General features: G+C 46.1%; 3 protein-coding genes across 8 annotated transcripts; 1 reads left to right on the top strand and 2 right to left on the bottom strand.

Annotated features, from left to right (window-relative positions):
- The first annotated feature begins 38,233 nt into the window (after positions 1 to 38,233).
- On the top strand, positions 38,234 to 66,445 carry LOC122940614 (forkhead box protein J2-like). 6 transcript variants are annotated; one of them, XM_044297261.1, is made up of 11 exons: positions 38,234 to 38,426; positions 45,505 to 45,823; positions 45,928 to 46,002; positions 54,060 to 54,140; positions 54,405 to 54,536; positions 58,803 to 58,941; positions 59,572 to 59,781; positions 59,867 to 59,968; positions 60,270 to 60,494; positions 61,973 to 62,083; positions 63,347 to 66,445. In XM_044297261.1, the coding sequence occupies exons 2-11, from the start codon at positions 45,509 to 45,511 to the stop codon at positions 63,448 to 63,450; spliced, it is 1,494 nt and encodes a 497-aa protein (XP_044153196.1). In that variant the 5' UTR covers positions 38,234 to 38,426; positions 45,505 to 45,508; the 3' UTR covers positions 63,451 to 66,445. The 6 variants fall into 6 exon arrangements, with proteins under 6 accessions (XP_044153196.1, XP_044153200.1, XP_044153195.1 ...); XM_044297265.1 differs by lacking the exon at positions 38,234 to 38,426 and adding an exon at positions 38,446 to 38,866; XM_044297260.1 differs by lacking the exon at positions 38,234 to 38,426 and adding an exon at positions 38,446 to 38,886 and having other exon boundaries at positions 58,803 to 58,932.
- An 85-nt stretch (positions 66,446 to 66,530) lies between these two features.
- Positions 66,531 to 98,542, bottom strand: LOC122942227 (centrosome-associated protein CEP250-like). The gene is given in 26 exon segments (XM_044299729.1): positions 66,531 to 68,716; positions 68,934 to 68,987; positions 69,156 to 69,233; positions 69,321 to 69,473; positions 72,394 to 73,573; positions 73,575 to 73,738; positions 73,740 to 73,908; positions 73,910 to 74,785; positions 74,817 to 75,112; positions 75,114 to 75,713; positions 75,715 to 78,231; positions 79,907 to 80,040; positions 80,124 to 80,251; positions 80,346 to 80,488; positions 80,838 to 81,068; positions 82,856 to 82,921; positions 82,923 to 82,943; positions 82,945 to 83,004; positions 83,098 to 83,243; positions 83,395 to 84,998; positions 88,624 to 88,730; positions 90,310 to 90,475; positions 90,560 to 90,618; positions 91,121 to 91,177; positions 93,835 to 93,981; positions 98,426 to 98,542. Coding segments are annotated over 25 exon segments (9,342 nt in total). The 5' UTR covers positions 93,949 to 93,981; positions 98,426 to 98,542; the 3' UTR covers positions 66,531 to 68,497.
- An 11,923-nt stretch (positions 98,543 to 110,465) lies between these two features.
- On the bottom strand, positions 110,466 to 119,862 carry LOC122941250 (C3a anaphylatoxin chemotactic receptor-like). Its single transcript, XM_044298334.1, has 2 exons — positions 119,790 to 119,862; positions 110,466 to 112,560 (listed from the first exon to the last, which is right to left on the bottom strand). The coding sequence occupies exon 2, from the start codon at positions 112,549 to 112,551 to the stop codon at positions 111,454 to 111,456; it is 1,098 nt and encodes a 365-aa protein (XP_044154269.1). The 5' UTR covers positions 112,552 to 112,560; positions 119,790 to 119,862; the 3' UTR covers positions 110,466 to 111,453.
- Between the last annotated feature and the right edge of the window lie 24,317 nt (positions 119,863 to 144,179).

Raw genomic sequence — 144,179 nt, 5'->3', positions numbered from 1 at the left:
GCCATTACAATAAATATTCACATAAATCATGATTAACCTGTTAAGGACCGCACAATATATAGAAAGACGGCCAAAACAAAAGGAACCCATTCTATATATTGGTTTTCCTTGGGAAATTTCAAAAATAAAGATTAAACATTTTTTACTTTTCTACAAATTTTTATCATTTATCCTAAAAAAAACTAAAATAAATCAATAACACTATATAAAACCCGACAAACAATTATTTTGGTAGCTAAAAGTGAGTAACTGATATGTGGAATATGTCAGCTCTATATTAATGAGTCTGTGTCAGACTGTTCAGAACAAGCCACTGTTTCTTTCAATACCACTGTTTGTGTACAAAGGGACCATAAGGGACAATTTTTGGAACTTCTTTAAAGTGTGCTATTAAACAGGCTGTTCGTTAACACCGTCAACCATGCGTTTACCCATAGCTGTCAGTGTCACTCTGACATTACTAATGCTGTCTTGGCATTGAGTAGCTTGAAAGGGGAGAAGAAAAAAATTTGAATTTTTTTTAATAAAGATAATGCTTAGATATAACAATTTTCAGGACAATCTGACCACTTTTGACTTCGGTCAAATTTATCGAATCTTCCAACTGATTCATTAGAATTGGACCCGAGAAATTTGCTCATCACTAGTAAATGCCTACAAATAAAAAAAGAAGTGCAAAAATCGCTAAAAATTATGGTCATACGAATAATGGAAAACATTGGAATTTGTGTGAATGTAGAAAGGCTACTGGTGATGGGGCGTTATGGGTTAACCCTATAAGAAGATAATACTTTCTCGTGTCACCCATGTATCGGGAAGTGATCAAAGACAAACATAAGAAGAATGAAAGGCGGTAAACACGAGGCGCCAAAAGATCTGTACACAGTGCCCTGTTTGCTGCCACCGTCCTGCCAATGCCACAACGTACCCACTTCCAGAAACTGTGAAAGAGGGGGGCAAGCTCATACCTGCTACTGCTTCTTCGGTCTTTTCATGGTGCCACACCTTAGCACTTGCGGCTCTGCTCCAAACTCAAGCGTTCCAAGTGAATGGAGGGCGGCTGGTGCTTAGCATTGTGGCAATGTAGCATTGACGAGGCTGGCACTTGTTTTGTTTTTATTTTTGCACCAAAACTGATGCAATTTTTGTTTCAATTTTGTTTAAAAAAAAGATCTATTAAAAGAGTATTTTGCAATATATATCGTGTATCAATTCCTCATTGTTTTTTCAAGATCTTTGCTTGCTGTCATTCATTGCTTACTCTCAGGAGATAAAGAGCTAGACATGGGGTGGACACAAAGGATGCTAAATGGAAGGCACCTATGGAAATGTATGGATGGACCCATAGTGTCTCCACATGCAGCAGATCATATATGGAGATTTTTTCAGTGTTTTACCCTGTATCGCTCCTAGGGGAGAAAAAGGGTAACGTTTTAAATGGTACTGCAAGACTGCACCACATGCCTCCACCTGCCATTGCTTCCACGCCACCCCACACCTTTACACCTTACACCTGCAGACTTCCAATGTGCATGAGGCCTTAGCATGGTCTTCTGTATGCAGAGTACCTCCAGCTGTTCGTCTTGGTGCAACACCTCATTTCAGTGAATTGAACAATTTCCTGATTTGCTTCACTTCGTCAAATGGCATTTATCATGTAGAGGAAGTTAAATCAAGACACTTACTGATGTATTGTGATTCTCCATATTGCCTCCTTTCCTGGCTGGATTCATTTTTCCATCACATTATACACTGCTTGTATCCATGGTTATGACCACATTGAATTCCAGCAGCAGTGGTCGTGCTTGCGCACTATAGGAAAAAACACCAGGCTCTCTGATGGCCGGGGCCGTGGGAACGCACGTAGGCTGGTGCTTCTTCCAATACTGTGCAAGCACGACCATCTCTGCTGGATTGCAGGGTGGTCGTAAGCATGGAAACGAGCCATGTATAATGTGATGGAAAAATGAATCCAGCCAGCAAAGGAAGCAATATGGACAATCAGAATACATTAGTAAGTGCCTTGTATTAACTTTCTCTACATGATAAATGCTATTTACTTTAGTGAGAGGACCCCTTTAAGACATCCAGAATCCTTAAAGAAATTGTACAATATTAGAAAAATATGGCTGCTTCAGAAACACCTGTCCATGAGTTGCATCTAGGATTGTAGCTTAGGCGACTTTCACACTAGCGTTTTTGCTGGATCCGGCAGGGCTCAGCAAAAACGCTTCCGTTACTGATAATACAACCATCTGCATCCGTTATAAACGCATCCGGTTGCATTATTTTTAACACAGCCAAGATGAACTCCATTGAAAGTCAATGGGAGATGGATCAGTTTTCTATTGTGTCAGAGAAAACTGATCCGTCCCCATTGACTTGCATTGGGGTAATGCTGGATCCGTCTTGCTCTGCATCCCAGGACGGAAAGCAAACTACAACATGTTGCGGTTTGCTCTCCGGTATGGGAACGCAACTAAATGGAACGGAATGCATTTTGGAGCGCTCCGTTCAGTTCAGTTTTTTCCCCATTGACAATGAATGGGGACAAAACTGATCAGTTTTTTTCCGGTATTGAGCCCCTATGACGGATCTCAATACCGGAAAACTAAAACGTTACACCAAAGGCCCACGCCATTGGGCTTTGTTCCCACATCTATCATAATTTCTCGTCTTAACCCATTAGAGCCAACATGCTTTTTTACGGTGATCAGTAACGGCCCTTAGGCTACGTTGTTGCCTTTTTACAGGGGCCTAGTCTAAGCCCCGCGCGACTGTCCTGTGCAGCGAAGAGCAGGAGCCCGGCGCTCTCATGACAGCTGAGCTCCTGCTCTAAAGGCCCAGATCAGCCATTAGAGAAGGAGCCTGATGAAGGCACCAAGGTCTGCACGTCATCAGATAGTGACTGTAAGTATAGTGCATAAGCAGTACAGTGTATTATAGAAAGGATCTGAAGATCACCCTTGTGAGACTAGTAAATGGTTAAAAGGAAAGTTAAATTACGTTTTATAAATAAATAAATAAAAATCCCTTAAAAAAATGATTTACATGTAATTGGAAAAAACTGCAAATATAAAATCCTTTCCACAAACTACACAATTATCACATTTGTGAACGGCAGAATTGCTGTTTTTCAGCTTATTCATCACAAAAAAATGGAATAAAAAAAAGCAATCAAAAAAGTGTTATGTTCACCAAAATGATACCAATGAAAACTATAGGTCATCCTGCAAAAATCAAGCCCTCGCACATCTCTGTAGAAGGAAAAATAAAAAAGTTATGAAACTTAAAAACCTATGGGGGTTATTTATTAAGACAGGGGTTTTAGAGACTGGTCTTAATAACCCCTGCGCTGGCGGTGGATCCGACAAAGTTATATAAAGCCCCCGGCCTCTACGTAACTTCGGAACATCCACCGCGGGTTTAAATCTCCGCCAGCTTCCTTGCTGACGTAGATTTAGAACTTTTTATAAGCCTAAAACAGGCGCAGAAAATGATAAATGAGACGGGCCTGCTGGACCGCCCGTGCCTCGGGCCCATGCCACGCTCCGTTTTTTAGACCTGGCGTGAGCGGGGTAAAGTCACAGACTGCAGAGCGAATAAGCTTTGTGCCGCAATCTGAATCAGATACTGTATACACCAGAAAACTGGCCTATATATCAGTTAGTGAATGACCCCCTATATGTATTTGGTATCGTAATCGTACTGACCCAGAGAATAAACTTAGAATGTAATCTATGCTGAAAAATAAAAGCCACGAAATTTATAATGTAAAAAAAATCCGGCAGTATTAATATTTTTTCCCATCTCCCGAAAAAGAGTTAATAAAAGTTAATCGGTAAGTTGGTGCAACTAAAAACTACAACTTGTCCCGCAAAAAACAAGTCCTCATGCGGCTACATTGACAAAAATAAATAAATAAAAAAGTTATAGCTCTTGGAATACAGAATTAAAAAATGTATTGGTCACTAAGGCCCAAAACATGTTGTAATTCTGACTTAATACAGGGGGTCCTCTGTTAGGTTCCTCAAATCTTAGAGAATGGTTACAAAGAGCATTTCCCACTCTGGAGGACCTGTCCTGTATTATGCACACAATCCATTGAAGTGAATGGACGCTGTGTAATGCTTCTTTTCTCCTGTGGTGGTGCTGCAGGGAAATTGAACACCTACTGACCGATTTTCTCACAGATTACAGCTGATTGCTGGAGGACACTTCTGAGTCATGACTGGTAAGAAAGGTCCCACTGGGCTCTAATGGTGCCCGCCAGATCTCCATTTAGGTTCCAGCAAAACCCAAACATAACAAGAAACAGCGCCAAAGTGAACTGAATCTTATCAACAGCAAATACTGATCTCTTTTTACACATTCGGTGGCTTCCGAGGCACAGAGTTCACAAAAGGTCACTTAGTTTGGATAAGTCTGGAGGTAAACATATTTTCTTCTCGCTCCGGTCACAGATTTACATTCTTTCTTTAATCCTCTGACAAAAAGCGGTGGCCAGAAGTTGGCAGGTCAGAGAACATTACCACAGGAGACAGCTGGGATTTGTTTTTGGAAGTGTAAGGGCAGTCAGACATCACCGAATGATCTGTTTGGCCCTCTGCTTTGTGTGGCTCAAGGATGGTGGAAGGAACCAGACGAGCTCAGAGTCTCCTTCTTCGTGACAGCAATGAAGATGGCTTTTGCAGCTCAGAGGCTACAGCAATTCTCCTCGTGGTGCAGACGGCACGCTCTGCACTGTCATCTCTTCACCTCCCAGTTTTTTTCTTATCCCGACACACTTTACGAACACAGTCTGCACGCCACTATTTGCTCAGGCGTTTCTCTTGCAGCAAGCTGGCTATTCCTTAATCTTGATTTGGCTTCTCCAAATATCATCTAATACTTAAGAGTGTGGTAGCTAGGAAAAAGTCAGCTTCCCCTGCTTTAGGTTACCCTCTCTACTGAAGTTCTTAGCTGCTTTAACTGCCCTAAGGCCTGAGATGGTGTATCAGTTGGAAAGTGTCCCTCACCTCCACTTTCTAGCTAGCTATCATGCAGGAGTTTTGCTGGCTTTCTACCTCCAGTTGCAATTTTCTCCCAGCAGACATGTTCTATGATACAGCTGTGCTACAGACTGCACAATGAGCACAAGGTCCTATCTGGCACCTCCATACATGGACTCATAGAAACGTGCTCCCAGTGTGAGGACGCCTTGGAAATGATCCCTCCACTGACCTCTGACCCGGCCCAGCTTTGCTGTGTCTCTGGCAGTTAACCTCATCCAGGTCCACTGATGCTCAAGGGTGTGGCAGCTCTTCAATATTTGGCCATGAATATATCCCCAAAATCGAAGATTTTCTACGGCTTAATTTGATTCCATTATTAACTAAATTGATGTAAAAAATTGGGATATGGCTCCGACTTCCTTTATCCAGAGCTGACAGAGTCTGCTTGGTCTTAAGATGGTGATTTTGCCACAGCTCCTCTATCCTCAGGAATTCACCTATATGGATAGAGGATAGGTTTTAGCTTATCGAGAGAATTAACGATTTGTTGTGGGGAAGAAAGCGGGTAAGGCTTAAATTGGAATACATATACAGGCCGTTGGAACAGGGAGGATTGAATTATATAGCCGGGCAATTATGGCAATATCGTGACTGGGAGAAAAGTGTATTGTGTACCACTTTGGTGAGGAGATCTTTGTACAATAACATATTCACATTATTGGAATCGGGGCAATTGATTAATATGCAACAGGAGTACTGAGAGGCTAAAAAGCTACTATCCAAGGCAGGCATCCTCCAGCTGTTGTAAAACTACAACTCCCATAATGCCCTGCTGTAGGCTGATACCTGTAGGCTGTTCAGGCACGCTGGGAGTTGTAGTTTTGCAACAGCTGGAGGGCCACATTTTGAGGATGGCTGATCCAAGGCATGGGACACTATTAGAAGATGGCAGGGAATTAAAGGATCTCTGCAGTGTACTCCCCTTTGGCATGCCCTTTGGGTTTTAGATAAAATTGCCAGGGACCAGTATTGGCAAAAAAATAATATTTGATATGTTACACAAGTGGTGAAGAATGAATGGTGTGATTCTTTTGGGGCTGATCACTTACACATGCTCTGGTCTTGTCCAGAACTAAAAGAATACTGGATTGCGATTATCAAACTTTGTTACTCATAAATTGAGACTCTCAATTCCATTTATAGTTGAATGTTGCATATTGAGTGATCTTTCTAAGGTAAATTGCCATAAATATAAAATGATTCTTTTGAATAGAATACTGTTGTTGGCGAGACTTTTGATCACTCGAGTCTGGTTTTCACGAATATTACCAAATTTTAACACTTTTATAAACTTGGTTAATAGGGTTAACAATTATGAGAATGTCCTATATAGGCAAAGAAATAGTCAGGAGAAGTGGACTAGGATATGGGAGGCTTGGAGGTCTTAATCTTCCTCATCCCCAATTTTATGATTCCATTTCCCTTGACTTCTCCTATTCTCTTTCTTAGTCTTTCTTTCTTTCCTTTCTTTTTTTGTTGCTTGTATTGGGATGATAGAGGGTTCTGAGACGCATCGCAAGGATAGGGAGGAGTGGGACATGAGTGGTTATGGGGAAGTTAAAACAGAAAAGAAAAAAAGTAAACAGGGTGTGTCAGCTAGGAAGTGCCAGTCGGCTACACCTACTCTAGAAATGGTGCACCAGTTGGAGGTTACACCTCTACTTGCTAGCTAGCTATCATGCAGGAAGTTTGATGGCCTTGGGTATGACCCTTCCACTGACCTATAGGTCAGCTCTGCTGTGTCTCTTACAGTTAAAGGGGTTGTCCGGGTACATACCCTTATTTTCACTCCGGCAGCACCCCTAAGCCTAGCATCGGAGCACCTCATGCTCCGATGCGCTCCTGTGCCCTGCGCTAATTCGCGCAGGGCACGGGCTCTTTTGTTTTCAATAACACACTGCCGGGCGGTAACTTCCGCCCGGCAGTGTGTTCGGTGACGTCACCGGCTCTGAGGGGCGGCCTTTAGCTCTGCCCTAGCCATTTTACTGGCTAGGGCAGAGTTAAATACCGCCCTTCAGTGCCGGTGACGTCACCGGGGTTCCTGTCAGCCCATGGAGAGCCCCGGTACGTCACCGGAACTACTAAAAATGCCTTTGCCCTGTGCAATTTAGCGCAGGGCAAAGGAGAGCATCGGAGCATGAACTGCTCCGATGCTCATGTCAGGGGGGCTGCCGGGGTGAAAATGGAGGGCTGTCCGGGTTCAGCTCTGAACCCGGACAACCCCTTTAACCCTATCAAGGTCCACTAACGCTCAAGTTTGTGGGAGCCAGGATGTGCAAGTTTTCTACTCCTACTCCGAGCTACCCTTTTCCACTGCGGTGCTCAGCTGTTTTCACTGCCCTGAGATGGTGCCCCAGTTTGAAAGTGTCACTCACCCCTCCACCTACTGGCGAACTATCACGCAGGAGTTTTGCTGGCCTTCCACTGATCACCGACTCAGTATAGTTCTGTCCCTCTGGCAGTTCACAGTGCATTAAACATAATATACAGTGTGGTTCAATACATATATAACTGGAACACCCATTGAGATTCTGTCTGAAGGTATATGAATCCCAGAGGGCATTTCACATTCACAGGCTACTTGTGATGTCATCGCATATCAATTATACACCCTAAATGATCAGCAAAGTACACAAAGGATGTTTTACCCACAACAGTGCAGATACATTTTACCCCTTCCTCTCCGGCTTTTCACAGCAACATATCACATCACATAACATCCCAATATAGCATGCTTTGTATGACACAAGTAAGTGCGGGGAGATCTAATGAGCTAGCATGTCCTAGTAATTATCACATTTCAGGTGCATAGTGATGTAATATGCATGAGTTCAGTCAAATAACAGATCACCAGTCGACATTGGTGGCACTGCACCAGTAACGAGGACAAGCGTAACCCACAGCAACAGAATACTAAGACGGATACATGCTTGAAAGGCGGTCAAGGACATTTCCATCCTCTTAAGTAATTATGACAGAAATTAGTCAACGACCGATAAGGTGCCCGCACATTGGAGAGGAAATATGACACAACCCGCTGACATCCTATTATGAAATTTCCTCTTTTCCAATGAATACTGTAGATGGCTGATTGATAAACTCTAATTCTTACAATGGCGTTTCACCAGTGTTTGTACCGCTCAGACGTCAGCTTCTTGTGGGTTTGAATGGAAGTTCATGTTGCCACTGTTCCACGCGCCCTGGCCTCGGTTACTTCTGGATGTGAATTGGTGCCAAGGTGCTTTGTATCTCTCCCCAGTTCAGTATTGCGTGTGTTAATGTTCCTTGGTCTTGTGTGTGTCTGCATCTGTTTGACTAATGAGTTTGTTAAAGGGGTTATCCAAACTCTGAAATGCCCCCCCCCCATATGCCCGGGCCCCTCACACACAATGTACTTACCTTGCTCCATGGCCGCCGCTGCATCTCCATGTTGCGCGGATGAAAACATCCGGCGTCGGGGAGGTGGGGGAAGCCAATGGCAGGCAGTGACGGAGACGAGGCTCCCTAGCGTCACCCGCGGGGGATGCCGGCTTCAGAAGCAACGCGGTTGCTGGGGAGTGAGGTAAGTACGTTGTGTGTGAGGGGCCCGGGCGTATGGGGGGGCATTTCAGAGGTCGGTTAACCCCTTAAAGTCTGCTATATATTTCCTGAGTTGTTGCCTTGTTATAGAGTTGAGTGTCCAGTCTCTGACTGTTGCAATTTCAGATTCTGTTGGATCTTCTGCACGTTCTGTGTTTGGCTTCTGTGTAGTTTGTCGGCCGTCTGACTTTATTTTTTATCCTATTTCTGTTTTTCATGTTCTGGAGTCTGTTCCATGTGTGGTCTGAATTTTGTCCTAGTTCTGTTTTCCTATGGATTCCCAAGTGCTAGGTCTTGTCTGATCTGCCTTGCCAAGTTCCTGCTTCTGGACTTGTTGTGTCTGAACTGTTTCCTGTGTCTGTTCCATCTGAACTTGTACCTGCTATGGGTGAACTGTGTCCTGAAGTCTGTTCCGTAGATTTTGCATGTTCTCTGCCTGTTTGTCTGCAGTTTGGTTCTGCCTGTGTTTTGCCTTGGATTGTCTTGTGTTCTGCCTGTCAGTCCTTGTCCCACAGGTCTAGCCCAATATCAAACCGGTTAGTTGACACAATGGTTCCACAACCATTGTCCTTAACAGTAATATCCATAAAAATCCTATCACGGCAGTGGGTGTGGAACCACTGTGTCAACATGCCGGCTTGACTTTGGGTTAAACCTAAGGGTGTTGTCCTGGCAGTTCCCTGGTATTCATCCTTTAGCCCCAGTAGAGGGAACTAAACTTCATTGCAGGGGAGCGACCAGGCCGCTACCTCTTGAAGTAGTGTTGGCATGGTAGACAGCCGACCCTCAGGGGCCAGAGACATTGGTGTGGAGCACTGAATGATCGGGAAAAACTTATAATCAGTAACAGGCAGAGGTCAGGGAAGGCAGAGTACATACAGACATGAGAAAGAAGTCTGAGTTCAGGGCTGGCAGCAGAGGATCACAGTAGTAAATAGGCACAGGTCAGGTCCACCAGCAGTGGGTCAGAATGCAGAAAACAGGCAGCAGTCAGTACACGGGCAGACAACAGAGAACAAACACCTTAGCAAGAGACTAGCATGCTAGGAAGTTGGAACCTAAATGGCTCAGGCAACGAAATGAGTTCAGTAGCGCAGTATTATAGCCAATGCTGCTTAGCAGTGGCAGAGCAAGGAGGATAATAACCCTTTCAGTACTGCAGAGGAGTTGAGGGTTAATGAAGAGACACAGGGTGAGTGGAGAGGCACTTGTGTCTGCTTTAAAAAAAAAAATATTAAAGGGGTTGTGTCACCTCAAACATTGGTGGCATATTGCTATCATATGCCGCCAATGTTTGATAGCTGTGCGTCCCCACTCTGGGACCCATACCTATCTCTAAAACAGAGCCCGCAAAGTGAAGGAGAGCGGACTGCGCATGCGTGGCCACCCTCCATTCATTTCTATGGCACTGCTCAAAATAGCTGAGCTTCACGCTCGGTTATTTTTGGAAAGGCCCATAAGATTGAATGGGAAGCACACCGCGCAAGAGCGGCCACCGCTCCATTCGCTTCTATAGGGTTGAAGCCTAATTCACACGTCGGTGTATTGGTCAGTGATTTCGAGTTAAAACCAGGATTGGAGACTGCACCGACATAAGGTATAAGGAAAAGATCTGCACCTGTTCTGTGTTTTGAGCCGCACCTGGTTTTGGTTCAAAATCACTGATGGAAATCACTGACCGAACACTGACGTGTGAATGAGGCTTGATGGAAATAGCCAAGCCAGTGTTTGGTTGTTTTTGGCAGTGCAATAGAAATGAATGGAGGGCGACTGCGCATGCTCAATCTGCTCTCCTTCACATTGTGGGCTCGTTCCCAGAGGTGGGACCTGTAGCTATCAGACATTGTGATATGCCACCAGTGCTTGAGACGAGACAACCGCTTTAAGCCTCGGGACTTTCCACAACTTCCCAAGATACATACAGAATTTTGCGGATTCTTCTAACTTCACATCTTCCAACATCCCCTGCTGGTTCAGTGTCTGCACGGAGCACTCTTTGCTGAGTTTCTTTACGGAAGGAGCATTTAAAACCTGGCACTATACTGTGATCACCCGCAATGCCATGTCCCTCGTACTCCACGGGAATAAAGCCCCCAACATCAAATGTCAATTAAACTGCAATAAGGATACATAGAATCTCTCTCATATCTATCTGGTCTGTCTACAAGGTACCCCTTCACTTTCTTCTGTTTAATATCTCGGGGAGAGACCGACTACTGGTCGCTCCCCGAAATGTATTCGCTTCACACGGCAGCTGCTATAATCTACTTCAGTTTAACCACCTGCATTTGGAAGCTGTTGATTGAATGCTGTGTCTGTGCGGCAGCGGCGGTGTGCGCCCACCCGGAAGTGTCCTTCTACTTGTTTTCGGTTACCCATTGGATTAGCAAGTGCGCCATTATAACTCATGCATAAGTCTGCCCTGGACCAGAGTGGTAGGATGCGGCTCCATGGCCTGGGTACATCCCCCACCTCTGCACCCCTTATATTTACATCACTGCCGCGGCACATAGCGCTATCACATAACTTGTATTTCCCATTATATTATTTTATTATTTTCTTGAAAAAAAATAAAATAAATAAAATCTAATTAAATGTTGCATGAGACGGGAAAAAGTCCCATCAGTTTTAGAATTTGCAGGAGAATCCCATCAAAATGTATTTAAAGCAAAAAATCATATGGCAGTTGCATGGAAATCTCATTGTTACATATTGTACCGTCACATGATGTCCCACAGCATTGGTTGCACCCAGCGCCATCTGGTGGCACAGCGGGACACGTGCAGGGGAGGGACCTGAAATCTTGTATTCCTGATCTGTACTGGGAATCTTTATCATGTAGGGACAGGTTTTTAGTTTTATCTGGTTGCAGGGAAAGGTTCCTGTTGCTGCATACTTGCCAATATTTAAAAATGGTCTTCAGGGAGATGTGGAGGAAGGGTGCCGCATTTACAATTCGCACCTGATTTTTTATTATTATTACAGCCAATGCAAGGCCTTTCCTTACCTTAATAATCTTAAATTATAAGGGAGGAAAGAACTAGAAGTGGGGGAGGACCTAGAGCAGAATCAGTACATGAGGGAACCTAGAGCAGAGACACCTAGGGCGGTCACATACCTTTAATGGAGGCACACCACAAAACCGCTATGGGGCCCTGAGGAGGCCCTGCGGGGAACTCCTCCTCTCTCTCTTCACAAAGTAAAAACCCTGCACTTTCATACAGATGCCAATAGGGGGAGCTCAGTGCAAAGAGATAATTTCAGCCTGAATAAATTCCTTTGCACTGAGCTCCACCTAGTGGTGGCCACAGGCAGCCAGCTTCATAATACAGAAAAGGGAAGCAGGAGATTTCTCAATGTGTTTTTGTCTGGAATAAATACATTGAAAAATATGATGGACAACCCAAATCCCGAATGACCACCTCGGGTTCTTCTAGCTAAGGTTCTTGTTTCCCGGGATAGAGACATGGTCCTTAAGAGGGTCAGAGAGTGCCCCCCTATTGTTCATAATGGCAGTAAATTGTCCTTTTTTCCAGATTTTTCTAAGGATGTCCAAGAAAGGACATGACCTAACCCCTCAGGTGAACACCGTAAAAAAAAAAAACTGTATAAAAAAAGCCATTGTTTGTCATCTTACATCACAAAAAGTGTAATAGCAAGCGATCAAAAAGTCATACGCACCCCAAAATAGTGCCAATCAAACCGTCATCTCATCCTGCGAAAATCATACCCTACCCAAGATAATCGCCCAAAAACTGAAAAAACTATGGCGCTCAGACTATAGAGACACTAAAACATAATTTTTTTTGTTTCAAAAATGAAATCATTGTGTAAAACTTACATAAATAAAAAAAATTATACATATTAGGTATCGCCGCGTCCGTATCGACCGGCTCTATAAAAATATCACATGATCTAACCCCTCAGGTGAACACCGTAAAAAAAAAAAAAAGGTGTACAAGAAGCCATTGTTTGTCATCTTACATCACAAAAAGTGTAATAGCAAGCGATCAAAAAGTCATATGCACCCCAAAACAGTGCCAATCAGTCATCTCATCCCGCAAAAAATGAGACCCTACCTAAGATAATTGCCCAAAAACTGAAAAAAATATGGCTCTCAGACTTTGAAGACACTAAAACATGATTTTTTTTGTTTAAAAAATGAAATCATTGTGTAAAACTTACATAAATAAAAAAATTGTATACATATTAGGTATCGCTGCGTCCGTGACAACCTGCTCTATAAAAATACCACATGATCTAACCTGTCAGATAAATGTTGTAAATAACAAAAAAAACGGGGCCAAAACAGCTATTTCTTGTTACCTTGCCTCACAAAAAGTGTAATATAGAGCAACCAAAAATCATATGTACCCTGAACTAGTACCAAAAAAACTTCCACCTTATCCCGTAGTTTCTAAAATGGGGTCACTTTTTTGGAGTTTCTACTCTAGGGGTGCATCAGGGGGGCTTCAAATGGGACATGGTGTCAAAAAACCAGTCCAGCAAAATCTGCCTTCCAAAAACCGTATGGCATTCCTTTACTTCTGCGCCCTGCCGTGTGCCCGTACAGCAGTTTATGACCACATATGGGGTGTTTCTGTAAACTACAGAATCAGGGCCATAAATATTGAGTTTTGTTTGGCTGTTAACCCTTGCTTTGTAACTGGAAAAAAAATATTAAAATGGAAAATCTGCCCAAAAAGTGAAATTTTGAATTTGTATCTCTATTTTCCTTTAATTCTTGTGGAACACCTACAGTTTTGAATACCTTGAGGGGTGTAGTTTCTAGAATGGGGTCATTTTTGGGAAGTTTCTATTATGTAAGCCTCACAAAGTGACTTCAGACCTGAACTTTCCAAATTTTTGGTAAATTTGGTATTTTTTTATAAATAAAAATGATTTATTTTTTTTTACTTCATTTTACCAGATGGTGTTTTTTTTGGGGATGTCAATTATAAATCAGCTAAAATTCAATGGGTTTGGGATATGTTTAAGGCATTTATTAGGGGGCTGTTTGTATGTGACATCTCAAATTTAAGAAAGGACTATGGGATGAGAGAGAGGGTCTTAAAAGCTGCTGCGGTATCTGGGAGAATAGAAGGGTGATGCAAAACACAACTCGGGAGTACTCGGATTTTCTCCTTGATAAGGTCCAGCAGAGACTCTTCTTCAAGGGACAAAAACAGTTTTGTGAATCTGGTCATCCAGGGAAGTTTTTGGCTAAGGTGTAGTTATGATCGAGCATGCTCGGCCGAATACCAGTTCGGCTGGAGCATCGCTATGCTCGGCACATGGCGGTACTCGGCCGAGTACCACATGTGCTCAAGTGCAATGCTCGAGTCTCCTCCCCGCAGGTTTCACAGCTGCTAAGCAGCCAATAAACGTGCAGCTAAGTACTGCCCTCACTGTAATGGCAGTAGCCATGTTGGCTACTGGCATTACAGTGATTGGCTGGCTGGAATGCGTCATCGGGTGCTATATAGCACCCGATGACGCATGTTCGGCTCATTCTAAGTCAGGGAGAGCTGAGGATAGGAAGGGACAGACAGTGTAGGGAGTGAAATCGAATATTATAAGTGTACAAAAATGTTTCAGAGACCCAAAAGTCCTTTCAAGAATTATTGTGTGTGACAGCAGTAATATATGTTTGTAGCGCATCCTGCGCTAAATAGCTCAGTGTTAGCGAATGCAGTGCATAAGACGGGACAGACAGTGTAGGGAGTGTAATAGGAAGATTTCTATACAATTTTTTTTTCAGAAACCCAAAAGTCCTTTTAAGGACTATTGTGTGTGACAGCAGCAATATATATTTTCAGCACATCCTGCGCTAAATACCGCGTAATAGGCCGCTGCAAACAGTTAAATTATTCGCAACACATCTCCTGTTTAAAGTGTGCATATCCTTAAAATATCAGTGACATCCAATGCACTTTCTCCGTAGATGGTGTCCCCTGCGTACAGTTAAATTATCCGCGCCACATCTCCAGTTTCAAGTGTGCGCATCCCTAAAATATCAGTGACATCCAGTACACTTTTTCCATAGACGGTGTCCGCTGCGGACTGTTAAATTATCCGCGCCACATCTCCTGTCTAAAGTTTGCGCATCCCTAAAATATCAGTGACATCCAGTGCACTTTTTCCGTAGACACTACGAACTGTGACATTACCGGTGGTACCTGTCCTCTATAACGTTTCCTCATCACAAATACTGTTGTACTTTTTTTGCACATACACTTCCAAATCCTACCCTACTGTAATTTCAAGAATATATCACATTTAAAATGAAGAAGGCGAGCAGTAGGGACGGGGAAGTGTCCGAGATGCTGATGGTGCACGCAGAGGCCTGGGCGCGGAGAAACTGTGCCTGCTGCCAGAGCACAAGAAACCCAATCATCCACGATACCTAGCTTTCTGTCCCAGTTTGCAGGGTGGCGCAGGACACCACTCTTGAACTCAGCCCAGTTTGAGCAGGTGGTCGGTTGGATTGCAGCAGATAATGCTTCCAGTCGGTTAAGCACCACTCTGTCTTCCACCAAGTCCAGTCTCAGTAGCCAGGAGTCTGGTCTACACAATCCTCACCCTGATCCTCCTTCCTCCCACCATTTACAGTCTGGCCAAACAAGTGATCCCACACTCGGATATTCCGAGGAGCACTTTTCAGCGACATTACTTGATTTGGCCCTCTCGCCAAGCAGGCTTGAAGAGGAACAAGAGATCTTGTGCCCTGATTCCCAACCTCTTTAACATCCACAGTCACAAGAACATGACAGTGGTGAACGGCAATTGGAGTTTAATGAGGTGGATGATGATGAGACACAGTTGCCAATGAGTCAACCGCAATTACTGTCTCAAGAGGTTGATGAAGAGGATGAGACACAGTTGTCAATCACTGAGGTTGTGGTTAGGTCAACAAATCAGGAGGATGATCGTTGTCAAATTTCCATCTGACAACGCTGGAGGCAGAGTCCGTAGTTCCATGGGCAACCGAGGAGGGGAGACAAGGGGAACACACAGCAGTTCCAACAGAGGCAGGGCAACACTCTCCAAAGCCTGGGACAGTTTCATGAAACCCCGCCAGCACCCTCACCCTGATGCGCAGCCTAGTGTCACAAGGAGAGAAAAATTTTGGAAGATGGTGAAGGAGTACATAGCAGACCGCGTCAGCGTCCTCAATGATCCCTCAGTGCCTTACAACTACTGGGTGTCCAAGCTGGACACGTGGCACAAACTTGCGCTCTACGCTTTGGAGGTGCTGGCCTCCCCTGCCGTCAGCATTGTGTCTAAGCGGTTATTTAGTGCTGCTGGTGGCATTATAACAGATAAGCGTATCCGCCTGTCAACTGAAAATTCTGACAGGTTGACTCTTATAAAAATGAACAAGGCCTGGATTGACCATGACTTCTCGACTCCACCAGAGGAAAGCGGCTGAACATAAAGGCACTTTAAATGTGTTGTTTATAATGTACTGAATACACTGTATTCCCATGCACCCCTTCCACCACAAACAAAGGTATATGGTTGAATCTTCATTTTCTCATCCTCTTCCATCATATCAACATTCTTATTTGTCTCATATAATGCCCTCGCATATATGCCCTTCAAATATAATGTTTTACAAGGTCAGCTCAGCTGCAGGCCCTCGCATATAATTTTTTAGAGGGTCAGTTCAGCTGCAGACCCTCGCATATAATATTTTAGGGGTTCAGCTCAGCTGCAGGCCCTCGCATATAATCTTTTAGAGGGTCAGCTCACCAGCAGGCCTTCACCTCAAATCTTTTACTGGGTCAGCTCACCAGCAGGCCCGCACCTCAAATTTTTTACAGGGTCATCTCACCAGCAGTCCCGCACCTCAAATCTTTTACAGGGTCATCTCACCAGCAGGCCCTTGCATTAAATTTTTTAGGAGGTCAGCCCACCTGCAGGCCCGCACCTCAAATCTTTTACAGGGTCAGCTCACCTTCAGGCCCGCACCTCAAATCTTTTACAGGGTCAGCTCACCTGAAGGCCCTTGCATATAATTTTATTGAGGGTCAGCTCACCTGCAGGCCCTCACCTGCCCACAGGCCCACACATAAAATCTTTTACAGGGTCAGCTCACCAGCAAGCCCGCACCTCAAATCCTTTACAGGGTCAACTCACCAGCAGGCTGTCACGGCTGTAAGTGAGCAACAAGAGCCTACACAGTGAATAGCAACTGACCTGACCCAAACTAGGGAGGATAAAGGGTGACCCCTGTCAGACCCTAAAAGCTCTCCCTAAGCTGCTATGCACATGTCCAGATCCAGATGGTGGATCGAGACATGCCCGCGTACCTAAGGCTGATGACCACTGAAACCCCTACAATAGTGGAAGGGGCACGGCCACCAGTGCCCTGCTCAGTATATGGACGGAACCGGGGTCGCCTCGGATCCAGTCAGCAAAGAAACAGAAACACACAATGTCTGAACACTTAACTGAAGGAGCTGCAGCTGCAGTGAAAACAGATCCAAAGTCAGCAGACAATATCCGAAGTACATGCTTCACAGAACACAGATCCAGTGAAAAGATATCACACAGGTGAAGATACTCCAGCGAGAGATACAGCTCAAATGAAAAGTATAATCCGCACCTCTACAAAGGAGGAGGAGTGATTTAAAGGCAGCGAAATCAAACACAGGAGGGACAGCTGGGAGGAAGGAAAACAGAAAGTAAAGACCTCATCATAGGGGCGGAGAAACAGGGCAGAGGGAACTCCTCCAAGCTCTAGTAGTGACATCATCACAGGGGTGGAGAAACAGAGCTGTGAGAACGTCTCAAAGCTCTGGTAGTGACACAGGCCCGCAACTCAAATCTTTTACAGGGTCAGCTCACCTAAAGGCCCTTGCATTTAATTTTTTAGAAGGTCAGCCCACCTGCAGGCCCGCACCTCAAATCTTTTACAGGCTCAGCTCACCAGCAGGCCCGCACCTAAAATCTATTACAGGGTCAGATCACCTGCAGGCCCACACCTAAAATCTTTTACTGGGTCAGCTCACCTGCAGGCTCTCACCTAATTATACCTAATAGGTAATTTGCGCGCATGCTGCCTTGCTTGTATGTGGTAGCCGTAGCCGTTTCTCAGGCTCCCTCTCCAGATTCCCTGTTACCCTTGGTCACCATGGTTGGCGCTGACAATAACATCGAAAGTTAATAGGCCAGACATCCGAATGGATCGTCGCCGTCACGGGGACGTGCGATCAGCCCCAGGTTAACTAGAGTCACCAAAGCTGCAGCGGCCCTCACCAATAATGTTTTAGAGGGTCAGCTCAGTAGCAGACCCTCACCCCTAATGTTTTATATGGTCAGATCAGCAGGCCATTGCTCCAAATGTTTTAGGGGGTCACCAGCAGGCCATCAATCATAATTTTTCAAGGGTGTGTATGATGCCCTCCTTTATGTGTAATATAATAAAGATTGTATTGCAGTGCCGGTTCCATGTAATTTTTGGCAGCCCTTTCACTTAGTGCATAGGCTTTATGAGTGTAGGAGTCCCACTACCTGAACAATTGTACCACAATGTGAATGAGGCCCTCCTTTATGTGATATACAGGTTGTATCGGAGTGCCTCTTCCTTGTAATTTTTGGCAGCACTTGCACTTTATATACACGTAAATATACAGGAAAGAATGTTTCCTAACAATTTTCCCTCTAAAATCGATTTTTTATTCGGTTTTGTGCGCATTATTGTCAGTCTGTAAAAGTGGCGTACTAATCGGACAACATTGTTTCCAGCAGCAATCTGCGAGTCCAAGATGCCTCCAGACATCCTCCCCATGCTGTTCCTGAACCAGTTCGGTGGCGTTTCCATAAATTTCTGACATTTTCCTATGAACCAGACACCCTCCCCTCTTCAGAGCAGGGGGTACCTGGTTTAATGCTTGGGTTCTCCTATTGACTTCCATTATACTCAATGTGTTCGGCCCGAGCCCCCGAACATCCCGATGTGTTCGGCCCGAGCCCCCGAACATCCCGATGTGTTCGGCCTGAGCCCCCGAGCACTACGGTGCTCGATCAACAATATGGTACAGTTTAATATTTTACACAAAGTGTATATCAGGCCGATTTGGCTCAATAACTGTGGACTAAGAGAATCCTCGAAGTTCCCGTGATGTTATGAACAGCGGGCCGATTTCCTGCATATGCTTTGGTTATGTTCGGATCTTAAAGTTTATTGGGATTCAATTCAGAAGTCTATCACCCAAAAACTGAGGGCAGTAATCCCGTTTGTACCTGAATGTTGGCTATTGAACGACTTAACCAGGGTAAATTGCTATAAGGATAAAAAGAGTCTTTTGACTAGAATTATGTTTTTAGCCAGATTGTTGATTGTTCGAGTTTGGATCTCACAAATTATTCCTAAGGTTAATGAATGGTTGTACTTGGTCAATAAAGTTAGGAGATATGAGAAGGTCTTATATAAACAAAGACATTTTGAGGATAAATGGTCCAAGATATGGAGAGGTTGGAAGTGGAAGATCTTTTTATGGCTCCCCCTTCACTTTCCGTTTTCCATGTATTGATTGTTCACTTATTAAAGAAATTTAAAAAAAAACGCATCGCAAGAGAGGGTGGGTGGGTTTGGGTTGATTGAGTTGGGAAAGGGATAGGGGAAAAAAAAAAGGAAAGAAGGCTACATGCACACGACCGTTCCGTTTTTTGCGGTCTGCAAACAGCAAATTGCGGAACGGCACGGACAGCCTTTAATATTACTGCCTATTCTTGCCCACAAAGTGAATGGGTCCGCATCCGAGCAGCAAAAACGGCAGCTCGGAGGCGGACCAAAACAACAGTCGCGTGCATGAGGCCAAAGAAAAAGGGAAAAGGGGGGAAAATGAGGAATAAGAATAAAAGGTGTTATTGATTAAAGCCGAAAGGCGTCATCTCGCGTGAGCCGAGATTTCCTGTGAACGCGCGCTCACAGGTGCGCGCGTTCACAGGATCGCAAGGTAAACAAGTTGATCTACAGCCTGCCAGTGGCGATCATTCGCTGGCAGGCTGTAGATGTGATTTTTTTAACCCCTAACAGGTATATTAGACGCTATGATAACAGCGTCTAATATACCTGCTACCTGGTCCTCTGGTGGTCCCTTTTGCTTGGATCGACCACCAGAGGACACAGGCAGCTGTGTAAAGTAGCACCAAACACTACACTACACCACCCCCCCCTCCCTGTCACTTATTAACCCCTGATCACCCCATATAGACTCCCTGATCACCCCCCTGTCATTGATCACCCCCCTGTAAGGCTCCATTCAGACGTCCGTATGTGTTTTGCGGATCCGCACATTGCCAGAACTATATAGAAAATGCCTTTTCTTGTCCAATAGGACATGTTCTATAGGCTCTACAAAAAACGCAGTGTTCGCCCGATCAGGCCTGATCTTGTGCGCACACTTGCGTTCAGTCCGCCCCACCGCAGTGACAGAATTATTTTTTTCTGATCACTGCAAAAACACCCTAGAAACCGCTGCGGAACTATAAAGATCACTTTTGAGAGGCATGGCGAGTTCATAGAAGATTTTTTTTTTTGGCACAAGTTAGCGGAAATTTTTTCTTAATTTTTTTCTTCTTACAAAGTCTCATATTCCACTAACGTGTGACAAAAAATAAAATCTCACATGAACTCGCCATACTTCTCACGGAATCCAAATGCTTAAAAATGCCCTGTGAAATCCTAAAGGTACTCATTGGAATTTGGGCCCCTTTGCGCATCTTGGCTGCAAAAAAGTGTCACACATGTGGTATCGCCGTACTCAGGAGAAGTAGGGCAATGTGGTTTGGGGTGTATTTTTACATATACCCATGCTGGGTGAGAGAAATATCTCAGTAAATTGACAACTTTGTATAAAAAAATTGAAAAAGTTGTCATTTACAGAGATATTTCTCACACACAGAATGGGTATATGTAAAAATACACCCCAAAACACATTGCCCTACTTCTCCTGAGTACGGCGATACCACATGTGTGACACTTTTTTGCAGCCAAGATGCGCAAAGGGGCCCAAATTCCAATGAGTATCTTTTAGGAGGGCATTTTTAGACATTTATATTCCAGACTTCTTCTCACGCTTTAGGGCCCCTAAAATGCCAGGGCAGTATAAATACCCCACATGTGACCCAATTTTGGAAAGAAGACACCCCAAGGTATTCCGTGAGGGGCATGGCGAGTTCATGTAAAATTTTATTTTTTGTCACAAGTTAGTGGAATATGAGACTTTGTAAGAAAAAAAAAAAAAGAAGAAATTCTATGAACTCGCCATGCCCCTCATGGAATACCTTGGGGTGTCTTCTTTCCAAAAAGGTGTCACATGTGGGGTATTTATACTGCCCTGGCATTTTAGGGGCCCTAAAGCGTGAGAAGTAGTTTGGAATCCAAATGCGTAAAAATGCCCTGTGAAATCCTGAAAGTAATCATTGGAATTTGGGCCCCTTTGCGCACCTAGGCTGCAAAAAAGTGTCACACCAAGTGTGGTATCGCCGTACTCGGAAGAAGTTGGGGAATGTGTTTTGGGGTGTATTTTTACATATACCCATGCTGGGTGAGATAAATATCTCTGTAAATGACAACTTTTTCCATTTTTTTATACAAAGTTGTCAATTTACTGAGATATTTCTCTCACCCAGTATGGGTATATGTAAAAATACACCCCAAAACACATTGCACTACTTCTTCTGAGTATGGCGATACCACATGTGTGACACTTTTTTGCAGCCTAGGTGCGTAAAGGGGACGGAAGTTCAACGAGTACCTTTAGGCTTTACAGGGTTGCTCACAATTTAGCCCCGCCCAAAATGTCAGAACAGTAAACACACCCCACAAATGACCCCATTTCGGAAAGTAGACACCCCAAGGTATTCGCTGATGGGCATAGTGAGTCCATGGGAGATTTTTATTTTTTTTGCTAGAAGTTAGCAGAAATGGAAACTTTTTTTTTTCTCAGAAAGTGTCATTTTCCGCTAACTTGTGAAAAATAATTGAATCATACATGAACTCACCATACTTTGGGTGTCTTCTTTCTAAAATGGGGTCATTTGGGGGGTGCTCAGAAAGTCAGAGCTGCTTCAAAATGCAGAAATTCAAATTTTTGTACCATAGTTTGTAAACGTTATAACTTTTGCGCAAACCAATAAATATACGCTTATTGGATTTTTTTTATCAAAGACATGTAGCACAATAAATTCAGACACAAACTTGTATAGAAATGTAATTATATTTGAACAATTTTACCAGAAAAAGTTAAACATATACTTTTTTTGAGAAAATTGTGGTCTATTTCGATTAATATCAGAAAAACGAAAAATGTCAGCAGCAATCAAATACCACCAAAAGAAATCTGTATTTGTGAGAAGAAAAGGAGGTAAAATTCATTTGGGTGCCAAGTTGCATCAACGAGCAATAAACCGTTAAAGTTGTGAAGTGCCGATTTGTAAAAAAGGGCCTGGTCACTAGGGGGGTATAAACCTGTGGTCCTTAAGTGGTTAAACATGTATTTTTTTTGCGTTTGGTTTTTCCCAAATAAAAATGTTAAAAAATTTTTTTTATATATAATGGTCAAAATGAGCGCCATATATATTTAGCTCCTGTTCCAAGTTTTCCAACATAGAAATCGGATAATGTGGGTGAGGTGGATGAGACTTTTTTTTTTTGCTACAATTTTTATTCAAATAATTAATAAAAAGAACTGCCAGAAATCTGGGGCGTCAAACTTTACGTTGCCTGGAAATGAGTGACTAGGAGCAACGGGGGTGTTGCGATTACACTTAAAGGCTTTGCTCTCACTGCAACTGCGGCGCCCTGTCTACTTTGACAGGGCTAGGGGCGATGATGTTTTCACACCCTGGTCCAGTCAATCAAAGTGCTGAGGGCACCACAGGTGCAAAAGACAGAGCCTTTAGGTGTAATGGTAACGCCCCCGTTGCTCCTAGAGCCTCATTTGCATATATTTATTTTTCCCAGCAATGCGGGCACATATGAACATGGGACCAACACAGATGCCTTCAGCTGCCAAGCGCACATGTAACAGGTCAGTGTCATAGGTACAGAACTGCTGACAGATGTCCTGAGGGTCCTGAGACTCAGGAGAGGAAATAACCCAGTGAGGGAAACCTTTAGGGAACCCTGGCTGAAGGAATGCCCTTCCCATGGGCTACAGATGTTCTTTGGAGAGAAGAGAGACCAAGTCTGGAATTGTCTCTTGATGCAGCAGGTAACTCACGTGTTTGAGGAACATTTCTAAGTGCGGAAAGTCCAATAAATGTCATATCCATTGTTGAGAACAGAGACTGAGCCCGGAATCTGCCTCTTGATGCAGCAGGTAACTCACATGTTTAGTGCAAAAACTCAGGTAAATGTTATATCCATTGTTGAGAACAGAGACCAAGACCGGAATCTGCCCCTTTTTCGTTATCTGATCCTAACATGATGGCCAAAATATTAGAATTTGAAGTAGGGTTGTCCCTGGGCGTGAGCGAATTGAGCTTTGGATCATAGATCTGAAGTCGATTGGTTCAAAAACTTTGGTGTTAATGCTGTTTCCGTACAGCATTAAAATGTATTGGCTCCGTGTAGCCAAACTTTGTCTTGCGAAAGTCGCACGAGACTTTGGTGAATTCTTATCTGCATATTTAAAAAACATTTTAAAATAGAAATCTGAAGTGGACTTTGGTACTGGCTAGTACCTCGGTACCAAAGCCCACTTCAGATTCCAGCACTCACTCGCTGCTGGTACGGGCCGGATGGTGCAGCAGGTGTGCACACATCACTGCGCTGCATCCTGGCACAGGCGTGCGCGATGATGTCATCATGCCTGCCGCACCAGGATTTTACTAACGCATAGGCCTCAGGCCTACTAGAACTAAAGCCTATGACGGTGATAGGCGGCGGGGATAGGAACTATTCAGCTGCAATGCAGCGGCGGTGGTTCAGTCGCATGTCACCATCTGCACATTTGAGTGTGCTGGGCCCCTGCAGTATGTCTGCCCCTAAAGCTGCCCCATGGTGTTTTGTAGCATTTTTTTTGTAGTCTTGAGCAAAGCATCCGAAGTGAAATTCGATTTAGGAAAAATCCAAACAAGTCTGAATTTCCTTGCGCTTAATGGTAACAAATCGGAGGAGTTTTCAGACACTGCAGGGAGAGCATAGGAAGACTGCAGGGACAGTGTAGGGAGAGTTTTCAGACAATGTAGGGAGAGCATAGAGAGATTGCAGGGACAGTGTAGGGAGATCGTAGAAAGAGTTTTCAGACACTGTAGGGAGAGCATAGGAAGAATGCAGGGAAAGTGTAAGGAGATCGTAGGGAGAGTTTTCACACACTGTAGGGAGAGCATAGGAAGACTGCAGGGACAGTGTAGAGAGATCGTAGGGAGAGCTTTCAGACAATGTAGGGAGAGCATATGGAGACTATGGGGACTGTAATCTAAAGGGATCCATAGGAGACCGCAGTTTGCATGAATCCATGTGTACTAATTGAACGGTGTCCACCTTGTTTAATAGATAAGCAATTCCATTACACCTTCTCAAATTGGGATGAAAAAGCTATCTAATAAACTGTTATTGGGGTGTCCACTACTTTATTGGCGCTGCCTCCATGTCCTTCTTTTGTTCCTCTAAAGCAGGGATGGCCAACCTGAGGCTCTCCAGATGTTGCAAAACTACAACTCCCAGCATGCCCAAACTGCCTACAGCCATCAGCCTATAGCAGGGCATGGTGGGAATTGTAGTTTTACAACAGCTGGAGAGCCACAGGTTGGCCATGCCTGCTCTAAAGAGTCATTGGGACACAGCTCCCGCAGAGGGCGTGCAGCGTTTTTTTTCCCTTTACTGAAGGCTGCTATATGCTTTTCTTTTGGTTTAGCTAGGGGTTAACTAGGACTGTTTCTGACCTGCATGACGATGGGCTTATCCATATACTGTATGAGACCTGCCTGTCATACTGACACACAGTAACTGCTTCACTACCAGAAAGGACTAGCTATGCATGTTTCTGCACTGCACAGTGATACACCGAGATACACTCTCCCTGCAGGCCGGGATATAGCTGATTTAATGCGCTTCCTGATAAATTTATTTGGAAGAAAGCATATTTCTTGGAGAAATTCGGCAAAGCATTTGAATCGAACGTTTGAAAAATTTGCTCATCTCTAGCCATCAGTATCTGATCGGGGGGGGGTCCGACGCCCTGGACCCCTGCTGATCAGCTGTTTGAGAATGCACCAATGCTTGCAGTAGCGCCGCTGCCTTCTCCGTGCTCACCAAGCACAGTGCCGTACATTGTATAGCGGTTGTGCTTGGTATCGCGCTCAGCCCCATTCACATCTATGGGGCTGAGCTGCACGTAAGCCACTTGACGGATAAATACGATTTCACATGGCCAAGGCAAAGCTGCGAGCACCGATGCCTTCTCAACCAGCTGATCGGTGGGGTCCCGGGTGCTAGACCCCCTGCTGATCACATACTGATAACCTATCCAGAGGATCGGTCATCAGTAGAAAAGTTTTCGAAAACCCCTTTTAGCTTTCATGCGTGTGGGGAGGGATAGCTGATGGCCTAGGGAGTAGGGATGAGCGAACTCGAACTGTATAGTTCGGGTTCGTACCGAATTTTGGGGTGTCCGTGACACGGACCCGAACCCGGACATTTTCGTAAAAGTCCGGGTTCGGGTTCGGTGTTCGTCGCTTTCTTGGCGCTTTTGTGACGCTTTCTTGGCGCTTTTTGAAAGGCTGCAAAGCAGCCAATCAACAAGCGTCATACTACTTGCCCCAAGAGGCCATCACAGCCATGCCTACTATTGGCATGGCTGTGATTGGCCAGAGCACCATGTGACCCAGCCTCTATTTAAGCTGGAGTCACATAGCGCCGCCCGTCACTCTGCTCTGATTAGCGTAGGGAGAGGTTGCAGCTGCGACAGTAGGGCGAGATTAGGCAGATTAACTCCTCCAAAGGACTTGATTAATCGATCGATCTGCAGCTGTGGGTCATTGAGCTGCTGATACTCAATTGCTCACTGTTTTTAGGCTGCCCAAACCGTTTGTCAGTCACTTTTTTCTGGGGTGATCGGCGGCCATTTTGTGTCTTGTGGTGCGCCAGCACAAGCTGCGACCAAGTGCATTTAACCCTCAATGGTGTGGTTGTTTTTTGGCTAAAGCCTACATCAGGGTGAAGCTGTCACACCAAGTGCATTTAACCAGCAATAGTCTGTTTATTTTTTGGCCATATACTAAATCAGGGGCAAGCTGCGCCTGTCACCAAGTGCATTTAACCCTCAGTAGTGTGGTTGGTCAAGCTGTCACACCAAGTGCATTTAACCAGCAATAGTGTGGTTATTTTTTGGCCATATCCCAGTCTAATTCTGTCAGTAAATCTATACCTGTCACCCAGCGCCTAAATACTAGGCCTCAAGTTTATATTCAGCTGAATTTAAATACAATACATTGGGCCAAATAATATTTTTGTTGTTGTGGTGAACGATAACAATGAGGAAAACATCTAGTAAGGGACGCGGACGTGGACATGGTCGTGGTGGTGTTAGTGGACCCTCTGGTGCTGGGAGAGGACGTGGCCGTTCTGCCACAGCCACACGTCCTAGTGTACCAACTACCTCAGGTCCCAGTAGCCGCCAGAATTTACAGCGATATATGGTGGGGCCCAATGCCGTTCTAAGGATGGTAAGGCCTGAGCAGGTACAGGCATTAGTCAATTGGGTGGCCGACAGTGGATCCAGCACGTTCACATTATCTCCCACCCAGTCTTCTGCAGAAAGCGCACAGATGGCGCCTGAAAACCAACCCCATCAGTCTGTCACATCACCCCCATGCATACCAGGGAAACTGTCTCAGCCTCAAGTTATGCAGCAGTCTCTTATGCTGTTTGAAGACTCCGCTGGCAGGGTTTCCCAAGGGCATCCACCTAGCCCTTCCCCAGCGGTGAAAGACATAGAATGCACTGACGCACAACCACTTATGTTTCCTGATGATGAGGACATGGGAATACCACCTCAGCATGTCTCTGATGATGACGAAACACAGGTGCCAACTGCTGCGTCTTTCTGCAGTGTGCAGACTGAACAGGAGGTCAGGGATCAAGACTGGGTGGAAGACGATGCAGGGGATGATGAGGTCCTAGACCCCACATGGAATGAAGGTCGTGCCACTGACTTTCACAGTTCGGAGGAAGAGGCAGTGGTGAGACCGAGCCAACAGCGTAGCAAAAGAGGGAGCAGTGGGCAAAAGCAGAACACCCGCCGCCAAGAGACTCCGCCTGCTACTGACCGCCGCCATCTGGGACCGAGCACCCCAAAGGCAGCTTCAAGGAGTTCCCTGGCATGGCACTTCTTCAAACAATGTGCTGACGACAAGACCCGAGTGGTTTGCACGCTGTGCCATCAGAGCCTGAAGCGAGGCATTAACGTTCTGAACCTGAGCACAACCTGCATGACCAGGCACCTGCATGCAAAGCATGAACTGCAGTGGAGTAAACACCTTAAAACCAAGGAAGTCACTCAGGCTCCCCCTGCTACCTCTTCTGCTGCTGCCGCCTCGGCCTCTTCTGCTGCTGCCGCCGCCTCGGCCTCTTCCTCCGCCTCTGGAGGAACGTTGGCACCTGCCGCCCAGCAAACAGGGGATGTACCACCAACACCACCACCACCTCCGTCACCAAGCGTCTCAACCATGTCACACGGCAGCGTTCAGCTCTCCATCTCACAAACATTTGAGAGAAAGCGTAAATTCCCACCTAGCCACCCTCGATCCCTGGCCCTGAATGCCAGCATTTCTAAACTACTGGCCTATGAAATGCTGTCATTTAGGCTGGTGGACACAGACAGCTTCAAACAGCTCATGTCGCTTGCTGTCCCACAGTATGTTGTTCCCAGCCGGCACTACTTCTCCAAGAGAGCCGTGCCTTCCCTGCACAACCAAGTATCCGATAAAATCAAGTGTGCACTGCGCAACGCCATCTGTGGCAAGGTCCACCTAACCACAGATACGTGGACCAGTAAGCACGGCCAGGGACGCTATATCTCCCTAACTGCACACTGGGTAAATGTAGTGGCAGCTGGGCCCCAGGCGGAGAGCTGTTTGGCGCACGTCCTTCCGCCGCCAAGGATCGCAGGGCAACATTCTTTGCCTCCTGTTGCCACCTCCTCCTACTCGACTTCCTCCTCCTCTTCTTCCACCTGCTCATCCAGTCAGCCACACACCTTCACCACCAACTTCAGCACAGCCCGGGGTAAACGTCAGCAGGCCATTCTGAAACTCATATGTTTGGGGGACAGGCCCCACACCGCACAGGAGTTGTGGCGGGGTATAGAACAACAGACCGACGAGTGGTTGCTGCCGGTGAGCCTCAAGCCCGGCCTGGTGGTGTGCGATAATGGGCGAAATCTCGTTGCAGCTCTGGGACTATGGCGCATGCTTGGCGCATGTGCTGAATTTGGTGGTGCAGAAGTTCATTCACAACTACCCCGACATGTCACAGCTGCTGCATAAAGTGCGGGCCGTCTGTTCGCGCTTCCGGCGTTCACATCCTGCTGCTGCTCGCCTGTCTGCGCTACAGCGTAACTTCGGCCTTCCCGCTCACCGCCTCATATGCGACGTGCCCACCAGGTGGAACTCCACCTTGCACATGCTGGACAGACTGTGCGAGCAGCAGCAGGCCATAGTGGAGTTTCAGCTGCAGCACGCACGGGTCAGTCGCACTACAGAACAGCACCACTTCACCACCAATGACTGGGCCTCCATGCGAGACCTGTGTGCCCTGTTGCGCTGTTTCGAGTACTCCACCAACATGGCCAGTGGCGATGACGCCGTTATCAGCGTTACAATACCACTTCTATGTCTCCTTGAGAAAACACTTAGGGCGATGATGGAAGAGGAGGTGGCCCAAGAGGAGGAGGAGGAGGAGGAGGAGGAGGAAGAGGGGTCATTTTTAGCACTTTCAGGCCAGTCTCCTAGAAGTGACTCAGAGGGAGGTTTTTGGCAACAGCAGAGGCCAGGTACAAATGTGGCCAGCCAGGGCCCACTACAGGAGGACGAGGAGGACGAGGTGGAGGAGGATGAGGATGAAGCATGGTCACAGCGGGGTGGCACCCAACGCAGCTCGGGTCCATCACTGGTGCGTGGCTGGGGGGAAAGGCAGGACGATGACGATACGCCTCCCACAGAGGACAGCTTGTCCTTACCCCTGGGCAGCCTGGCACACATGAGCGACTACATGCTGCAGTGCCTGCGCAACGACAGCAGAGTTGCCCACATTTTAACCTGTGCGGACTACTGGGTTGCCACCCTGCTGGATCCACGCTACAAAGACAATGTGCCCACCTTACTTCCTGCACTGGAGCGTGATAGGAAGATCCGCGAGTACAAGCGCACGTTGGTAGACGCGCTACTGAGAGCATTCCCAAATGTCACAGGGGAACAAGTGGAAGCCCAAGGCCAAGGCAGAGGAGGAGCAAGAGGTCGCCAAGGCAGCTGTGTCACGGCCAGCTCCTCTGAGGGCAGGGTTAGCATGGCAGAGATGTGGAAAACTTTTGTCAACACGCCACAGCTAACTGCACCACCACCTGATACGCAACGTGTTAGCAGGAGGCAACATTTCACTAACATGGTGGAACAGTACGTGTGCACACCCCTCCACGTACTGACTGATGGTTCGGCCCCATTTAACTACTGGGTCTCTAAATTGTCCACGTGGCCAGAGCTAGCCTTTTATGCCTTGGAGGTGCTGGCCTGCCCGGCAGCCAGCGTTTTGTCTGAACGTGTATTCAGCACGGCAGGGGGCGTCATTACAGACAAACGCAGCCGCCTGTCTACAGCCAATGTGGACAAGCTGACGTTCATAAAAATGAACCAGGCATGGATCCCACAGGATCTGTCCGTCCCTTGTCCAGATTAGACATTAACTACCTCCCCTTAACCATATATTATTGGACTCCAGGGCACTTCCTCATTCAATCCTATTTTTATTTTCATTTTACCATTATATTGCGAGGCAACCCAAATTTGAATGAACCTCTCCTCTGTCTGGGTGCTGGGGCCTAAATATATGCCAATGGACTGTTCCAATGTTGGCTGACGTGAAGCCTGATTCTCTGCTATGACATGCAGACTAATTCTCTGCTGACATGAAGCCAGATTCTCTGTTACGGGACCTCTCTCCTCTGCCTGGGTGCTGGGCCTAAATATATGCCAATGGACTGTTGCACTGGTGGCTGACGTGAAGCCTGATTGTCTGTTACGGGACCTCTCTGCTCTGCCTGGGTGCTGGGCCTAAATATCTGACAATGGACTGTTGCATTGGTGGCTGACGTGAAGCCTGATTCTCTGCTATGACATGCAGACTGATTCTCTGCTGACATGAAGCCAGATTGTCTGTTACGGGACCTCTCTCCTCTGCCTGGGTGCTGGGCCTAAATTTATGACAATGGACTGTTGCAGTGGTGGCTGACGTGAAGCCTGATTCTCTGCTATGACATGCAGACTGATTCTCTGCTGACATGAAGACAGATTCTCTGTTACGGGACCTCTCTCCTCTGCCTGGGTGCTGGGCCTAAATATATGCCAATGGACTGTTGCACTGGTGGCTGACGTGAAGCCTGATTGTCTGTTACGGGACCTCTCTCCTCTGCCTGGGTGCTGGGCCTAAATATCTGACAATGGACTGTTGCATTGGTGGCTGACGTGAAGCCTGATTCTCTGCTATGACATGCAGACTGATTCTCTGCTGACATGAAGCCAGATTGTCTGTTACGGGACCTCTCTCCTCTGCCTGGGTGCTGGGCCTAAATTTATGACAATGGACTGTTGCAGTGGTGGCTGACGTGAAGCCTGATTCTCTGCTATGACATGCAGACTGATTCTCTGCTGACATGAAGACAGATTCTCTGTTACGGGACCTCTCTCCTCTGCCTGGGTGCCGGGGCCTAAATATCTGAGAATGGACTGTTCCAGTGGTGGGTGACGTGAAGCCTGATTCTCTGCTATGGGACCTCTCTCCAATTGATTTTGGTTAATTTTTATTTATTTAATTTTTATTTTAATTCATTTCCCTATCCACATTTGTTTGCAGGGGATTTACCTACATGTTGCTGCCTTTTGCAGCCCTCTAGCCCTTTCCTGGGCTGTTTTACAGCCTTTTTAGTACCGAAAAGTTCGGGTCCCCATTGACTTCAATGGGGTTCGGGTTCGGGACGAAGTTCGGATTGGGTTCGGATCCCGAACCCGAACATTTCCAGGAAGTTCGGCCGAACTTCTCGAACCCGAACATCCAGGTGTTCGCTCAACTCTACTAGGGAGCATTATGTCAGTGTTATCCAATACACTCCAGAACTCTAAGGGTTACACGGCATCGGAAATCAATATAATGCTGTGCAACCCAGTCAGTGCTACGTAGATCAGGATGGGAGCTCTCGTAGACACACACAGCGAGTTCAACCAGCCTAAGGCTAGGTCTACACGACGACATTTGTCGCGCAACATTTTGTTGCACTAATGTCGCGCGACAATTTTTATAATGGCAGTCTATGGTGTCGCACTGCAACATGCAACATGCTGCGACTGCGACGCAACAGTAGCAGAAAATCCATTTAAGATGGATTTTTCAGCGACTGTTGCGTCGCAGTCGCAGCATGTTGCATGTTACAGTGTGACACCATAGACTGCCATTATAAAAATTGTCGCGCGACATTAGTGCAACAAAATGTTGCGCTACAAATGTTGCGCCCTTTTTGTCGCGCAACAAATGTCGTCGTGTAGACCTACCCTAAAGCCTCATTTGCACATCAGTGTTTGGTCAGTGATTGGAACTTCCACACAGTGGCGTAACTACCAGGGAAGCGGCTGCTTCGGGGCCCGAGCTGACAAGGGGCCCGGCGCCCGACAGCGTGTCAGTCAAGTTTAATCTTTTTTATTTATATGCAAATTACCTTCCTAACGCGCCCAAGAGGTTGTCCCTCCGGCCGTTTGTGCCCAGCCGCGCCCATTATCGCCAAGTCCACCACCGCCCCGCTATTAATTATTCACTGCTGTCCTCGTCTTTTTTTTTTTTTTCTAAGTGCGCCGTAGTCTCGCGCATGCGCTGATGTTACTCACGTCCGGGCCCATGCGGTGTCCTGGCAGCAGCCTCAAGTAGTGTAATCACGCATGCGCCAGCTTTGTCTGCTTTCTGGCGCATGCGCGATTACATTACTTGAGGCTGCTGCCAGGACAACGCGCGGGCCCGCACGTGAGTAACATCGGCGCATGCGCGAGACTACGGCGCACTTAGAAAAGAAAAAAAAGACGAGGACAGCAGTGAATAATTAATAGCGGGACAGCGCTGGGCTTGGCGATAATGGACGCAGCTGGGCACAAACGGCCGGAGGGACAGCCCTTTGGGCACGTTAGGAAGGTAATTTGCATATAAATAAAAAATATTTTTTATCAAAAATAAAAAGGACTGGTGGGGGAAAAAATTGTATATCAAAAATTGGGCGGGGGGCTCCATACAAAAATTTGCTGTGGGGCCCAGGCACTTCTAGTTACGCCCCTGCCTCCACAGATATAAAGGTATAAGGGAAAGAGCTGCACCTGTTCTGTGTTTAGAGCCGAACCTGGTTTGGCTCAAAATCACTGATGGAAATCACTGACCGAACACTGACGTGTGAATGAGGCATAAGAGTGATAGACAATGACATTGTTCCTTCTGAGATGTAATTCACACATGTGGCCACTTAAGGGCGACATTGACTACGTTATGCAACAGTTGATTCTTGTCTTGGATCTGACTCTCAGCAGCTGCTCAACAAAGCAACCAAGAGATCCATAATCAGAGACTTGGCCCCGCCCACTCCTTGTGTTTAACCCATTACAACCCTTTAATGCTGCAACTAGAATAAAAGTTATACCACAACTGGCAGAATTAACCGGCTCTGCACCGCTCTGTTTTGTTTGTTGTTTGTGTGTGTGGTTAAAAGACCTCCACAGTGACCACATAACAGTGCCCCCCTAACAGTGACCTCCACAGTGCCCCCCTAACAGTGACTTCCACAGTGCCCCCCTAACAGTGACCTCCACAGTGCCCCCCCTAACAGTGACCTCCGCAGTGCCCCCCTAACAGTGACCTCCACAGTGCCCACCAACAGTGACCTCCACATTCCCCTCCCAACAGTGACCTCCACAGTGCCCCCAACAGTGACATCCACAGTGCCCCCCTAACAGTGACATCCACAGTGCCCCCCTAACAGTGACTTCCACAGTGTTCCCCTAACAGTGCCCTCCACAGTGTTCCCCTAACAGTGCCCTTCACAGTGTTCCCCTAACAGTGCCCTCCACAGTGTTCCCCTAACAGTGCCCTCCACAGTGCCCCCCTAACAGTGACCTCCACAGCGCTCCCATAACAGTGAACTCCACAGTGCCCCCATAACAGTGACATCCACAGTGCCTCCATAACAGTGACATCCACAGAGCCCCCATAACAGTGACATCCACAGTGCCCCCATAACAGTGACATCCACAGTGCCCCCATAACAGTGACCTCCACAGCGCCCCCGTAACAGTGACCTCAACAGTGCCCCCATAACAGTGACCTCCACAGTGCCCCCATAACAGTGACATCCACAGTGCCCCCATAACAGTGACATCCACAGTGCCCCCATAACAGTGACATCCACAGTGCCTCCATAACAGTGACATCCACAGAGCCCCCATAACAGTGCCATCCACAGTGCCCCCATAACAGTGACATCCACAGTGCCCCCATAACAGTGACATCCACAGCGCCCCCGTAACAGTGACCTCAACAGTGCCCCCATAACAGTGACCTCCACAGTGCCCCATAACAGTGACATCCACAGTGCCCCCATAACAGTGACATCCACAGTGCCCCCATAACAGTGACATCCACAGTGCCCCCATAACAGTGACCTCTACAGTGCCCCCATAACAGTGCCATCCACAGAGCCCCCATAACAGTGCCATCCACAGTGCCCCCATAACAGTGACATCCACAGTGCCCCCATAACAGTGACATCCACAGATCCTCCATAACAGTGACATCCACAGATCCCCCATAACAGTGCCATCCACAGTGCACCCATAACAGTGCCATCCACAGAGCCCCCATAACAGTGCCATCCACAGTGCCCCCATAACAGTGACATCCACAGTGCCCCCATAACAGTGCCATCCACAGTGCCCCCATAACAGTGCCATCCACAGTGCCCCCATAACAGTGCCATCCACAGTGCACCCATAACAGTGCCATCCACAGAGCCCCCATAACAGTGACATCCACAGATCCCCCATAACAGTGACCTCCACAGCGCCCCCGTAACAGTGACCTCAACAGTGCCCCCATAACAGTGACCTCCACAGTGCCCCCATAACAGTGACATCCACAGTGCCCCCATAACAGTGACATCCACAGTGCCCCCATAACAGTGACATCCACAGTGCCTCCATAACAGTGACATCCACAGAGCCCCCATAACAGTGCCATCCACAGTGCCCCCATAACAGTGACATCCACAGTGCCCCCATAACAGTGACATCCACAGCGCCCCCGTAACAGTGACCTCCACAGTGCCCCCATAACAGTGACCTCCACAGTGCCCCCATAACAGTGACATCCACAGTGCCCCCATAACAGTGACATCCACAGTGCCCCCATAACAGTGACATCCACAGTGCCCCCATAACAGTGACCTCTACAGTGCCCCATAACAGTGCCATCCACAGAGCCCCCATAACAGTGCCATCCACAGTGCCCCCATAACAGTGACATCCACAGTGCCCCATAACAGTGACATCCACAGATCCTCCATAACAGTGACATCCACAGATCCCCCATAACAGTGCCATCCACAGTGCACCCATAACAGTGCCATCCACAGAGCCCCCATAACAGTGCCATCCACAGTGCCCCCATAACAGTGACATCCACAGTGCCCCCATAACAGTGACATCCACAGTGCCCCCATAACAGTGCCATCCACAGTGCCCCCATAACAGTGCCATCCACAGTGCACCCATAACAGTGCCATCCACAGAGCCCCCATAACAGTGCCATCCACAGTGCCCCCATAACAGTGACATCCACAGTGCCCCCATAACAGTGACATCCACAGTGCCCCCATAACAGTGACATCCACAGATCCCCCATAACAGTGACATCCACAGTGCCCCCATAACAGTGACCTCCACAGTGCCCCATAACAGTGACCTCCACAGTGCCCCCATAACAGTGACATCCACAGTGCCCCCATAACAGTGACCTCCACAGTGCCCCATAACAGTGACCTCCACAGTGCCCCCATAACAGTGACATCCACAGTGCCCTCCATAACAGTGACCTCCACAGTGCCCCCATAACAGTGACCTCCACAGTGCCCCCATAACAGTGACCTCCACAGTGCCCCCATAACAGTGACCTCCACAGTGCCCCCATAACAGTGACCTCCACAGTGCCCCCATAACAGTGACCTCCACAGTGCCCCCATAACAGTGACATCCACAGTGCCCCCATAACAGTGACCTCCACAGTGCCCCATAACAGTGACCTCCACAGTGCCCCCCATAACAGTGACATCCACAGTGCCCTCCATAACAGTGACCTCCACAGTGCCCCCATAACAGTGACATCCACAGTGCCCCCATAACAGTGACATCCACAGTGCCCCCATAACAGTGACCTCCACAGTGCCCCCCATAACAGTGACCTCCACAGTGCCCCCCATAACAGTGACCTCCACAGTGCCCCCATAACAGTGACATCCACAGTGCCCCCATAACAGTGACATCCACAGTGCCCCCATAACAGTGACATCCACAGTGCCCCCATAACAGTGACATCCACAGTGCCCCCATAACAGTGACCTCCACAGTGTTTATTTCTGTGAGGCAAAGACTGAAGGACACGTGAGCGTCTATTGGCTATTATGGGTCATGTGACTGTGGATATCTCAGGAACGGTGCGTCCTAGAGAGCGGAGACCTATACGCCAGTTTTGTCCAGCCATGAAAAAAGACAGACGGACGGAGAGATATTCCATAAGGGCTCATGCACACAAGCGTATATTTTTTCCGTGTCTGTTACGTTTTTTTTTTTAGCGGTCTGTATGTGTAAACCATTCAACTCAATGGGGCCGCAAAAAAACGGAAATGACTCCGTGTGCATTCCGTGTCCGCATGGCCGTTCCGCAAAAAAATACAACACGTCCACATTAGGGGCCGAACATTGTTACGCAAAATGGGGGTGACACGCGCTCAGTGTGCGCGCCGTACTGCGACTTTTACTAAACTAAGATAAACCATCCGTTAACTTCCATCGCATCTGCGAGATAAATCAGTTATGTCGACCGATGTTCAACCAGATGTGCAGATAAGATACAGATGTAGCAGAGCTGGGTTTGTCAGGATTCAGGATCCATCAGATGTAGCAGAGCTGGGTGTGTCACGATTCAGGATCCATCAGATGTAGCAGAGCTGGGTGTGTCACGATTCAGGATCCATCAGATGTAGCAAAGCTGGGTCTGTCACGATTCAGGATCCATCAGATGTAGCAGAGCTGGGTGTGTCACGATTCATGACCCATCAGATGTAGCAGAGCTGGTTGTGTCACGATTCAGGATCCATCAGATGTAGCAGAGCTGGGTGTGTCGCGATTCAGGATCCATCAGATGTAGTAGAACGGATCTTGTGAGATTCAGCAGAGCAGAATATGTCATTTAACATAGTTCATGGTAAATTTGACAACCCGGGTCCAGCTTCTTCTGACAGATGAAGCAGAGTTGGGTTTGTCATTTGGCCCAGCACGAAGTTTGTCTAACTGGCTTTGTCAGATGTAAGATATCTGGTTATATCAGATGCAGCAGAGCTGACTGTCATTTATCACAGCTTATGGTGGGTTGTCAGACAGCAGACTGTCAGATGCAGCAGAGTGGAGTTTATTAATTAGCACAATTTTCGGTGGGTTTGTCAGATGCATCACAGCTGGGTTTGTCAACTCGCGCAATTTAGAGTACGTTTTTCAGTTGTAGCAAAACTGGCTTTGTCCGATCCAGCAGAGTGGAGTTTGTCATTTAACGACATTTATGGGTAGGGTTGTCAAATACAGCAAGCCTGACAATGAGTGCCATTGATAATGCGTTTGTCAGATGCAGCAGAGTGGACTTTGTTAGCACAATTTCAGATAGGTTTGTCAAGTGCAGCAGATCTGACTTTGTTATTGCTTCACCTGTCAGATGCAGCAGAGCTGACTTTGTTATTGCCTCAAGAAGACCTGTCAGATGCAGCAGAGCTTGGTTTTGCAGAATTTATGGTAAGTCTGTATTGTAGAGCAAAGTAGCGTGTAAATGTCAGATGCAGCAAAACCGGGTTTCCGCAATGCAGCAGAGAGGAGTTTGTCATTTAGCACAATCTACGGTGGGTTCGGTAAACACACTAATCCTCAGTTTGTCATTTGGTGTCATTTATACTGGCATTTCAGATGTAGCAGTGCTGAGCGGCCATTTAGCAAAAATGATGGGCAGTGTGCCCAATGTAGCAGTGCTGAGTGTCATTTAGTACAAATTCTAGTGGGTTTTCAGATGTAGCAAATCTGTGTTTGTCTTTTACCAAAAATTCGGGTCGGTTTCTCAGATTTAGAAAGGCAGGGTTTGCCATTTAGCCAAAATGGTGGCCAGTTGCCAGACGTAGCAGTGCCAAGTGTCATATCACACAACTGCTGGTGTTTTTCCCAAAAATTATGGCGTGGTTGTTAGACGTAGTAATGCTGTGTTTGTCATTTAGCAAAAATTATAGCCAGCTTGTCAGATGTAGCAGTACTGAGTAGCATTTAGCCCAAGTTCTAGTCATTTTTTTTTTTTTGATGTAGAGAGACGTTTGGCAGATGTTGCAGAGCTGAATTTGTCATTTAGTAAAAAGGACAGATGTAGCAGAACCGAGTGTCATTTCGCACAATCGTCTGCGTTTTTACAGACGCAGCAGAGCCACTTTGATCATTTATCAAAAAACCATGTCTTGGCTGTCAGACGTAGCAGAGCCGAGTGTAATTTAGCACAATTTCTAATAGTTTTTTTTTTTTTTCTTAGATGTAGAGAGCGGAGTTTGTCATTTAGCAAATACGGAAGCCGGTCTGTTAGATGTAGCAGAGCGTAGTGTCATATTTTTTTTTTCTAGATGTAGCAGAACAGAGTTTATGGTGACACATACAGACGTAGCAGCGGTGGTTTTGACCGCTATCATATTGCAAGGTGTTTTACATGGGACTGCATGGACAGTGCATAATATTTAGCACAATGCACAAAGGAAACAGCTCAATGACAAATCCAGCTCTGCTACATCATTTTTGCGGCTTCCGCGCTAATTATTGCACGCAGATATGATTATGGCCGCGTCTTCATGCCCCCCACCATGTATGGCCGCGGTCTCATGTTGCCTGTGCACTGTGCTGTCTTCCTGCTCCCTCCCTCTCCCTCCCTGGCTGTCTCGTCCTCCCCTCCCTCTCTCTCCCTCCCTCCTTCCCTGGCTGTCTCGTCCGTCCTCCCTCCCTCCCTCTCTCTCCCTCCCTCCTTCCCTGGCTGTCTCGTCCTCCCCTCCTTTTTCAGACTTATGGCCCGGAAGAAAACCCAACCCTGCAGGAAGCAGAAAGTCCTCCTCTATCTGTCTGGATCCCCCACCCCCTCCATCAGAAATCTGCCTCTCCCCCTCCCCAGCCTGTGCAGAGGAGAGGGGGCGACCCCCCAAGAAGAGACCAAGAGAGGAGGCGCAAAGTGTCAGAGGCAACAGGAGGGGAACCAGGGTGAGGAGGAAGCAAAAGGGAGACGCAGAGACAGAAGTGACAGCTCCAGACAGATGTGTTCACACGCGGATAATTATAGACACTCGTACACACACGCCGCCGGGGCAGGTACACGCTGCAGTGACAGCTCCAAACACACACGCCCGCCCGTGTCAACATGTGGCCACTGACAGCGCCACAAACAAATAGCCTGACAGGTAGAGGGGCGACTGACGGGGAAGACTGACAGCTGATGCGTCTGGCACTGACGACTGAACGGGCAGGCGGTGGAAACCTGGCCAAGAAGAGACGAGAAAGCACACACTGGCACGGGCAGACGGAAACGCGCTGCAAATGTGATGGCGGGCACCGACAGACAATGAGACGTGTAGAGGCGGACGAGACGCATCGAGACATGTGGGCAGACCGAGACAGGGGGACAGCAGCAGCAGATAAAGATGGTAGACGGGCACCGAAACGCGTAGGCGAGACCGGCAGTGAACATGATGCTTGTGAGACGGGCAAGCGGGTGCTTTGATGTGGGGTGGGCAGGCAAACAGGTGCTGGCAATGTGGGGTGGGGAAGCAGGGAAGGCAGGCAAACTGGGTCGTGGTTCACTGAGGCAGGGAGGTAAGTGGGTGCTGGTAATTTGGGGTAGGCACGAGAGCACTTGCTGGAAATGTGGGGTAAGTAGACAGGTTCTGGGGAAGCGGGAAAAGCAGGCAAAACTGGGTCTTGGTTTACTAGGGGAAGCAGGTAAGTGCTGGAAATGGGGTGCAAGCAAGCGGGCGCTGGTGATAAAGGGCAGGCAGCTAGTATAGTGAGGCAAGCAAGGGTACTGCATGTATAGTGGGCGAGTGGGTAGGCAAGCAGGTGCCCGTGGAAGCAGTAAGGGAAGCAAACTGGGCCTAGGTTTAATGGGGCAGGAAGGCAAGCAGGTGCTGGTAAGGTGGGGTAGGCAGGCAGACCAGGGCTTGGCTTAATAAAGCAGGCAGGCAAGTGCTGGAAATGTGGGGCAGACATGGGAGCAGGAGCCGGGAATGTACGGAAGATAGGCAAGCGGGTGCTGGTAATGTGGGGGAGACGAGCAGGAAGGTAATAAAGGGCAGGGGACATGCATGTATACTGGGGTGGGTAGGCAAGCAGGTGTGGTGGCGGTGGGAAGGCAGGCAGACCGGGTCTGGGGCATGCAGGCCAGTGCTGGTAATGTGGGGTAGACAGGGTAGCAAGGAAAGCAGGCGAGGTGTGCAAGCAATCAGGGGCTGGTTAATGGTGTCGGCAGGCAAGTAAGTGGTGGTGATGTGGGGCTGTGAGCACAGACTGGTAATTCCCAGCAAGTGCTGGGAATGGTGTGTAGTTGGGTGGACAGTTACTGGCAGGTCAGTTGTTGCGTGTATAGCAGGATCAGAAGGCAAGCGGATGCAGGTAACGAGCAGGACGCATGAACGGGACCGGCAGGCATATGTAAGTTATGTGGGGAATGCAAGCAAGTGCTGGGGGTGCGAGAAAGACGGTCAGGCAGACCCACCCTGGTTATAGGACTCGGGCAGGTAAGCAATTGTTGGCGTCTGTTGGGCAAGCAAGCAGAGGCTGGTAGGTCAGGACAGACAGGTAAGAAGGCAAGCAATGTAGGACATGAAGGTAAGTCGCCAGTAATACAGGTCAGTATTAGGAAACGTGGGGCAGGAAGGTAGGTACTGGTCTAGTGTGCCAGGTAATGGGCAGCAGTAATGCAGACCGTGCAGCCAGCGCTGTATTGTGGGGCGGGCAGGCAGGCCGGTAAGTGATGGCGGCAGGCAGAAACTGTAAGTCTGAGAAAACGACCGAGAACTGGAAATGTAATATAATATGTGGGGCAAATAGAGCGACCGGCACTGCACAGAGGGCATTTACTTATTTTTTCCCTCCTCAAAGGCACCTTAAAATTAAGACAACGTGACAACACACAGACAATTAGATACCATGCAACAGGAGACAGACATCTAGATACAATATGACAACACACTAGACAGGCACCTAGATACAACGTGACAAGACAGACAGATGTCTAGATACAACGTGACAACACAAAAGAGAGACATATCTAGATACAACGTGACAACACACAAGACAGACAGATATCTAGATACAACGTGACAACACACAAGACAGACAGATATCTAGATACAACGTGACAACACAGAAGAGAGACAGATGTCTAGATACAACGTGACAACACAAAAGAGAGACAGATGTCTAGATACAACGTGACAACACAGAAGAGAGACAGATATCTAGATACAACGTGACAACACAGAAGAGAGACAGATATCTAGATACGTGACAACACAGAAGAGAGACAGATATCTAGATACAACGTGACAACACACAAGACAGACAGATGTCTAGATACAACGTGACAACACAAAAGAGACAGATGTCTAGATACAACGTGACAACACAGAAGAGAGACAGATATCTAGATACAACATGACAACACACAAGACAGACAGATGTCAAGATACAATGTGACAATACAGAAGAGAGACAGATAGCTAGATACAACGTGACAACACACAGGACAGATAGATGTCTAGATACAACGTGATAACACACAAGACAGACAGATAGCTAGATACAACGTGACAACACACAAGACAGACAGATGTCTAGATACGCGACAACACACAAGACAGACAGATATCTAGATACAACGTGACAACACACAAGACAGACAGATGTCTAGATACAACACACAAGACAGAGATCTAGTTACAACATGGACAAGCTGCTATATACATGACAATACTTAAGACAAATGTGATGACACAGACAAACAGGCTACAAGATACAGTGTGACAACACACAGCTGCACAGATACAACAGGATGTAGTAATACAGAAACAACATGCAGACAGATGCACAGATACAATGTGAGAACACACAGACAGATACAGTACACACATATATGACAACGCACAGATGGACAGAGGCATACATACTATATGAGAACACACAGACTGATGTGTAGACAACATGCAGATGGAGAGATGCATGGATACAATGTGACAACACAAAAAGGGGCAGGTGCTTAGATGCAGTGTGACAACTCAGTTACAGTCATGGATACAATGTGACAACACAGACAGACAAGAATCTAAAAAACAATATGGCAACACACAGGCGGACAGATTCATAAATACAGCCTGACAACACAGGCGGACAGATCCAGAAATACAGCCTGACAACACAGGTGGACAGATCCAGAAATACAGTCTGACGACACAGGAGGACAGATCCAGAAATACAGTCTGACGACACAGGAGGCCAGATCCAGAAATACAGCCTGACGACACAGGCGGACAGATCCAGAAATACAGCCTGACGACACAGGAGGACAGATCCAGAAATACAGCCTGACAACACAGGCGGACAGATCCAGAAATACAGCCTGACAACACAGGCGGACAGATCCAGAAATACAGCCTGACAACACAGGCGGACAGATCCAGAAATACAGCCTGACAACACAGGCGGACAGATCCAGAAATACAGCCTGACTACACAGGCGGACAGATCCAGAAATACAGCCTGACCACACAGGAGGACAGATCCAGAAATACAGCCTGACCACACAGGAGGACAGATCCAGAAATACAGCCTGACAACACAGGAGGACAGATCCAGAAATACAGCCTGACAACACAGGCGGACAGATCCAGAAATACAGCCTGACAACACAGGCGGACAGATCCATAAATACAGCCTGACAACACAGGTGGTCAGATATGGTTCACAATGTGACAACACAGAGGAAGATGAGTAGACACACTGTGACAACACACAGCAGACAGACGACTAGACACAATGCGTCAACACAGACTGAAAAATCTTATAGATTGTAACATTGTATTTATTGTACTGTGCACTACTACTACTACTACTGATATACTGTACGCTGTCATCCGAAGCAGTTGGCAGATCAGGCCTCTGTCTACAGTAAGTGTTGGTAGACTGGTGGCTTTTTGTCTGGAATCTATTTGTTTCAAGTGTATGTGAAAATAATGTGGTGATAGTTTAAAGTGAATTTCTGTCACCAGACAGCTCTGATTATTGTATTAATATATCCTCAGAACAGTATATTTGTAATGATACACAGCTCCAAATCCCCTGCACAAAGTTACGTGATACGGTTCTGGCTATCTGTATCCACCACTAGAGGGAGCTCACTGCATACTGTATATACAATGAACTCATTGATGTCGGAATACAGTGAGCTCCCTCTAGTGGTGAATGCAGGTAACCAGAACTTTACCATGTAACTATGTATGTGCAGGGAATTTGGAGATCTCCATCAGAAACCTAAGCCCCTATACTAATATAGAAAGAAGTTAATCCACTCAAAAACTTTTATCTAAAAACTAGCGGTCATGTGTTGACCTTCCCTTTAAGGCCTCATGCACACGACAGTATTTTTTTGCCGTCCGCAAAAAGGGGTTCCGTTGTTCCCTTATCTGTGTCCGTTTTTGTTTCCGTGTGTCTTCCTTTATTTTTGGAGGATCTCCAGACATGAAGGAAAGTAAAAAAAAATCTAAGTCAAGTTTGCCGTGCAAATGATAGGAAAAAAACGGACGCGGATGACAATCTTTTGTAGCTCTGTGTTTTTTCACGCACCCATTTACTTGAATGGGTCCGCGAACAGTTTTCCGTGAAAAAAATAGGACAGGTTATATTTTTTTGACAGACTGAAACCACGGATCACGGACGCGGATGACAAACAGTGCATTAGCCGAGTTTTCAACTGACCCATTGAAAGTCAATAGGTCCGCAGAAAAATCAGTATTCTATGCAGTTGTTGCGCTAAACAGAAAATCTAGGCCCATATGTCTGGTATTGTGAAGAGATGGCAAAGAGATTGTGAGACTAGCAGATGAGCCACAAGTGGGAGAATTGTGTTTGGTTAATACTAGTGACTGAAATGTACTGATAGAAATAAGATCATTATTATAGTGGTATATTCTTGTACATAGGAGCAGTATTATAGTAGTTATATTCTTGTACATAGGAGCAGTATTATAGTAGTTATATTCTTGTACATAGGAGCAGTATTATAGTAGTTATATTCTTGTACATAGGAGGCAGTATTATAGTAGTTATATTCTTGTACATAGGAGCAGTATTATAGTAGTTATATTCTTGTACATAGGAGCAGTATTATAGTAGTTATATTCTTGTACATAGGAGCAGTATTATAGTAATTATATTCTTGTACATAGGAGCAGTATTATAGTAGTTATATTCTTGTACATAGGAGCAGTATTATAGTAGTTATATTCTTGTACATAGGAGGCAGTATTATAGTAGTTATATTCTTGTACATAGGAGGCAGTATTATAGTAGTTATATTCTTGTACATAGGAGGCAGTATTATAGTAGTTATAGTCTTGTACATAGGAGCAGTATTATAGTAGTTATATTCTTGTACATAGGAGGCAGTATTATAGTAGTTATAGTCTTGTACATAGGAGCAGTATTATAGTAGTTATAGTCTTGTACATAGGAGGCAGTATTATAGTAGTTATAGTCTAGTACATAGGAGCAGTATTATAGTAGTTATATTCTTGTACATAGGAGGCAGTATTATAGTAGTTATATTCTTGTACATAGGGGCAGTATTATAGTAGTTATATTCTTGTACATATAATGCAGTATTATAGTAGTTATAGCAGTTATATTCTTGTACATAGGAGCAGTATTATAGTAGTTATATTCTTGTACATAGGAGCAGTATTATAGTAGTTATATTCTTGTACATAGAGGCAGTATTATAGTAGTTATATTCTTAGTACATAGGAGCAGTATTATAGTAGTTATACTCTTGTACATAGGAGGCAGTATTATAGTAGTTATATTCCTGTATATAGGAGGCAGTATTATAGTAGTTATATTCTTGTATATAGGAGCAGTATTATAGTAGTTATATTCTTGTACATATGGGAAGTATTATAGTAGTTATATTCTTGTACATAGGAGCAGTATTATAGTAGTTATATTCTTGTATATAGGAGCAGTATTATAGTAGTTATATTCTTGTACATATGGGAAGTATTATAGTAGTTATATTCTTGTACATAGGGGAAGTATTATAGTAGTTATATTCTTGTACATAGGAGGCAGTATTATAGTAGTTCTATTCTTGTACATAGGAGCAGTATTATAGTAGTTATATTCTTGTACATAGGAGCAGTATTATAGTAGTTCTATTCTTGTACATAGGAGCAGTATTATAGTAGTTATATTCTTGTACATATGGGAAGTATTATAGTAGTTATATTCTTGTACATAGGAGGCAGTATTATAGTAGTTCTATTCTTGTACATAGGAGCAGTATTATAGTAGTTATATTCTTGTACATATGGGAAGTATTATAGTAGTTATATTCCTGTACATGGTGCAGTATTATAGTAGTTATATTCTTGTACATAGGAGCAGTATTATAGAAGTTATATTCTTGTACATAGGAGCAGTATTATAGTAGTTATATTCTTATACATATGGGAAGTATTATAGTAGTTATATTCTTGTACATAGGAGCAGTATTATAGTAGTTATATTCTTGTACATAGGAGCAGTATTATAGTAGTTATATTCTTGTACATAGGAGGCAGTATTATAGTAGTTATATTCTTGTACATAGGAGCAGTATTATAGTAGTTATATTCTTGTACATAGGAGCAGTATTATAGTAGTTATAGTCTTGTACATAGGAGCAGTAATATAGTAGTTATATTCTTTTACATAGGAGCAGTATTATAGTAGTTATAGTCTTGTACATAGGAGCAGTATTATAGTAGTTATATTCTTGTACATAGGAGCAGTATTATAGTAGTCATATTCTTGTACATAGGAGCAGTATTATAGTAGTTATATTCTTGTACATAGGAGCAGTATTATAGTAGTTATATTCTTGTACATAGGAGCAGTATTATAGTAGTTTATTCTATGTTCACCCACGCGTTCACATCTCTACATGCCAACAAATATTTGCATGTCACATTTTAGAGACCATCCCATTAAATTTTGATTTCATGACATTCTTACCCGCTCTTTTCCCTCTCAGCCTCATGATGGCGTCAGACCTGGGTAGCAGCCTGACCTCTATAGACTGGCTCCCGCAGCTGACCATCCAGGCTGCTATGAAAGGGTCACAGCAGGGCAGCGGAGGAAGAAAAGGACCGGGATCTCCCACTGACCCCAACGCCATGTTAACTAAGGAGGAGGCGGCGGCACACCGTGATGGAAAACCCCCTTATAGTTATGCCAATCTCATCCAGTATGCAATAAACTCTGCACCTGCCAGGAGGATGACCCTCAGTGAGATCTATCGCTGGATCTGTGACAACTTCCCCTATTACCGCAATGCCGGTGTAGGGTGGAAGGTAATCACACCTCTCTGTATAATGCTCTCCATCGTTATATCAAAAGTATAAATTATCTATGTATTTTTTTATCACAATGTTATAATGTTATTTCTTTTTTGCAGAACTCAATCCGCCACAACCTGTCACTAAATAAATGTTTCAGGAAAGTGCCGCGCCCCAGAGACGACCCGGGAAAGGTGAGCTATGATGACTCTTATAGAGATATACAGGTCCTTCTAAAAAAAATTAGCAAATTGTGATAAAGTTCATTGTTTTCTGTAATGTACTGATAAACATTAGACTTTCATATATTTTAGATTCATTACACACCAACTGAAGTAGTTCAAGCATTTTATTGTTTTAATATTGATGATTTTGGCATACAGCTCATGAAAACCCAAATTTCCTATCTAAAAAAATTAGCATATTTCATCCGACCAATAAAAGAAAAGTGTTTTTAATACAAAAAACGTCAACCTTCAAATAATTATGTTCAGTTATGCACTCAATACTTGGTCGGGAATCCTTTTGCAGAAATGACTGCTTCAATGCGGCGTGGCATGGAGGCAATCAGCCTGTGGCACTGCTGAGGTGTTATGGAGGCCCAGGAGGCTTCAATGCGGCCTTAAGCTCATCCAGAGTGTTGGGTCTTGCGTCACTCATCTTCCCAATATCCCACAGATTCTCTATGGGGTTCAGGTCAGTAGAGTTGGCAGGCCAATTGAGCCCAGTAATACCATGGTCAGTAAACCATTTACCAGTGGTGTTGGCGCTGTGAGCAGGTGCCAGGTCGTGCTGAAAAATGACATCTTCATCTCCATAAAGCTTTTCAGCAGATGGAAGCATGAAGTGCTCCAAAATCTCCTGATAGCGGCTGCATTGACCCTGCCCTTGATAAAACACAGTGGACCAACACCAGCAGCTGACATGGCGCCCCAGACCATCACTGACTGTGGGTACTTGACACTGGACTTCAGGCATTTTGGCATTTCCCTCTCCCCAGTCTTCCTCCAGACTCTGGCACCTTGATTTCCGAATGACATGCAAAATTTGCTTTCATCCGAAAAAAGTACTTTGGACCACTGAGCAACAGTCCAGTGCTGCTTCTCTGTAGCCCAGGTCAGGCGCTTCTGACGCTGTTTCTGGGGAATGCGGCACCTGTAGCCCATTTCCTGCACACGCCTGTACACGGGGGCTCTGGATGTTTCTACTCCAGACTCAGTCCACTGCTTCCGCAGGTCCCCCAAGGTCTGGAATCGGTCCTTCTCCACAATCTTCCTCAGGGTCCGGTCACCTCTTCTCGTTGTGCAGCGTTTTCTGCCACACTTTTTCCTTCCCACAGACTTCCCACTGAGGGGCCTTGATACAGCGCTCTGGGAACAGCCTATTCCTTCAGAAATTTCTTTCTGTGTCTTACCCTCTTGCTTCAGGGTGTCAATGATGGCCTTCTGGACAGCAGTCAGGTCGGCAGTCTTACCCATAATTGCGGTTTTGAGTAATGAACCAGGCTGGGAGTTTTTAAAAGCCTCAGGAATCTTTTGCAGGTGTTTAGAGTTAATTAGTTGATTCAGATGATTAGGTTAATAGCTCGTTTAGAGAACCTTTTCATGATATGCTAATTTTTTGAGATAGGAATTTCGGGTTTTCATGAGCTGTATGCCAAAATCATCAATATTAAAACAATAAAAGGCTTGAACTACTTCAGTTGTGTGTAATGAATCTAAAATATATGAAAGTCTAATGTTTATCAGTACATTACAGAAAATAATGAACTTTATCACAATATGCAATTTTTTTTAGAAGGACCTGTATATACAGTACAGACCAAAAGTTTGGACACACCTTCTCATTCAAAGAGTTTTCTTTATTTTCATGACTATGAAAATTGTAGATTCACACTGAAGGCATCAAAACTATGAATTAACACATGTGGAATTATATACATAACAAAAAAGTGTGAAACAACTGAAAATATGTCATATTCTAGGTTCTTCAAAGTAGCCACCTTTTGCTTTGATTACTGCTTTGCACACTCTTGGCATTCTCTTGATGAGCTTCAAGAGGTAGTCACCTGAAATGGTCTTCCAACAGTCTTGAAGGAGTTCCCAGAGATGCTTAGCACTTGTTGGCCCTTTTGCCTTCACTCTGCGGTCCAGCTCACCCCAAACCATCTCGATTGGGTTCAGGTCCGGTGACTGTGGAGGCCAGGTCATCTGGCGCAGCACCCCATCACTCTCCTTCATGGTCAAATAGCCCTTACACAGCCTGGAGGTGTGTTTGGGGTCATTGTCCTGTTGAAAAATAAATGATGGTCCAACTAAACGCAAACCGGATGGAATAGCATGCCGCTGCAAGATGCTGTGGTAGCCATGCTGGTTCAGTATGCCTTCAATTTTGAATAAATCCCCAACAGTGTCACCAGCAAAGCACCCCCACACCATCACACCTCCTCCTCCATGCTTCACGGTGGGAACCAGGCATGTAGAGTCCATCCGTTCACCTTTTCTGCGTCGCACAAAGACACGGTGGTTGGAACCAAAGATCTAAAATTTGGACTCATCAGACCAAAGCACAGATTTCCACTGGTCTAATGTCCATTCCTTGTGTTCTTTAGCCCAAACAAGTCTCTTCTGCTTGTTGCCTGTCCTTAGCAGTGGTTTCCTAGCAGATATTCTACCATGAAGGCCTGATTCACACAGTCTCCTCTTAACAGTTGTTCTAGAGATGTGTCTGCTGCTAGAACTCTGTGTGGCATTGACCTGGTCTCTAATCTGAGCTGCTGTTAACCTGCAGATTTCTGAGGCTGGTGACTCGGATGAACTTATCCTCCGCAGCAGAGGTGACTCTTGGTCTTCCTTTCCTGGGGCGGTCCGCATGTGAGCCAGTTTCTTTGTAGCGCTTGATGGTTTTTGTGACTGCACTTGGGGACACTTTCAAAGTTTTCCCAATTTTTCGGACTGACTGACCTTCATTTCTTAAAGTAATGATGGCCACTCGTTTTTCTTTACTTAGCTGCTTTTTTCTTGCCATAATACAAATTCTAACAGTCTATTCAGTAGGACTATCAGCTGTGTATCCACCTGACTTCTCCACAACGCAACTGATGGTCCCAACCCATTTATAAGGCAAGAAATCCCACTTATTAAACCTGACAGGGCACACCTGTGAAGTGAAAACCATTTCAGGTGACTACCTCTTGAAGCTCATCAAGAGAATGCCAAGAGTGTGCAAAGCAGTAATCAAAGCAAAAGGTGGCTACTTTGAAGAACCTAGAATATGACATATTTTCAGTTGTTTCACACTTTTTTGTTATGTATATAATTCCACATGTGTTAATTCATAGTTTTGATGCCTTCAGTGTGAATCTACAATTTTCATAGTCATGAAATAAAGAAAACTCTTTGAATGAGAAGGTGTGTCCAAACTTTTGGTCTGTACTGTATATATATCCATAGAAAAGGTCAGGCAGCCCTCCCTTCACATGCAGCTGTAGCTGTAAGGTGCCCGCGGTGGTCCCTCGATTCAGGACGGAAGACAACAAAGAAAATCCGCAGCGCTCCTTGAAGTATAAAAAATGTGTAGTTTATTCGCACATGTCGAAATTTGACAACGTTTCGGTTCTTTCACAGAAACTTTCTCAAGTCAGGTGAACATAAAGTGCATAAGTGCAAGTATAAATACATCATCACATTGTTACCCATTACTTCACCAACCGATGCCACCGCAGTGCACTCCGCTTCTAGGACACGTTACAATTCATTCATTAACTCCACAGCTCAATGTGTTTCCTCATAATTTCCATATCGATGGTGATTATTCATAGTCATGATAGGTGTATAAAAGTGCATATAATAAAGTGCAAAGTGCAATATAAATCCTAAATACTATAATACCTTGCTGGGAATTTATGTAATGAAAAAGGAGGAGATGGCGTCTTAACTTCTATGGAGGCACGCCGCTACTCCGCGTCTATTCCTCCTCAGTGCGCATGTGTCAGTCCTCCCCCCCTTACGACGCAGTGCATAACCACCGTGCGTCACCCGTAGGCGGAGACCCAGCGTTGTGACGTCCGATCAGCTGCGTCAGCGCCTACCACGCGCAACATGCGCGCGCCAGTGTGCTGCAACAGTCACCCGCGCCACCTCACAGGTCTATTCCGCCATTTTACATTAGGGCACTCGTTTGGGCAATACCTTACGCCTCTCTTTCTCCTTCTGTTCCGTGTTACCTAAATTATCACCCAGCTAAGGTAAACGCCCGAATTATAAATTCAAACAATACAAATATGCAAACACATCGCATTAGGACGTGGATAAATCCCTGTAACCTCCATTGGGTCCACTCCATACAGCATGCTGGATACATCAGAGCATAGGCACTACAGAGGGGTATTAACTGACCATCCCTCCTGTCACCCTAAATTCGTGATATATGTGTTATGGTGTCCTTGCAAAATGCTCTATGTGGGCGAAACCATATGCGACACGAAAACCAGGTTAAATAACCACAGACAATCCATCAGGAATAGAAGAAGAGCTTTGCCGGTGTCTAAACATTTTGGGAAAAAAATCATAAGGAAAATGACCTGAGATTTATGATCTTGGATCATGTAAAACCATTAGAGAGCGGAGGAGATCGATTAACCATTCTTAAGAAAACTGAGCTTAGGTGGATTTTTCAGTTGGATACTCTGAAACCCAAAGGGATAAATGTCGAATTTAGGGTGACAGGAGGGATGGTCAGTTAATACCCCTCTGTAGTGCCTATGCTCTGATGTATCCAGCATGCTGTATGGGGTGGACCCAATGGAGGTTACAGGGATTTATCCACGTCCTAATGCGATGTGTTTGCATATTTGTATTGTTTGAATTTATAATTCGGGCGTTTACCTTAGCTGGGTGATAATTTAGGTAACACGGAACAGAAGGAGAAAGAGAGGCGTAAGGTATTGGCCAAACGAGTGCCCTAATGTAAAATGGCAGAATAGACCTGTGACGTGGCTCGGGTGACTGTTGCAGCACACTGGCGCGCGCATGATGCGCGTGGTAGACGCTGACGCAGCTGATCGGACGTCACGACGCTGGGTCTCCGCCTACGGGTGACGCACGGTGGTTATGCACTGCGTCGTAAGGGGGGAAGGACTGACACATGCGCACTGAGGAGGAATAGACGCGGAGTCGCGGCGCGCCTCCATAGAAGTTAAGACGCCATCTCCTCCTTTTCCATTACATAAATTCCCAGCAAGGTATTATAGTATTTAGGATTTATATTGCACTTTGCACTTTATTATATGCACTTTTATACACCTATCATGACTATGAATAATCACCATCGATATGGAAATTATGAGGAAACACATTGAGCCGTGGAGTTAATGAATGAATTGTAACGTGTCCTAGAAGCGGAGAGCACGGCGGCCTTGGTTGATGAAGTAATGGGTAACAATGTGATGATGTATTTATACTTGCACTTATGCACTTTATGTTCACCTGACTTGAGAAAGTTTCTGTGAAAGAACCGAAACGTTGTCAAATTTCGAAATGTGTGAATAAACTACACGTTTTTTATACTTCAAGGAGCGCTGCGGATTTTCTTTGTTTTATATATATATAGTAATAGAAGACGATAAGCAGCACACAAAAAAAAAATCAAAATGCAAAAAATTTGAAAAAAAAAAAAAAAAAAAAGCAATCCCTCTCAAGCACAAGGATCCAACAGATAAAAAAAAAAAAATTAAGAGAAAGCACTCCAATATATATATACATATACAGTGCTGCCCATAATTATTCATACCCCTGGCAAATTTTGACTTAAAGTTACTTTTATTCAACCAGCGAGTCATTTTTTTACGGGAAATGACATAGGTGTCTCTCAAAAGATAATAGGACGATGTACAAGCGGCATTATTGTGGGGGGGGAAAACATTTCTCAGCTTTTATTTACATTTGAGCAAAAAGTGTCCAGTCCAAAATTATTCATACCCTTCTCAAACTGTCACAGTCTGTGGGAAAATCAAAAGTTCTATACCATTCCAAATAGTCCAAGCTGTTCTGAAGCATCCTAATTACCCTGATTAATTGGGAACAGCTGTTTTAATCAACTCAACAGGTGAAAACCAGCAGCTCTCTGCAGTTGGTTTGTGGACAGTCATGGCTAAGACAAAGGAGCTCAGGGAGGACCTGCGGCTGCGCATTGTGGCTGCTCACAAGTCAGGAAAGGGCTACAAGGCCATTTCTAAATGTTTTCAAGTTCCAGTGGCTACAGTGAAAAGTATTATTAAATAATACAAGATGTTCCGCTCAGTGGAAAATCTCAGAGGACGTGGTCGGAAGCCAAAAGTGACACCTGTGCTGCCAGGAGGATAGTTAGAGAGGTGAAGAAGAATCCAAGGCTCACCACCAAGGCCATCCTGGTGAATCTGGGCTCTGCTGGTGGCAATGTCTCAAGGCGGACAATCCAACGGACACTGCACACTGCAGACCAAGGAGGACGCCACTTCTCCAGATAAGGCACACGAAAGCTCGCTTGGCCTTTGCAAAAACTCATCTGGACAAAGAAGAAGACTTCTGGTCTTCTGTGTTATGGTCAGTTGAAACAAAAATTGAATTGTTTGGTCACAATGATGTTTCCTTCATTTGGCGTAAAAAAGGAGAAGCCTTCAACCCAAAGAACACCATCCCCACTGTCAAACATGGTGGTGGGAACCTAATGCTTTGGGGGTGTTTTTCAGCCAATGGACCAGGGAACCTAATCACAGTAAACGGCACCATGAAAAAAGATCAACACATGAGGATTCTCACCGAGAACATCGGGCAGTCTGCAGAGATACGTGGCCTTGGGCACCAGTGGACATTTCAGCATCACAATGACCCAAAACACACAGCAAAAGTGGTGAAGAAATGGTTAGCAGACAACGACAGTAACGTTTCGGAGAGGCCCAGCCAGAGTCCAGACTGGAATCCAATTGAGAATCTGTGGAGGGAGCTAAAGACCAGGGTGATGACAAGAAGACCCTCCAACCGGAAAGATTTGGAGCTCATTGCTAAAGATGAATGGGCAAAAATACCTGTGGAGACAAAAAGCTGCTCTGCGATTATAGGAAGCGTTTGATTGCTGCAATAGCCAATAAAGGCTTTTCTATTGATTATTGAGAAGGGGGTGAATAATTTTGGACTGGACACTTTTTGCTCAAATGTAAATAAAAGCTGCGAAATGTTTTTCCCCCCCCACAATAATGCCTCTTGTGCATCGTCTTATTATCTTTTGGGAGACGCCTATGTCATTTCCCGTCAGAAAATTACTTGCTGGTTGAATAAAAGTAACTTTGAGTCAAAATTTGCCAGGGGTATAAATAATTATGGGCAGCGCTGTATATACACAAACACACCTCATACTAATGGAACAAATGTCCATGATTTTATTTTTCTTGGAAATAACACCCCCATATGCTCTTTTTTTTTAGATCCAGTGACCAACCGGGCTCTCCATGGGTAAGCTAGGTGGAGGCTTCCACCTAGCAGTGAGCCCGGTGACATCACCGTCACTAATGGGCAGAGCTAAAGGTCAGAGCTAAAGCCCGCCCATCAGTGCTGGTGACGTCATCGGGAACAGTGCTAGGAGGAAGCCTCCCCACCTAGCTGTGCAGGGCCAGGGAGAGCATCGGAGCATGAAATACTTTGATTCTCATGTCAGAGGGGCTGAATGGGAGAATACGGGGATATGGCCGGGTTCAGCTCTGAACCCAGACAACCTCTTTAAAAGGGTTTTCCTAGATTTTAATCCTTTGAGCCCGGGAGGTTTTTTCCATTGCACCCGGCTCCCCCGATCTGCGCGCTTCCTGGTTTCTGTGCCTCCAGATGCACCTCAGATGACCACAGCATCTGAATGGTTAAAAGCCCACAGTCAGCATTACCACCGATCGCGGACATTACACATCGCCTTACAAAATATAGTAACTGTACTTGTTATCACACTGTGTCGTCAATAGCCTAGGAAAAGCTGCACGAAGGCCGAGGCAGTCACAGCAGCGCCGCTGTCTTCTCAAACAGCCGATTGCCGGGGGTCCCGGGTGTCGGATCTCCACCGATCAGATACTGAAGACCTATCCAGAGGATACGTCATCAGTATTAAAATTCCAGAAAAACCCCTTTAAAGTTTACTGTCCACCAATACCCCTGTCAGTGACATCTACATCTGTTATCTACAGTGCTATAATAAAAAATACATATGTTTATCTTTGGCACCTAATTTCCAGGGATCGTACTGGATGATTGACAGCTGTCCCAAAGAAGATGTAGCCCTCCCCCGCAGAAAGCGTCCACACCTCGACGATGAGGTAAGCAGACACCTGCCATGGCAGCATCACTACATATTACATTAAGGAATTGCACTGTGAGCGATATACCTAATAAAATGGTACTGAAGTAATTGCAGTCTTTACTTCAAGATGACTTCAAGGGTAAGGGCTGAAGGGAAGACTAATTCCAGCCACTGCCCTGCATTTATGGCAGCCTGTACAAACAAGACCAGACAGTATGTCTATGGTCAGCAATACACAGAATGTCTCCCAGTCATATAATGTAATGATTTCTATGCACAGCTCTCCCAGGACTCCCCCGAACCGGAGGTCAATAAAAGCCCCATGAGTTCCACCAGTGATGTGTCCTTACCTACAGAAAACACTCAAGGTCATCACATGGAGGGCAACTCAACCCTCCCCAGCTACAGCCAGGTAAGTTACCAAGAGCAATGTGTAACACAGACTGTAATCAGCACTCAGCACCAACTACAAGAATATAACCACTATAATACTGCTCCTATGTACAAGAATATAACTACTATAATACTGCTCCTATATACAAGAATATAACTACTATAATACTGCCTCCTATGTACAAGAATATAACTACTGTAATACTGCTCCTATGTACAAGAATATAACTACTATAATACTGCTCCTATATACAAGAATATAACTACTATAATACTGCCTCCTATGTACAAGAATATAACTACTATAATACTGCTCCTATGTACAAGAATATAACTACTATAATACTGCTCCTATGGACAAGAATATAACTACTATAATACTGCTCCTATGTACAAGAATATAACTACTATAATGCTGCTCCCTATGTACAAGAATATAGCTACTATAATACTGCTCCTGTGTACAAGAATATAACTACTATATTACTGCCTCCTATGTACAAGAATATAACTACTATAATGCTGCTCCTATGTACAAGAATATAACTACTATAATAATGTCTCCTATGTACCAGAATATAACTACTATAATACTGCTCCTATGTACAAGAATATAACTACTATAATACTGCTCCTATGTACAGGAATATACTAGAATACTGCTCCTATGTACAAGAATATAACTACTATAATACTGCTCCTATGTAAAATAATATAACTACTATAATACTGCTCCTATGTACAAGAATATAACTACTATAATACTGCTCCTATGTACAAGAATATAACTACTATAATACTGCTCCTATGTACAAGAATATAACTACTATAATACTGCTCCTATGTACAAGAATATAACTACTATATACTGCTCCTATGTACAAGAATATAACTACTATAATACTGCTCCTATGTACAAGAATATAACTACTATAATACTGCTCCTATGTACAAGAATATAACTACTATAATACTGCTCCTATGTACAAGAATATAACTACTATAATACTGCTCCTATGTACAAGAATATAACTACTATAATACTGCTCCTATGTACAATATAACTACTATAATACTGCTCCTATGTACAAGAATATACTACTATAATACTGCCCTATGTACAAGAATATAACTACTATAATACTGCTCCTATGTACAAGAATATAACTACTATAATACTGCTCCTATGTACAAGAATAACTACTATAATACTGCCCTATGTACAAGAATATAACTACTATAATACTGCTCCTATGTACAAGAATATAACTACTATAATACTGCTCCTATGTACAAGAATATAACTACTATAATACTGCTCCTATGTACAAGAATATAACCACTATAATACTGCTCCTATGTACAATATAGCTACTATAATACTGCTCCTATGTACAAGAATATAACTACTATAATACTGCTCCTATGTACAGGAATATAACTACTATAATACTGCTCCTATGTACAAGGAATATAACTACTATAATACTGCTCCTATGTACAAGAATATAACTACTATAATACTGCTCCTATGTACAAGAATATACTACTATAATACTGCTCCTATGTACAAGAATATAACTACTATAATACTGCTCCTATGTACAAGAATATAACTACTATAATACTGCTCCTATGTACAAGAATATAACCTACTATAATACTGCTCCTATGTACAAGAATATAACTACTATAATACTGCTCCTATGTACAAGAATATAACTACTATAATACTGCTCCTATGTACAAGAATATAACTACTATAATACTGCTCCTATGTACAAGAATATAACTACTATAATACTGCTCCTATGTACAAGAATATAACTACTATAATACTGCTCCTATGTACAAGAATATAACTACTATAATACTGCTCCTATGTACAAGAATATAACTACTATAATACGCTTCCTATGTACAAGAATATAACTACTATAATACTGCCTCCTATGTACAGGAATATAACTACTATAATACTGCCTCCTATGTACAGGAATATAACTACTATAATACTGCTCCTATGTACAAGAATATATCTACTATAATACTGCTCCTATGTACAAGGAATATAACTACTATAATACTGCTCCTATGTACAAGAATATAACTACTATAATACTGCTCCTATGTACAAGAATATAACTACTATAATACTGCTCCTATGTACAAGATATTACTACTATAATACTGCTCCTATGTACAAGAATATAACTACTATAATACTGCTCCTATGTACAAGAATATAACTACTATAATACTGCTCCTATGTACAAGAATATAACTACTATAATACTGCTCCTATGTACAAGAATATAACTACTATAATACTGCTCCTATGTACAAGAATATAACTACTATAATACTGCTCCTATGTACAAGAATATAACTACTATAATACTGCTCCTATGTACAAGAATATAACTACTATAATACTGCTCCTATGTACAAGAATATAACTACTATAATACTGCTCCTATGTACAAGAATATAACTACTATAATACTGCTCCTATGTACAAGAATATAACTACTATAATACTGCTCCTATGTACAAGAATAAATACTATATACTGCTCCTATGTACAAGAATATAACTACTATAATACTGCTCCTATGTACAAGAATATAACTACTATAATACTGCTCCTATGTACAAGAATATAACTACTATACTACTGCTCCTATGTACAAGAATATAACTACTATAATACTGCTCCTATGTACAAGAATATAACTACTATAATACTGCTCCTATGTACAAGAATATAACTACTATAATACTGCCTCCTATGTACAAGAATATAACTACTATAATACTGCTCCTATGTACAAGAATATAACTACTATAATACTGCTCCTATGTACAAGAATATAACTACTATAATACTGCCTCCTATGTACAAGAATATAACTACTATAATACTGCCTCCTATGTACAGGAATATAACTACTATAATACTGCTCCTATGTACAAGAATATAACTACTATAATACTGCTCCTATGTACAAGAATATAACTACTATAATACTGCTCCTATGTACAAGAATATAACTACTATAATACTGCTCCTATGTACAAGAATATAACTACTATAATACTGCTCCTATGTACAAGATATAACTACTATAATACTGCCTATGTACAAGAATACTACTATAATACTGCTCCTATGTACAAGAATATAACTACTATAATACTGCTCCTATGTACAAGAATATAACTACTATAATACTGCTCCTATGTACAAGAATATAACTACTATAATACTGCTCCTATGTACAAGAATATAACTACTATAATACTGCTCCTATGTACAAGAATATAACTACTATAACTGCTCCTATGTACAAGAATATAACTACTATAATACTGCTCCTATGTACAAGAATATAACTACTATAATACTGCTCCTATGTACAAGAATATAACTACTATAATACTGCTCCTATGTACAAGAATATAACTACTATAATACTGCTCCTATGTACAAGGAATATAACTACTATATACTGCCTCCTATGTACAAGAATATAACTACTATAATACTGCCTCCTATGTACAAGAATATACCTACTATAATACTGCTCCTATGTACAAGAATATAACTACTATAATACTGCTCCTATGTACAGAATATAACTACTATAATACTGCTCCCTATGTTACAAGAATATAACTACTATACTACTGCTCCCTATGTACAAGAATATAACTACTATAATAATGCCCTATGTATAAGAATATAACTACTATAATAATGACTCCTATGTACAAGAATATAACTCCTATAATACTGCCCCTATGTATCAAGAATATAACTACTATAATATGCCTCCTATGTACAAGAATATAACTACTATAATACTGCCTCCTATATACAAGAATATAACTACTATAATACTGCCTCCTATGTACAAGAATATAACTACTATAATACTGCTCCTATGTACAAGAATATAACTACTATAATACTGCTCCTATGTACAAGAATATAACTACTATAATACTGCTGCCTATGTACAAGAATATAACTACTATAATACTGCTCCTATGTACAAGAATATAACTACTATAATACTGCCTCCTATGTACAAGGATATAACTACTATAATACTGCTCCTATGTATAGAAGTATAATTACTTGAGGCTACTATCTGATCTGACAGACAATTGATTTCTTAGCTGTGTTTTTCCCGCCTTGTGTATAGCAGTAGTAGGATATGAATGTCTTGGTTGCTCTGGCCGTTGCCATGGTAATAAGTGCCCCCCCTCTGTCTTGCAGGCTGCCTCTGCTCATATGCCAACAGACTCCAGGACTTCATCCTACAACAACAGCGACTGCTACAAGTTTTCCTTCTCGGAGATCCCCGACCTCAGCTGTTCCTTCCGCAGCCTATACCGTACATTGCAGGGTAAACAGGGTGAGAATGGAGGGGGGGGGGGGCGCAGGAACGTGGGCGGAACGGATACACAGAACCCGTCATACAGCGGCTATCGCTTCATAAATTATGCAAATTAATCATTGTACATTTAAAAATCCTGCAACTTTGTAACGCAGTTTGTTTGAAATTCTCGTCATTTTCAAGATCTCTGCTCACCGTCAATGAATAGGGGTGTTCAAGTTTACATGCACTGCAATGGGACGACAGCATCCAGCTGTCGTGACACTACAACTCTCAGCCACTGGGTAACTTGGCATGCTAGGGGTTGTAGTTCTACAACAGCAGGAGGGAGGCAGGTGGCGCATTACTAGTCTTGGCCCTTCTATATAGCAGGGATGCCCAACCTGCGGCCCTCCAGCTGTTGCAAAACTACAACTCCCATCATGCCAAGACAGCCTACAGCAAGGCATGATGGGAGTTATAGTTCTACAACAGCTGGAGAGACGCGGGTTGAGCATCCCTGCTATATAGTCCGGAGATTAGCCATATTGGGTCTGACTGTAAACAACAAATGTTCCCTCTTCGCTGAAAGCAAGCAGAGATCTTGAAAATAACCCAAGTATGTTAGGATTTGGCAGGCAGATAGTGATTCTTCATCTCTCCGTCCAGGGCTGTCACCTCTCCCCACTGACGTACAGCCGCCATCGTCAAGCTGCTGCATGTACCAGCAGAATTCGGGGGAGTCCTCCTCGCTGCACCCCCACAACGTCCCCTCCATGAACGCGCCCTCCTCTTCTCACCATCAAAGCCAGCACCAGCAGCCGCCCTACCTGCCCTCCCAGCAAATGCCTCGCCCCCCTGCCACCGGGATGTCTATGGGTACGTTCTGTCTGTGAAGTCTGCCATTACTAGATCCATTGTCTTGGCAGAAGAGCTTGCAATTACTTTCTTCTCCCCCCCCCAGGACTTCCCAGTGACTGGTGCTCCAACATAGACTCCTTAAAGGAAAGCTTCAAAATGGTCAGCAATTTGGACTGGTCAAACGTGGATCTGTCCCAGTTCTCAGGTAATCCTGCAATTAAGAGGGGAGGGGGGTAATATCTGGGAATGATGCTCGTGGGTCCCCCTACTGGAGAGCGAAGGAAGTAACGTTTGTAAGAAGTAGTCATAATGTATAGTACAAGGGGGCAACTGTCTGATCATTTAGAAACAACATAGCGATACAGTTTGCCTTGCCCTCTAGTCCCATCCAGAACTACACTCGCAGCAGAACTCTGAATGCAGCTTTGGGTGTGACTGGAGTATAAAATATATTTGACGTGTGATTTAAAGGGGCACTCTTATCAATTGATCTCTCCTCTGGCCAGACCTGATGGAGAGTCTACGTCAGGCAGAACTGAAGAACTGGAGCCTGGATCAGCACCACATCGCCAGCTTGTGCGACTCCTTAAGTCACCTGCTCAGTCACACCGGACTCCTGCCTCCCGGCTCCTCACATGGACAAGCGGCGTCCTGCCAGGCTCAGTGCCTGCCCCCCACCACCAGCAGCGCCTGCGCACTCCAGGGGGCAAAGCCAGGTCATACCATGGCAGGTAGGCATGATGGGGGGGGGATCTCAGCAGCTGCACCCCCCAGATTATACCATCATGATTGTAAAAAAAAATTAAATCAGACATCATATAGTACCGCCCTGTACCTCACACGGATCCAGAGATCTCCCCCGTCATTGCTCGAATTGCTCTACTACCTTTTATTTTAAGCTGACAGCTTAGAGGGGCGTGTCCTTGCTCAGGGAGTGTGTCCTTTCCTGTGCAGAGGGTGTTAGTTGAAGGATACAACCGAGCACGTGCTTCCATCTCAGTGAGCAGGACAGAGAAACTAGACAAAGGACAGACAGCAGGTGGCGCTGTGCGGGCAGAATGCAGGGAATAGTAACTATACAAGGGGTTTTTCTATTTTATTTTTTTATTAGGCAGGAAGCAGGGGGTATTGTAAAATAAGAAGAAAAAAAAGAAAACAAGAAAAACTTACCTTTAGGCTACATTCACACGTCAGTATTTTTCTATATCCCGAATTTCGGTCCGTTTTTTGCGGATCCGTTGTTCCTGAAAATGTTTCCGTATGTCATCCGCAAAAAACGGAAACATGTATAAATTTCACAAAGCAAATAAAGTTGTTTGGATTTCTTTGAAAAAAAAAAAAAAAGTGAATAAGTGATTTCTGTGGCAGGATTTCATTTCCAGGAACGGATTCCGCATAAAACGGATAACATACGTAATGACATACGAATGTCATCCGTTTTTTGCGGAACCATTGACTTTGTATTGTACCAAGATCCGATTTTTGCGGAAAAGAATAGGACAAGTTTTATATTTAATCGGACATGCGGAACGAAACAACGGAAACGGACAGCACACATTGTGTTGTCCGATTTTTTTCAGGACCCATTGAAAATGATTGGGTCCAGATCTGGTCCTGATCTGTTCCGCAAAAAACGGAACAGATCAGGAAAGAAAAAACGGACGTGTGAATGGACCCTTAAAATGTCTCCGCTGCCCCTGGCTGGGCTCGCCATGGTCATTTGGCACTCAACGCTGACCTGACGCTGCAGCCAGTCGCTGGCCTCAGCGGTCGCATGCCCTTCATGCATCTGACTTGCTGCAGCGGTCATGTGAACATGACGTCATCACTGCAGGAACAGCGGGGGTTGCAGTGGGACATTTTTTCTAGGATTGGAGAACCCCTTTAACTCTGCGCAGGCGATTTGGAGGACAACAATGATCGGGAACCCTTTAAAAGAATTATATAAAACATGGCTGCTCGCTTTCACATACGGTATTACGGATCTGATCTATTCATGAAGCTGCAATACCGGACACAACCTCTGGACAGGTGTGGCGCTGTTTTTGTAAGAAAGCAGCCATATTTTTCTAATTCTGTACAACCCCTTTAAGATGGAAGATGACTTTTTTGGGGGAACCCCCCAGATTTACACATATATCTCCCTGGACTGGTAGTGTATGTATTCTAGCGATTATTTATGACGGTTTTTCTTTCTTTTTACCCTCAGTTACCTCCTACGGGCAGAACCAGCAGCTTCCGGCATCCTGTGGTCACAATTTCATTGCACCCCCTGGGTTTCCCATTCAAACCCAGGCCCCCCCAACATACAGCCAACAAGGTGAGGCCTGCGGGGAATAAATGCAATCGTCCAGATGAGGGTCTGTGTATCAGGGAAATTAAAGGGGATGTCCAAGGGGGAGGTCACTACGGATGTTTAGCTATGCTGGCTGATAGGACTGCAGACTCCAGCTTAGCTGCATTGTCTACTGGAGACTAAGGTAGACTGAAATCCACAACTGCAGCTTTGTGCCCCTAATGCTTTACTCTGCAGCTCTGCTCCTTTAGTACAGGGCCATGTTCAATGACTTCAGTTTTAGCAGCACTGTCTATCAGTCTGAAACCAACCCCCTTTCTCATATTAGGCTGAGCCTTCAGCTTTGGGCCCCCAACACTTTACACAGCAGCTCCATTAGGGCATGGCAGTGAACAGACTACAGATTCAGCTGCATTGTTTGAGGTAGTATAAAATATTCCCATTAGCTGAGCTCTGTGCCCCCAATGCTTTATACTGCAGCTCTGCTTTATTAGGATGGAGCCACGGTCAAGGACTTTAGGTGAAACGTCCATTGGTATCTGAGCCATTAGCGTTGGGTCCCCAATGCTTTAGGGCTCATGCACACAAACGTGTTTTGCTTCCGTTTCCGTTCCGTTTTTTTTATAGGTCCGTATGCGTAACCATTCATTTCAACTGGGCTTTAAAAAAACAAACAAACAAAAAAAAAAAGGAAAAAGTGTGCATTCCGTGTCCGTATGTCCGTTCCGCAAAAAATATAGAACATGTCCTATTCTTGTCCATATTGCGGAAAAGGACAGGCATTGTTACAATGGATCAGCACAACAAAAAAAAAACGATGCAACACGGATTTTTTTGCAGATCCGTGTTTTGCGGACCGCAAAATACATACCGTCATGTGCATGAGCCCTGCATTGTCTATTGGTGTCTATGGTCGTCGGAAATCCACCTCTCATCTCTTGGCTGCGCCTAACATCTGTGGTCTCCCCTATACTTTACACTGCAGCTTTATTAGTAGGCAGTAAATGTATAGACAGCTGAAAAAGGGGCTAGATTATAATAAAACATGGGTGATTTCTTCCAGAAACAGCGCCACCCTTACCCATGAGGTGTGTCTGGTATTGCAGCCCACACACTAGCCAGAGCTGTGGCTAGGTGGCGCCGCGCTTCTGTGATATGGCGGCTGGAAGCTTGGTAACAATTATAAACTAAGCAGGGATAAACTGGAATCGCCATTACGATGGGGAGGGGGTTGTAGTTTTCTAAACTTCTTCCTGAAGTGTTCACCGATCCTTTTCCAACCCACAGGTCGCCATTCTCAACGCGCTATGTATCCGCCAACTCGCCAGGTACTCCGTTATCCGCCCAGCGAAGAAATACAAGACGACTTTGATTGGGACTCTATCGCTTAAAGACTCTGCACTGCAAAACCCCAGGCGGAATGCAAAAGAAATCAAGGCGAGGGTTAAATCCTCCCTCCACGTGTATAGATATATATAAATATATAAATGTATATCTTCGCCCGACAATCAGGGCCAATGGGCCCCTCACTGGATAAGGAGACAATTCATGAAGACCCTTCCCACACACAGACTCTTCAACCTCTCCCTCTGTGACACTGACGAGTAAGAGAAACGGCGAGGACGGCGACTTCCTCCGACCGCCTAGTATTTCCCAGTGCCAAGGTGATCCGGTGTTACCGTGGGAGAGGGCATTCGTGGTGTCTCTGGGGAGCGGAAGGCTGGGTGGCCACTCCACCCAAGGCCAACTTATTTATAAAGCGTACACCTATTGCACAGCACAAAGTGTTAACCAAGGAGTCTGCAGCCATCTTGGACTTGAGACGTTGGTGAGATTTCCTACAGACTTTCCCCCAGTCTCTGGACAGAGCCTATCCCAAAATCCCGGAAACAACTGTTCGCAAAGCCGCGCGATTGTCCTTCCTCTTTGTATTGCTACAGTTTCATGTTAGATGTCTCTTATGGTTTAACCGTTTTGTTGTGAAGTTCATTGCTGTAGTGGTATGTGGCACTGAGTGGACCCTACAACGCCATGCGTGGCTTCATGGTTTGCGCACCACAAAAACAAGGCTTTTTTTTTTTCGTATAATAACTCCCTCCAGCACTTCTTGTTTTCGGGCGAATTCCAGGGTTGGGTTCCATCTTGAATCGTCACAGGACTGGCAATGATGGTTCCCGGGCACGCAAGTCACGGTAGACTTGTCTAGTATGGAGCTAATCTCAGAAGACAAAGACCACCACAGTGATGAGTAGTTCAGGATCGGAGAATCCATGGCTGGTTGATGGGCACAGTCTACTAGTCAATGATTATCCTGGCCACATGTGGGCACAGTCCACTAATCAATGGTTATCCTGGTCATAGTGGACACACTCCACTAGTCAATGATTATCCTGGTCATAGTGGACACAGTCCAGTAGTCAATGGTTTTTCTGATCATATATGGACACAATATACTAGTCAATGGTTATCCAGATTATGTGTGGGCACAGTCCACTAGTCAATAGCGATTTTGGTCATGTGGGCACAGCCCACTAGTCAATGGTAATCCTGGTCATGTGAGCACAGTCCACTAGTCAATGGCGATCCTGGTCATGTGAGCACAGTCCACTAGTCAATGGTTATCCAGATTATGTGTGGGCAAAGTCCACTAGTCAATGGCGATCTTGGTCATGTGGGCACAGTCCACTAGTCAATGGCGATCCTGGTCATGTGAGCATAGTCCACTAGTCAATGGTTATCCAGATTATGTGTGGGCACAGTCCACTAGTCAATGGCGATCCTGGTCATGTGAGCACAGTCCACTAGTCAATGGTTATCCAGATTATGTGTGGGCAAAGTCCACTAGTCAATGGCAATCTTGGTCATGTGGGCACAGTCCACTAGTCAATGGCGATCTTGGTCATGTGGGCACAGTCCACTAGTCAATGGCGATCTTGGTCATGTGGGCACAGTCCACTAGTCAATGGCGATCTTGGTCATGTGGGCACAGTCCACTAGTCAATGGCGATCTTGGTCATGTGTGGGCACAGTCCACTAGTTAATGGCGATCTTGGTCATGTGTGGGCACAGTCCACTAGTTAATGGCGATCTTGGTCATGTGTGGGCACAGTCCACTAGTTAATGGCGATCTTGGTCATGTGTGGGCACAGTCCACTAGTTAATGGCGATCTTGGTCATGTGTGGGCACAGTCTACTAGTTATAAAAATCAGACGGTTTAAATCTTGATGGGCCTTGGCCACTCAATAGTCATTTTACTTGTTTAAAAGACTTGAAGAGCACTGGTCAATCAATGTCTTGCTGTTAACCAGGTGTTAACCACCGAATGGCCAGTAGCATAGTTTCGAAGGGAGTGTATACAGGGTCATCTTCAGGCAGACCACATCATTGTATTATAAAGTACTCTTCAGTATAAATCGATGCATTATACAAGGTAGCAGATCAGTATTCGGCTTTGACTTGGAAAGAGGTTTAGGGCATCCTGGTTGGTGAGTGTTCTTCTTCCCGGCAGATCGGTCAGTGCCCTGGTGTTACAGGATATGGTTCAGATCAATGAGCGCCGTGGAGTTTCACGCTGGTGTCGGTACTGGAACGGTGTGTAAAGTGTCCCCCACGTTCTCTTTAAAATTCAATTTCATAAGTTTTTCCTAAAGGGTTCTTAATTTTATTTACAATATGGCGGCAGTTATAGCTCCCCAGGGCAGGTCCGTCTGTTTCCCAATACAGGAGCAGAATACATCTAGAGATTCAGCAAGTTAGATCGCGGCAGCTTTTAACATGAAGCCGTAAACGTTATAACCAAGGCACCGCTAAATGTAATTTTTAGCAGCTTGACTAAAGACGACTGACAGACTTGTCCTTGTTGTTGGAGCGCCGCTGGTTTCCTGGAGACAGCCTTGTGGACACAGTGACTGCTGATGAAGTGTGTAGATGACCTGTCGATCGCTGGTCTGTGATTAGGACGGTCCAGGATTGATCGTCTTCATGATGTCATCGGTTTTGCTATGACTGTGGTTGTTTACATGTCTACGGATGCACTGCCCCAACTATCCAGCATTATGGTCACCATCAAACCCTTAGCAGGGACATTTTCCTCCATTCCCAAACTCAAGGCATCAAACGACGATCATGCCCGATCCAATCTATCCATACAGCCCAAGGCAATGGGAATCCACCGGGGAATGTTTCCTCTATCATAGAATCGTAGCATCCTTCACATCAGTCTTCGATGTTGGGTGAAAGAGGAAGAAAACTGTAGCCGACAAGCTGCCCCGGGATCATTAAACACAACCGCCATTCTCCCTGTCGGAAGCCATGTTTGTGACTCCCAATTATTCTTTCTGTTCAGAATGAGGCTCGATGGACGCTTATTAAACATATCAGCAGAACGTGGCTTTGCTTGGTGTTATTGCGATGGCTCTGCTGGAGGCGGCTGCACTCCAGGCACAAAGAATGCACACAAATGAGTATAAAAAGGTATATATATTTCTTCATACAAAATACATATTAATACAAAAATATGCACAGAGATACATAAATGAGTAGAGACTGCTGATTATAATATAATATCACAGCCTCTCTCTGGCAGGAGTCCGTCACTGCGTCAGATACAATATCAACTTCTGTACATAAAACAGATTTTTATTAAAATATATAAATATATAAATAACTGTATAAAATAAAATTCATCCAACATCCTGGAGAACAGGCTCACCGTAACCCAGAAACCCATCAGAAAGGGCAGACCCATCCAGTAAGGATCCACAAATGGACAAACCCTTCGTAGAATGAAGTTGTTTCCAAAGATGTTGCTGCAAGTCCGTCTTCTATAAACCTGCACCCCCAATGGTGGAAGTGCCAGGAGCTCGAAGGAGGGGGGGGGGATTTTTAACAACCACTTTAATAAGAGTAATAGATGCTAAAAACAAAAATGGGACCATTGTGCTTTCTGAAAACCATCTCTGCACCCCATTGGTTGCAGCCTTTGTTGGCAAGAGAGCGACAACTATTAAGTTCTAAGAACCAGAAAATGTTGATCAGAATGGTTGTCATTTTATTGCATTTCCTATATCCCACCCCATATTTCCACTAAGATTGTTTAGTGTGAATTTACAGACTGGATGGACCTACCCTTTAAATGGTTCACAGCAATTTCATACAATTCCATGAGTCTCTGTAACAATCACACATGTGGTCCCCGCAATCTCTCTCTGTAGTACGTGTCCAACCCCAACGCCCTGTTTCATGAACTGATTGTCACTGCGATCACTGAGGGGGTCACATGTCTGTCTTGTAGTTGTACACAGATTGATATGCTACATACACCTCCTCCTGGATTTATATAGGTAGTCCTTAAAAATAAACTGCTATGTGCAATTCCCTAGTATACAGGTATAGGTTTAAAGCAACTTGGCTACTGTGGGAACCCCTCTGCCCACAAAAACAGACAGAAATTGTCAAGATTGTCTACACCAGGCAACCAGAAGCTTAATCTGAGACGACACAGCTACCCGATACTTGGACTCGTACACACATCAGAGATGACAACCTCAGGGTTTACCACCAGCACAATAATGTGATGCTATAAGCTTGGTTTTTAACGTAAGCTACATACAGTAAAACAGCGAGTGCTTCTGATGACCAGCAGCAGAGCATTTCAAGAAAGGGTTAGGGTCGGACCCCATTGCGGTACCTGTATCACATACACGTATTATAACCGATTCCTGTAAGATCAGAACACCATACTGAACATCACAACCTGACTTTATAAAACACTACTTTGTGCAATGATCAGAGTCTACAAAGTTGATCTAGTGCATCTTATCAGATACAGACCCATGTGTGACACTGCAAACTTATGGTAAGACACTTTCTGATGTCTAAAAATCTTGCCAAATAATTATGTCTCCAACTGAAACTTGGGCATATCATATAGAAGTTCCAAACATTACCTTTTTTCAATGACAAATAGATTACTCAAAGGGCTGAGTTCAGACCCCATTGCAGTACCTAAGAATCTGTAAACTTCACATCACAACCAAGCCTGTGTGTGGTCACCATGGGACATTGACATCAATGGAATGGATTTTTGCATCCGCTGCTTCCCGATAATAAATTCAAATCTCCTACATGTAGCACCAACCAACAACACACACCAATCACACATCATCAATGAATCCTGTAACAGACATCATTTTCAACCATGCTGAATCTTTGAACTCCCGCACAGAGGCTAATGAGCCAAATAAATGGGTCACTGATCAGTCGCTGGGACCAATACACTTCTGGAGTAATGCAACTGGACTTCTGTAAGGCAGGTAAAGGGGGAGAACCCCTTTCCCAGGACGGATTAGCCCACTGTGCTCTCTCACTGACCCAACCAGTTTCTCCAAGAGCAAGAGACCTGCGTGCCTCGCGGGACTTCATGTTAATATGCACATTCAGGTTGTCGGAAGGCCAAGGCTGCGGTTTAATGTGTCATCCAGTCGGATAGTTTCCCTCTCCAGTACCTGAGGTCTAGTATCAGAGGTCACTGCCGCCAGTGAACGAGTCAGATTGTGTCTCAGGCTCATAAGATCGTCAGTGGTGCGGGCACATCTGTGTATATACCAGGAACGATGTCCGCGTTCTTTCTCCAGCTGTGACTTTAAAAAGGAGATCTGTGCGAGGAGATACAAAATCGCTGTAATTGTTAGCTCTCCAGACAACTGCACCTCACCGACTCTGCCCCATTACACCTAATAGTCTACATACTCCATTGGCCAAGTAAACCTGTCGTGCCTTTGACTTCACCTTCATTGTACATATACAGTACTTCTACTCCCTGTGATTTCATACTGCACCTTAGAGCCCTATATACTTTATAGCATCACACACCTGTTGTTGTAGCTCTGCCACGCCTGGCCAAGATGTAGAAGAATCAACAGAATCCTATAGGTATCCGGGGGAGGGAAATAAAACAATGTAGCAACATGTCAAAACTGAAGGAACTGAGCAACACTGCAAAAACAGTAATGGCACCATCATAGAAAGTCATCCATCTTTTGCAGCAGTGCCAGACTGTGATTACATTTGATGTATTACCCTGTGACTACTGACCTCTTGTGTTGACTGCTGCACTGTTGAAGCATTGAGCTTACGCAGCTCCCTCCGGAGGTTCCTCCGCTCAAACTCCACCTGCGTAAAAACACAAAATTGAATGTGAGGCAAACAAACATTTGGCTTCGTTCATCACCCATGACTCTTGCTCGTAGCGGCTCTTACTTCTCGTAGTGTCTCGCTCAAATGTAGGGTTTGGTTTTCCAATAAAGATTTGTCGTTTTCCAACCTCGCAACAGCCTCCTGCAGGACCTGCAGCCTCCTTTGCAGAGAGTCGTCATTCTTTCCACTTAAAACATCTACAGATGTAGAAGAATCCTGTTTAGGAGAGCAATGAAAGCATGTTATATCCAGACTATTGATCTCATCAAACCCAACAACGAGGGAAACATTTCAAGTTCTGTATATGTTTCACGTAGCTTCATATACAGCTGAGTGTAGCAGACCAGGCCAGATGACTAGAGGAGTCCACAAACCTGTATTCTGACCAATGCCACAACAGATGTGTTAAAAAATAAATAAATAAATACTGATAACCGGCTGCAGAGAAGTGGTCGAATAATCGTCAGACAATTGTTTACAGGATTTAACAGACTTCTGATGTTTCACCCATACATCGCTACGGCCAGTGGAGACCAAAACATGATTAAATGGGTCACAGTCCTTTGGTCAAGTAGCTGGGCTTCACTGTGATGCAACTGAGACAAGGCACCCTCTTTTCTGAAGACCTTGAAAGGATACACCGTTCATGGCCCAGAACAGACTGGGTCTCCGCTTGTTCATCGGCAGGTACCAAACTAATTGGCAATAGATCATCTGCGTAAACCCAGAAACAATTATTCTCTATCGGGATGAGTGATTGCCTCAGCAATCATTCGCCACTATTCAGGAGATGATTGCCGCACCTAAATACTGCTCTCACCGCCTGTGACGAGCAGGCATTTATCAGGAACGAACGGTCCGATAACTCCCTGCTAGGTGGGCCGAGTAATGTGGCTTCCATTGTATACATCTTTGGCAGGATTAGTAAATCTACCCCAATGTTTTTAATGATCAGACATAACCTTATTACAGTATGTCTAACTTGTTCTGTAGAGATATCTTGATATTCACCCCTTGTTTTCACCTGGTGCCGCCCTAATAACTGTTTAGTAATGAGGGATGAGGTGAAAGAGAGGGCAATTCAAATCCAACTAAACTTGAATACAGATTAATTATCAAAAAAAAAAAACAATCTGGTTACTGAAAAGAAGTTGCCTATCATTCCCTCGGTGGCATTCTGGACCTCAAGAAGTCTTCGACTAGGATGTCCGCAGCATGTGTAATTTATTTCACTAGCTTATTTGTGTTGTGTGATCTTTACATAACTTTCCTATATGTTCACAAATGTCCAATAGCACAAAGACTGTACTATGTATTAGTTTGTGTGTAGCATTATGTATTAGTTGTATAGGTATAGCCAGATACCAGTCAGCTGCGGAGAAAACGAATGCTAATCGACATTGATGCAGCCAGCTAAACCTGTGTTCCTGGTAGCCAAGAACAGGCGATATCTGACTGTTGTCTCTCCCATCCTAGCAATGGAGGTGTAGCAATCATCCTTCTGCCTCTCCCCATTGTATGCTCCGAGAGAGAACGTTATCCACCTCCAGGTTCAGAAAATTTATACGCTGTGTTCCCCTTCTTGGTGGTGGTAGAGGGGTCTTTGGAATAAAAATAAATAAAAAAAAGTGACATGGCATCAGTGGGGGCCGCCCTATAAGGTAAGACCATAATTAGACTAGGGCTAAACTGATGAAAGGTCCTCTGCTGGTCACAGTGGGAGTTGTGTTTTGGTGAAGTGTTTCTAATGAGTGAAAAAATTTAATCTGCAAAAAAACAGGGAAGCCGACTCAGGATTTGGGCAGAACCTTTTCTAATCAGGACTCGGTGATGCCATCAGATGCTTCTGCAAATGTCAACTATCTATTTATGGCTTGCAAACACAAATGCCGTCATTGATTCTGTTTCTACAACATCCATGACAGATCTGTTATGATCAGTCTGAACTCTGAATGATCCATCGTAATCCATTAGGCCTCTTTCACACGGGCGAGTTTTCCGCGCGGGTGCAATGAATCCGGACCCATTCCTTTATATGGGGCTGTGCACATGAGCGGTGATTTTCACGCATCACTTGTGCGTTGCGTGAAAATCGCAGCATGCTCTATATTGTGCATTTATCCCGCAACGCAGGCCCCATAGAAGTGAATGGGGCTGTGTGAAAATCGTAAGCAAGTGCGGATGCGGTGCGATTTTCACGCATGGTTGCTAGGTGACGATCGGGATGGGGACCCGATCATTATTATTTTCCCTTATAACATGGTTATAGGGGAAAATAATAGCATTCTTAATACAGAATGCTAAGTAAACTAGGGATGGAGGGGTTGAAAAAATAAATAATAATAATTAAACTCACCTCATCCACTTGTTCGCGCTGCCCGGCTTGTCTTCATTCTTCTTCTTTGATGACCTGGGAGGAAAAAGACCTTTGGTGATGTCACTGCGCTCATGACATGGTCCATCACCATGGTGATGGACCATGTGATGAGTGTGGAGCCATCACATGGCCAATCACCATGGTGATTGACCATGTGATGAGTGCAGTGACGTCACCAAAGATCCTTTTCCTCCCAGGTCCTCAAAGAAGAAAAATGAAGACAAGCCGGGCAGCGCGAACAAGTGGATGAGGTGAGTTTAATTATTATTATTTTTTTTATCCCCTCCATCCCTAATTTACTTAGCATTCTGTATTCAGAATGCTATTATTTTCCCTTATAACCATGTTATAAGGGAAAATAATACAATTTACCCAACACCTAACCCAAATCGGGTTTGGGTCTGGGTACCAAATATGTCGATTTTTCTCACGAGCGTGCAAAACGCATTAAAACGCTTTGCACTCGCAGGGGAAAAAAATCACTAATTTTCTCGCAACGCACCCGCATCTTTTCCCTCACGTCACCCGCAACGCCCGTGTGAAAGAGGCCTTAGGTTGTTCTTAGTTTTATTAGACCCTAATGACTGGGTCCATGAGGTTCTATCAGCAAACTACAGCCAACACTAGTTTTACAAAATGCAATGGAAACCTGGTGTAAAATAACTGGTGCAAGCGTGAGAAAAACCTACGTGATATTGATAGGCAACTTTGCACATGATGTGCAAAGCCATCTTACTTTTCTAAGTCTCTTTTCAATACCAGAAACTTCTGCCTCAGCGTGATCTCTTCAGCCTCCATACGTCTTAGTGCCGTTTCTGCTTTCATCAACTTCATTTTAAGATCCACTTCCCTCTTCTGGGCATCATCTCTCTCATGATACAGTGCTTTAATTTCTGTTATCAGCTCTTGTATATTGGTCTCCTCGTGTGGATAGCTGATCTCTAGAAACACAGGGTCCTCATGTTGGTTTTCTAGCAACTTTCTCTTACCAATCAAATTTAAGCCTTCTGTGGACTTTGCCGATGCGGTCTCTGATTTGACATGTGTAAATGTTTGCAAGACTTGTAAATGTTCCTCCAGTTGTCTCCTTTCTCCGGCAACTGTCTTGTCAGATAAAGGTTTCTTTCCATCTTCTTGAACATCCAAATCCAAAACATCAGTCTCAGTTTTCTCTAAACCTTGGTATTCAGTCTCTCGACTCTGTCTGAAATATGTCTCATTTTCTTCATCTCGGGTTTTCTTTCTTCTGTCTTGATCTTGAATCACCATGGCTTGTCTTAGTTCTCCGATCTTTGCTTTAAGAGCATTCTTCTCAATAACCATTGTGTCTATTTTCTTCTCTTTTTCTTCTGCAGTGTGAACAAGTTTTAACACTTTCTGCCTTAGGACATTTTTCTCTTCTTCGTGCATCTTGCTCTCTTGCCCTTTATCTACTGAATCCTGTCTTAGCTGCTCAATCTGTTCCCTCAGTAGCCTCATCTCCCTTTCCATTCCTTCTGTTTTCTCCTGCTTCTCCGACAGAGTTTGCGAAAGTCTGATTATTTGATTCTGCAGAGTTGTCTTTTCTTCCTCGTGTAATTTTTTCTCATTTACTACCTTCTCATTCTTTTCTTTCAAGTATTCAATATTTCCTACCATTTCTTCTACTTCTGTTTCTTTACTTCCTAAAGCTTTAGCAAGATTGGTCACCTTTTCTTTTAAAGTTCTCTTCTCTGTTTCATAGCATATTTCCTTCTCTTGAATTTCTTGTTCTTTAAGAGTCAGAGATTGCTTTAGTTCTCCTACCTTATCTCTCAGAGATGTCAGATCAGTTTGGAGAACATTAACTTCTCTTACTTTTGCTTTTAAATTCTGAGAAAGTCCTTCCACATTCTGGCTTAAAATAGTATTTTGCTCTTCAATATTTGCATCATGGATCATTGCTTCATTCCTCCTCAGTGAGCTCTTCTAGCTTCTCTCTAAGAGAGTTCATCTCCATCTTGGTCCTATCTGCTTCATGGCTCTTCTCTACTAAAGACTGGGACATGGCTGTTATTCTTTCTCTCATAACGTTCTTCTCTTCCTCGTTGCGTTTCTTTTCCTCCTTGACCTCTTCCTCCCTATGTTACCAAGACCTGACTACCTTCTTCTAGCCTGTCTCTTAGATATTTACTTTCTAATTTTGTCTCAGCAGCCTCTTGCTCCTTCTCACCCAAAGCTTTGGAGAGTTCTTTCACTCTTTGCTTCAAGGATGTCTTCTCTTCTTCACCTATTCTGTTTTCCTCTTGAATCTTAGCCTTCTTTCTCTAGTATGAGGAGGCTTAGCTCTTCTATTTTCTTTTTCAGAGTTTCCACCTCCAGTTTAACTACATCATATTTTTGCTCTTTCTTGACTAAAGCCTGGGAAACATCCCTTAACTTCTGCTGTAGAGTCTTCCTCTCTTCATCGCACTCTCTTTTTTCAGATTCCCTGTCTTGTTCCTTATCTGCAAGCATTTGCTTGAGTTCTCTTATTGTTTCTTTCATAGTCTTTACCTCACCTGCTTCGCTCTCCTTTTGTGCTATAGATGAAGATAGTTCAGTCACTCTTTTCCTCAGACTTTTCAACTCTTCCTCGTGTCGCCGTTCTTCTTCCTTATTTTCCTGCTCTTTTTCATGCAGGCGTTGTCTCAATTCTTCAGTCTTCTTTTTCAGAAGCTTTACCTGCATCTCTTTATCATCCACTTCTCTGTTCTTCTCTATTACAGACTCAGTAAGCGCTGTTACTTTCTGTCTTTGAGACACCTTATCTTCTAGAATCTGTCTCTCTCTTTCTTCCATTTCTCTTTTATTCTCTACCAACTGTCCTTCAAGTTCTTCCTTCTTATTTTTCAATAGTTTTATTTCCATGCTTGCAAAATCTGCATGATGACTTCTTTCCAGTAAAGTCTGTGAAAGTTCTTCAACTTTTTGTCTAAGGGCTTTATTTTCATGTTCGTTTCGGGTTATCTCCTCTTTGAGCTCATACTCCTTACTTATTAAAACCTGTCGAAGCTCCGCCATCTTGTCTTCCAGAGATATAATTTTTAGGTCTTTGTTATCTGCTTCAATTTTCTTTTCTAATAAAACCTGAGACATTTCTGATAGTCTCTTGCTCTGAGACCTTTTTTCTAGCTCGATAAAGCTATCTTCTCTCGTATTTCTTGATCTTTTTCCACCATGACTTGTCTGATTTCTTTGATCTTATCTTTAGAAATGTAATTTCAACTTCCTTCTCCTCTATCTCTATCTTTTTCTCTGTAAGACTGTGAGACAGCCGAGATACACTCTGTCTCAGTAACGACTTCTCTTCCTTACTATTTAGCTCTTCATTCCTTACCTCGTCTTCTTTTTTTACAAGAACTTGCCCCAGTTCACTTATTTCCTGTCCCAACGATCTCATCTTATCTTCTGCCTCTTCTAACTCGTGTTCCTTTTCTATAAGAATTTGAGAAAGTTTTGCTACTCTTTCCTTCAGACTAGTCTTTCTCAATTTTTGCTTGTTCGCACTGTCGCTCTCTATCTTTCAAAGCCTTTCCAAGCAATTTTAGTCTATCAGTTAAAGCTCGATCATCTTCTTGATCTAAAAACATCTCTCCAATAAGAGCCTGGGAAAGTTCTGTTACCCATTTCTGCAGTTCCTTTCTTTCTTCTTCCCCTTGTGCAAATTCAACAGTTTTACCCATTAAGTCCTGACTCATTTGGTCTAATCTAATATTCAAAGCATTCAAGTGCTCTTCTCTCTCCTCATCATGGACCTCTCTGTCTGCGAGTGCTCGAGACAGTTCTGCAATCTGCTGTTTTAGAGTCAGTCTCTCTCTATCACTCTGGATTCTGGCATCTTCTGCCTCTTTTTGCTTCTCTACCAGAACATATTGTACTTGTTCTAGTTCCAGTTTCAGATCTTGTATTTTCACTATATTCTTTTGTTCTTGAATGTCTTTCTCCTTAAGGATATGTAACAGCTCTTCGACTCTAACATCCAAGTCACTGTTAACCCTGTTTAACTGCATTCTTTCTCTATCAGCCTCAGACTCTTTCTCTAGCAAAGTCCGGGATAAATCTTGTAACCTTTCTTTAAAAGGCCTTGTTGTCCCTTTCCCTCTGTTCCTCAACCAGCTGTCTTTCATTTAGGACCTCTGACAGTTTCCTCTCCAAATCTCTATTTTTGATCTCAAGTCTTCCCAACTCCTGTAATTCTCTTTCATTCTCTTTTAAAGAGAGTGACAGCGTCTCTAGCCTCCTATTTAGCGATTCACGCTCTCTCTCATACTTCCTTTCTAAAACTTCAACCGCTAGTTCTTTTTCCTTTAAGGCCTGAGAATACTCAGACACTTTTTCCCTCAAAAGTTTTTCCTCCATATTTGCTTCCTTCTCTATGGAGTCTTTCTGCAATGCCAAATCTTCCATTCTAGCTTCTACCACAGATTTATCATGTTGGCACCTCCGTAACTTCTCTTCCAGGCTCATAATCTCGCTTTTCTGCTGTTCTATATCTAATCGTTGATGCTCCTTTTCTTGCAGGCGGTCTCGTAGTGTCTGTTGCAGCACCACATGAGCTTCGTCTTTCTCTTTCAAAGTTTTGGTGTGAAACGCTAAATCACTACAGATCATTTCTTTATCTTTTTGAACATTAAACATAGTCTCCTTCAACAATTTTATCTCATTTTCTCGGTCTTTAATTCCCTCAGTTTGAGACTGCAACAAAGCAGACAACGTCTCTTTTTCTTCCATGTACTCTTTAATAGTCTCTTTTAAAGTTGCTATGTTTTCCTTGCACTCTCTGTAATTCACAGCGAGCTGATCTTTCTCGAACTCGCACTCTACCATTCTGGATCGTAAAGATTCAATCAGAGAGTCACTCTCTTTTAACAACATAGCTTGATGGCCTACTTCTTCAAGTGTGCTCTCTTTCTCTGCCTGCTGATCTTTCAGACGCTCTCTTAAAGTCACCAATTCTTTATCCAGTTCTCCCACGTTTTGCAGCAATGCATTCACCTTGGTTTCTTGTTCTTCTTGACACTGTCTGAGAAGCTCCTTTAGAGCTGTCTGTTTCTGCTCTGCCTCGGTAGCATCAACAGAGAACTGCTCAACGAGTATTTCCTTCTCTCCTTGAACCACGCTCATCTTGGCAATCAAGGTATCAATTTCTCGATCCCTTTCTGCTAATATCAGGAGACTGTGGTATTCTGCTTTTACTGCAAGCTCTTTCTGAACTTCACACTCTTCGATACGCTTTGTCATTCGCAGCTCAGTCTCCTTAAAGCTCTGGGTCTGTTGCTGTAATTTATTGACCACCGTCTCTTTCTCTTGTTGGAGTTGCATTATGCTCTCTTTACAAGTCTTGAGTTCACGTTCTTTTTCTTGTATGGTCAATTGGAGTAGAGCGGCTGAAGTTAAAGCAGTCTCCTTCTCCCCGTTGCACTCCTGAATATTCTCTCTTAGTTCTGTAATCTGCCTCTCAATCTCTTCTAAACTATCCGCTTGGTTTGTCAGTGCAGCCAGGGCTCTCTCTTTTTCTTCCGAGTACTCTTTAATAGTCTCTTTTAAAGTTGCTATATTTTCCTGGCACTCTCTGTAATTCACAGAGAGCTGGTCTTTCTCAAACTCGCACTCTACCATTCTGGATCGGAAAGATTCAATCAGAGAGTCACTCTCTTTTAACAACATAGCTTGATGGCCTACTTCTTCAAGTGTGCTCTCTTTCTCTGCCTGCTGATCCTTCAGACGCTCTCTTAAAGTCACCAATTCTTTATCCCGTTCTCCCACATTTTGCAGCAATGCATTCACCTTGGTTTCTCGTTCTTCTTGACACTGTCTGAGAAGCTCCTTTAGAGCTGTCTGTTTCTGCTCTGCCTCGATAGCATCAACAGAGAACTTCTCAACGAGTGTCTCCTTCTCTCCTTGAACCACGCTCATCTTGGCAATCAAGGTATCAATTTCTCGATCCCTTTCTGCTACTATCAGGAGACTGTGGTATTCTGCTTTTACTGCAAGCTCTTTCTGAACTTCACACTCTTCGACACGCTTTGTCATTCGCAGCTCAGTCTCCTTAAAGCTCTGGATCTGTTGCTGTAATTTATTGACCACCGTCTCTTTCTCTTGTTGGAGTTGCATTATGCTCTCCTTACAAGTCTTGAGTTCACGTTCTTTTTCTTGTATGGTCAATTGGAGTAGAGCAGCTGAAGTTAAAGCAGTCTCCTTCTCCCCGTTGCACTCCTGAATATTCTCTCTTAGTTCTGTAATCTGCCTCTCAATCTCTTCTAAACTATCCGCTTGGTTTGTCAGTGCAGCCAGGGCTCTCTTTTTTTCTTCCCGACATTCTTTCAAGGTCTCTTTGATAATCTCAATTTCACGGTCCTGTTCACTTTTCATTAGCACTTGTCGCTCTAAGTTCTCCAAAGCTGTCTCTTTGTCTGACTGACATATTTTCAGGTTGTCCCCGAGTTTGGAAATTTCCTCTTCCAATTGCTTCTGTACGATGGTTGCTTTATCCAGCTCATTCTGCTTCTCTCTCTGCAATTTATTGACACGCTCTTCAGTAACCTGTCTCAGACTCTTCTCTTGCTCCAGACGGTCTCTCAAGGTGTTTAATTCTCCCTGAAAGGAATCAGAGATCAGTATTATTAAATACTCTTTCTCCAAGCTGTTATTGACACCCATAGCTTTTAAGACACTTTTAATAAGGTGGGTATACACATTAGATGATCATCGTCCGACCCCACAGATTTTGATGGAACCATCCGACCATCTAGTGCAGTGAGGGTGAACGTTTTAGAGAACGAGCGTCCAAACTCCAACTCAAAACCCATCTATTTATTGCAAAGTGGCAACACAGCAATTTAACCTGAATACCAATATAGTCTATCTTCCCTGTACTATATCATTTAGCTATAATAGCCTGCCTACAGTCAGTGCGCTGCCTGTGCCGTTCAAAGTGCGCCCTGCGCTGATGAATGGCAGGAAAAGTCTAAGGCATATTGGTACACCATAAACTTTTTCCAGGGTGCGGGTGCCCACAGAGAGGGCTCTGAGTGCCGCCTCTGGCATCCGTCCCATAGGTTCGTCACCACTGATCTAGTGTGTTTGGGGGTTTCCTAACTCAGACCTTAGGGCAGATGGTGGGGAAAGAAGGGATGGGCATGTTGGATTTCAGAGGATGTGTGTGTGTGCACAGGTAAGGAGGGACAGCTGTTCGTCATGTGGCCTAGGCGCAGCTTAACCCCATAGAAGTGAATGGGGCTGAGCTCTGACACCAAGCACAGCCGCTATACAATGTACAGCACCGTACACAGTGAGCAGGGAGAAGTCTGCAGCCATCACAGGAGCGCCGCTGCCTTCTCAAACAGCTGATCAGCAGGGATCCCGGGTGTCAGACCCCTGCGATCAGATACTGATGACCTATACAAAGGTATCAGTATTAAAATCTCAGAAAACCTTTTAATCGTGTCTTTATTTGGTATAATCTTTGGAATCACACGTAATCCTAGGCAGGTTGTGGCTAAAATTCACAGATACTAGTCATCAAAGTGCAAGTTCAGCCATAACTATTGCTCCCTGCCACACTCAGATGAGCCCCTGACTGCCATGCCAAAGCCTCGGGGTTGAGTGGGAGAGAGAAGAATCTTCTCCCTCTGTCCATAACTATTTAGATGCCGCAGTCATTATTGACTGCAGCAACTAAAGGGTCATTACAATGAGAGAGGGAATCTCTGATTCTGCCCGTTGCAGGCGGATGTCACATTTGTAACACCACCAGCACCCACTGCATATGGAGCGGGCTCAGGTCGTAGATTCCTTTGCAGCTTTCATATATGGCGGTTAATACACAATGCTCAAAGGCAGACTGCAAATTCCAAGCTGCACTTGTTTCCCCACTGCCCCATACTAGGCTAAAAAGTATGGGGTAGTCACCATTATTTTGCTGTCAGTCAGGATAGGTGATAAGTATCTAATCAGGGGGATCTAACGCACCCACTGATAACGAGAACAGGGGTCCCTGAGTCCCCCAAGTGAATTGAATAACGGTGCTCCTCCATTCATCTATGGAGACTGCAGTACAAGTCTCGGCTGTCTCCGGCAGTCTATAAGAGATGAATAGAAGAGCAGTGCACGTGTGTAAAGGCTGCTCCATTCACCCGGGAGACTCAAGGACCCCAATTCTTGTGACCAGTGGGGGTCCCAGCAGTCAACCCTGCCCTGATCAGGTAATTATCACCTATTCTATGGGTAGGTAAGCGGTTATAGTGGGACAGCTCACTTAACTAGCATTTACCAAGCTTAGCTCCAGTTCCTCTCTCCGTACTATTGCTGCCTCTTTCTCTTCTTCCAAGTCAGAAAGCCTCTGAGAAAGAGCAAGACATCGCTTCTGTAAGGCGTCCTGCTCGGCGTACAAGAGAGAAAGCTCATCTGTAATAAATTCAGAAACAAAGCCGTAAGTCGCTGTCTCCTATCACCCCTTAGGTCATAGCATTTAGTACGATGACTCTTACCTTGGACGGTTTTCTTGGACTGAGCGATTGTCTGAACTTTCAGGTCCAGTTGGCCGCATCTAATCTCCAGCTGAGATGATCTTTCCTGAGATGCAAACACTGATTTCTCCAGACACTGTTTCATGATCCTAAGAAATAAAAACATAAAATGCAGAAGATGCAATGAAACCTATAAATCATCAGGAGAGGAATTCGTCACTGCACCATGTGTCCACGTCTTACTGGAGGTCTCCTAGCTTTTCTCTTAGTTCCAGACACTCCCTCTCGCTCACTCCGAGTTGTACGGTGAGCGTGGACTTTTCACGACTCAAAGCTTCTGCGTCCTGAGATAACTGGTCCTGATCCTTCCGCAGGCTCTCTCTTTCCTATCAGGTGAACAGGTTAAAACATAAAATATGGGACAATATTAGGGACAGGAAGAGGAGACACAATTATTGAAATACTGAAAGTCATGAATCAACCACTAACATAGTTGTATCCTTAAGTACAACACTGATGGCCTATGCTCTGATCGGTGGGGGGTCTGACATCCGGCACCCTCCCCAATCAGCTGTTTGAAGAGGACGCGGTGCTGCTGTGAGCGCTGCGGCTTCCTCGTGGCATGCCAAGCAGAGCGCCGCACACTGTATAGTGATGGAGGTCAGGAACATTTACTGTACTGATAACTTTGGGTCTAGTTTGTTGGAAGACCTAAGTAGTGATGCTTCCATTCACCTGTTTCAGCTCAGCCTGCAGTCTGTCTCTCTCCAGCCGGATGTACGACAGCTCTGTTTCCAGGCTTTCTCTTGCTACTTCGCAGTCCTGCAGGAGGCGCTGTCCCTTGCCGAGCTCCACCATATGCTGGGAACGTTCCTCCTCACATTGCTGTAAACGCTGCTGGGCGTTCCCAATCTCCCTCTGTGACTCTTGCAGAAGTTCTCCGATAGACTTCAGCTCTTTTTCCCTCTGCAGGACCAAAACGAAGTCAAAATCTTCCCCAAAAAGTGGCTGAACGAACATTAAGACAGTCGTCTGTTCACCTGTCAGTATGTGGGGTCAACGGTAACATTTACACGTAGGTGGCTACAAAGGTGACGTCAGAGCAATGTGAATGAACACCGTACTATCAATTCTCTTTCATTTAAATGGGTTATGCTGTGATTGATGTAAAAACCAGAAAAATCAGACATCATACAGTACAACAAAGTTAGAACCAGCCCCTGTATCTCACATGGGTCCACGTTCATTCCTCTGCAAGTTCTCTTCAGGGAGGGGTGTCCTTTCTGCTGAAACTTTCCTTATTAGAGCTCAGGGGGCGTGCAATTTCTATGGCAGCATACTCCCTATCACAGCTCAGGAGGCGCATCCTTATTGCTGCAGCTCTCTCCCTATCACAGCTAAGTGGGGGCATGTCCTTTCTGCTGCGGCTCTCTCCCTATAACAGCTCTGGGGGTGTCCTTTTTGCTGCAGCTCTCTCTATCAGGGTGCCTTTACATGCAGCAGATGAAAATCAGTTCCATTCATTTGAATGGGGCAGCAAGCACATGGATTTCTGAAAGCCCCATTAAGGAGAATGAAACGGATTTTCAGCTGCAGAATTTCTTGCCACGAAATCTGCCGCCTGTGAAGGCACCCTCACAACCTGGTGTCCTTTCTGCTGTAGCTCTTTTCCTGTAACCGACACAGCTTCTAACAGAAGATATGCCTGGTGGCAGCTGAAATTTTAAACTGAGCGTGTGCGACCACAAAAGTGAGATGGACGGAAAAATAAAGAACGAACAGCAGGTGGAGCTATACAGATACATTTTCTTGAATAGCTCAGTGTCTGTATTCAATTTGTAACTGCAGGTAATTATAAAAGCATTCCGATCCAGGAGCTGGTTTGAAAAATGTAGAATCTTGTTTGTGACACAAGCCCTTTAACTGGGTTATTAAAGGGGTATTCCCATCATAGACAATAGGGGCATATCTCTAGCATATGCCCCCATTGCCTGATAGGTGCGGGACCTGCCCCTATCTTGTAAACCCAGCTGGCAAAGTAAAGGAGGGCACACCGTGCATGCGTGGCTCCCCTATGGAGTCGCCAAAAATTTCAATTCCATCATTTCCGTCGGCCCTATAGAAGGAAATGGAAGCAGTGGCAAGCGTGGTGCGCTCCCATTCATCTCTATGGAGATTCTGGAAACAGCCGAACGCGCCGCTCGGCTATTTTCAGCAGGCCAGAAGGAACGCTTGGTGGTGGCCGGACCCGCACTGCCGGGTCACCACTTTGCCATCTTCGTTTACGAGATAGGTGCAGGTTCCATACCTATCAGACAATGGGGGCCCTATCCTAGCGATAGGCCCCCATGGTCTGAGATGGGAATATCCCTTTAAAGGAGGACGCCACACTGTGCTGAACACTCTGATTTAACCTGTTATTGAACTATTATAAAGCTCTAATTTTAATAGGGTTTCCATTGATTTCAAAGGGGAATTATGGTTTGCAGAATAAAACTTAAACCGTTTTCAAGATCTCTGTTTGCTGACTGCAGTGGATAAACACTGGTCCTGGTCATGTAGTGATCGCACACATGTACGGCTCCTTACAAGAACTGTGCATCCATCACATATCCAGGGCAGATCAGTATCCACTGGACGCACCTCACCAGATGAACACATGTATTTCTACAGCAGCTCGTGATGCCACAGAATATGCACCACGGTACGCAGGACACATGCAAAGCAATACTTATACTATGCATTTAGATCACCTGCAGCAAGAGACTGTTCAGTTCCACTTTATCTAAAGACAAGGCTCGATTCAAGTCTCCCATCTTCAGCGACTGCGTCTTGGAGGTCAGTCCACCTCGGCCCTGTGTCGGCTCTGCTCCACCATCTGCCCAGCTATCTGCCTTTCTGCCTGTGAAAGCAACAACCGTATAGCATTTAAAACACAGCAGACTGACAGCTATTGGAATGCTTTTATATATTAGAGAGTCCACAAGGAGGTTACCTTGAGGAGAGCGCCCTGCAAGCCGCTCCTTTCATCTTGAGACAAACTGGCTTCAAGACGAGAGCGCAGCAGCTCTTCCCGCAGCAGCACTAAATCGTGGAGTAGATCAGAGCGCTCAGACTGCACAGCAGTCAAGAGACCGCCGACTGAAAGGGTAAAAAACAGACAAATGAACGGAGGTCGGTCCAGAGAGACTCCTGCCCCTGCAGATGGTCCAGCTCAGTCCCCAGAGCAGGAGCATCACTTTCCAGGCTCAGTTCTCATGACCAAATGTGTAATTCTGGATACGGAGTCAACGTTCTACTTACTGAATCTCCTGCAGCTCCCGCTCCATGCTGTGAAGTCGCGTTTCTTCTTCCATTTCCTGTGTCGTCAAGCTTGACCTCAGCAGCTCCACCTCTTGAGACCGCTCTTCCAGCTCCGCCCTTAAAGAACTTACTTCCTTTTCCAGCTTTTCAACATGTCCTCTGCACGTTTCCGTTTCCTGCGCCTTTATCTCCAGTGAACGCACTTCTTGCCGCGAAGCCTCCAGCTGCACCGTTAATGAATGTGTATCCTGCTCAGATGCTTGAACCTTTGACGTCAGCGAATTTATCTCGGACTCTGACGACCTAATTAAGTCCTCTTTTGATAGAATGAATTGTAATCTTGACTGCGCCTTGTCGCCTAATGGGTCCGCACGTGACATCTCCACTAAATCTACTTCCTGCCCTGCCATACTAACGTCCTGTCGAGTTGTCTCCAGCAGTGACATCAGCTTGCTAGTTTCAAGAGGCGTGGTCTCTAGCAGTGATGTCATCAGATAAGTTGATGCTAGCGGTGGTGATAGCGTGCTTGGAAGTGTTGTCTCTAGTAGTGATGTCGCAGTGCTAGTCTCCTTTGAAGCCACCATTAAAGGTAATCTTATTACGTTTGTTTCCTGTGGTGGCGTCTCCAGCTGGAATGTGTTGGTGGTTCTTTCTTGTTCCTCTCTGTCAAGCTGCAAACTCCATATGTTTGTGTGTTCTTCCTGTTTCTCTGCTTGCACTCGAGACATTGTCGTGTTTGCTTCCTGTTCTGCTGCCACCAGCTGAGTCCTCATCATGCTTGTTTCCTGTTCTGCTGCCACCAGCTGAGTCCTCATCATGCTTGCTTCCTGTTCTGCTGCCACCAGCTGAGTCCTCATCATGCTTGCTTCCTCTTCTGATGCAATAAGCTGTATCCTCATCGTGATTGCTTCCTGTTGAGCTGCCACCAGTTCTGTTGTCATCATGCTTGCTTCCTCTTCTGCTGCCACCAGCTGAGTCCTCATGGTGTCTGCTTCCTGCTCTGCTGCCACCAGCTGAGTCCTCATGGTGTCTGCTTCCTGCTCTGCTGCCACCAGCTGAGTCCTCATGGTGTCTGCTTCCTGCTCTGCTGCCACCAGCTGAGTCCTCATGGTGTCTGCTTCCTGCTCTGCTGCCACCAGCTGAGTCCTCAGGGTGCCTGCTTCTTCATGTGCAGTCTCCAAATTCAACCTCATTGTTCTTTCTTCCTGCTCTGCTGTCACCAGCTGTGACTTCAACAAGCTGGCATTTTGCTCTGTTGCATCAAATTGAGAACTAAGCAACTTTAGGTCCTCCTCCAGTCTCTGTTGGTACAAGGTTTTGGTTTGCACTTCCACTTGCGTGGCCTCAATTAGTGATTTTGATGATTCCTCTTTATGTCCACATGTATCTAACATAGAATCCTTCACGGATGCTCCTTCCACCTGTCCGGTCATCTCTACTGACTCTATCCCATGGCCCCAGGTAACAAGAAGGTACTTTGGGGGCTCCGTGATTTTTCCAGGATTCTGTGGCTTCCATGAGATAAGACAGGAATATGAAGTTTGTAGAAGGCGGACACATCTTGTCCATTCGGCACGCAATTCAGATAAATCCCTGGAAAAAAAATCATCTACACTAAGAGTCCAAAACTGCCAAAGGGACCTTAATCACATTAATGAAAACCTGTCAGCTCTGCTGTGTGGTGTAGTATAGAGGATCTGTCAGCTCTGCTGTGTGGTGTAGTATAGAGGATCTGTCGGCTCTGCTGTGTGGTGTAGTATAGAGGATCTGTCAGCTCTCCTGTGTGGTGTAGTATAGAGGATCTGTCAGCTCTGCTGTGTGGTGTAGTATAGAGGATCTGTCAGCTCTGCTGTGTGGTGTAGTATAGAGGATCTGTCAGCTCTCCTGTGTGGTGTAGTATAGAGGATCTGTCAGCTCTCCTGTGTGGTGTAGTATAGAGGATCTGTCAGCTCTCCTGTGTGGTGTAGTATAGAGGATCTGTCAGCTCTCCTGTGTGGTGTAGTATAGAGGATCTGTCAGCTCTGCTGTGTGGTGTAGTATAGAGGATCTGTCAGCTCTCCTGTGTGGTGTAGTATAGAGGATCTGTCAGCTCTCCTGTGTGGTGTAGTATAGAGGATCTGTCAGCTCTCCTGTGTGGTGTAGTATAGAGGATCTGTCGGCTCTCCTGTGTGGTGTAGTATAGAGGATCTGTCAGCTCTCCTGTGTGGTGTAGTATAGAGGATCTGTCGGCTCTCCTGTGGGGTGTAGTATAGAGGATCTGTCGGCTCTCCTGTGGGGTGTAGTATAGAGGATCTGTCGGCTCTCCTGTGCGGTGTAGTATAGAGGATCTGTCAGCTCTCCTGTGCGGTGTAGTATAGAGGATCTGTCAGCTCTGCTGTGTGGTGTAGTATAGAGGATCTGTCAGCTCTGCTGTGTGGTGTAGTATAGAGGATCTGTCAGCTCTCCTGTGTGGTGTAGTATAGAGGATCTGTCAGCTCTCCTGTGTGGTGTAGTATAGAGGATCTGTCAGCTCTCCGTGTGTTGTGTTCGTATCCGGTGTAGTAGAGGATCTGTCAGCTCTCCTGTGGGGTGTAGTATAGAGGATCTGTCAGCTCTCCTGTGGGGTGTAGTATAGAGGATCTGTCAGCTCTCCTGTGCGGTGTAGTATAGAGGATCTGTCCGCTCTCCTGTGTGGTGTAGTATAGAGGATCTGTCGCTCTCCTGTGTGGTGTAGTATAGAGGATCTGTCAGCTCTCCTGTGTGGTGTAGTATAGAGGATCTGTCGGCTCTCCTGTGTGGTGTAGTATAGAGGATCTGTCAGCTCTCCTGTGTGGTGTAGTATAAAGGATCTGTCAGCTCTCCTGTGTGGTGTAGTATAGAGGATCTGTCAGCTCTCCTGTGTGGTGTAGTATAGATGATCTATCAGCTCTCCTGTGTGGTGTAGTATAGATGATCTATCAGCTCTCCTGTGTGGTGTAGTATAGAGGATCTGTCAGGCTCTCCTGTGTGGTGTAGTATAGAGGATCTGTCGGCTCTCCTGTGTGGTGTAGTATAGAGGATCTGTCGGCTCTCCTGTGTGTGTGTAGTATAGAGGATCTGTCGGCTCTCCTGTGTGGTGTAGTATAGAGGCTCTGTCAGCTCTCCTGTGTGGTGTAGTATAGAGGATCTGTCAGCTCTCCTATGTGGTGTGGTATAGAGGATCTGTCAGCTCTCCTGTGTGGTGTAGTATAGAGGATCTGTCGGCTCTCCTGTGTGGTGTAGATAGAGGATCTGTCAGCTTGCTGTGTGGTGTAGTATAGAGGATCTGTCAGCTATGCCTGTGTGGTGTTAGTATAGAGGATCGCAGCTCTCCTGTGTGGTGTAGTATAGAGGATCTGTCAGCTCTCCTGTGTGGTGTAGTATAGAGGATCTGTCAGCTCTCCTGTGGCTGTTGTAGTATAGAGGATCTGTCAGCTCTCCTGTGCGGTGTAGTATAGAGGATCTGTCAGCTCTCCTGTGTGGTGTAGTATAGAGGATCTGTCCGGCTCTCCTGTGTGGTGTAGTATAGAGGATCTGTCAGCTCTCCTGTGGGGTGTAGTATAGAGGATCTGTCAGCTCTCCTGTGTGGTGTAGTATAGAGGATCTGTCAGCTCTCCTGTGTGGTGTAGTATAGAGGATCTGTCAGCTCTCCTGTGCGGTGTAGTATAGAGGATCTGTCAGCTCTCCTGTGCGGTGTAGTATAGAGGATCTGTCGGCTCTCCTGTGTGGTGTAGTATAGAGGATCTGTCGGCTCTCCTGTGTGGTGTAGTATAGAGGATCTGTCAGCTCTGCTGTGTGGTGTAGTATAGAGGATCTGTCAGCTCTCCTGTGTGGTGTAGTATAGAGGATCTGTCAGCTCTCCTGTGTGGTGTAGTATAGAGGATCTGTCAGCTCTCCTGTGTGGTGTAGTATAGAGGCTCTGTCAGCTCTCCTGTGTGGTGTAGTATAGAGGATCTGTCAGCTCTCCTATGTGGTGTGGTATAGAGGATCTGTCAGCTCTCCTGTGTGGTGTAGTATAGAGGATCTGTCGGCTCTCCTGTGTGGTGTAGTATAGAGGATCTGTCAGCTCTCCTGTGTGGTGTAGTATAGAGGATCTGTCAGCTCTCCTGTGTGGTGTAGTATAGAGGATCTGTCAGCTCTCCTGTGTGGTGTAGTATAGAGTATCTGTCAGCTCTGCTGTGTGGTGTAGTATAGAGGATCTGTCAGTTCTCCTGTGTGGTGTAGTATAGAGGATCTGTCGGCTCTGCTGTGCGGTGTAGTATAGAGGATCTGTCAGCTCTCCCTGTGTGGTGTAGTATAGAGGATCTGTCAGCTCTCCTGTGCGGTGTAGTATAGAGGATCTGTCAGCTCTCCTGTGTGGTGTAGTATAGAGGATCTGTCAGCTCTCCTGTGTGGTGTAGTATAGAGGATCTGTCAGCTCTCCTGTGTGGTGTAGTATAGAGGATCTGTCGGCTCTCCTGTGTGGTGTAGTATAGAGGCTCTGTCAGCTCTCCTGTGTGGTGTAGTATAGAGGATCTGTCAGCTCTCCTATGTGGTGTGGTATAGAGGATCTGTCAGCTCTCCTGTGTGGTGTAGTATAGAGGATCTGTCAGCTCTCCTGTGTGGTGTAGTATAGAGGATCTGTCAGCTCTCCTGTGCGGTGTAGTATAGAGGATCTGTCAGCTCTCCTGTGTGGTGTGGTATAGAGGATCTGTCAGCTCTCCTGTGTGGTGTAGTATAGAGGATCTGTCGGCTCTGCTGTGTGGTGTATTATAGAGGATCTGTCAGCTCTCCTGTGCGGTGTAGTATAGAGGATCTGTCAGCTCTCCTGTGCGGTGTAGTATAGAGGATCTGTCAGCTCTGCTGTGTGGTGTAGTATAGAGGATCTGTCAGCTCTCCTGTGCGGTGTAGTATAGAGGATCTGTCAGCTCTCCTGTGTGGTGTAGTATAGAGGATCTGTCAGCTCTGCTGTGCGGTGTAGTATAGAGGATCTGCCGGCTCTCCTGTGTGGTGTAGTATAGAGGATCTGTCAGCTCTCCTGTGCAGTGTAGTATAGAGGATCTGTCAGCTCTCCTGTGTGGTGTAGTATAGAGGATCTGTCAGCTCTCCTGTGTGGTGTAGTATAGAGGATCTGTCGGCTCTCCTGTGTGGTGTAGTATAGAGGATCTGTCAGCTCTCCTGTATGGTGTAGTATAGAGGATCTGTCAGCTCTCCTGTGTGGTGTAGTATAGAGGATCTGTACCTTTCTGTTGCCGTCTTTAGTTCATTAAAATGTCGATGAAATGTGACCACTTCAGTCCACAGTCGCAGGAGACGGGAGCGCTCACCCTGTATATGACCTTTATAAACCTGAGTGACAAAAAGGAACAAGACCCACAGAATTACTTGATGCGGTTGTTCAGGGTGCCCTTACCCACCTCTCTGCATAGACACATGGCTATGTTTTCTTTTGTTGATCCGATGCTCAGTTCCTGAGTTATGATACTTTTTCTTAGTATGCAAATTAGGCCTTTGGTGCAAAGAGGGCCGGCACCATTGCTCTTGTTGCACCAAAGCTCCACTTAATTTTGTGAAATCCCCTCCCTGGCTCCTTTGATTGAAGGGCCAGGCAATAGCAAAGCAGACGGGGAGGGGCTGGCCACAGAAAGGAGTGAATAACATGAAAAGGTTCTGATGTCATTTTAAGGCTATGAATCTCAGCAATAGACAAGTGTCAGCCATTAGTAAGTAAAGTAACAGATATGACCTTGGCTTCAAAAGCCCAAAACTGCCTGGACTTAAAGTCCCTTTACATAAGGCGGGAATCCTAAAGATAAGCACTAATGAGCGTTTATAGGAATGCTCGTTAGCCATTATTTGGCAGCGTAAATGTACCGGCAATTACCCAATGAATGAGCGAAACGCTCGTTCATCGGGATCTGATAGTTTGTACACACAAAGATGCTCTGCTGCTGGCAAACAACGAGTCAGTATGGGGACAAGCGATGGCATTAGCGATCCTCTGGAGGAGATCACTGCCGGTAAATGTGTCTCCTCCACTAGCGAACAGCTTCCTTCCCAACAATCTGCTGCTCTGACGTCCCATGTAAAGGGACCTTTACAACTTGGTGGTCAAAAAGTTCATCTACCGAACATGGCAAAGAAACTAAAGGATTGGCTACGGGCGGCCCGTATGTCCATGCGGAGGATTTGGTCCTCTGACTGCTAGAAAGAAATCAGGGGTTTTACAGGATTTTCATACTGATGCCCTACCATCAGGATACATCATATCAATAGGATATGAGAGTGCAGAAACAGACATCAGGCCAGCGCGGCTCCAACACCCTGCACCCCCCGCTTATCAGCCTTTTTCCGGGATAGCTTCAGCGCCCGAATTTCACAGGTAACTATAGCGCTGCTCCAGTTCACTCCAGTGGGAGCAGAACCAGATTCATCCACTACAGAAAGCTGTGTAAGAGCTACTTGGAAACAGCTGATTGGTGGGGCTGCGGGGTGTCGGACAGCCGCCGATCTGATATTGATGGCCTATCCTGGGGACAGGGCAGCAATAGACAAATCCTGTAAAAACCCCTTCAAGAGTCTAAAGAGAATATTGCTGGTGTGATTCACTTTAAGGGTTAAAAGGATAGGTCATCAGCGTCTCATCAGTGGGGGTCCGACTCTTGGCACCCCTGCCAATCAGCTGTTTGAAGAGGCTGCAGCCCTAAAGTGAGCACTGCGGCCTCCTCCTCGGCTAGTGACGTCACATTGATTCGATGCATGGCCTGTGTACAGCTTAGCCTCATCCAGGTGAATGGGCTTGGGCTGCAACACCAAGCATAGCCGCTGAGCTCACTGATCGGAGGAGATGCCAGGAGTCGGACCCCCACCAGTCAGGACGTCAATGTTTTCCTCCAGGAAAACCCCTTTATATACGGGCGCTGCTCACCTCTCTCTCGGCTTGCCATTCTCCCTCCTTTCTCTCCAGTTCTTGGATGGAGCTGGACCAGTCGGTGGTCAGTTTGTGAATGTCTTCCCCCAGCAGCTTATGAGACTCCTGGGTCTGCACCAGATCTCCCCTCAGCAGAGAGTTTACCGCAGCCAAGCTCGCACATCTGCACCAACAAAGCGTAGTCACTACTGAGAACAGAACACAACCCCCATCATCACAGCAGAGTCCTTCCTACTCCCCTGCTCACCTCTGCTGTTCTTCTTCCAACTTTCGAAGAGCTTTCTCCAACTCCAGTTCCCCCCGGCTCTGTGGCAGAAACAATACAAGTGTATACAGCATCGACAAGCAGGGCGAGATGATCTGATGACATCATCAGGGCCGCTTCATGATGCACGTGCTACCCACTGTACTGTTTACGTATCGCACAACTATTCCGCAACTTTAAATCTGGACATCAATCAAATGAAGACCGGTATATATATCAGTTTAGCGCCATAATGCTGCTGTATCTTGGCGGCACTGGTGTCATGCTCCGCCCCTTTAGGCCCTGGGCTTGGCAAAGAGTGTTCCATTCATTTGAATAGCATGTCCAAGATTAGAAAAACATGGCTGCTTCCTTCCAAAAACCGCACCACAGCTGCCCCCAATTGCGCGGTATCACAGCTCAGTCCTCTTCACTGCAGTACCAGACACAACCTGTGGACAGGTGGGGCGCTTTTTCCGAAAGAAAGCAGCCATGTTTTTCATATGTGCGCAGCCCCTGCTTAGAGGGGCACTGCAGGTTTTTCTTTCTGCTTTGATCTCTTACCAGACTGAATTCTTGGCTCTGCTGCAGATCCTGGTAGCGATCTCTGTACTGTACAACCTGGAGGTGGAGAAACAAGTACAGAAACTACATGAAGATCCAACAACAAAGGACTCAGAGAAGCTCCGCCATCTTCTACAAAACGGCATCATCTATCTTGTCTGCACTAGGTTTTATATAGGACATCCCTATGGCTGGGGGGGGTGTCATGGAAATGTTTGGATGGGCCGCAGCCTCTTCTTCATAGTATTCCAGGTGCAGCGCCGCACACTGCATAGTGGCTGTGCTTGGTATTGCAGCTCAGTCCAATTTACTTGCCTGCTCCCCGCTGGTTTTCGGTGTTCTGCCAGATCTCTATACCTTGCGAAAAGTCTATACCGGAAGGGACGCAGCCGCACAGGAATCAGCTGGAGGAGGCTGTGCGCGGCGCTGCGCAAGTGCACATCCACTGGCTTAGGAAAGAATTGTTGCAGCGCCGCAATAGAAGTACTTCGTGCACCACGAATGAGTTCTTAGGGGTATAGAGATTTTGCAGCGCAAAATGTTGCATCAGATCTCCCTACCCCTGAGTGCGCACGCGTGCACAAATCATCAGTTGCAGTTCATCCTGATTTGATCTGATGATTTGTGCGCGCATGCGCACTGAGGGGTAGGGAGATCTAATGCAACATTTTGCACTGCAAAATCTCTATACCCCTAAGTGCGCACGCGCGGTGCACAAAGTACTTCTATCGCAGCGCTGCAACAATTCTTTCCTAAGCCAGTTTCGTAGCCGATTCCTGTGCGGCCGCGTCACTTCCGGTATAGACTTTTTGCAAGGTATAGAGATCTGGCAGAACACCAGCTTCCTTCTCTCCACTGCTGCATTTCTTCGGCCTCCCCGGTTTGACATGGGTCATGTGGCTGCTGCAGCTAATGACGTATCCCCCATGCATCATGTGACCCAATGACATGACACATGGGGCACAAGTCATTGTCTGCAGCAGCCACAATACCAGCGTCACATCGGATAGGGAGGCCGGGGCAGCGAAGGAGTCGGAAGCCAGTGGTGGGAGGCAGGTAAGTGTGCTGGCCACGTGGGAGGGGGGGCTGCCCAAAAGGTCCCCAGGGGTGGACAACCTCCTTAAGTCCTGGAAAACCCCTTTAAGCCATGGCAGTTTGGCAAGAGAGAAAAGAAAGGGGAGAGGCGCTCATAGGGTGGTGGGTAGCGGTTGTGTTGTTCTGCGTAATGGTCGAAGTGTGCTCACCTTTTGGTGTTGTGCTGGTTGGAGCTCAACGTCCGTGAAGGTAGGTACACGTGGAGAAATAGGGGGGCGTTGGTTATTTTGGAAAGGTCGGTGCTGCCAATACCCGTTCGGTCCCTTAGGTGGAGTTGCCAGGGACTCCTAGGGACTGTGAAGGAAGAAGTTGCTGGTTTGTGTGCGATTGCACACAGTAGGGTATTTGTTTGGCGCACGAAAGGACGACCTCAGACAGTGGACTTTGGTGAAATAGCTGTTTTTATTGTTCAGTAGACAACGCGTTTCGGAGTTTATAACTCCTTTATCAAGTCTTAATCGGGCGTCAGCATAGAGACAGGCCAGATGGCTGGAGCGTCTGGTTAGTGCTGGGAACGCCGCCTTCCCAGCACTAACCAGACGCTCCAGCCATCTGGCCTGTCTCTATGCTGACGCCCGATTAAGACTTGATAAAGGAGTTATAAACTCCGAAACGCGTTGTCTACTGAACAATAAAAACAGCTATTTCACCAAAGTCCACTGTCTGAGGTCGTCCTTTCGTGCGCCAAACAAATACCCTACTGTGTGCAATCGCACACAAACCAGCAACTTCTTTAAGCCATGGGGGATTCTATTTCCCTTCCGATTTCTTGCCCTAGGAGTGTCAGATCTCGTCCCCCGATACGGACGCTAGAGCGGATATTATCAGTCAGCCAGTCAGTGGGGGGCCCCTGAGCCCCATAATAAGGGTACATTCACACATCCGTATGTGTTTTGCGGATCCGCAAAACACGGACACCGGCAATGTGCTTTCCGCATTTTGCGAACTGCGCATCGCCGGCACTCTCATAGAAAATGTCCTATTCTTGTCGGCAATTGCGGACAAGAATAGGACATGTTCTATTTTTTTGCGGATCTGGAAGTGTGGATCTGCAAATGCAGACAGGAAATTCTGGCCCCTTTGAAAATGAATGGGTCCGCGCACCTGTTCCGCAAAATTGCCGAACGGATGCGGACCCATTTTGCGGACGTGTGAATGGACCCTAATCATCAGTCACTGAACATGAATCCATGGAGGATCCTCCACAAAGCAGCTCGTCCCTCCATGATCCTCCCAGGCCGGCCCTCTGCCCGTTGTGAAACTACAACTCTCAACGTGCTGAGACACTCGTAGGTTAGAGATTAGAGATATCACATTTAGGGATCATGCATACTAACGTATTATTTTCTGCGTCTATTCGGGGTCACTTCAATGGGTCCACAAGAAAATGTGCATTCTGTGTTCGTATGTCCGTTCCGCAAAAAAGAAAGAACACGCCCTACTCTTGTCCGTTTTGCGGACAAGCATAGGCACTGTTACAATCTTGGATGCAATACGGATGTCACACGGACGTTTTCCTTATTTTTTGCGGATCCGTGTTTTGCAGACCGCATAATACATACGTTCATGCGCATGAACCCGTAGAAGGGCACTCTTCAGAACAGAGGTATGGACCCCACCTTTGCCTGTAATTTCTCCACCAGGACCGCCTGCCTCTTCTGAGCTTCTAGCGAGTTCTGCAGCTCCCTCTGCAGCGCCAGCCAGTCCCGGCCCAGCTCCGCCCCCTGCGTCATCGCTACGAGGGCATCACGTGCCGCCTTCTAAACCTAGGAAAAGAAGAGCAGAAAATCTCAGCTCCAAAGGAAACATCACTGCTACAGCACACGGCTCACATGGACACCTACCTGTTTATCTAACGGGGTTGTTTAACCTTAAAGGGGCTGAAACTGATGGTCTGTACTCAGGATAGGCCATAAATATCTCCGATTGGTGGGGGTCAGATTCCCGACACCCCCGCCGATCAGTGGCGCTAAGAGGCCACGGCGCTCCAGTGAGTGCTGTGGCCTCGTCCTAAGCCACTTACACTGGTCCCATTCAAGAGAGAGGACCTGGGCTGCAATACCAAGCACAGCCACTACCCAATATACGGCGCTATGCTTTGTATGTTGTGTGGGACAACCTACCAGCGGGGGTGCCGGGAATCCGATCCTCACTGATCAGATATTGATGATCATTAGCAAATACCGAAATCCCTTTAATATTGGCCGTACATGTACAGCACATGTTGGGTCTTTAAGGATGGTGCCCATTCTAGATGCCGGGTGCCTACTGTTTCACACAGCAGACAACTGGGGCTAATGTCTGCGATCGGCGACAGCGCTGCTTGCAGACACTGAACCGCTCAGGTGCCATGGTCAAATGTAACCTCGGCATCCGAGAGGCTTTTCCCTAGGAGAGATGAACTCCCATGGCTGGAACTGCTCCCCCACAGAGCCATCGGGGGAACCGTTTGCTGGTCGTGAAAGGCCAGAGCCTCCTACGCCTGTCACAGGTATATTCCAAAGCATATACTCCTGCAGGTAGCAGCACTACATTGGAATATACAGAATTTTCTATTCAGTAATGCATTACGGTAAATCCATTATACCATAGCTGAATAGAAATGGCAATCTGACGACTGCATGTTGAGGTCCCCTTGGGGTCTAAAAAAAACAAAAGTTAAAAACTTTTCAAAAATATAGAAAAGTTTGAATCACCCTCTTTTCCAGAAAAAAATAAATAAACCTCATAGGCGTTGCCGAGTCCCAAAACACCCGAACCCAAAAATATAAATGTATTTATCCCGTACGGTGAACGTCATAACGGGAAAAAAGTCATAAACCCCCCAAAATGGTATCGATAATAACTACAGATCGCAGCGCGGAAAACAATGAGCGAGGCCTCACAGCTCCGTAGACTTAAATATTAAAAAGCTATGGGCTCAGAAAATGCCAAGGAAGAGAAGAAAAAAAAAAAAATTTGCCAAAATTTTATTGTATTTTAAGCATAAAAGCACAATAAAAACTATATAAAGGTGGTATCGCTTGAATCGTGCTGACCCGGAGCATGAGTGTCACAGGTCAGTTTTACGCAGAGGGAACGCCCCATAAAACCGCAGTGGAATTGCACTTTTTTTTTGCCCCAATTCCACCCCCACTTAGAATTTTTTCCCTCTTCCCACTAAATGCTGCCATTACAAAGTACAACTTGTCCCGCCAAACATAAACAAGCCCTCAAGCGGCTAGGTGAACGGAAAAATAAAAATGTTACGGCTCCATGAAGGCAGAGAGGAAAAAAAATCGCTATGTCAGGAAAGGGTTAACGGGGCTGTCTCAAAGTCAAATCCCTTCAAAAACGTGGTCGCTGGGGAGGTCAGCTGATCGGCCGAGGTGTTTGACCCAGCAGAAGCCACGGATGCGGGTCCCACCCCCGGAGAGCGGCTCTGTTCTCCGTGTCGGTGCCACCCGCAGCTATCAGACATTATCTGCTGTATATTGTGGATGCGTTGTGAATTTCTGAGGCCGGAATAGTCCTTTAAAGGGGTTTTCCCGTTCCACCTATCCCGTGGAGGAGTCTGATCGGTGGGGGCCCCGATCACTGCAACGGGGGCCCACTGCTCCTTGTTTGAATGGAACCATGCACATCCGCCGCTCCATTCAACTCTACGGGACTGCGAGTACAAGCGCTCACCTACCTCCGGGATGCCCCTTTAAGGACATATTTTGAAAGTTTTTATTTTTCTAGCAGGTTTGATGGGGGGGGCACCATGCACTTCTCTGACTGGAGACGGCTAGGATTTGGGCTAGGCGCGAGCAGACGCCGCTGATCTCACCCCTTCACCTGTTACAGCCCGCTGCGGTCATGTGATCCACGGCTGACAGGACGCCGCCACTTGTCACACAATGCACAGCTTGATCTGTCTCTGGGAAAGCTGGGTGACCACTCTCCCACGTGGGGTGTCACCCAGCTCTCCTACTACCCTGCCTCGGTTTACAGCAGTGCACTGCTCTTCTCCTCACCCAGCCCTCCTACTACCCTGCCTCATTACACAGCAGTGCACTGCTCCTCTCCTCACCCAGCTCTCCTACTACCCTGCCTCATTATACAGCAGTGCACTGCTCCTCTCCTCACCCAGCTCTCCTACTACCCTGCCTCGTTATACAGCAGTGCACTGCTCCTCTCCTCACCCAGCTCTCCTACTACCCTGCCTCATTACACAGCAGTGCACTGCTCCTCTCTTCACCCAGCTCTCCTACTACCCTGCCTCATTATACACCAGTGCACTGCTCCTCTCCTCACCCAGCTCTCCTACTACCCTGCCTCATTATACAGCAGTGCACTGCTCCTCTCCTCACCCAGCTCTCCTACTACCCTGCCTCGTTATACAGCAGTGCACTGCTCCTCTCCTCACCCAGCTCTCCTACTACCCTGCCTAATTATACAGCAGTGCACTGCTCCTCTCCTCACCCAGCTCTCCTACTACCCTGCCTCATTATACAGCAGTGCACTGCTCCTCTCCTCACCCAGCTCTCCTACTACCCTGCCTCATTATACAGCAGTGCACTGCTCCTCTCCTCACCCAGCTCTCCTACTACCCTGCCTCATTATACAGCAGTGCACTGCTCCTCTCCTCACCCAGCTCTCCTACTACCCTGCCTAGTTATACAGCAGTGCACTGCTCCTCTCCTCACCCAGCTCTCCTACTACCCTGCCTCATTATACACCAGTGCACTGCTCTTCTCACTCAGCTTTCCTACTACCCTGCCTCGTTATACAGCAGTGCACTGCTCCTCTCCTCACCCAGCTCTCCTACTACCCTGCCTCGTTATACAGCAGTGCACTGCTCCTCTCCTCACCCAGCTCTCCTACTACCCTGCCTCATTATACAGCAGTGCACTGCTCCTCTCCTCACCCAGCTCTCCTACTACCCTGCCTCATTACACAGCAGTGCACTGCTCCTCTCCTCACCCAGCTCTCCTACTACCCTGCCTCGTTATACAGCCGTGCACTGCTCCTCTCCTCACCCAGCTCTCCTACTACCCTGCCTCATTATACAGCGGTGCACTGCTCCTCTCCTCACCCAGCTCTCCTACTACCCTGCCTCGTTATACATCAGTGCGCTGCTCCTCTCCTCACCTAGCTCTCCTACTACCCTGCCTCGTTATACAGCCGTGCACTGCTCCTCTCCTCACCCAGCTCTCCTACTACCCTGCCTCATTACACAGCAGTGCACTGCTCCTCTCCTCACCCAGCTCTCCTACTACCCTGCCTCATTATACAGCCGTGCACTGCTCCTCTCCTCACCCAGCTCTCCTACTACCCTGCCTCGTTATACAGCCGTGCACTGCTCCTCTCCTCACCCAGCTCTCCTACTACCCTGCCTCATTATACACCAGTGCGCTGCTCCTCTCCTCACCTAGCTCTCCTACTACCCTGCCTCGTTATACAGCCGTGCACTGCTCCTCTCCTCACCCAGCTCTCCTACTACCCTGCCTCGTTATACAGCAGTGCACTGCTCCTCTCCTCACCCAGCTCTCCTACTACCCTGCCTAATTATACAGCAGTGCACTGCTCCTCTCCTCACCCAGCTCTCCTACTACCCTGCCTCATTACACAGCAGTGCACTGCTCCTCTCCTACTACCCTGCCTCATTATACAGCAGTGCACTGCTCCTCTCCTCACCCAGCTCTCCTACTACCCTGCCTCATTATACAGCAGTGCACTGCTCCTCTCCTCACCCAGCTCTCCTACTAACCTGCCTCATTATACAGCAGTGCACTGCTCCTCTCCTCACCCAGCTCTCCTACTACCCTGCCTCATTATACAGCAGTGCACTGCTCCTCTCCTCACCCAGCTCTCCTACTACCCTGCCTCATTATACAGCAGTGCACTGCTCCTCTCCTCACCCAGCTCTCCTACTACCCTGCCTCGTTGTACAGCAGTGCACTGCTCCTCTCCTCACCCAGCTCTCCTACTACCCTGCCTCATTATACAGCGGTGCACTGCTCCTCTCCTCACCCAGCTCTCCTACTACCCTGCCTCATTATACAGCAGTGCACTGCTCCTCTCCTCACCCAGCTTTCCCTGTACCCTGAATGAGTCATTTTGCCTAATTCTGCCATGATGCCCCCTCCCCATCTCGTCACCCAGCTTTCCCCGGAACTGCAGCAGGGCCCCCGTCCGCCTGTACCGGCTCCACTTCCACCCCCTCCCCGAATCCCTCTTTCTCACCCCCATTTTGAATCTCCCTCCAGTCTCATCCCGTTTTGGAGCCGTCCTGACCCCTAACCTCTGACACGCGAGGACGCTGGCCAACCGCTTCCTGCGCCGCGGTCACGTGACCGGCCCCGCCTCCCTACCGGCGACTAGACCTGTCAATCAGCGGACCTAGAAGACTGGCGCGACGGCGAGACTCCGCCCCTTGTTTCGCGCTGCATCCTGGGAGCTGTAGTTCGGTGTATATTTGCAATGCATTGTGGGGATTTCCCAGAGTCATCAGTGGTGTGCGCCGTGGGCGGCGGGCTTTTGAAGGGGTTTGTCATTTAGTGGCGGTCCTTGTGGTCTGTGTGATGGGCTGGTGGCGAGACCTCCATGGTTTGTGGCCCCCCCAGAGCTGATCTGCTCTGCCTTGTACAATGCCCCCTGGTTTACCCTGAAACTGGGGCTCCTTTGGATGCTACAGGGAAATAGTGCAAGAAAAAGTCTCTCATTGTCTCCCAAAGGTCTTTCAGTGACCTCTCAGGTGCAAATTATGTGGACAAAATATATATAAAAAATAAAATTATGTGGCAAAAAATAGAAAATTATAATAAAAAAGTGCAAAATAAAAGAGTGTTCACTGTCCCCCAACAGTCTTTTTGTGACATATGTGGCAAAAATATATATAAAAAAAAAAGTAATAAACCAATTTTTAAAAAATACAATAAAATACAAATAAAAGGAAAAAGGGCAAAAAAAAAAAAAAAGGGTCAGTGTCCTCCTAAGGTCTTTTTATGGCGTCTTAGGGGGACATATCATGTAGCAAAAATATATAAAAAAAAATTAGTTTAAAAAAAAGAAAATACATAAAATAAACTATTCAGGTGAAACTATAGATATTATAGAACAAAGTGACCGACACAAAATAGGGAACTCATTCTAATCCGTTATTTCGCTGTCCGTTTGCCTACTGTAGTCTGAAAAAAAAATACTTTCTAAAAATGTTTTGTACAGTTTCCCCCAAATGAAACTAAAAATCCTAAATTATAAAGCCCCGTGTGTCACGTAAAAAATTGTTGCAAAAACTATCCAAGACCTGGTCATTAAAGTGTTAACCAATAAGCGTGGTTATTACCCGGCGCCTGTAACTGGGGGGGGGGCAGCAATAACCAGTGAGCGCCGCTGGTCTCCGCAGGGAAGGAAAGCGCTGATATGAATAGGAGGCAGGAAGGAAATGTCGCCACTTTTCTAGTAAAAATGATTTTTAACCAGTTCCTGCAGCGCGGCCCCTGAAACGGAAGATCCCTACTGACCTGCTTCATGCCGCCGCTGCTCCCCGCGCTGTGTACACCTGGCGGTGCATGGTCACATACACCGCTCCAGCCAATGACTGGCTTCAGCAGTGACACGCTGCTTGTGGCCACATCACCGCTGAAGCCAGTCATTGGCTGGAGAGGTGCAGGTGAGCACGGCCAGGCACCGCCAGGTGTACACAGTGCGGGGGCAGGGAAGTATAACGCTTCAGTTTCAGCGGCTGCAAGAACTTGTTAGAAAATTATTCTCACTGGGAAATCCCTGTTACACGGCACCATATTCAGGACAATTACTGGGAACAAGTGTCCATAGGAACATTCCGGATATCTGGCGGTATAATCTGCCGCTGATCAGCCGATAAGCAAGGAATCGCTCGTTTGTCGGCTGATTTGCATATTTCATCAGGATGAAAGATGTACGATTATCGTCGGCACATCTCACCGTGTAATCAGGGATCGGCTGCCGATAATCGATAGACGTGAGTGAGGGAGGAATGACTGCGGTAGCGATCATTCCTCCCCTGTCACTCTGCATTGGCCTGTGTGATAGGCTGACGCCAATGAATAGATGTGACAATGCGGCCCTCAGACCACAAAAGGTTGTGCAGCCCTGGTCTAGACCCATCTTGTCACTGAGTCCATTGGTGTGAAGCTTCAGCAGGTGTCAGCGGCAGGGGGGCCGCCATTACCAACAAAATAAGAACCAAAGCTGTGGGGGCGTGGCCTGTTATGTCATAATGTGCCCCCCAGTATTAATAATGTCCACATTAGTGCCCCCAGTAATATCGATGCCCCCCAGTAAAAGTAATGCCCCCATTAGAGCCCCCCAGTAATAGTAATGCCCCTATTAGTGCCCCCCAGTAATAGGAATGCCCCCATTAGTGCCCCCCCATAATAGTAGTGCCCCCAGTAATAGTAATGCCCCCATTAGTGCCCCCCCATAATAGTAATGCCCCATTAGTGTCCCCCAGTAATAGTAATGCCCCATTAGAGCCCCCCAGTAATAGTAATGCCCCTATTAGTGCCCCCCAGTAATAGTAATGCCCCCATTAGTGCCCCCCATAATATTAATGCCCCATTAGTGCCCCCCAGTAATAGTAATGCCCCCATTAGTGCCCCCCCAATAATAGTAATGCCCCATTAGTGTCCCCCAGTAATAGTAATGCCCCCATTAGTGCCCCCCAAAAATAGTAATGCCCCCATTAGTGCCCACAGTAATATCATTGCCCCCCAGTAATAGTAATGCCCCGATTAGTGTCCCCAGTAATAGTAATGCCCCCAGTTATAGTAATGCCCCCATTAGTACCCCCAGTTATAGTAATGCCCCCACTAGTGCCCCCAGTAATATTAAAGCCACCAGTAATAGTAATGCCCCCATTAGTACCCCCAGTAATAATAATGCCTCCATTAGTGCCCCCAGTAATAGTAATGCCCCCATTAGTACCCCCAGTATTAATAATGCCCCCATTAGTGCCCTCCTGTAATAGTAATGCCCCCATTAGAGCCTCCCAGTAATAGTAATGCCCCCATTAGTGCCCCAGTAATATTTATGCCCCCATTAGTGCCCCCCAGTAATAGTATTGACCCATTAGGGTCCCCCAGTAATATCATTGCCCCCCAGTAATAGTAATGCCCCCATTAGTGTCCCCAATAATGGTAATGTCCCCATTAGTGCCCCCCAGTAATAGTAATGTCCCCATTAGTGCCCCCAGTAATATCGATGCCCCCCAGTAATAGTTATGCCCCCCAGTAATAGTAATGCCCCATTAATGCCCCCCAGTAATAGTAATGCCTCATTAGTGCCCTGAGTAATATCATTGCCCTCCAGTAATAGTAATGCCCCCATTAGTGTCCCCAGTAATAGTAATGCCCCATTAGTGCCCCCCAGTAATATTAATGCTCCCATTAGTGCCCCCAGTAATAGTAATGTCCCCATTAGTGCCCCCAGTAATAGTAATGCCCCATTTGTGTCCCCAGTAATATTAATGCTCCCATTAGTGACCCCAGTAATAGTAATGCCAACATTAGTGCCCCAGTAGTAGCAATGCCCCCATTAGTGCCCCCCAGTAATAGTAATGTCCCCATTAGTGCCCCCCAGTAATAGTAATGGCCCCATTAAAGCCTCCCAGTAGTAGCAATTCCCCCATTAGTGCCCCCCCCAGTAATATTAATGTTCCCATTAGTGCCCCCAGTAATAGTAATGGCCCCATTAGAGCCTCCCAGTAAAAGTAATGCCCCATTAATGCCCCCCAGTAATAGTAATGCCCCATTAGTGCCCTGAGTAATATCATTGCCCCCCAGTAATAGTAATGCCCCATTAGTGCCCCCAGTAATAGTAATGCCCCATTAGTGCCCCCCAGTAATAGTATAGCCCCCATTAGTGCCCCCAGTAATAGTATAGCCCCCATTAGTGCCCCCCTGCAATAGTAACGTCCCTATTACCAACTCCCAAAATTAATAATGCCCTGCTTGTGTTAAGAAAATAAAGACCTCACCTCCTCCATTTTATGGCCCCTCTGTGAACACTCGCTGCTCACTGGGAGCTCAGGACCTGCGAGACGTGATCACACTGGAGAGCGGGTCCTGTCCGGAGCCTCCGGTGAGCAGCGACTGTTCACAGCGGGGCAGCCATAAAATGGAGGAGGTGAGGTCTTTTTATTTTTCTTAACACAAGTGGGGGAGGGGGGGGGGTAAAGGCAGTACTAATAAGCGCTCCATATGGAAAAATACCAGCAATTATTATTGCCGGTAGAAAAGAATTACCGTCAGGGGCACTAAAATAGCGTCGGCCGATGAGTTACCGGGCGGATGGCAGCTCTAGTCAGCGGGGGTTATGAATGCACATTAGGCCGGGTTCGCCCAGTGACATGGCCTCCGAGGCGATCCCTCCGAGTGCTGCAACAGTCACAAAAAATCCATCCAAAATCCATTTTGCGACTGCGCATTGCGGCACCGTTAAAATATATATTACATTAAAAGTGTCGCCATGTAGCTTTACTCTTTACAAGTCACCTCGTGGCCCTAACCTTATGACTGTTTATAGGGTCGCGCGGTGGCAGCGACAGAACACGTCTGTTCCACACCTGCAAATATCCGCACCGCCTGGGGTTTTGGTCACAAGTCGCTCACGCGTTTGCCATCATGGACAAGATGGGTCCGCATGTCCGGTTTTCTGCCCTCCATGTGTCTTTCACATTCCAGACAGAAGACGGACGTCGTCCATGTTGCATGAGTGATTCTCAAGGACCCATAGACTTCAATGGTTACGTTGTGTCAGCATCGCGGACATGAATAGTGCTCGTCTCCACGGTTTTTCTAACCACTGTCCGTTCCGGGGCCCCGCAAAAAAGATAGAACGTGTCCTATTCTTGTCCGCATTTGCGGAGCATAGGCATTTCTATTGTATTCTGCAAAATACCGTATCTGTGTTTGACGGATCCACAATTTGCATACCGCCAAACACATGGGCCCCTTTCACATGGGCGAGTTTTCCGCACAGTGCAATGCGTGACGTGAACGTATTGCACCCGCACTGAATCCAGACCCATTCATTTCTATGGGGCTGTGCACACGAGCGGTGATTTTCATGAACAGGACCTGTGGTGACATCACTCCGGTCATCACATGGTCCGTCACATGATCTTTTACCATGGTGATGGATCATGTGATGGAACATGTGATGACCGGAGTGATGTCACCACAGGCCCTGTTCATGTAATTAATGCTCACCCCAGGTCCTGTTCAGCAAAGGAGACAGAAGGAGATGCCGGCTACGCGAACAAGTGGATTAAGGTGAGTTAAATAATTTTTAATTTTTTTTAACCCCTCCAGCGCTATTGTACTATGCATTCTGTATTCAGAATGATATTATTTTCCCTTATAACCATGTTATAAGGGAAAATAATAATGATCGGGTCTCCATCCCGATCGTCTCCTAGCAACCGTGTGTGAAAATCGCACCGCATCCGCACTTGCTTGCGAATGCTTGTGATTTTCACGCAACCCCATTCATTTCTATGGGGCCTGCGTTACGTGAAAATCGCACAAAATAGAACATGCTGCGATTTTCACACAACGCACAAGTGATGCGTGAAAATCACCGCTCATGTGCACAGCCCCATAGAAATGAATGGGTCCGGATTCAGTGCGGGTGCAATGCGTTCAACTCACGCATCGCATCCACGCGGAATACTCGCCCGTGTGAAAGGGGCCTTAGACTGATATCGGCAGCAACAAACAAGCCGGAGAGCAGTAGTACATGGAGCGATAAGGCGCAGCGTGAAGACCTGTGAGGGGGGCGAGACGCGCTGCATTTGTACAAGTGACTAACTTTTTGAGCATTAATACGTAGAAGCCAGTGGCCTGACGTACGGATAACCGGACAATCACCTAGATCCTAAACGTGAACTCGGGGTGGATACAATCTATTACGGATACATTGTTACAGATGTGTATATTGTTTTGTATTTGTTTTTAATCTCTATTATAGTTACCTAGCCAGTAATGGAACTGTAAAAGTGCGGCCCCGCGTACGGTTCTGCCGAGGGAGCGAGGCTGTTCCATTTTATCAGTATGTTCAGGTTTATTCCATTTATATATCTGTGTATTTGAAATGTATTTTACTAGTTTATCTACAATCACCGGAGCTGCTCCCATGTTGGTTACTAGAGCACTTTAGTATCTAGACCGGGATCAGCAACCTCCGCTGTTCGGAAACACTCACTTCTATGCTTGCATGCTGGGAGTTGTAGTTTCACAGCAGGTTGCTGATCCCTGAGCTAGAGGGAGGTGTCTGGCCGTGCTCGGGATTGTAGGGGTGGCGAGCATCTCGATCCAATCTGTTCCTATATACATCTGGGTGGTCCGCATTTAAAGCCTCATTCACACGTCTCCACGGACCATTCATTTTAATGTGTGAATTAAGACATCAGTGTTTACCGCGGTCTGTGTTTTTAGCATGGATGCATACTTCTGTGTTCACGGATGCATCACACCCATTATAGTCTATGGGTCCGTGAAATCCACGGATGATACACGGACAGCAAAAAAACGGACACAGGAATCCTTCATGGACATCTTCCCGGAGGCATCACTGACATCCTTTTCACGGATTTGAGCACGGACGTGTGAATGAGGCTTAACTCCTTGTGGAGTCAGCAGCTGCGGGCAGGAGGTCGTCCGGGACGTCCGGGCTTCTGATAGAGAAGGTTTTACGGTCCCTGCCAGTGGCGACTCTAGGAACAATATATAGGGGGGGGCACAAAGATACCACAGTCAAAAATGGGGGGGCAAAAACAAAATAAGTATATATAAATAAGATGACAAAATACGAGAGAATTGCGGTCTGCAGGGATACAGTTATAATAAAGCAATTTACTTACAGAAGAAGCTATTCAGTCGCCTGCTGCGCCGTCCTCTGCTTGTGTCCGCAGATTCTTTCCCCTTCTTTCTGTCTCTCGTCTGTGCGCAGGCGCAGTGTTATGGGGGCATCTGTGGATGACACATTATGCCTCTCATCACTCCCATATCAGCTCCCATGCCTCTCATTAGCCCCATTATAAGCCCTTATGCCTCATTAGCCCCCTTTATGCCTCTCATTAGCCCCAATATCAGACCTGATGCCTCATTAGCCCCATTATAAGCCCTTATGCCTCATTAGCCCCCATATCAGACCTGATGCCTCATTAGCCCCCATTATAAGCCATTATGCCTCTCATCACCCCCATATCAGCCCCCATGCCTCTCATTAGCCCCCATATCAGACCTGATGCCTCATTAGCCCCCATTATAAGCCATTATGCCTCATTAGCCCCCATTATGCCTCTTATTAGCCCCATATGCCTCATTAGCCCCCATTATAAGCCATTATGCCTCATTAGCCCACATTATTCCTCTTATTAGCCCCCATATGCCTAATTAGCCCCCATGATGCCTCTCATTAGCCCCTATTATGCCTCTTATTAGCCCCATTATGCCTCTAATAGTCTAATTAGCCCCCATGATGCCTCTCATTAGCCCCCATATGCCTCATTAGCCCCCATATGCCTCATTAGCCCCCATATGCCTCATTAGCCCCCATATGCCTCATTAGCCCCCATATGCCTCATTAGCTCCATTATGCCTCTAATAGTATAACTAGCCCCATTATGCCTCTCATTAGCCTCTATTATGCCTCTTATTAGTGCCCATTAGCCCCCATTATAAGCCATTATGCCTCATTAGCCCCATATGCCTCATTAGCCCCATATGCCTCATTAGCCCCATATGCCTCATTAGCTCCATTATGCCTCTAATAGTATAATTAGCCCCCATTATGCCCCCAGCAGCCTCATTTTTTATAAAATAAAAACCACTTACCTCTCCTGCTCCTGGACGGACGCCGCCTGCAATTTTCTCTCTCCTCAGTGGACTGTGCTCTGAACTGGCGCGCACAGCATGAAGTCACAGAGCGCCCTCACTCACGCTGCGCGCAGCCCTGCACAGCCGACAGCCGAGGACCAGGAAGCGGTAAGTACATAGCGTTTACCACTTCCTGGTCCTTCGGTACTAATGAGCGCTCATTAGTATTCACCGGCCATTGGGGCTCAAGAGGCAGAGCAGCTGCTTTGGGGAATCAGCGGGGGGCAAAGAATAACATAGGAGGGGCAATTGCCCCCCTGTAGCGATGCCACTGGTCCCTGCCTTCCCTGTCGTATATACAGCAGTCAGTGAGCGCCATGCAGAGCGACCAGCCATACTTACCAGCATCTAAGCCCTAACCGCGCAAATTCCATCACCAACTTATGGGTGGGATTTACATTAGCGCCGACCGTTTTCAGCCTGGGGCAGCCCGAATTTGCCAGGACTGTCTCTAAAAAAAAAAAAATTAGGGACAGCTGTAAATTTGGAACAGTTGGCAATTATGGATCAGGCAAGGGGACTGCATGAGCTGCTGGGTCTTAGCAGATCCAAATCAGGTCTGGGGGCTGTATTCCCTCCTGTAACTGGAGCCAATCTGTCAGCCGAATTTACAGGAGAAATCAGCAAAAATAATGGGAGAGATTTATCAAAACTGGTCCAAAGGAAACCTGTTTTAGTCACCCCTAGCAGCCAATCAGATTCCACCTTTCGTTTTTCAGAGCTCTTTTGGAAAATGAGAGGATCACTCCGATGATTGCTATGGGTGACTAAGCCAGTTTAGATCCATCTTCCCCAGTGTGTTGCTAACTCGTCCCCCAGCTCATACACTGACGCCCGTGATGTGTGGACATATAGTGTCTATATACCGGTATACGTTGAAGCTCTGCTTGTTCTGACAGGCTCCTCTATATGAGCACAAGCTCTCCAGGATCTGGTGCAAGAAGCGCTGACGACCATAAGTGGCAGCAATGTTCATAACGTTGCTAAAAAGGGAAATTTCAGCAAAACAATGGATTTTCCCATTGGTATTCCTCATCAGGTAGCCCTCAAGTGTCCTACGTTTGACCAGTGCTGATCTCCATGCTGATGCTGGTTCCCTGTATCAATAAGTATCTGGAAGGAACAAGATGGCGGCCACTGCCTGGACTGAGAAGTGGAAGATAAAAATGCTTTTTTTTATCGTTTCTCTTATGAGATGGTTATGGAGGCAGTGAAGGCTGTGATGAGGACCGGGTGCCTCTGGGGAACTTGACGTCTTATCTTTTCATTTCCGCTATCCTTCAGCTTTCTGTCTTACTCTTAGTTTTGAGGAACCCTAAAAAGAAAAAGGGAAGGGGAGCTCCAGCGGAGGCGCCATAACAGGGCCCTGTAGAGTGGGTCCCTGGGGTTCTCCAGGGCCAAGTTTCCAGTGTACTCACCGTCTCAAAGTTCTGCAGATCCTACTTCTGCTCATGTCTGGTCTAACATCCTGGGATGGGGAAGGTGTCATAGATGGGTCCAGAATTTGCCACCTCATCTGCACATGCGCCAGGGTCCATAAACCAGACCGTATGTCACAACCTTTTCCAGGCGTCTGGCCTTGCATCCTGGAATGGAGCAGGTGCCGTGGACAGGTCCAGAGCTATCTGGTTTCCTGGCGCATGCGCACACTCATAAATACACTTGATCTGCACATGCCCCCAGGTGTGGAATAGTTCTGGCCCCATCCCCAGCACCTCCCAAATCCTGGGCTGTGGAAGAGACAGCCTCATCCATAAAGCAGACTGGAAACCTGGTAAAAGATGCGACGCATGCGCAGTATAACCCCTTGATGAATATATGTGGTGTAGGTGGGTAACTGACCCCGGACATTGACGGATATATCCATCGCTGTGATCTCATGGGCGCTGCCCAATGTACAGTAGACACTGTGGAACCTTAGTGGTTCTTCAGAGGGAGGGGGCTTCTTCTGGCACCCCACTGGCACCTCCACTATGCAATCACAGGGTGCAATGGGTTACCCAGGGTTATCGAAGTTCAGTAACCTACAGAGATGCAAAATAACTCTTGCGGTAGGCTGTTAACCCCTTCATCTCTAGATGTGGTCAGAGCATCACCTGAATGTATCAGTGTCAGAGCAGATAAGGGTATGGACTAACCGGGTGACTGGTAATGGAAGGACGTAAATAATGAGAAAGGAAACCAAGAAGTCACTTCTTCACAGTCAGCACATTTATTACAGCAAACACTTGTAAAACAGGAAGTCGCCCCGTGTTTCATCATCCTGCATGTGAGACCCTCCGGACCAAATGGGCAAATGTCAGATCCAAACGAGGAACCACATGTAGTGACCGATGACTCTGAAGCGCTAAACTTGTTAGTACGGCCCAACCAGGGTCTACAAAAGAGATCCTCAGCATGTGGCTCTCCGGCTGTTGTGGGTTTACAGCTCTTACGGGCTCCCTCTATGGCACTATTGTGTATGCACTGTGGAGGTCACTGTTAGGGGGGCACTGTGGAGGTCACTGTTAGGGGGGCACTGTGGAGGTCACTGTTATGGGGGCACTGTGGATGTCACTGTTATGGGGATCTGTGGAGGTCACTGTTATGGGGGCACTGTGGAGGTCACTGTTATGGGGGCACTGTGGATGTCACTGTTATGGGGGCACTGTGGAGGTCACTGTTATGGGGGCACTGTGGAGGTCACTGTTATGGGGGCACTGTGGAGGTCACTGTTATGGGGATCTGTGGAGGTCACTGTTATGGGGGCACTGTGGAGGTCACTGTTATGGGGGCACTGTGGAGGTCACTGTTATGGGGGCACTGCGGAGGTCACTGTTATGGGGGCACTGCGGAGGTCACTGTTATGGGGGCACTGCGGAGGTCACTGTTATGGGGGCACTGCGGAGGTCACTGTTATGGGGGCACTGCGGAGGTCACTGTTATGGGGGCACTGCGGAGGTCACTGTTATGGGGGCACTGTGGAGGTCACTGTTATGGGGGCACTGTGGAGGTCACTGTTATGGGGGCACTGTGGAGGTCACTGTTATGGGGATCTGTGGAGGTCACTGTTATGGGGGCACTGTGGAGGTCACTGTTATGGGGATCTGTGGAGGTCACTGTTATGGGGGCACTGTGGATGTCACTGTTATGGGGATCTGTGGAGGTCACTGTTATGGGGGCGCTGTGGATGTCACTGTTATGGGGGCGCTGTGGATGTCACTATTATGGGGGCGCTGTGGATGTCACTGTTATGGGGCACTGTTGATGTCACCGTTATGGAGGCACTGTGGAGGTCACTGTTATGGAGGCACTGTGGAGGTCACTGTTATGGGGGCACTGTGGAGGTCACTGTTATGGGGGCACTGTGGATGTCACTGTTATGGGGGCACTGTGGAGGTCACTGTTATGGGGGCACTGTGGAGGTCACTGTTATGGGGGCACTGTGGAGGTCACTGTTATGGGGGCACTGCGGAGGTCACTGTTATGGGGGCACTGCGGAGGTCACTGTTATGGGGGCACTGCGGAGGTCACTGTTATGGGGGCACTGCGGAGGTCACTGTTATGGGGGCACTGTGGAGATCACTGTTATGGGGGCACTGCGGAGGTCACTGTTATGGGGGCACTGCGGAGGTCACTGTTATGGGGGCACTGTGGAGGTCACTGTTATGGGGATCTGTGGAGGTCACTGTTATGGGGGCACTGTGGATGTCACTGTTATGGGGATCTGTGGAGGTCACTGTTATGGGGGCGCTGTGGATGTCACTGTTATGGGGGCGCTGTGGATGTCACTATTATGGGGGCGCTGTGGATGTCACTGTTATGGGGCACTGTTGATGTCACCGTTATGGAGGCACTGTGGAGGTCACTGTTATGGAGGCACTGTGGAGGTCACTGTTATGGGGGCACTGTGGAGGTCACTGTTATGGGGGCACTGTGGATGTCACTGTTATGGGGCACTGTGGAGGTCACTGTTATGGGGGCACTGTGGAGGTCACTGTTATGGGGGCACTGTGGATGTCACTGTTATGGGGGTGCTGTGGATGACACTGTTATGGGGGCACTGTGGATGTCACTGTTATGGGGGCTCTGTGGATGTCACTGTTATGGGGACACTGTGGATGGCACTGTTATGGGGGCACTGTGGAGGTCACTGTTATGGGGGCACTGTGGAGGTCACTGTTATGGGGGCTCTGTGGATGGCACTGTTATGGGGGCACTGTGGAGGTCACTGTTATGGGGGCACTGTGGAGGTCACTGTGATGGGGGCACTGTGGAGGTCACTGTTATGGGGCACTGTGGAGGTCACTGTTATGGGGGCACTGTGGAGGTCACTGTTATGGGGGCACTGTGGAGGTCACTGTTATGGGGGATCTGTGGAGGTCACTGTTATGGGGGCACTGTGGAGGTCACTGTTATGGGGGCACTGTGGAGGTCACTGTTATGGGGGCACTGTAGATGTCACTGTTATGGGGGCATTATCATCTCTTGCCTAGGAATTCCGGTAGCTGGCACTCTGGTCCACTATAAATGATGCTGCCATGGAGTAGACCCCACAAGACTGTTTGGTCAAGGAATTTGGTTGCACTTATCGTGTGCCTTGTTATCTCGTCAAGAAAAGCAACTCATTGCTTGGTCCAAGTAACTGTCTCAGCTGCAGCCTAAGGGAATATGGGTCCATCCCCTTTATTAGGACCAGTGGCACTTAATATTTGGACACATAAGCTTAGCAGGGGTACTGGCTCTTCTTAAGGGACCATATGTGTGCTGAGACTTAGTGGCCATGCTCCATGGGAAAGTAATACGCAGAGGGTTATCTCCAAGGGAAAGAGAATCATCTCACTGGCTCTTTCCCTGGGAGATACATAATCTTGAATAGAATTGGGGATATGACCGGAGGACCTCAGGAGGCCACATTCATGGTATCTCTCTATGGAAGATGCACTGCTGTTAAACCCTGTTAATGGCACAGGACTTTAATTTGGCGAGACACATGGGACTGATTGATAGATGTCCATCGTATAAAGTATTGTCCATTTCTGTTGTCATTCATACATAGATGGGTTTCCAATACCATAGAAGCACCCAGTGCAGCAGATATGGGACCTCTTGACATGTTCGCCCAGCTGAGATAAGCTCCATCCTCTCTTTATAGAACCTACCAAGACTTCCTTCTTCTGGAGAGCAGCAACATTAGCAAAGAACAAGGGAGCAGTTGGCCCAAGAGTCCCACCATCCTTCTCCTTGGATGGTGGACATGGTACAGGAACCAGATTGCAGAGGAGACCCCATTTGATCCTTTCTATGGTGTTCGCCCCTATGTATACCCTCAACTCCTCCTAGCAACATTACCTTTGTAATTTCATCTCCTTATAAGTCCACACTGTTTTGGATGGAGCTTTTAGTCTTGCTACGTTCGGTGGTTTTAGTCACTTCTTCACTAAAGGCGCTCTCCATGAGCTGCCACAAAGACTGACTCATCTTAGCCTTGAAGCCCTTGCCCATGAAGACGTAGAGAACTGGGTTGATGCAGCTGTTGGAGAAAGCCAAGGCCACAGAGACGTTGTTCAGTTTCCTCACTATTTGGTTTTGATCATACAAGAGGACCATGCCAATGATGTGGTAAGGTGCCCAGGTCACGCAGAAGGCCACAATGATGCCGTAGACCACCTTGGTAGTCTTTTTGCCCACCTTAAGGAACCTGCTGCTTTGTACTTTTAGAGCCAGACGAATGTAACAGGCAGTGATAATCAAGAGAGGGAACAAGAAACCAAACAACATACGTGTCACTGTTATGGTGACGTCATCAACGGAGACTTGGTTGTGCATACCGAAGTGGTGGTCTTCAAGAACCATGAAAGGAACTTGAGATTCATTAAGGTTGGGAAGGTCTTCATAATTTAAGTAAAAGCTGTCATCAACAAAGTAACTGGGGTAATCATGGCCGCCAAACTGGTACTCGCAGCTGGTGACATTGTGGTCTGTTGAGAACCTTCTGTAGAGAAAGACGGGTAAGGACATAGTGAACGATAGTATCCAGATAACCAAGCAGACAAGCCAGGCCATTGGTAGGCTGCGGTGATTCTGGGCCCACACCGGCAGGACTACCTGAACGCAGCGGTCAATGCTGATGGCCACCAAGGTGAAGACGCTGGCAAACATGTTAAGGATGACTATGGCCGGGATGATCTTGCAGAGTGCAGCTCCGAACAACCATTCCTTGTAATATAACTGGACGGTGGAGAGTGGAAGAGACAGACAGCACATGATGTCGGCCACAGCCAGGTTCCAGAACCAAACCATGTTCACTGTTTTCTTCATCTTCACACCAGTAACCCAAAGCACCAGAATATTACCAGGGACGCCCACCAGAAAGGTGATCACATATACCAGTGTTGTGAACACAGTCTCTTGGTTATGAAAGTGTGATACGGCTGGGACAAGATTCTCATCACTTCCATTGAACATCCTGGGGACCTGCAGAAATATAGGGGTTCAGTGGATATTTACTTGAGGTTTCTTAGATGCCTAGACACGTGTAAAATGTGAAGATTAAACTTTGAGGCTTAGGCCTCATGCACACGGCCGCTGTTCTGGTCCGCATCTGAGCCGCAGTTTTGGCGGCTCCGATGCGGACCCATTCACTTCAATGGGGCCGCAAAAGATGCGGACAGCATTCCGTGTGTTGTCCGCATCCATTGCTCCGTTCCGTGGACCGCAAAAAAAAATATAACATGTCCTATTCTTGTCCGCGCTCTGCGGACAAGAATAGGCAGTTATATTAAAAGCTGTCCGCGCCGTTCCGCAAATTGCGGAACGCACACGAACGCCGTCCGTGTTTTGCGGATCCGCGATTTACGGATCGCAGAACACACAACGGTCGTGTGCATGTAGCCTAAGTTGTGTTTCTGGTTTTTTTTCACTGTCAGAAAAAGAGATTGACAATCAATAATCAAAAAGGAGACTCTTCACAGCAGCTGTAAATCGAGATGTTCATGGTTCACTGGACTGGAGTGCTGACACCTACTGGTAAATATAAGAAGTGCAGCACTATGTAATGTTCACTTTTATATGTCACAACAAAATAAATTAAAAGGGTCCAAGATAAAAAATAAAAAAAAGGTTCAGCTGATGTGGTGTTTCTACTGAATGGAAAGGAACGGTATAACATATTCAGGACTAGAATTTAACAGCGCTTAAAGGGGGGCTCTAGTTTTCAAAACCCATTTTCAAATATTAGGTCATTCTGAATGAAAGCTGTTGTATCCTGTCAGACATCGGTAGAATATTGCTAGGATATGCCACTAATGTCAGAAAGGTGCGGGCCCCATCTTTGAGACCTGAACCAATATGCAGAACGTGACCCTGAACTGAGCAGGCAGCACCCGCGCATGCGCAGCTGACCTTCATTCATTTCTATGGGACTGCTGAAAATAGCTGAGCATTGGCTCAGCTATCTCCGGCAGTCCTATAAAAGTCAATGGAGTGGTGACCGTGCTTGCGCGGTGCGCTCTCCAATCATTTCTATGCTATTTTCAGAACTCCCATAGAAATGAGAGGAAAGCACGCCGGACATGCGCGGAGCGCTCTCCTTCACTTTCAGGGTCCCGTTCTGGAGATAGGTGCAGGTCTCAGAACCTTTCTGACTTTGATGCCATATCCTAGTGATATTTCTTATCAAAGTCTGACACATCCCCTTTAATAGAGGTGGAGCCCCCCATGCAGGACCCTCACATATTATCCAGAGTGGAGAACGATTACAAAGAGCGTCCCTCAGTCTGGAGGACCCAGCCCAATTGATTTCCATGGGAAGTGTGTAATTCCTCATTCCCCCTGTGGTGGTGCTGTAGGGAAATTGAATACTTGCTGTCTGGTTCCCCCACAGACTCCAGTCGATCACTAGAGATCCCAGCAATGGCATGCAGAGATTGGACCATGAAATTCCTGGAAGGAATGTCCAAAGGGAAGAGCTCCTTTAAGTAAATCATTGTGGATAATGAGCAGAATGACGTTATACTGAATGAAAAAATATCGCAGCAACCTGCGGTATTTTGTCCGGTCAAGTACCGTACAAGGGACGGAACGGAAGACATCCTGATGCATACTGAACGGGTTGCTTTCCATTTAGAATGCATTAGGACAAAACTGATGCGTTTTTTTCTGGTATTGAGACCCTTTACCGGATTTCAATACCGGAAAAGAATAACGCTAGTGTGAAAGTACCCTAATACATTGTAACAAACTTCAGCTGTGTGAGCAGATTTGTTTCCATTCCATTTGTTTCCTGAATGATTCGGAATTAACAATTTCACATCCTAGGGAAGTGAGATCTATAAATTGACAGCAGAGCAACAGCAGAGATTTCCGTAATGTGCCTAGATGCTCCTTCACTCGGGGGAATAGTTCCGTTTTCCGCCCTTCTTCCCTGCAGACATAGGGCCCAAGCCATTCAGTGCACCCTCGCTCCTCCTCCTTGATTGACAGGGCCAGGAGAGATGGCTAGGTAGGAACCTGGTCCGGTCAATCAAGAATGGGAGGGCGGGGCTGGCAAAGGAAGCTGGAGGATTAGGGGGGAACAGTGTCATGGACCCGCCCTCAGTGGACTTAACTGCTCATTTACATATGGATTAGGGCTCATGCACTCAAATGTATATTGTTTTTGTGTCTGTTGCGGTTTTTCACGGATAGGATGTGGACAGCACACCGTGTGCTGTCGGCATCCGTATGTCCGTTCCATCTTGCGGACAAGGATAGGCATTGTTACAATGGATCCGTAAAAAAATTGATGCAATATGGATGTCACACTAACGTCATCCGTATTTTTTGCGGATCTGTGTTTTGCGGACCCTTAAAAGTTATTTTTTTCCAGAATAAGGGCCCTTTCACATGAGCGTGACCGATCGGCTCCGGATGCGTTCAGTGAAACTCGCACCATTTTGCAAGCAAGTTCAGTCAGTTTTGTCTGCGATCGCGTTCAGTTGTTTAGATTTTTCCGCGCGGGTGCAATGCGTTTTGATGCGTTTTTCACACGCGTGATAAAAAACTGAAGGTTTACAAACAACATCTCTTAGCAACCATCAGTGAAAAACGCATCGCATCCGGATTAGGCTACATGCACACGACCGTATGTGTTTTGCGGTCCGCAAAAAAAAGTATGACGTTCCGTATGGCATCCTTTTTTTTTTTACACACGGTGTGCTGTCTGCGTTTTTTGCGGACCCATTGAAATGAATGGGTCCGCATCCTATCAACAAAAAAAACGGATCGGACACGGAAACAAAATACGGTCGTGTGCATGAGGCTTTACAATGCGTTTTTCACTGAAGCCCCTTTCACTTCTATGGGGTCAGGGCTGCGTGAAAAACGCAGAATATAGAACACGCTGCGATTTTCACGCAACGCAGAACTGATGCATGAAAAACAACGCTCATGTACACAGAGCCATTGAAATGAATGGGTCCGGATTCAGTGCGGGCGCTAGGCGTTCACGTCACGCATTGCACCCGCGCGGAAAACTTGCTCGTGTGAAAGGGGCCTTAGGGCTCATAAGTTGCTCAGCTGTGCCGTGTTGTGGCCCGCACTTGAATGGGTTCGCAATCCGGAAGGTGCAGTGAGGAACGGTAATTTTCTTTTTTTTCCAAGATCAAAAGAGAAAGTAGCTCCTCCTATATCCGGCGCATGTGCGATGCGGATGTGGCAATTTCCGGAACACTTGGTACCGGATTCGGCATTAATACATCTCTATGGAAATGAATGTTCGGATCCGGCAAGTGCGGTATTGTTCCCGAATTTTGGCCATAAAAAATATCGCAGCAACCTGCGTTATTTTGTCCGGTCAAGTACCGTACAAGGGACGGAACGGAAGACGTCCTGATGCATACTGAACGGGTTGCTTTCTATTCAGAATGCATTGGGACAAAACTGATGCGTTTTTTTCTGGTAACGAGACCCTTTACCAGATTTCAATACCGGAAACGAATAACGCTAGTGTGAAAGTAGCCTAATACATTGTAACAAACTTCAGCTGTGTGAGCAGATTTGTTTCCATTCACTAAGGCCTCATGCACACGACCGTTGTGTGCATCCGTGGCCGTTGTGCCGTTTTCCGTTTTTTTCGCGGACCCATTGACTTTCAATGGGTCCGTGGAAAAATCGGAAAATGCACCGTTTTGCAGCCGAGGCCGTGATCCGTGTATCCTGTCCGTCAAAAAAATATGACCTGTCCTATTTTTTTGACGGACAACGGTTCACGGACCCATTCAAGTCAATGGGTCCGTGAAAGAACACGGATGCACACAAGATTGGCATCCGTGTCCGTGATCCGTGGCCGTAGGTTGCTTTCATACAGACGGATCCGAAGATCCGTCTGCATAAAAGCTTTTTCAGAGGTGAGTTTTCACTTCGCGAAAACTCAGATCCGACAGTATATTCTAACACAGAGGCGTTCCCATGGTGATGGGGACGCTTCAGGTTAGAATATACTGAAAAACTGTGTACAAGACTGCCCCCTGCTGCCTGGCAGGTGCTGCCAGGCAGCAGGGGGCAGACCTCCCCCCCCTGTTTTTAACTCATTTGTGGCCAGTGCGGCCGCCCCCCCCCCCCCCTCCCTCCCCTGTAGTTAACTTCTTGGTAGCCAGCCCCCCCTCCCTCCCCTGTAGTTAACTAATTGGTGTCCAGTGGGCCCCCCCTCCGTCCGCTATAGATAACTAATTGGTGTCCAGTGGGCCCCCCCTCCGTCCGCTATAGATAACTCATTGGTGGCCAGTGGGCCCCCCCTCCGTCCGCTATAGATAACTCATTGGTGTCCAGTGGGCCCCCCCTCCGTCCGCTATAGATAACTCATTGGTGGCCAGTGGGCCCTCTCCCCTCCCACCCCCTCCTAATTAAAATCGCCCCCTATCATTGGTGGCAGTGGTGAGTACCGATCGGAGTCCCAGTGTAATCGCTGGGGCTCCGATCGGTAACCATGGCAACCGGGACGCGACTGCAGTCCCGGTTGCCATGGTAGCTTAGCAATTTGTAGAAGCTTTATACTTACCTGAAGAGCAGCGATGTCTGACCGGCCGGGCGCTCCTCCTACTGGTAAGTGACAGGTCTGTGCTATAAGCAATGCGCCGCACAGACCTTTCACTTACCAGTAGGAGGAGCTCCCGGCCGGTCACAGACATCGCAGCTCTTCAGGTAAGTATGAAGCTTCTACAAATTGCTAAGCTACCATGGCAACCGGGACTGCAGTAGCGTCCCGGTTGCCATGGTTACCGATCGGAGCCCCAGCGATTACACTGGGACTCCGATCGGTACTCACCACTGCCACCAATGATAGGGGGGCGATTTTAATTAGGAGGGGGAGGGAGGGGAGAGGGCCCACTGGCCACCAACGAGTTATCTACAGCGGAGGGAGGGGGGGCCCACTGGACACCAATGAGTTATCTATAGGGACGGAGGGGGGGCCCACTGGACACCAATGAGTTATCTATAGCGGACGGAGGGGGGGCCCACTGGCCACCAACGAGTTAACTACAGGGGAGGGAGGGGGGGCCCACTGGACACCAACGAGTTTACTACAGGGGAGGGAGGGGGGGGGGCGGCCGCACAGGGGAGGGAGCGGCCGCACTGGCCACCAATGAGTTAACTACAGGGGAGGGAGGGGGGGCGGCCGCACTGGCCACCAATGAGTTAAAAAGTCTGCCCCCTGCTGCCTGGCAGCACCTGCCAGGCAGCAGGGGGCAGTCATGTACACAGTTTTTCAGTATATTCTAACCTGAAGCGTCCCCATCACCATGGGAACGCCTCTGTGTTAGAATATACTGTCGGATCTGATTTTCACGATGTAGCTCATATCCGACAGTATATTCTAACATAGAGGCGTTCCCATGGTGATGGGGACGCTTCAAGTTAAAATATACCATCGGATTGGAGAAAACTCCAATCCGATGGTATAAAAGAACTCCAGACTTTACATTGAAAGTCAATGGGGACGGATCCGTTTGAAATGGCACCATATTGTGTCAACTTCAAACGGATCCGTCCCTATTGACTTGCATTGTAATTCAGGACGGATCCGTTTGGCTCCGCACGGCCAGGCGGACGCCAAAACGACTTTTTTTTCATGTCCGTGGATCCTCCAAAAATCAAGGAAGACCCACGGACGAAAAAACGGTAACGGATCACGGACCCACGGACCCAGTTTTTGCGGGCCGTGAAAAAAAACTGTCGTGTGCATGAGGCCTAACAGAACACAGAGATCTTGGAAATTGCCAGGAATTGAGACACAAATGATATCAGTTGAAAACCTCAGTCCCGGCATTATTACTCCTGGATGTAGCAGAGCTGAGCGCGTCTCATGATACTCAGCATGACATAGACCAAAAGACGTGTACCACCTTCTGTCGAGAAATGTCAGGTGTCCCTGTACTCCAGCCATGGGGCAGCATGTGGCCTCGTCCACATTTTCCACGGAACGGGACACATGGCCATTGCTTTAAATGTGTCTGTTCGCACATCAGTATTTTTTTACTGTCCGTGGGTCAGTAAATAAATCACGGAGACATGCACTACTGCGGTATAGTCTGTGATGCGGACCAAGCACGCCTGTTGAAGTCCATGGGTCCGTAAAACAACACGGATGCCATCCGTGGTGCATTCGTTTTTCCACGGAAGACAGAAAGAGAACGCTCTTAAAGTTAATTTTCAGCTTAACAGGGGCTGTGGATTACGGATGACAAACGGAGGGTAAAAACGGACACACAGACCCATCACGGATCCTTCACAGACATCTTCACGGATGATACGCAGACACCCTGGAACAACGGGCAACACAACAACTGACTATACCAGGGATGGCCAACCTGTGGCCCTCCAGCAGTTGCAACACTACAATTCCCACCATGCCCAGCTGTAGGCTGAGAGTGGTAGGCAGTCTGGGCATGCTGGGAGTTGTAGTTTTGCAACAGCTGGAGAGCCGCAGGTTGGCCATCCCTGCACTATAGGGTCTTTTATTATTATTTTTTCTCAAACACTACATTTTCAACTTTTTAAACGCCACTTGTGACATATTTCTCCGGCGCCCTCGCCACTTTCTTAAAATGGGGATGTGGCACATTTATCTTCTTTTTTTATCTTCTGCACAAAATAAGACTGAAATATACTTATATACAGACTGCCGGCTGCTCGTCTCATGTAAGTTGATTTTATTTATTTCGATCGGATTTGACCTTAGATTTTGGATCAGGCTGAATCGGATTTAGCACGGGGCGGAATCCAGCAGCTTGCAGTGTATTGTGAAGCTACATCCACAAGGGACAGACACCGCTGCCGCAGATTGGTGTACGCCAAATACGCTGAATTTTACAGTACCGGCAAATTGGATTCGATAAAAAATAATATATATCTCATCTACATGCTGCAAAAAATAAAGATCTGCACCTCGGATGCACATTTCTCACTCTGCAGCGTGTCCGTGTAGGCTGCAGATTTCACCGTGGATTTCTCCCTTTGCAATGCAGAGGTTGAAATCTACACATACATGTGCAACTGCTGCAGAAAATATAAAAAAAAAACGCCATAACTTACAAAGTATTAAAAATGTTTCTACAAAGTATCAAAATAATAGTAATAATAGTAATAAAAGGACCATGGATGGAAAATGTCCAGAGATAATACTATGGGAGCGCTGCTCTATAATGTACATACTGGTATATACCTACCTGCACTGGTAAATGCTCCTTGCTGAGATGATGGCAGTGACCGCGATCTGTGGTATCGGGAATGTGTGAAGCAGTCGCCGTCCTCTGCAGTCTCTGGTCATTGTAATGCGTCATAACTTCCTTCCTCTCACATATTTAGATGAACATTTGCATTGTTAGAAACTTCGGACCCAGATGGCTGGGGGGGGGGGGGGTTATTTACTTAATTATTCTGTTATATCAGTAGATTTATGGTATTTTGATGCCCATAGAAGTCTATGGAGAGTGTTCAAAATGTTCATTCTTGATAATCTGCCTGTGTAAAGGTGCTGGTAGGCGCCATTAGATGTCATATTACTAAGCCCTCCACCCCTGGCCCATTTGCCTCCTCTCCCACAATGTCTTGGAGGGTCCCGGAGATCACACGGACTCCAGGAGGAGCAGGCGAATCTTCCAGGTGCCCTGGAGTGAAGAGGACCGCAAGCTGCAGGATCGGGGGGGGGGGGGGGGGGGGACGACTAATGGGGTCATTTATTTTAATGTAATGATTTTCACTCAGCCCCATTCACTTCTACGGGGCCTGCGTTGCGTGAAAAACGCACAAAATAGAGCATGCTGTGATTTTCACGCAACGCACAAGTGATGCGTGAAAATCACCGCTCATGTGCACAGCCCCATAGAAATGAATGGGTCCGGATTCAGTGCGGGTGCAGTGCTTTCAACTCACGCATCGCATCCGCGCGGAAAACTCACCCGTGTGAAAGGGGCCTTAATATGTATAGCTTGGAAGAAAGACGAGACAGAGGGGATATGATAGAAACTGCTAAATACATAAAGGGAATCAACAAGGTAAAAGAGGAGAGAATATTTAAAAGAAGAAAAACTGCTACAAGAGGACATCGTTTTAAATTAGAGGGGCAAAGGTTTAAAAGTAATATCAGGAAGTATTACTGTACTGAGAGAGTAGTGGATGCATGGAATAGCCTTCCTGCAGAAGTGGTAGCTGCAAATACAGTGAAGGAGTTTAAGCATGCATGGGATAGGCATAAGGCCATCCTTCATATAAGATATAGGAAAAAGAGAAAATCCAGCTTCCAAACGACCAATTAAATGCTTTAATGAAAAAACTTGCTAAAATCCGGACATGTACACCAGGTCTACGCGTTTCAGATCGATAAATTCAGATCCTTACTAATGACAACATGATAATATAAGACACTGGCCTTAAATAAGAGGCAGGTTCAGCATGCCAGGTGGACACAATCCACACACAGCTCCACCCCAAACACTTAAAAACATATGAAGAGAAAAAGGGGAAAAGCTGCAAAAGATACAGAGAAAATGTACCACGGTCAATAGTGTAATATGGGGTCATGTCTGCAATTTAGACCTGTTGGTACACAAGTACCCATAGTAAAAATCCAATATGATTCTCTGTTTAAAAGAACTCTCCTATGATCACCTCCACGTTTGGGGATTTTAACCCTTTCCACTCCTTGCACCACAAGGCTACTGGTATCACCTGCATACAGAAATATCTCGACAAAAGACAACTTTTCCCATTTTTTTATACAAAGTTGGCATTTGACCAAGATATTTCTCTCACCCAGCATGGGTATATGTAAAATGACACCCCAAAACACATTCCCCAGCTTCTCCTGAGTACGGTGATACCAGATGTGTGACACTTTTTTTGCAGCCTAGATGCGCAAAGGGGCCTAAATTCCTTTTAGGAGGGCATTTTTAGACATTTCGATCCCAGACTTCTTCTCACGCTTTAGGGCCCCTAAAATGCCAGGTCAGTATAAATACCCCACATGTGACCCCATTTTGGAAAGAAGACACCCCAAGGTATTCAATGAGGGGCATGGCGAGTTCATCCCCAAAAATTTTTTGGGCACAAGTTAGCGGAAATAGATTTTTTTTTGTTTTTTCTCACAAAGTCTCCCTTTCCGCTAACTGGGGACAAAAATATAAATCTTTCATGGACTCAATATGCCCCTCATGGAATACCTTGGGGTGTCTTCTTTCTGAAATGGGGCACATGTGGGGTATTTATACTGCCCTGGCATTTTAGGGGCCCTAAAGCGTGAGAAGAAGTCTGGAATATAAATGTCTAAAAAAATTTACGCATTTGGATTCCGTGAGGGGTATGGCGAGTTCATGGGAGATTTTATTTTTTGACACAAGTTAGTGGAATATGAGACTTTGTAAGAATAAAACAAATAAACAAAAATAAATAAAAAATAATCAATTTCCGCTAACTTGTGCCAAAAAAATGTCTGAATAGAGCCTTACAGGGGGGTGATCAGGGAGTCTATATGGGTGATTACCCCCCTGTCATTGATCACCCCCCTGTAAGGCTCCATTCAGACATCCGTATGTGTTTTGCGGATCCGATCCATGGATGCGTGGATCCGTAAAACACATACGGGCGTCTGAATGGAGCCTTACAGGGGGGTGATCAATGACAGGGGGGTGATCAGGGAGTCTATATGGGGTGATCAGGGGTTCATAAGGGGTTAATAAGTGACAGGGGGGGGGTGTAGTGTAGTGTAGTGGTGTTTGGTGCTACTTTACACAGCTACCTGTGTCCTCTGGTGGTCGATCCAAGCAAAAGGGTATATCAGACGCTGTTGTTTGTAAACCTTCAGTTTTTTATCACGCGCATGAAAAACGCATCGAAATGCATTGCACCCGCGCGGAAAAAACTGAACAACTGAACGCAATCGCAGACAAAACTGACTGAACTTGCTTGCAAAATAGTGCGAGTTTCACTGAACGCATCCGGCCCCAATCCGCAATGCCCGTGTGAAACCAGCCTCATACAGGCCATTCTGAGATTGTTTTCTTGTCACATATTGTACCTCATGACAGTGGTAAAAATAAGTAAAAAAATAACAATTTTTATTCATAAAAAAAAAACAAAATTTAGCAAAAATTTTGAAAAATTAGCAAATTTCCAAATATCTATTTCTCTACTTTTAGGCTGAGTTCACACGGGCGAGATTTCCGCGCGGGTGCAATGCGGGAGGTGAACGCATTGCACCCGCACTGAATCTGGACCCATTCACTTCTATGGGGCTGTGCACATGAGCTGTGATTTTCACGCAGCATGCTCTATATTGTATAACGCAACGCAGGCCCCATAGAAGTGAATGGGGCTGAGTGAAAATCGCAAGCATCCGCAAGCAAGTGCGGATGCGGTGCGATTTTCACGCATGGTTGCTAGGAGACAGTCTATTCACTGTATTATTTTCCCTTATAACATGGTTATAAGGGAAAATAATAGCATTCTGAATACAGAATGCTTAGTAGGTGGTCAATTGAGGGTTAAAAAAAATAAAAAATTAACTCACCTTCTCCTCTTGATCGCGTAGTTCCCGGTCTCTTCTTTACTTCTTTAATGATGAACTACCGGCTAGGACCTGTGGTGACGTCAGATCACATGCTCCAATCACCACGGAATTTCACTTTTTTGGCAGATTTTACATTTTAATCAATTTTTTCCAGTAGCAAAGCAAGGGTTAACAGCCAAATAAAACTCAATATTTATTACCCTGATTCTGCAGTTTACAGAAACACCCCACATGTGATCGTAAACTGCTGTAAGGGCACACGGCAGGGCGCAGAAGGAAAGGAGAGCCATATGGTTTTTGGAAGGCAAATTTAGCTGAACTGGTTTTTAGATGCCATGTCCCATTTGAAGCCCCCCTGATGCACCCCTACAGTAGAAACTCAAAAAAGTGACCACATTTTGGAAACTACGTGCCAGTTTTATTGGTACTATTTTGGGGTACATATGATTTTTTACTGGTCTATATTACATTTTTTGTGAGGCAAGGTAACAAAAAAATGGATGTTTTGGCACCATTTTTATTTTTTCATTTTACAGCATTTACCTGAGGGATTAGGTCATGTGACTATTTTATAGAGCAGATCATTACACACGTGGCAATACCTAATATGTCTACTTTTCTTATTTATTTAAGTTTTACACAATAATAGCATTTTTGACACCGAAATAATGATATTTTAGTGTCTCATAGTCTGAGAGCCATAGCTTTTTTATTTTTTGACCGAATCTCTTAGGTAGGGTCTCATTTTTTTCGGGATGAGGTGACGGTCTGATTGGTACTATTTTGATCACTTGCTGTTGCAATTTTTGTGATGTAATGTGACAAAAATGGAATTTTTTTACACATTTTTTTTTTCCTATGGTGTTCACCTGAGTGGTTAGGTCATGTAATATTTTTATAGAGCTTGTTGTTACGGACATGGCGATACCTAATATCTATATATTTTTTTATGTATTTCACTTTAGCACAATAATAGCAAACAAAAAAAATGATGTTTTAGTGTCTCCATGTTCTGAGAGCTATATTTTTTTTATTTTTGGGGCAATTGTCTTAGGTAGGGGCTCATTTTTTGCGGGATGAGGTGACGGTTTTATTCATACCATTTTGGGGGGCATATGCCTTTTTGATCGCTTAGTGTTGCACTTTTTGTGATGTAAGGTGACAAAAATGGCTTTTTTTTACACTGTTTTTATTTTTTATGATGTTAATCGGACAGGGTGGATCATGTGATATATTTATAGAGCCGGTCATTACGGACGCGGAGATACCTAATATGTGTGTGTGGCTTTGTTGTTTTTTTCAGTTTTTTATTATAAAATAAGGGAAAAGGGGCTTTTTTTTTCCTTTTTCCTTTATTAATTTTATTTCTTTATTAATTTTATTAAAAACGCATTTTTTTTTTACTTTCTTTACTTTACTTTATTTATGACATTCACTTTTGGGGGTCTGATCCCCTCTGCAATGCATTACAATACATCTGTACTGTAATGCATTGCCTGTTAGTGTATTACACTGAGTCATACACTAACAGGTTGCCTTGGAGACGGGCCTGAGGCTGGATTTCCTCGGCTCCCGTAGAAGGCAGTTCCCGATGCCGTGCAAGGCAGCCTTGTGTCGCATCAGGTCCCTGCCACAGCAGCGCGGAGACTCGATGCGATCGTTCACCTGACACAAACCTCTTCTATGTAGCGGTCAGTGCGGACCGCGGCATAGAAGGGGTTAATCCGCCGGCATCGGCTTTTACAGCGATGCCGGCGGATACAGCAGGGGCCCAGCTACCACGGACTGCCGGGCCCCTGCAGTGATCGCGCGCGCACTGCTCCGGTGCCCGCGCGATCACTATGACGTACTATTACGTCAAATTGCGGGAACTCAGTGGTTTCCATGACGTAACAGTACGTCAAAGGTCGGGAAGGGGTTAAAATGCCTAAGGAGCTAAACGATCAGTGTCGCGTGAAGTTCTTTTACAGCGCTGGCCGACACCTCTGACCCCTCCCAATGTCTATCTGTACAAGTCCCACCCTACCTAGTCTCCATTGTGCCCCCCACACAGTAGTTATGCCAGATCTGGGATGGTTGGGAGGTATGCATACATAAACAGACTATATAGACACTACACTCACATAATCACATATACAATATACACCATACAGTATATAAATCACCCCTAGGCTACACTTACAGTAGATTTACCTACACCATATGCATTTTATACACATTTGTACCTAGCACTAAAGACATATTTACATACATATTATATTCAGTGCTATCCCCACAGCCCCACCTCTGATGCAGACCTTCTCTTTCTTCATCTTCTCCTTTGAGAACCGACCGCCATGATGATTTTTCACCCATCTCTCTTCTCTGCAGTTTGACAAAAGACATCTTAGGTTCCTACTTTTCCATCATCCTCCTACCTTCTTAACAACTCACCTGCCACCTTCAATAATAATAATAATGTGCAGTAGTTCAAAAATGCTCCCGTTCTGTGTGCCAGTACAAAAAAAATTCCCTCAGTGCCCCCAGTTGAGCTAATGTCCCCATAGTGCCCCCATAATGTGTGTAAGTATAAAATACCCCTATATAATGCCCATAGTAAATGCCCACATAGTGCTCCTCTTCTCTTCCCCATAGTGCCCCCATAAAGTGCCAGTATAAATGCCCCTTCTTAGTGCCCCCATATTGTGCCAATATAATATGCCCCCATAGTGTTCTTCCCCCCTCCAACTCCATAGTGTCCCCATAATAGGCCAGTATAAAATGCCCCCATAGTGTCCCCCATGATGTGCCAGTAATGCCCCCATAGTGTCCCCCATGTGCTAGCAATGCCACAGTAGATGCCCCCATGTGCCAGCAATGCCCCCAGTAGGTGCCCTCCATATGCCAGCAATGCCCCCAGTAGATGCCCTCCTTATGCCAGCAATGCCCCCATAGTGTCCCTATGTGCCAGCAATGCCCCCAGTAGATGCCCCCCATAGTGTCCCCATGTGCCAGCAATGTCCCCAGAAGATGCCCCCCATATGCCAGCAATGCCCCCAGTAGATGCCCCCATAGTGTCCCAATGTGCCAGCAATGTCCCCAGTAGATGCCCCCCATAGTGTCCCCAAGGATGTGCCAGTAGATGCCCCCATAGTGTCCCCATGCGCCAGCAATGCCCCCAGTAGATACCCCCATGGTGTCCCCCATGTGCCAACAATGCCCCCACCGTGCCATTGCTTCCACAATGCAAGCGCTCATCTCCCGCTGCACCAGATCAGGATTCAGCCGGTAACATAGTTCTCCGATCCAGCTGTAATTTCACCAACCGGATCTGGAGAACCTGAGGGAAACGGCTGAATCCCATGCCTGGCTTTAGCACTGCCCTAGCCATTTTACAGGCTGGAGCAGCACTAAAGCCCGCCCATTGGTGCCGGTGACGTCACTGGACTCACTGCTAGGCAGAAGCCTCCACCTAGCTTTCCCCGTGTATGTCACAGGATCTCCAGAAAAAGCCTTTGCCCTGCGTAGGGTGGCCACTCAGACCACCCTCAAATGCCAGACTTTACAATCCCGCCTTTAAGTCACGCCCTGATCCAGTTAGGATGCAGAATGAACTTCAGGTCAGCTGCAGGGGTGGGAGGGAGGGTGACTTTCTCCCTGCAGCTCACTCTCAGACAGCACAGTGCTGCTGTCTGAGAGTGAGCTGTTCAAAAGGACATCCCTGCGTCCATCCAGGCCTTGCACCGGAGGACAGTGAGTCTGAAATCCGGACTGTCTGGCTTAAAACCGGACCTCTGGCCACAACAGCCATGCGTGATTCAGCACAGGACAAAGGAGAACATCGAAGCATGAAATGCTCCAATGCTGATATGAGAAAGCCTGCCTAGGTGAAAATGGGATCAGCTCTGAACCCGGACAACCCAATGAAGAGATTGTGTATTAAGGGGGAGCTCTGTGTTCTATTGTTAGATGGTTAGGGGCTCTATATTTGTTTAGGGGTCTGGTTTAGGATATTTGTTAGCTTAGATCTGTATTCAGGGGTCTGTATTTATTTAGAGGGTATGTGTCTGGGGTCTTGGTTTAAGGGATCTGATCTTGGGTCTCTATTATTTAAGGAAGCATGTAATTGGGTGGGGGGTCTGGTCTGGGGTCTCTATTTGGTTAGAGGGTCTGTATTTAGAGGGTCTGGGATCTCTAGAAGGTCTATATTTGTTTAGAGTTCTAGTCTGGGGCTGAATTTGTTTAGGGGGGTTTGTATTTAAATGGTCTAGGGTCTGTATTTGGGGTGTCTGATCTAGGATATATATTTATTTAGGGGGACTGTATTTAGAGAGTCTATGGCAGTGGCGTGCCCAGGGTGTTTGGCACCCGGGGCGGGTCATTTCTCTGGCACCCCCCCCCCCCAATACTTGACCACATACCTCTTACATCCAGGGACATCTCCTGTCATGTAGACCTTCTCTTTCCTCTTCTCCTCCGTTAGACCGCCATGAGAAATTCTTTCAGCCGCATCTCATCTCTACAGAGTTTGTAACACAGACACGTTAGATTTCTGAGTTTTTCCATCAACCCCTCCATCCTGGTGTCCCCACAGTGTCATCCTGCTGCCACCCCAATACTGTGCCCATTGTGCCCCCCCCCCCCCCAATGCCCCAGGTACTATACTGCTGAACAAAATAGTGACCCTAATAGACATAATTGGAGTCCTTTATCAAACTGGTGTAAAGAAGAACTGGATTTCCAAAAGAGCTGTCAAATATGAAAGGTGGAATCTGATTGGCTGCTATGGGCAACTAAGCCAGTTCTACTTTACACCAGTTTGATTACCCCAATGTCCCTATAGTGTCTACAGCAGCTATAATGCCCCCTAGAGAGCCCCCAGTATTAATAACACCCTATATTGTGCTCCAGGTAATAATCCCTGTATAGTGTCCCCAGAAATAATAGAATTGCCCCCACACTGCCCCCCACACAGTAGTGTCCCCCACACTGCCCCCCACACAGTAATTTCCCCCACGCTGCCCCCACACTTCCCCCCACACAGTAGTGTCCCCCACACAGTAATTTCCCCCACGCTGCCCCCCACACAGTAGTGTCCTCCACACTGCCCCCCACACAGTAGTGTCCCCCACACAGTAGTGTCCCCCACACTGCCCCCACACAGTAGTGTCCCCCACACAGTAGTGTCCCCCACACTGCCCCCACATAGTAGTGTCCCCCACACTCCCCCCCACACAGTAATTTCCCCCACGTTGCCCCACACACAGTAGTGTCACCCACGCTGCCCCACACACAGTATTGTCACCCACACAGTAGTGTCCCCCACGCTGCCCCACACACAGTATTGTCACCCACACAGTAGTGTCCCCCACACTGCCCGCCACACAGTAGTGTCCCCCACGCTGCCCCCATACAGTAGTGTCCCCCACGCTGCCCCCCACACAGTAGTGTCCCCCACACTGCCCCCACACAGTAATTTCCCCCACGCTGCCCCCCACACAGTAGTGTCACCCACGCTGCCCCCCATACAGTAGTGTCCCCCACACTGCCCCCCACACAGTAGTGTTCCCCACGCTGCTGCATACAGTAGTGTCCCCCACACAGTAATGTCCCCCACACTGCCCCCACACAGTAGTGTCCCCCACACAGTAATTTCCCCCACACAGTAGTCCCCCCACGCTGCCCCCCACACAGTAGTGTCCCCCACACTGCCCCCATACAGTAGTGTCCCCCACACTGCCCCCATACAGTAGTGTCCCCCACACAGTAGTGTCCGCCACACAGTAATTTCCCCCACACTGCCCCCATACAGTAGTGTCCCCCACACTGCCCCCATACAGTAGTGTCCCCCACACAGTAGTGTCCCCCACACTGCCCCCATACAGTAGTGTCCCCCACACAGTAGTGTCCCCCACACTGCCCCCACACAGTAGTGTCCCCCACACTGCCCCCCACACAGTAGTGTCCCCCACACAGTAGTGTCCCCCACACTGCCCCCACACAGTAGTGTCCCCCATACTGCCCCCCACACAGTAGTGTCCCCCACACTGCCCCCACACAGTAATTTCCCCCACGTTGCCCCACACACAGTAGTGTCACCCACGCTGCCCCACACACAGTAGTGTCACCCACGCTGCCCCACACACAGTATTGTCACCCACACAGTAGTGTCCCCCACGCTGCCCCCACACAGTAGTGTCCCCCACGCTGCCCCCACACAGTAGTATCCCCCACGCTGTCCCCCACACTGTCCCCCACACAGTAGTGTCCCCCACATTGCCATCCCTCCCATAATAAATTGCCCCCACTGTGCCACACAGTATCCCACCATATTCCCCCCACGTCCTCCTGTGTGCACCCCCTCATGTCCCCCAAAGTTGGCACATTATAAAATAAAATAAAAGTTTGCCCCCACACGTCCTCTGTCCTGTGTGCACCCCGGCCCACTCATGTCCCCAAAGTTGGCACATAAAAGAAAAAGAAAAAAAAAACCTTAAAGCTAAATACTTACCTGCGCTTGATCGCAGAGTCCCTGCACTGTACTGCTGAGTCCCAGCACAGGCGCGCGATGACGTCATCACGCGTGCCTGCGCCGGGATTTCACTACCGCATAGGCTACTAGGCCTGAAGCCTATGGCGGTGATCGGCGGCGAGGCAGGGAACTATGCACTTCGCTCCCTGCCCTGCCGCAGTATGCGGGACTGGGTCACGGGTGTCGGCGCTTCAGCAATGAGAGCTTCCATCTGTATTGATGGAAGCACTCATTGCTTCTGGGCCTGCTGGCACCCCCGTCAGAGCCGGCAGCCGGGGCGCACCATCCCCCCGGGCACGCCACTGGTCTATGGTCTCTATTTAGAGGGTATGTATTTACTTATTAGGTCTGGTCTTAGTTTAGGGGATCTTGTCTGGGTCTAGTAATTAGAGAGCATTTGTTCAGAGGTCGGGGGCTGCATTCGTTTTGGGGTGTAATGAGTGGGGTCATATTTAGTGATGAGCGGCAGGGGTCATATTCAAATTCGTGATATTTCGCAAATATTTTGTAGAATATTCGTCGAATATTCGCGAATTTGAATATTCGTTATATTCTCCTTTTTTTTTTTACTCGAAAATCGGCAAGGGAATGATCGTCAATACAGGCGTGGGTTAAAAATGAATATATAGCACTATAGAATATAGTGCTATATATTTGTTTTTTGAATATTGGTAATTTTTTCCATCTGAACACATGATTCCTCCCTGCTACTTGCTAGTGGGCCAATGAGTCATTGGCCCACAAGCAACTTAAGCAGGGAGGAATCATGCGTTCAGATGGAAAAAATGAATATATAGCAGTATATTCTAAATATTCGTGAATTCTCGAAGTGGCGATATTCGAGATAAAAATTTGCTTTTCAAATATTTGTGCTCAACACTAGTTATAATGCAAGTGCACTAGGTTGGGGTGTCCTATATAAATGGGTGTAGCATATGCTACTGTTCAAGTGCCACTTAGTAGACCCGGTGCCTCCTGCACTAGACCTCACTGTAATACTGATGAGATATGGATCTCCTCCTGCCTCGCGATGTAAACCTCGGCCTCCGCATGTAGCGGAGCAGTTTTGGATATTGAAGGCCCTGCCGTGCTGCTTGTCTTTAGTGGAGGCGTCCCCCCTGTGAGCTGGTCCTCCCTGGACTTGGGAGCTTGCGGGTTCCTGCTTGTCTTTTCTGTCTCCTCTACGCCATCACCGATGGGATTGGAAGACTCGGCTGTCTGCTTCCTCCGTCCCTACCTGTTGTCTCATCGGTGTCGTATCCTGCCTCCTGGCTTTATGAATGGGTCATCTCCTGCCTCCTCTTCACTCCCGATGGGATTGGAAGGTTTGACTTTCTGCATCTTCTGTTCCTCCACTTGCCTTAATGCCACCTCCTGCCTCTTGGTCTTATGAACACGTTACCTCCTGCCTGTATGAATAACTTATTTTTTCCAGGAATTTTTTATGTGCCTCCCTGACCTCTGTGCTGCTTATATGGATATAGATATATATATATGTGCATAAGTGTCCACAATTTGTTTTGCCTATTAAATATGCACTGGGACTGATTTGGATGAACTGCTGCTGAACTTTCTCAATTTGCCTGGAAAACCCATTGGGAACGGTTCACTTTTTTTTGTGTGCTTTTTTTCCCCCCTTTTTTTTCTTTTTTTCCTTCCCCTCTTGTTCCTTAATTGTATTTGGAGGGTGGAAAATTAATTGAAGATTGAGTAGGGGAGGGAGAGAGGGAACAGGAAAAATGGGAAAAAATATAATATAAAAAAGAGAGGAAGAGGAAAGGAAGTGGCCCTTAAGCAAAATAAATGTTCTGCGGACCATTCGTCTAAAAAAAAATGGGGCAGAAAAAATTTATCAGTTTTTAAAGTCCCCAAATGTAAATACAGGAGCAGGACCAAAAGGGATGGCTGATCTGAATGGGAAAAAAATCCTGAATCTAAAATGGGTGAAGCTATGGAAGAGGTGCAGATAAGACCTGTCCTAGGTTGCTAATACAGCTTATATGTGTATACAGCTAGACCTGCTAATAACCTTAATACAGTTCATATGTTTGTGTGTTAAAGACAAAAGCAGAGTTATTTACTGTGACATCATGTTTGGATGTCATATAACTGTTATATATTGTGTTCACAGAAGCAGAAAAGATAATATGCCTTTAAGATTCATTATATGGATGTGAGGTAAGCTCAATGACACAGCAGAAACAACAGAATGCATAGTGTTAATCTGTTGTTGCTGGGCAGGAGTTTTGACCAATCACAGCCAGCCTCACACACAGCCGGAGTCTTGCTAATCACAGCCAGCCTCACACACAGCCGGTGTGGGAAATTCCCTAGCAGGAGCTGCTAGAAATCATTATTCACCAGAGATAGAAGCTGAACAGACATTCACTCCACTAAGAGCTGTGTTTTATGGAAGGAGGGAGGCCAAAATAGGTATTACAAAGTTATATAATGTTCCTACTGTTAATATAGTGATTAGAACTGTATACTTAACCAGTTATATGTGTGTTCACTTACAGTTCCACCAATTGCAAACTACAAAGTTCACAATCCAAATTCATAATTCCATATTTCAATCCAAATTGCATATAACCATACCAGATCATACTCAACCAATCTTCAAATAGTTACTGCTAACTGCATACTGCAAATTGCGACCAAATTCAGCAAGTGAACTATTAGTTAGACCTCAGATATACCTCTCAGAGAGATCATAAAGTGCTTAAATAACTTAAAGTGAGAGTACAGATACTCAAGAGAGAAATATATCCACCATTTTATGTTGAATGACAAGATTGAACAGTTGAACCACCATCTTATGCATACCGCCATCTTGTGATATCTTTTCAACACGTGTTTTGTACATGGACTATCTGCTGCGGAGGAGGCAGTGTTATATATGAAGAAAAGTTGAAGTTAATAAAGAAGTTATTTCAAGCATTTGGTGTGCTCTTTAAACCTACTGTTTCCATAGAACGGCGCTAGAGGAACTACAGAGTAATAGACAGTCTGGTTAGACTAAAACGTCAGAGATATTAGAATTCTTCTAATGCCACAGCGCAAAAGGCACTTCATAGTGCTGCACCTGCCACAAGAGGATCCTCAGAATGAAGAGGTTAGGAGGGAAGAGTTAAACGATTCATCTACTGTGGAGCCTGCCCCATTAAAAGAAATCCTGGCTGCGGTTAAAAAAAATGGAGATTTAATACACAATATCACAACGCAGCTCGGGGTAATTCAGACAGATGTGGTTCTGATAAGGGATGATGTTACCAAGATCCGGGACAGAGTCACAACTATAGAAAAAATTGTGGGGTGTCATGCCCCACTCTGACCATGTGCGGAGGTCAGCCAGGATAGCAACACGAGTTTAGTGATTGCTTTGGAGCAGTGCTGGATCCGCCTCTCATCAGCTGCACTGGGTGGGGTCTTTAGGTTAAATAGTCAATATTTCATTATTGTATACCCAGGACACGTAGAGGCATTTATTATTGTATTTTACATTTAGTCATTAGACTACAGGTTGCCTACTCTTGACGTGCACTTATTTATTTTGTAGTCTTATTTTGTAGTAAAAATTAACTTTTATTTGTTAAATTTAATAAATTGTGTAAACTAACAATGACCTACTCAAATTATAAGTTTAAAACTCTCACCAGTGGGCCTGGGTGATGTTACACTCGATATATATTAGTCTACTGACGGCCGTTTGGCAATGGCAACTGTGACTTTTTCCTGCTGGCTGTTTGCCTCTTATGTGCTGGAATGGATATTAATGTCCACTATTTTGCAACATTGTCAGCAGGCCGTTCAGTGTTGGTGCCTATTGGCACTGAGTTATTATGTTGGTGATAGTGCTAGTGCTGCGGTGGCTGCCTTCTACCTGTCCTATCACTTGGATTTATTCAGTACGTTCTCATTACAGCACCATCCCTCGCTGTGCTGCTTTCTATTGGCAACGCAGTCACTAGCTACTATATCACCTTGCTATTCAGTAGCTATCACCCTCATAATAGGTCCACTGCGATCTAAAATCTTAAACGCTGCCCCCCGACATGTTTCGCCATAGATATGGCGTCCTCAGGGGATCGGGCAGTCTATGAGGAGAGTGGCGTTGCCGGGTGTATTTGAAACCTCCCACTGGTATGACGCAATATTTTCAAGCAATAGTTATGCTCCTTACTGAGCGCATTCATATTGCTTCTATCATGATCTTTGATAGGCTGTTAATGTCGCCCCGCTCTGACGTCAGAGGTATATTTCATTAGGTTTTATTAATTCTTTTTCCTATTTGTCTTACAGGTTCAATCAGCATTTTTTTGATCTTTTAAAAGGTAATGTGCCCATTATTATTTCTATTTTATCAAAGTATAGTTTATGATTATTATTAATTATTATTTCTCATTTTATCTACAGACCTGTCAGCAGGCGATGGACCTACCAGTAGGTGGTACGTGGTAAGAGCTCTTTTATACCACTCTCTCAATTATTTAATTCAAGGAGGTCTGATTTCTTTTATTTCATTTAGCTTTTACCTTTTTCCTATTGGTTTTTATTATAGTAATTTTTACAAAAAGGATGCATAAGTGAACCCTTCGTTCAGGCTTAGCAAGCTAAAGAAAAAAACCTAATTACGAAAGAAGAGTTCAAAGTTCTGTACAAGCCGAATCCAGTACTTGCCACTTTTTATGCCATTCCTAAGATACACAAAAAACGACAACCAATTCCTGGAAGACCTATAGTATCTGGGAATGAGAGCCTATGTGAAGGAATAAGTGGCTATGTCGATGAGGTGATATCCCCATTTGTCCCCAGTCTAACATCATACCTGAGAGACACTAAAGACGTTTTGACTAAATTGAATAACATACATGTAGAACCGGGCACTTTATTAGCAAGCTTAGACGTTGAAGCGCTATATACTAGCATACCGCACTCCAAAGGCATAGATGCAGTGAAGTACTATCTAGATACAAAAGGCACCCAGTACAAAGATCATAATGAGTTTGTTTTGTCACTTTTAATTTTCTTACTCACTCACAATTATTTTGTTTTTGATAATGATTATTATTTACAGATCACTGGCACCGCAATGGGCACGAAATGCGCACCAAATTTCGCAAACCTTTTTTTAGGGTGGTGGGAAGATAGAATTGTGTTCACGGAAGTACACAGTCAGTACACCAAACATATTACATATTGGGGTCGTTATATAGACGACGTTATAATACTGTGGGAAGGTGCACAAGAAGAATTTCATGAATTTAATAAAATTCTCAATAACAATACAATTGGTTTAAAATTCACAGGTGAAATTAATAAAAACAAACTCAACTTCCTGGATGTAGCCCTAAGCCTTTCAGAGAGTGGTAATATAGAAACAGAAATCTACAGAAAGCCCACGTCGAGCAACAGTCTCCTCCACTGGTCTAGCTACCATCCAATACCTCTGAAAAGAGGAATCCCAGTAGGCCAGTATTATAGAGCGAGAAGAAACTGCTCAACAGAGGAGGGTTTTGAACACGAAAGTAAAATTTTATACCAGAAATTTTTAGAACGCGGGTACCCCAAAAAAGTTCTACACAAAGCGTATCGGAAGGCTAAAGACAAGGACAGAAATGATTTATTAAAAAATCAAAAAGAAAAAACAAGCAGTGACAAAATTGTGCGCTGCATAGGCACATTTGACATTAAACACCAAGAGGTCAATAATATCCTAAAAAAATATTGGAACATCCTAAGATTGGATGAAGACATTAAAAATGTTATCACAAAATATCCTTCAATTACATACAGAAGAGGAACCAATCTTAGAGAACAACTAGTACATAGCCATTTCCAGAGGAATTCCCAACCAATTGAAAAGACTACATGGCTAACCACAAAAGGGTCTTACCCATGTGGAAATTGCCAATTCTGCAGTAAAATGCTTGCACGTAAAGAGTTTGAAAATCCAGTGGACCATAAGAAGTACAAAATTACCCAATACATTAATTGTAAAACAGCAGGAGTGGTGTATGCGATACAATGCAGCTGCCCCAAAATTTATGTAGGGAAAACCGTACAAGAACTCCGGAGAAGAATATCAAAACATCTGAGCGATATTAATTTAAAAACAGACACCACGCTCTCTAGACACATACAAGCAGAGCATGATGGAAAAAGTGATAGTTTGAAAATATGGGGGATAACCAAAATTAAATCAGGCCCGAGACAGGGGGATATCGATAAAAAACTTCAGCAGGAAGAAACCCGCTGGATATATAGACTCAAAAGTCTCTCACCTCTAGGCCTGAACGAAGGGTTCACTTATGCATCCTTTTTGTAAAAATTACTATAATAAAAACCAATAGGAAAAAGCTAAAAGCTAAATGAAATAAAAGAAATCAGACTTCCTTGAATTAAATAATTGAGAGAGTGGTATAAAAGAGCTCTTACCACGTACCACCTACTGGTAGGTCCATCGCCTGCTGACAGGTCTGTAGATAAAATGAGAAATAATAATTAATAATAATCATAAACTATACTTTGATAAAATAGAAATAATAATGGGCACATTACCTTTTAAAAGATCTAAAAAATGCTGATTGAACCTGTAAGACAAATAGGAAAAAGAATTAATAAAACCTAATGAAATATACCTGTATAGAAAATAATGCTATTAACAACTATATAGTTAAAAATACATAAATGAAATGAAGATAAATGATTCTAGCACCTGATAAATGCTGAATAAATACTAACAAAAAGCAGGTATTACACATGACATTCTCCATTAAAGGTTCAAAAGAAGGCAGAGAACCACCTAAGCATTGAGAGAAGTGCCAAAAGCAAGAAAATTAGCAGGGAAGGGGATAGGCAAAAAGATCCAAGTATAGAGATAAGCGCAGATAAATAAGAGATCCAGTAAAATTTCTACGTATAGAGACATGCGCAGTACCCTCTCCAGCCGGCCCTATACATCTCTACAATACTCAAGGATTGGTGAATAATCCAATGCAGACAGACCAGTCAGCAGATCGGAGCTGTAAAAGTTCTAAGTATAGAGACATGCGCAGGAACTAAGCAGGATCGCGCGAGGATTGACGTCAGAGCGGGGCGACATTAACAGCCTATCAAAGATCATGATAGAAGCAATATGAATGCGCTCAGTAAGGAGCATAACTATTGCTTGAAAATATCGCGTCATACCAGTGGGAGGTTTCAAATACACCCGGCAACGCCACTCTCCTCATAGACTGCCCGATCCCCTGAGGACGCCATATCTATGGCGAAACATGTCGGGGGGCAGCGTTTAAGATTTTAGATCGCAGTGGACCTATTATGAGGGTGATAGCTACTGAATAGCAAGGTGATATAGTAGCTAGTGACCGCGTCGCCAATAGAAAGCAGCACAGCGAGGGATGGTGCTGTAATGAGAACGTACTGAATAAATCCAAGTGATAGGACAGGTAGAAGGCAGCCACCGCAGCACTAGCACTATCACCAACATAATAACTCAGTGCCAATAGGCACCAACACTGAACGGCCTGCTGACAATGTTGCAAAATAGTGGACATTAATATCCATTCCAGCACATAAGAGGCAAACAGCCAGCAGGAAAAAGTCACAGTTGCCATTGCCAAACGGCCGTCAGTAGACTAATATATACATCGAGTGTAACATCACCCAGGCCCACTGGTGAGAGTTTTAAACTTATAATTTGAGTAGGTCATTGTTAGTTTACACAATTTATTAAATTTAACAAATAAAAGTTAATTTTTACTACAAAATAAGACTACAAAATAAATAAGTGCACGTCAAGAGTAGGCAACCTGTAGTCTAATGACTAAATGTAAAATACAATTGATGCACTGGTTGACCGCATGCAGGGTTTATCCCTAGAGGTTGCGGATCTGCGTAGTTCGGTCACACAGTGTCAGAAGGTGCTGGCAACAGGTACAGGTCAAATTGTTGGGGAGCCTAAAGTCGCTCTTCCTGAGAAATTTACAGGGGTACTGATGATTTTTTTCGCTTCAAAGAATCATGTAAGTTGTACTTTAGATTGTGCCCATTTTCTTCAGGTAATGAAGATCAGAGGGTGGGTATCATCATGTCTTTGCTTAAAGGGGACGCGCAATCCTGGGCTTTTTCTCTGCCGCCCGGTTCTCTGGCCCTCCGGTCGGTGGAGGAATTTTTTAAAGCCCTGGGATTGATTTACCATGACCCAGATCGAGTTTCGATGGCAGAATAAAAATTACGTAACTTACTACGGCGTAAACATACTGCTGAGGTTTACTGCACAGAGTTTAGGAGGTGGGCTACTGAGTCGAGGTGGAACGACCCCGCGTTACGTAGTCAGTTTTGTCAGGGCTTATCTGAAAGGTTGAAAGATGCCCTGGCTTTTCATGAATACCCAGATACTTTGGAGAATGCAATGTCTTTGGCTATACGCTTGGATAGACGTATCAGAGAGCGGTGTAAGGGTCCCTCCGTGCAGGGGATTCCTCCCGCGTGTGGTTTTGTTTCACCAGCTGCCCAGGGTGATATTGCTTGTTACTCTGGGGTAGGGGAGGAACCCATGCAGTTAGGTCAGATTTCTGGCCATTCTGATAGTAGAGACTTTCGAAAAGTGCACAATCTATGTTTCTATTGTGGGAAGAAGGGTCATTTTATTTTTTCTTGTCCTTATGTTAAACCACAGGTAGAAGAGAAAAAGAAAAAAAAAAAAACCCTGGCACTTGGTTGTATGAATGGTGTGGTGGAGCAGACGAGTATGCAAGCTCCCTGCAGTTCCCGTTTTCTCCTTTCAGCTATGGTGGCGCTAGAGTCTAGAAATGTGTTTGTTTATGTTTTCCTTGATTGTGGTGCTGGGGTGAATTTAATTGACTTTCTTTTTCTTCAGGACCTGGGACTAAGTACTTGCACGTAGAGATGAGCGAACCCGAACTGTATAGTTCGGGTTCGTACCGAATTTTGGGGTGTCCGTGACACGGACCCGAACCCGAACATTTTCGTAAAAGTCCGGGTTCGGGTTCGGTGTTCGTCGCTTTCTTGGCGCTTTTTGAAAGGCTGCAAAGCAGCCAATCAACAAGCGTCATACTACTTGCCCCAAGAGGCCGTCACAGCCATGCCTACTATTGGCATGGCTGTGATTGGCCAGTGCAGCATGTGACCCAGCCTCTATTTAAGCTGGAGTCACGTAGCGCCGCCCGTCACTCTGCTCTGATCAGTGTAGGGAGAGGTTGCAGCTGCGACGTTAGGGCGAGATTAGGCAGTGATTAACTCCTCCAAAAGACTTCATTCATTGATCGATCTGCATCTGTGGATGATTGAACTGCTGCTATTCAATTGCTCACTGTTTTTAGGCTGCCCAGAGCGTTTTTCATTCACTTTTTTCTGGGTCGATTGGCGGCCATTTTGTGTCTTGTGGTGCGCCAGCACAAGCTGCGACCAAGTGCATTTAACCCTCAATAGTGTGGTTGTTTTTTGGCTAAATCCTACATCAGGGTCAAGCTGTCACACCAAGTGCATTTAACCCTCAATAGTGTGGTTGGTCAAGCTATCACACCAAGTGCATTTAACCATCAATAGTGTGGTTATTTTTTGGCCATATCCCAGTCTAATTCTGTCTGTAAACGTATACCTGTCACCCAGCGCCTAAATACTAGGCCTCAAATTTATATTCAGCTAAATCTGTGGTTATTGCTGTAGCTGGGCAAGTTATTTAGTGTCCGTCAAAGCACAGTTTTTGTTCTGGGTTAAAATACAATTCCCAATTTAGCAATTCTCAAAATTAGTGGTTTCTGCTGTATCAGGCCTACTTTAAATCTATCCCTAAAAGGGTATATTAGATTCAAGGTGCACATAGGGTCATTCTCAATAACTTCACACACACGCTACAGTGCATTTCCAAGTCTAATTCTGTCAGTAAACCTATACCTGTCACCCAGCGCCTAAATAATAGGCCTCAAATTTATATTCAGCTAAATCTGTCGTTACTGCTGTGCCTTTATTAGTGTAATACGGTACCTAAATAGATAGCCAGATAGTGTTAGGTGTCTGTAAAAAAAGGCCTGAATTTGAATTCAATACATTGGGCCAAATAATATTTTTGTTGTTGTGGTGAACGGTAACAATGAGGAAAACATCTAGTAAAGGACGCGGACGCGGACATGGTCGTGGTGGTGTTAGTGGACCCTCTGGTGCTGGGAGAGGACGTGGCCGTTCTGCCACAGCCACACGTCCTAGTGTACCAACTACCTCAGGTCCCAGTAGCCGCCATAATTTACAGCGATATTTGGTGGGGCCCAATGCCGTTCTAAGGATGGTAAGGCCTGAGCAGGTACAGGCATTAGTCAATTGGGTGGCCGACAGTGGATCCAGCACGTTCACATTATCTCCCAACCAGTCTTCTGCAGAAAGCGCACAGATGGCGCCTGAAAACCAAGCCCATCAGTCTGTCACATCACCCCCATGCATATCAGGGAAACTGTCTGAGCCTCAAGTTATGCAGCAGTCTCTTATGCTGTTTGAAGACTCCGCTGGCAGGGTTTCCCAAGGGCATCCACCTAGCCCTTCCCCAGCGGTGGAAGACATAGAATGCACTGACGCACAACCACTTATGTTTCCTGATGATGAGGACATGGGAATACCACCTCAGCATGTCTCTGATGATGACGAAACACAGGTGCCAACTGCTGCGTCTTTCTGCAGTGTGCAGACTGAACAGGAGGTCAGGGATCAAGACTGGGTGGAAGACGATGCAGGGGACGATGAGGTCCTAGACCCCACATGGAATGAAGGTCGTGCCACTGACTTTCACAGTTCGGAGGAAGAGGCAGTGGGGAGACCGAGCCAACAGCGTAGCAAAAGAGGGAGCAGTGGGCAAAAGCAGAACACCCGCCGCCAAGAGACTCCGCCTGCTACTGACCGCCACCATCTGGGACCGAGCACCCCAAAGGCAGCTTCAAGGAGTTCCCTGGCATGGCACTTCTTCAAACAATGTGCTGACGACAAGACCCGAGTGGTTTGCACGCTGTGCCATCAGAGCCTGAAGCGAGGCATTAACGTTCTGAACCTGAGCACAACCTGCATGACCAGGCACCTGCATGCAAAGCATGAACTGCAGTGGAGTAAACACCTTAAAAACAAGGAAGTCACTCAGGCTCCCCCTGCTACCTCTTCTGCTGCTGCCACCTCGGCCTCTTCTGCTGCTGCCGCCTCGGCCTCTTCCTCCGCCTCTGGAGGAACGTTGGCACCTGCCGCCCAGCAAACAGGGGATGTACCACCAACACCACCACCACCTCCGTCACCAAGCATCTCAACCATGTCACACGGCAGCGTTCAGCTCTCCATCTCACAAACATTTGAGAGAAAGCGTAAATTCCCACCTAGCCATTTCTAAACTACTGGCCTATGAAATGCTGTCATTGAGGCTGGTGGACACAGACAGCTTCAAACAGCTCATGTCGCTTGCTGTCCCACAGTATGTTGTTCACAGCCGCCACTACTTCTCCAAGAGAGCCGTGCCTTCCCTGCACAACCAAGTATCCGATAAAATCAAGTGTGCACTGCGCAACGCCATCTGTGGCAAGGTCCACCTAACCACAGATACGTGGACCAGTAAGCACGGCCAGGGACGCTATATCTCCCTAACTGCACACTGGGTAAATGTAGTGGCGGCTGGGCCCCAGGCAGAGAGCTGTTTGGCGCACGTCCTTCCGCCGCCAAGGATCGCAGGGCAACATTCTTTGCCTCCTGTTACCACCTCCTCCTACTCAGCTTCCTCCTCCTCTTCTTCCACCTGCTCATCCAGTCAGCCACACACCTTCACCACCAACTTCAGCACAGCCCGGGGTAAACGTCAGCAGGCCATTCTGAAACTCATATGTTTGGGGGACAGGCCCCACACCGCACAGGAGTTGTGGCGGGGTATAGAACAACAGACCGACGAGTGGTTGCTGCCGGTGAGCCTCAAGCCCGGCCTGGTGGTGTGCGAAAATGGGCGAAATCTCGTTGCAGCTCTGGGACTAGCCGGTTTGACGCACATCCCTTGCTTGGCGCATGTGCTGAATTTGGTGGTGCAGAAGTTCATTCACAACTACCCCGACATGTCAGAGCTGCTGCATAAAGTGCGGGCCGTCTGTTCGCGCTTCCGGCGTTCACATCCTGCCACTGCTCGCCTGTCTGCGCTACAGCGTAACTTCGGCCTTCCCGCTCACCGCCTCATATGCGACGTGCCCACCAGGTGGAACTTCACCTTGCACATGCTGGACAGACTGTGCGAGCAGCAGCAGGCCATAGTGGAGTTTCAGCTGCAGCACGCACGGGTCAGTCGCACTACAGAACAGCACCACTTCACCACCAATGACTGGGCCTCCATGCGAGACCTGTGTGCCCTGTTGCGCTGTTTCGAATACTCCACCAACATGGCCAGTGGCGATGACGCCGTTATCAGCGTTACAATACCACTTCTATGTCTCCTTGAGAAAACACTTAGGGCGATGATGGAAGAGGAGGTGGCCCAGGAGGAGGAGGAGGAGGAGGAAGAGGGGTAATTTTTTAGCACTTTCAGGCCAGTCTCTTAGAAGTGACACAGAGGGAGGTTTTTTGCAACAGCAGAGGCCAGGTACAAATGTGGCCAGCCAGGGCCCACTACTGGAGGACGAGGAGGACGAGGATGAGGAAAAGGTGGAGGAGGATGAGGATGAAGCATGGTCACAGCGGGGTGGCACCCAACGCAGCTCAGGCCCATCACTGCAGCGTGGCTGGGGGGAAAGGCAGGACGATGATGATATGCCTCCCACAGAGGACAGCTTGTCCTTATCTCTGGGCAGCCTGGCACACATGAGCGACTACATGCTGCAGTGCCTGCGCAACGACAGCAGAGTTGCCCACATTTTAACGTGTGCGGACTACTGGGTTGCCACCCTGCTGGATCCACGGTACAAAGACAATGTGCCCACCTTACTTCCTGCACTGGAGCGTGATAGGAAGATGCGCGAGTACAAGCGCACGTTGGTAGACGCGCTACTGAGAGCATTCCCAAATGTCACAGGGGAACAAGTGGAAGCCCAAGGCCAAGGCAGAGGAGGAGCAAGAGGTCGCCAAGGCAGCTGTGTCACGGCCAGCTCCTCTGAGGGCAGGGTTAGCATGGCAGAGATGTGGAAAAGTTTTGTCAACACGCCACAGCTAACTGCACCACCACCTGATACGCAACGTGTTAGCAGGAGGCAACATTTCACTAACATGGTGGAACAGTACGTGTGCACACCCCTCCAGTAATGACTGATGGTTCGGCCCCATTCAACTTCTGGGTCTCTAAATTGTCCACGTGGCCAGAGCTAGCCTTTTATGCCTTGGAGGTGCTGGCCTGCCCGGCGGCCAGCGTTTTGTCTGAACGTGTATTCAGCACGGCAGGGGGCGTCATTACAGACAAATGCAGCCGCCTGTCTACAGCCAATGTGGACAAGCTGACGTTCATAAAAATGAACCAGGCATGGATCCCACAGGACCTGTCCATCCCTTGTGCAGATTAGACATTAACTACCTCCCCTTAACCATATATTATTGGACTCCAGGGCACTTCCTCATTCAATCCTATTTTTATTTTCATTTTACCATTATATTGCGGGGCTACCCAAAGTTGAATGAACCTCTCCTCTGCCTGTGTGCTGGGCCTAAATATATGCCAATGGACTGTTACAGTGGTGGGTGACGTGAAGCATGATTCTCTGCTATGACATGCAGACTGATTCTCTGCTGACATGAAGCCAGATTCTCTGTTACGGGACCTCTCTCCTCTGCCTGGGTGCCTGGGCCTAAATATCTGACAATGGACTGTTCCAGTGTTGGGTGACGTGAAGCATGATTCTCTGCTATGATATGAAGACTGATTCTCTGCTGACATAAAGCCAGATTCTCTGTTACGGGACCTCTGTCCTCTGCCTGGGTGCCGGGGCCTAAATTTATGACAATGGACTGTTACAGTGGTGGGTGACGTGAAGCATGATTCTCTGCTATGACATGAAGCCAGATTCTCTGGTGACATGAAGCCAGATTCTCTGTTACGGGACCTCTCTTCTCTGCCTGGGTGCCGGGGCCTAAATTTATAACAATGGACTGTTACAGTGGTGGGTGACCTGAAGCCTGATTCTATGCTATGACATGAAGCCAGATTCTCTGGTGACATGAAGCCAGATTCTCTGTTACGGGACCTCTCTCCTCTGCCTGGGTGCCTGGGCCTAAATATACAGGGAGTGTAGAATTATTAGGCAAATTAGTATTTTGACCACATCATCCTCTTTATGCATGTTGTCTTACTCCAAGCTGTATAGGCTCGAAAGCCTACTACCAATTAAGCATATTAGGTGATGTGCATCTCTGTAATGAGAAGGGGTGTGGTCTAATGACATCAACACCCTATATCAGGTGTGCATAATTATTAGGCAACTTCCTTTCCTTTGGCAAAATGGGTCAAAAGAAGGACTTGACAGGCTCAGAAAAGTCAAAAATAGTGAGATATCTTGCAGAGGGATGCAGCACTCTTAAAATTGCAAA

This window comes from Bufo gargarizans, chromosome 6, assembly GCF_014858855.1.
Source record: "Bufo gargarizans isolate SCDJY-AF-19 chromosome 6, ASM1485885v1, whole genome shotgun sequence".
NCBI lineage: Eukaryota > Metazoa > Chordata > Amphibia > Anura > Bufonidae > Bufo > Bufo gargarizans.
Note: the sequence above shows the minus strand (reverse complement) of the source record. Positions and strands in the feature narration are given on the sequence as shown.

Bases quoted from the DNA above. Each gene is read 5' to 3' on its own strand.
- LOC122940614 (XM_044297259.1), top strand. From the start codon at position 38,864: ATGGTAGACGGGCACCGAAACGC. The intron at 58,942-59,571 runs GTGAGAATGGAG...CTCTCCGTCCAG, and splicing joins TACATTGCAGGGTAAACAGG to GGCTGTCACCTCTCCCCACT. The intron at 59,782-59,866 runs GTACGTTCTGTC...TCCCCCCCCCAG, and splicing joins TGCCACCGGGATGTCTATGG to GACTTCCCAGTGACTGGTGC.
- LOC122941250 (XM_044298334.1), bottom strand. From the start codon at position 112,551: ATGTTCAATGGAAGTGATGAGAATCTTGTCCCAGCCGTATCACACTTT.